Source organism: Coregonus lavaretus (genome assembly GCF_964263955.1).
Source record: "Coregonus lavaretus genome assembly, chromosome: 17".
NCBI lineage: Eukaryota > Metazoa > Chordata > Actinopteri > Salmoniformes > Salmonidae > Coregonus > Coregonus lavaretus.
In genome coordinates this window covers 772,737-916,000 of record NC_140004.1, presented here as the reverse complement: position 1 = coordinate 916,000, position 143,264 = coordinate 772,737, and the positions used below count along the sequence as shown (strand labels likewise).

Genomic DNA, 143,264 nt, shown 5'->3' with positions numbered 1-143,264 from the left:
TTTAAATGTATTTGGCAAAGGTGTATGTCAACTTCCGACTTCCACTGTATATAGGAATAGGGTGCCATTTGGGACGGGCCCTAAGATAAGGCTTGTTTATCCATTCAAGAGATGAAGTGTTTTTATGAAGACATTTTGCTGTTTTACATTTCTGAAAAATTGTGCTATATAAGAGAGAAGTTCTGTATTAAATGTTTGGTTGCCTACAATTTGCTGTAAACACTAATGAAAACATCTATATGTGTTCGATAAAGTATTGCTGGGGTAATGTTTTAATTTTGGCCGAATTTTGGATAGATGTACATTATGGAAGTATAGTCGGTTATTTATCTCAAAGCGTTGACAGATGGTCAAACACACAATAATGCTTTGAATCTCATTAGCAGTTCACTGTCAGATGAGATTGTGTATAAACCATATGTCAACACTGATAATGTACAGTGTTGACATATGGTTTATACACAATCTCATCTGCTTAACAATGTGTAAAATAAAGTGTGGATTGTCTGGAAAGTCTGGAAATAATTTTCTGAGGCTGTACGGAGTCAAAGCCGATTCAAAAGTCAAAAGGGCGCGAGATGAAACATCATTGTGCGAGTAAAACACGAGTTGAGAGAGAAGGAATGTGGTCGAGTGAGCAGATGACAGGTCCCACGAGGGCAGGTCAGCATGGTGAGCGCAAATTAAACTTGAGAGCTTGTCAGTGTGACTTTGAGCAAGCAGAACTGCATTTCCTCAAGCAGTAAATTAATTTGAGAGCAGAGATTTTTGTTCATCTGAAGATATACTTACTACATGTCAAAACAAACATTTCTGCACTCACAAATACGCTGTGTCCCCACACAGATATCTCCTCTCCCTCTTCAAGTAGGTTACCTTGGCTCTCCTCTATGCACAGCATTCTGGGGACTTCCTGCAGGTAACCATGACATCCACCAATCAACCACCATGCTTGAAATTATGAAGGGTGGTACTCAGTGATGTGTTGTGTTGGATTTGCCCCAAACATAACGCTTATTCAGGAAATGTGTCTACAACATTAATATGTTCTCCCTAGAATTGTTAGCTGGGTATCCATAGTTGCCTCTTTTGATAAAGCCACAGCAGTCTTAAAATTAAAGATGTTAAAACATTTAAACTCCAATTGAACTGCTGACATTGTCGTGACGTGACTTTAATGTATGACTGTTATTTATCGAATCACCCATCTATGTTTAATTGTCACTCGATTAAATTAATCATGTAACCATTAACTCATTAGGAATTTGGGGCACCACGGAAGAAGTTGTTTAACGAGTTACCATCTCCCGAATTAAACTCTTAGAAGATATATATGTTATATATCGATAAGTCACTTATTAAATAATTACCTCTTATCAGTCTCATTCTGAACATTGCATCATCCTTGAACCTGCAAGAACCCTAACCTTATTGATGAATCAGCAATACACAAATTTGCTTCATTATTTATTTACTAACTAACTAAATAATAACACAATACCAACAAACACACACAGGTTATTGATTACTAACATAATACAATGAAAACAGGTCCCTTGGAGTGGCCTCCTGTAGCTCAGTTGATAGAGCATGGCGCTTGCAACGCCAGGGTTGTGGGTTCGTTTCCCACAGGGGGCCAGTATGAAAAATTTATGCACTCACTAAGTCGCTCTGGATAAGAGCGTCTGCTGAATGACGTAAATGTAAATGTAGTGGACTGGACTAACAATAGAATGAACGCTTGGGTAGTGGAGGGGTCAGAATGGAAGGGAGAGAGAGATTGAAACTATTGTGGTTACTTTGGAGAATATGCTCACAGTAATCATAATACTTATGCACCCTAATAACGCTCATTCAGATTAGAAATGGAAATGTATTTACGTGTTGCTGTCCTCGATAGTTGAGTTGACGATGTAGGACTCTGGTTTGCCCACCAGAGATCTCAATGTCCTTGGTAGAGTTTCTGGTCGTAGTGGTGGTTAGAATGGATACTTCAGATGTACCAGCGGTTGTCGGAGAGGGATTGTCCTCTCCTCTCGTGTCTTTAGTGAAAGTTCTCTAGACGACTATACATGCCAGCTGCAGACTGATATGATAAGGTCTAGTGCATTGTCTTCTTCTTCACCTCGTGTAGAGGTTGAGAGTTTCAGAGTTTCTCCATTTCAAACGTGTGGACTAACGTCTCACGTTTTCTGGTCTTTCTAGTCTAACCATTTTGAAACGTGTAGCTTCAGCTTCACGCTTCTTGGTCTTGTACAGTGTCAACCATTTTAAGCCGTGGGGCTTACTGGTCTGGTAGAAATTCAACCATTTGCAACGTTTGGCTCACGCTTCACGTCTGCTGATCTGTAGAGTTTCAACCATTTTAAGCTGTTGGGCTTGCTGGTCTTCCTTTGGTAATGAAGATATAGTTTTAAACCATTTGCAACGTTTAGCTCACACTTCACGTCTGCTAGTCTAAAGGTTGATTTGTTTTTCAAGGCTTTTTATCCACTCGGGGTAAAAGGGGCGTTCCATCATGTTTACACGATCTCTGATGTCACTCAGGGCGTGGCTATTCACTGTGCATAGTTTATATGAAAAACTATTATCTCATTAGAAGACTAAAATCACATTCCTATCTTCACCAAAATACTCTCATACTTAATCATATATTTTATACAACATTTAGATGTAAACTTGATACAGTGAGGGAAAAAAGTATTTGATCCCCTGCTGATTTTGTACGTTTGCCCACTGATAAAGACATGATCAGTCTATAATTTTAATGGTATGTTTATTTGAACAGTGAGAGACAGAATAACAACAAAAAAATTCAGAAAAATGCATGTCAAAAATGTTATAAATTGATTTGCATTTTTTAATGAGGGAAACAAGTATTTGACCCCTCTGCAAAACATGACTTAGTACTTGGTGGCAAAATCCTTGTTGGCAATCACAGAGGTCAGACGTTTCTTGTAGTTGGCCACCAGGTTTGCACACATCTCATGAGGGATTTTGTCCCACTCCTCTTTGCAGATCTTCTCCAAGTCATTAAGGTTTCGAGGCTGATGTTTGGCAACTCAAACCTTCAGCTCCCTCCACAGATTTTCTATGGGATTAACGTCTGGAGACTGGCTAGGCCACTGCAGGATCTTAATGTGCTTCTTCTTGAGCCACTCCTTTGTTGCCTTGGCCGTGTGTTTTGTGTCATTGTCATGCTGGAATACCCATCCACGACCCATTTTCAATGCCCTGGCTGAGGGAAGGAGGTTCTCACCCAAGATTTGCGGTACATGGCCCCGTCCATCGTCCCTTTGATGCGGTGAAGTTGTCCTGTCCCCTTAGCAGAAAAACACCCCCAAAGCATAATGTTTCCACCTCCATGTTTGACGGTGGGGATGGTATTCTTGGGGTCATAGGCAGCATTTCTCCTCCTCCAAACACGGCGAGTTGAGTTGATGTCAAAAGAGCTCGATTTTGGTCTCATCTGACCACAACACTTTCACCCAGTTCTCCTCTGAATCATTCAGATGTTCATTGGCAAACTTCAGACGGGCCTGTATATGTGCTTTCTTGAGCAGGGGGACCTTGCGGGCGCTGCAGGATTTCAGTCCTTCACGGCGTAGTGTGTTACCAATTGTTTTCTTGGTGACTATGGTCCCAGCTGCCGTGTAGTTCTGGGCTGATTCCTCACCGTTCTCATGATCATTGCAACTCCACGAGGTGAGATCTTGCATGGAGCCCCAGGTCGAGGGAGATTGACAGGTCATTTTTGTTTCTTCCATTTGTGAATAATCGCACCAACTGTTGTCACCTTCTCACCAAGCTGTTTGGCGATGGTCTTGTAGCCCATTCCAGCCTTGTGTAGGTCTACAATCTTGTCCCTGACATCCTTGGAGAGCTCTTTGGTCTTGGCCATGGTGGAGAGTTTGGAATCTGATTGATTGATTGCTTCAGTGGACAGAAGAGTGTGCTCCTAATCTCAGCTTGTTACCTGTATAAAAGACACCTGGGAGCCAGAAATCTTTCTGATTGAGAGGGGATCAAATACTTATTTCCCTCATTAAAATGCAAATCAATTTATAACATTTTTGACATGCATTTTTCTGGATTTTTTTGTTGTTACTCTGTCACTCACTGTTCAAATAAACCTACCATTAAAATTATAGACTGATCATTTCTTTGTCAGTGGGCAAACGTTCAAAATCAGCAGGGGATCAAATACTTTTCCCCCCTCACTGTAGATAGAATATGTACACTTTCTGAGTTACAGTTATGACTTGATACCATCCTTAATGACATCACAAAATAATAAACAATATAACATGATTATTCTTTAGATCCCCACTGACCATTTCCCACATTCTTTTAAGTAGTATTGTTTCATTATCCACTTTTGGATGTTGGAGTCTTGGCGGGAAGACTTCCTTTGTCTCACAGGGAAATTCTTTCTTCCCATACTAGAGACCAAAAGGAGTACTTTTCTGCAAACTATTTATGACCGGCTGTTAAGTCATAAAACTGGTCCCCAGGAAAGGGGGTGTTCAAACCTTTGCCTAGCAGGAATGTTTGATCCTCAACCCATGAGGGCAAGTCATGACAACATCTTATTTTCCTCTCTCTCTCACTCCAGTTGTTTTCAGAAAACAGGTCTGTGTGTGTAGAGAGAACACATTTGACCAGGTGGAGTCAGGCTTTTACTTCATCGTCCTGGACCACTACACCACTGAGGCAGAGGATGCCAAGGTTAGAGCAGTGAGAAGCCTCCCGAGTGGCGCAGCGGTCTAAGGCACTGCATCGCGGTGCTTGAGGCGTCACGTCGCAGCCGGCCACGACTGAGAGACCAATGAGGCGGCCCACAATTGGCCCAGCGTCATCCGGGTTAGGAGAGGGTTTGGCCGGCCGGGATGTCTTTGTCCCATCGCGCTCTAGCGACTCCTGTGGCGGGCCGTGCGCATGCACGCTGACACGGTCGCCAGTTGTACAGTGTTTCCTCTGACACGTTGGCCTCCGGGTTAAGTGAGCGGTGTGGCTTGGCAGGGTTGTGTTCGGAGGATGCATGGCTCTCAACCTTTGCCTCTCCCGAGTCCGTACGGGAGTTGCAGTGATGGGACAAGACTGTAACTACTGCTATGATGAGTTTCTCTGGTATCAAGGAATTCAGGATGCAAGAATATACTCGAACAATTAGATGGAGAGTTGTACAATGTATTTAATAATATGGTACCAGATTCATTTTTACATTTACGTCATTTAGCAGACGCTCTTATCCAGAGCGACTTACAGTTAGTGAATACATATTTTTTTATACTGGCCCCCCGTGGGAATTGAACCCACAACCCTGGCGTTGCAAACGCCATGCTCTATCAACTGAGCTACATCCCTGCCGGCCATTCCCTCCCCTACCCTGGATGACGCTGGGCCAATTGTGCGCAGCCCATGAGTCTCCCGGTCGCGGCCGGCTGCGACAGAGCCTGGATTCGAACCAGGATCTCTAGTGGCACAGTTAGCACTGCGATGCAGTGCCTTAGACCACTGCGCCACTCAGGAGCTGCACGTGAGTTGCCTCTTGCTATTTGAATGACAGACACAGAGATCTCTCAGTTTATATACTACATTGTAAACCAATTCTAGCCAACAGTTGCCAACCATTATTGGGTGTCACTCCCAACCACAATAGTATCATCTTGGACCCCAGTTAGGACATTCCATCACATACTCATTCTAAGATTAACACCAGTGGCCCCCCAGTCTTCCTGGCACGCAGACTTTATGGCACTCACCAGTGACATAAATAAATGGAATGTCCTCATCCTCAAAATCCTATATAAACACGGGGTCCTCTGTAGCTCAGCTGGTAGAGCACGGCGCTTGTAAGGCCAAGGTAGTGGGTTCGATCCCCGGGACCACCCATACACAAAAAAAATTATGCACGCATGACTGTAAGTCACTTTGGATAAAAGCGTCTGCTAAATGGCATATTATTTATATCAGTTCCCCCATTTTCTTTATTTTTCTGTTGTATGTAAAATTCCACAGATTTAATATTACTTTAACCAAATAATTCACATAAAAGTTGATTTCCCAAATAAAAATATTCTCCCATATAACTTCCATATAACTTTGAATTCATCCCCCTCTACATTCTCTATACTTGAATCCAAACATATTCTCAATATATTTAATCAACAAAGGTACAAACTCTGTCATCTGGATCATGCACGATCAAACATCTCAAACCTATATTCACTCGGCCTGAGTAAAAGATCAATACATTACTTACTAATAGATATTCACGCTAAATATCTATGTAGTCAAAACCTTACTGATATATGAGGAAAAATCCCACATAGACCATAAATATATTGTAAATAACACACTTGCATACATAATTGTCACTTATACCCATCCTCTTAAACAGGCTAACTAAAAACTTACATACAAATGAATTCCTAACATCATGACATCATACAGAAAATACATTGATACATGACTATTCCTAAGTTACATGTAAACTACGATACAGGTAGATGAATATATCCCATTCTTCATTCATAGGAACCCCAAGTTTTTCCTCTGGTCACATTGGGGCGCTATCTGATCGACAGAGGTAATCACGTAACTACATTTCGAATCCTGTATGTAACCTTATAGCCAAAGTTATACATTTCCACTATCACCTTCACACATCCTCAATCAGCATTATCAATGGACTCTACACTTAAATAAGATGATATAGATGAAGAATTTGTCCCATACATTAATGTTGACTGATACATCTCTAGCTGTAATCATTGACATGTTAGTAATCGTTTGTACAGATCTCAAAATCAATCCCAAAGTATGTATAACATGCATCTCCCCCTATAATCGCACACACTCACCCTTGAGCTGCTGTAATAGCATCCAATGCTACGCGATTATCAAGTGCCATTTCAGACCCAATTGCTTGAAAACCCATGACTGTTGCATTAGCCACTCTAGCAATGTCATGACGCGTCAATGCTATGATAATGATTGGAATATTGTAATTCCGTATTCCCACAGATAATCTTAAATACTAACTGAGTATGTGTAAATATTCTAAAACCTTAAGGTATTGGGTTGTAACTAGTAGACAAATTATCGGATCCGAATTCCTTACATGTACATAACCCATAAATTCTGAAATCTCCCTTGTAGATCGATGCCCCTTAATGTTTTTATGGACAAATTCAACAGGCTGAACCACGTAAAGAAGATTGTTCAAAGTACACACTCCACAGATTCCCCTGAATAGTGGAGGAAGATTAGGAACGTCATTCCAGGAATATGGAGGAACGTCATTCCAGGAATATGCCTTAGGATAGGGACAAAGGATAACACTGGTGTCAGTCACTGATAAATCAGGATAGCCTTGGATTAGGTAGGAGCGAGGAATTCGACCCGAGGTCAGGTCAGATGAAGAGAGAAGAAACATTCTTATGTCACACACCTAACCCTGTAATAGGAACCAATTAAGTTATTGCATAGCAACAGATTAGTACCAATGTTTAACCCTAGCTCCATGTTGTAGATTAACGATATTTATCTTATAGTCCCATTGATTCTGAAGAAATTTAACTATAGTCTTCTGAAAAATCATCAACATATCCAAATTAATTATCCAAACCAAATTTAGAATGACAATTATTAGTGACTCACGTGTCCTATCACTCAAAGTAAAAAATCCTCAATTTAGCACACATTAACACTGGCAGAATGTACATTTCTATTAACATACATGAATAAATATCCAGAATTCCATTATTAACTTCCTCATCAGGAGAATAATCACAGATCATTATCTCAATGCATTCTTAGTACTATACATTTAGTAGTGTATAGACCTCCTACATCAACCTGATACCCCCATTAACAATTTTAGATAAGTCCCAATTAATTACAGGCACAGTTGACCACCCCTTCTTTCCCGGCACTCAATCTTCTGGCGTCTCTTTATTATGGTTTTCAGATAGCTTCATAGTTCAATGTGGATTGCCCATAATAATGTCCCAATTTCAATGTCTCACCTGAGAAGCTACCATCTCTACCCCACATTCTGTCTCATCCATTTTCCAACCAGTATACCAGCAACATGAGATGTTTTGTTGGAATGGATCTCTCTTCATGCTCACTCCACACGGACTCCTGTCACACTCCCGAGAGAAAAGACATGAGAGAAAAGGTAGTTGATTACTTCGATTGGATGCTGAATCTGATTCAGGTCTCTTGGTAGAAGTGGTGCTGGTCAGGACCGTATTCAACGCCGTTGTTGATCCTCTTCAGCCGGTTAGAGGGGGTTTTGAGGTTCACACCGTTCTTGACCGAATTATCCCTATTTTGCATCAAGACACCATCTGTAGTAACCTCGAGAGAGAGGACAGAACATAACAGTTTAGTTGAGTTAATTTCTAATCCAATAAATCCATATAAGCATTGACTATATGACAAATTATTATGTTTTATCAGTTATTCTTAAGACCACTTTCCAATATACTCCTCTTATCACCCTGTCGATTACTCCTCAGAGTCACAGGATTATGAAGTTAAACCTCAATTTCTGTTAGGGGGACTAGTCAAATACAGAGAAATCAATGGTGTGGAAGTCAGGTGAGTCTTGAAAGTCTGGAAGATCTTGAAGTTCTTGGAGCTCTTGTAGGATCTTGGATGTCTTGAATGTTCTTGGAGGTCTGTCCCTCCTGTCCCTCCGCTGAGGGAATCAGCCAGAGCACGTAGCTCATCAGTAGCATTCCCATTGCCATCCTCCCCCATCTCCTGATTTTGGCCAGCTCCAGCATCCTCAGCTCCCTCATCTCTAGGTCATCTGTTTCCTCGTGGTACTCTGTTGCAGTGGTTTAGATGATACCAGGTCGAGCTCCCCTCTGTCCGTACAGCCGTTGGTGTAGCCTGGGTGACGATGTATGGTCCCTTTGGCTCGGGACCTTCTTCTGTCACTAGGGTCTCAGGCTCAGGCAGAGTCTTTCTCAATTTATCAACATCGTTCTGTGGAGTGTGTCCTTCTGGCAGCGTACCAATAGGGAAGCCGAGAGACACTGCTGCAAAGACACACAGACACAGACAGACACAAAAGAAAACAACGCTATGCAGTGGCGGGGCCATCTTCCTCCTCTGGGTTGGAACTCTCCTACAGGGGGACACATGGATCCAGGTATCTCTCTCTGCTACTTTCACCGCCATTGAGGTAGTCAGCAACACCTGGTACAGGCCTCTCCACCTAGGGTCTTTCCATCTCTTTCTTCTGTAATCTTTTACCGACACAAAGTCTCAAGGGCGCAGACAATGCCCAGATTCCCTGCTAGGTTGGGCAGCGTTGCCTTCTCCCATGGGAAGAGAGTCTTAAGAACATTGTTAAGTGAGACACAGTATGCTACTGTACCATGTCTTCTTATCAGTCAGGAGAAGCCTCGAGATTAGGAAGTGCACATTCTTGCAACCTGTTGCTGTCCACTAGTTTGAGAGACAGGCCCCCTCTGCACCCTGCCTCCTGCCACAAATACACTTGCACTTAAAACATTCCATCTAACCCATAACACATTAATTACTGTTGCTCATATTCTTAATACAATTTGCATATTTACCAAAAGGCCCCAGGGGACCGGTTAATCCCCCTTTGGACATATGACTCACATCGTGATTCATGCACCAAAAAACAACAAAAAAACAACACTGCCTGTTAAATCAAAATAACAAATCAAATTAGAATGACAACCCTTGATAACATCTTAACGTATTTTATTTTTATTTTTATTTCACCTTTATTTAACCAGGTAAGCCAGTTGAGAACAAGTTCTCATTTACAACTGTGACCTGGCCAAGATAAAGCAAAGCAGTACGATAAAAACAACAACACAGAGTTACATATGGGGTAAACAAAACATAAAGTCAAAAATACAACAGAAAATATATATACAGTGTGTGCGAATGTATTAAGTTATGGAGGTAAGGCAATAAATAGGCCATAGTGCAAAATAGTTACAATTTCGTATAATACTGGAATGATAGATGTGCAAAAGATGATGTGCAAATAGAGATACTGGGGTGCAAATTAGCAAAATAAATAACAATATGGGGATGAGGTAGTTGGGTGGGCTAATTTCAGAAAGGCTGTGTACAGGTGCAGTGATCGGTAAGCTGCTTTGACAACTGACGCTTAAAGTTAGTGAGGGAGAAAAGAGTCTCCAGCTTCAGAGATTTTTGCAGTTCGTTCCAGTCATTGGCAGCAGAGAACTGGAAGGAATGGCGGCCAAAGAGGTGTTGGCTTTGGGGATGACCAGTGAGATATACCTGCTGGAGCGCAGACTACGGGTGGGTGTTGCTATGGTGACCAGTGAGCTAAGATAAGACAGGGATTTGCCTAGCAGTGATTTATAGATGACCTGGAGCCAGTGGGTTTGGCAACGAATATGTAGTGAGGGCCAGCCAACAAGAGCGTACAGGTCACAATGGTGGGTAGTATATGGGGCTTTGGTGACAAAACGGATGGCACTGTGATAGACTACATCCAATTTGCTGAGTAGGGTGTTGGAGGCTATTTTGTAAATGACATCGCCGAAGTCAAGGATCGGTAGGATAGTCAGTTTTACGAGGGCATGTTTGGCAGCATGAGTGAAGGAGGCTTTGTTGCAAAATAGGAAGCCGATTCTAGATCTAACGTTTGATTGGAGATGCTTAATGTGAGTCTGGAAGGAGAGTTTACAGTCTAACCAGACACCTAGGTATTTGTAGTTGTCCACATACTCTAGGTCAGACCCGCCGAGAGTAGTGATTCTAGTCGGGTGGGCAGGTGCAAGCAGCGTTCGGTTGAAGAGCATGCATTTAGTTTTACACAAACGTAATTGTATCCAATAAAGTAATTCAAGGAATAGTAAAATTTACTAGCGACAGGTGTCCCTCATTCAGGGCTAACGCTCTCTCTCTGTCCTTGTCATGGTCCAAAACACACATAAGACTATTGCTAAATTATAAACTTCTTCCAAATCATTAGTGTTTATATATTACATTTAAATCTCACCCAATGTCTCTAGGCTCTCTAGTGAGTGTGATCAGGTCTCACCAGAAAGTCAGAACAGAGGTCAGAGGTCAGTGTTGCATTCTATAGTAGACTAATCATTAACAACAGTCAAAACATTTCATATATTACGTATCCCAAGTGTACAGTAAGTCTTTAGTACAGTTATTTTCAAAATAAATCACGTGTTTACTTAAAACTCACTCAGAAAATAAAAACTTCAGAAATAATAACTTTAGAGAATTACATGTGTGTTCTCCGTTAAGATATATAATCTCTAACCTGTTTAAAACCCCACTAAAACAAAAAAAAATAACGTATCCAACTAACATTTCATAATAGGTGGGTTGTTTGTAGTTAATTGCAAACCACATGGGAAAAACCAACCAAACATTACCAGGCCTTATTTAATTTGGTAGCTCCCTCTTACGGCCTAATTATAAGAAAAAGAGAGATAATGAAAACCCCCATTCTCCTGGAAGAAAAAGTATACATGTTGTTAACATTCACTCTTAAATCAGCAACAAAACATGTAATTACAAACAAAACCTGATGAAGATAATTCCACTGTACTCTCTCAAATCATTAATCGTTTCAATCTAATTCCTCGTCACTACTCCAGAATAAGATTACATAAAATCTCTCACAAGATGAAAATCTTGCAAGGAGCATTTATAATTGATTACCCTTTAGACATCATTGTCCCTAATTGTAACGTATTGCATTAATTCAGTCAAAATATAAATCTGTTGTTTTAACAAATCTAGAACCTATAAAAAGTTGGTGCTGTCCCATCAGCGTAGTAGTCAAAACTAACTGCAATTCACTTTAACATATTGTATCAACAGAACCCTCAAATGTACACCATGTAGCGATCGTTGAAATGCGGCGCGATACAAAGTTTGACTATTTGTAAACATAATTCGTGGTCTCGCCCATACATACCGCCAATTTCAATGTTACCTAATATCCCCTCTCCATGATTCTCACAAATGCAATGAAGCTCCCAAGCTAACTGGCTAAAGGTAGCTAGCTTCCTAGCTACTTTCCAGACATACCACTCCACTCACCCTAGCGGAGCTGGTTAGGCTTTTGAAATTCATGTTATCAAGTAAGATCATGGCCACAGCTCTATCGCAATTGCCAATACGCTGTTATTAGAAGTAGAATTAGGTAACTGTCCCTTTTGATTAGGCTACAGGTAATAAAATAAACGTCTGCTGTTTTTTTGTTGTGTTTTTATGACGAGCATACATTCAATTTGTATCCAGAGTATTAATATTCAATTTAGTGTTTGAAATTACGACCCCATTCACAGTAGTTTAAGCTAGCAAACCATTAGGCAACGCAAAAAATGACTACCTCGAAATCGTCTCGCTATTCCGGTGGCATAAGTGAGTCTTTCAATTTGAACCAAGCAAGCTGCTAAATCATCCATTCTATATTACAAAACAAACGCTGGCTGCAGTATCTGTCTAAGCAACACATACTGTACCAACAGTTGATTTACAATCAGAAACACAGATTTTTGTCTATGCTATTGACCCAATGCTATTGAAATGACAAAGAAATCCCGCAAATAGCCCAATTACAATGGTTTGTAGTCTTAACATCTGGCTTTTTTTATTGTCTTTCTGTTTCTCAATTCTTTTTTAAATTTGCCTCCCGTAGCTTCTTGCTGTGACTCTTGGTCAGAGTCAGCACACTGTCTTCCCCTATTAATATCCACGTTGCGTTACTTTCCACTAGTCCTCCAGTTGTATTGACGTACTCTATGTTTCCCTTATCTACATTTTTACATCTGTTCTCTCTTTCCTTCCACATGTTTACCTCATATGTTATTATTTTTACGTTTGCTGCCACTGTATATTCCCCTATGTAACATCCCCTTATATTATATCTGCTTTCCTGTGGTTCTCTTTCTAATCGTCGTCTCTGAATTTATTCCCAATTTTTTCCTTTTTAGTTTTTTTCTTTGACTTTTTTATATATACAGTGGGGAGAACAAGTATTTGATACACTGCCGATTTGCAGGTTTTCCTACTTACAAAGCATGTAGAGGTCTGTAGTTTTTATCATAGGTACACTTCAACTGTGAGAGACGGAATCTAAAACAAAAATCCAGAAAATCACATTGTATGATTTTTAAGTAATTAATTTGCATTTTATTGCATGACATAAGTATTTGATCACCTACCAACCAGTAAGACTTCCGGCTCTCACAGACCTGTTGTTTTTCTTTAAGAAGCCCTCCTGTTCTCCACTCATTACCTGTATTAAGTGCACCTGTTTGAACTCGTTACCTGTATAAAAGACACCTGTCCACACACTCATTCAAACAGACTCCAACCTCTCCACAGTGGCCAAGACCAGAGAGCTGTGTAAGTACATCAGGGATAAAATTGTAGACCTGCACAAGACTGGGATGGGCTAAAGGACAATAGGCAAGCAGCTTGGTGAGAAGGCAACAACTGTTGGCGCAATTATTAGAAAATGGAAGAATTTCAAGATGACGGTCAATCACCCTCGGTCTGGGGCTCCATGCAAGATCTCACCTTGTGGGGCATCAATGATCATGAGGAAGGTGAGGGATCAGCCCAGAACTACACGGCAGGACCTGGTCAATGACCTGAAGAGAGCTGGGACCACAGTCTCAAAGAAAACCATTAGTAACACACTAAGCCGTCATGGATTCAAATCCTGCAGCGCACGCAAGGTCCCCCTGCTCAAGCCAGTGCATGTCCAGGCCCGTCTGAAGTTTGCCAATGACCATCTGGATGTTCCAGAGGAGGAATGGGAGAAGGTCATGTGGTCTGATGAGACAAAAATAGAGCTTTTTGGTCTAAACTCCACCCGCCGTGTTTGGAGGAAGAAGAAGGATGAGTACAACCCCAAGAACACCATCCCAACCGTGATGCATGGAGGTGGAAACATCATTCTTTGGGGATGCTTTTCTGCAAAGGGGACAGGACGACTGCACCATATTGAGGGGAGGATGGATGGGGCCATGTATCGCAAGATCTTGGCCAACAACCTCCTTCCCTCAGTAAGAGCATTGAAGATGGGTCGTGGCTGGGTCTTCCAGCATGACAACGACCCGAAACACACAGCCAGGGCAACTAAGGAGTGTCTCCGTAAGAAGCATCTCAAGGTCCTGGAGTGGCCTAGCCAGTCTCCAGACCTGAACCCAATAGAAAATCTTTGGAGGGAGCTGAAAGTCCGTATTGCCCAGCGACAGCCCCGAAACCTGAAGGATCTGGAGAAGGTCTGTATGGAGGAGTGGGCCAAAATCCCTGCTGCAGTGTGTGCAAACCTGGTCAAGACCTACAGGAAACGGATGATCTCTGTAATTGCAAACAAATGTTTCTGTACCAAATATTAAGTAGTGCTTTTCTGATGTATGAAATACTTATGTCATGCAATAAAATGCAAATTAATTACTTAAAAATCATACAATGTGATTTTCTGGATTTTTGTTTTAGATTCCGTCTCTCACAGTTGAAGTGTACCTATGATAAAAATTACAGACCTCTACATGCTTTGTAAGTAGGAAAACCTGCAAAATAGGCAGTGTATCAAATACTTGTTCTCCCCACTGTATGTTTATACCTGGATGGCTAGTCCATATCTCAAATTCTCCCTGCCAGTTTTCTATTATTACTATTTCCTGTATCCACCACTGTTTAAATAACTGTGGTTTGACTGTTATCTTTTCTCCCGGTCTACGCACTCTTCTCCTGATTCTCACAAAGGCAGTCAAAGAGTGAAATCCACATTTATTGATTTGGAAATAGATCTGACGAGTTTCATGAAATGGATTATGTTTTTCCTTGCGACATAATGAAATTCCTTTACTACATCACCTTAGCTCCGCAATGATAGACAGTCATATAATGCTTAACCTTATCTCTATAAAATTATCTATTTATTGTGTCCCACCCCTCACGTACGTCTACGTTTGGGTGCACAAGTTAGTATATGAATATTATTCCAATTATTACTTTATCAAATCTCTAGTAATCGATTACACACACATAAAATTCATATTTTCATATATTCACATAATCCATATAGAACGTTAGAAATTCTTAGGTACTCACATCAACCAATCCATTTGTGTTTTTTAACGATTCTCAATCGACACACATCAACTTCTTCAAACATACTCCCAGCAGAACCAAAAAACTGACTGTAGTTTCTCGGACACTGCCCGGCCTGTCATGGAATCCTCCCAGAAAATATTTACTTGCTGCTACTCTCTAAAGAAAACATCCCGCTCTCAAAACCACTCCTTGAGATTCTATGATGGGCAGTGATGTACGGAGCCCCAAGATAACGTTATATCAAAGCTTATTATCCAACTCTCAATCATCTCATCATATCCATTTCTATCTCTTATTATTCAAACTTCAGATTTAAAATCAATTTCTACTTTCCTGTCATAAGGTAGCCTATTTTGTTCCATTGCCCAATTACTTAATTTCTTAACTGACTTTTTCTCCCTACTAATTATATTTCCAGGCCATTGTGCACTCATTAAATCCCATGCATTATACGCCTCTTTTACATAATCCAAATCCCATTTTGGGTTGCTTACTGTGGTATTGTCAATTATATATTTTTGCGCTATCTGTAACTTATCCTCCTTAAAACTACCTTCATGAGGATACTCATTGTCTATCCATGCTGATAAATCACTGAGATATGGTTCCACAGAGAAAATGTTTTAAATGTGGATTTGTAAGTAATAATTTCGTCATTTCCTTTCTTTCTCTTCGAGGAAAATCAAGCTCTGATTTATTTTTTAATTGTGATTGTCTTGCCAGATTAAGGTTTACTGAGTTGGCTCCCCATGTTTTTTTTATATTAGTTTGTCTATTTAGTCATTGGTGCCATAATTCAATATATTTTATTGTAGCTGCTCGAGTTTTATGCTGTATTAGTTACTGTTTTCTCTCTCTCCTGACCATTTTGAGTAATTCACAAAGGACAAATTCTGTACTTCTTTTTATGATGATTTTAACACACCAAAGAACCGTAACCTTAATCTTTTATCAAACACTAAGGGAATCAAACCCACCTCTTTATAATGCCTTACACATTAAGGGATTCCTTCGCCCAATAATTAATCCTCTTTTGTTTTTACTCACTAATCTGAACGCACCCTGTTTTGAATCACAGCACCATGTCATCATCTAATTTGATATTTCTCCTTACATCTCATTACATAACTCAATACCACTCATCTGTCCCCCACAAAAAAATATTGAATTTTAAAGTTATTTTCAGTTCAGCTTACCACAGATAAGCAGACTTGAACACAATCCGAAAAACCTGTTGGTTCGGCTGTCAACTGTATCCTGTTTGTTAGACGCCAATTGTTATGATGAGTTTCTCTGGTATCAAGGAATTCAGGATGCAAGAATATACTTGAACACTTAGATGGAGAGTTGATACAATGTATTTAATAATATGGTACCGGATTCTACACAACAAGCTGCACGTGAGTTGCCTCTGTCACGATGCTGTGTATAGGTGTGGTGTAGAATCAGGCGCAGGCAGCAGAGGGTAAGTCCAACAAGACTTTACTTAAGCACAAAAATAATCCAAAACAGCCCGGAGGCAAAAAGACGCACACAGGCGTAAATGCAAGCGCACACACAGGTGCGTAAAACTCTCCTAACACAACAAGGAGGAAGCTAAGGAAAACAGCGTACCGACACGGGTAGCGCAACCACGACACGAACATTTTATTATATCAAGATGATCACACGATCAAAACAACAAAAAAGGAAACGTGACGTCCCTGGTTACATAAACCAACCAACACGGAATAAGAAACCACAAACACAAAGTGAAAGACAGACAGTTAAATATGGCTCCCAATCAGAGACAACCAGCTGACACTCGTTGCCTCTGATTGGGAGTCACTCAGGCCAACATAGAAATACAAACATAGAATTACACACCCTGGCTCCACATAACAGTGTCCCCAGAGCCAGGGCGTGACAGTACCCCCCCCTAAAGGCGCGGACACCGACCGCGCCAACTAAATACCACAGGGGAGGGACCGGGTGGGCACTCCGCCTTGGCGGCGGATCCGGCTCCGGGCCTGATCCCCACTCCCTCTCCAACCCCCCAAAGTACCCCTGGTCCGGTCTGGCCCCGCTGGCCGGAGCTGGACTGCACACTGATGGAGCGGATTGCTCCAGCTCCGGCGTAACGCATCTGACCGGTGCCGGACCAGGCACCAGTGGAACAGGCACGGGCCGTGCCGGACCGACGACGCACACCACTGGCTTGGTGTGGGGAACAGGCACGGGCCGTGCTGGACTGACGACGCACACCACTGGCTTGGTGTGGGGAGCAGGAGCGGGCCGGACAGGGCTGACGATACGCACCACAGACTTGGTGCGGGGAGCAGGAATGGGCCGGACTGGGCTGGCGACGCGCACCACAGACTTGGTGCGGAGAGCAGGAACGGGCCGGACAGGGCTGTCGAAACGCACCACAGACTTGGTGCGGGGAGCAGGAACGGGCCGGACAGGGCTGGCGACGCGCACCACAGACTTGGTGCGGGGAGCAGGAATGGGCTGGACTGAGCTGGCGATGCGCACCGTAGACTTGGTGCGAGTGGCAGGAACAGGCCGGACCGTACTGGGAACACACACCACTGGCCCTACGTGGGGATCAGGAAAAGGCCGGACCGGACTGGCAACACACGCCAGTACCTCTCGCCGTGCCTCTACATCTTCCACCCCCTCTTCGACCAGTGGCCCCCGTAACCTGGCGGCCTCCTCTGCCAATCCGCTGGGCCGCTATGCCGCGGTCTCCTGCTGGCCCGTCGTCCACGGCGTTAGCCCCCCCCTAAAAATTTTCTGGGCGTCTCCCCTACCCGTGGACCAGGTCTCCATGTCCCTCGCCAGCCTTTCGCCCTTCTGCCATAATGTCAAGCCCTTCTCTTCCTCACTCGGCTTGACCCAGTCGAGGAGGCGAAGGAGATCTGTTAGGGATCTCCCTGGCGATGGCTCCTGGACACGCTGCTTGTCACATCTTGGTGGTTTCTTCTGTCACGATGCTGTGTATAGGTGTGCTGTAGAATCAGGCGCAGGCAGCAGAGGGTAAGTCCAACAAGACTTTACTTAAGCACAAAAATAATCCAAAACAGCCCGGAGGCAAAAAGACGCACACAGGCGTAAATGCAAGCACACACACAGGTGCGTAAAACTCTCCTAACACAACAAGGAGGAAGCTAAGGAAAACAGCGTACCGACACGGGTAGCGCAACCACGACACGAACATTTTATTATATCAAGATGATCACACGATCAAAACAACAAAAAAGGAAACGTGACGTCCCTGGTTACATAAACCAACCAACACGGAACAAGAAACCACAAACACAAAGTGAAAGACAGACAGTTAAATATGGCTCCCAATCAGAGACAACCAGCTGACACTCGTTGCCTCTGATTGGGAGTCACTCAGGCCAACATAGAAATACAAACATAGAATTACATACCCTGGCTCAACATAACAGTGTCCCCAGAGCCAGGGCGTGACAGCCTCTTGCTATTTGAATGACAGACACAGAGATCCCTCAGTTTATATACTACATTGTAAACCAATTCTAGCCAACAGTTGCCAACCATTATTGGGTGTCACTCCCAACCACAATAGTATCATCTTGGACCCCAGTCAGGACATCCCATCACATACTCATTCTAAGATTAACACCAGTGGCCCCCCAGTCTTCCTGGCACGCAGACTTTATGGCACCCACCAGTGACATAAATAAATGGAATGTCCTCATCCTCAAAATCCTACAGTGGGGAAAAAAAGTATTTAGTCAGCCACCAATTGTGCAAGTTCTCCCACTTAAAAAGATGAGAGAGGCCTGTAATTTTCATCATAGGTACACGTCAACTATGACAGACAAAATGAGATTTTTTTTCTACAGAAAATCACATTGTAGGATTTTTAATGAATTTATTTGCAAATTATGGTGGAAAATAAGTATTTGGTCACCTACAAACAAGCAAGATTTCTGGCTCTCACAGAACTGTAACTTCTTCTTTAAGAGGCTCCTCTGTCCTCCACTCGTTACCTGTATTAATGGCACCTGTTTTAACTTGTTATCAGTATAAAAGACACCTGTCCACAACCTCAAACAGTCACACTCCAAACTCCACTATGGCCAAGACCAAAGAGCTGTCAAAGGACACCAGAAACAAAATTGTAGACCTGCACCAGGCTGGGAAGACTGAATCTGCAATAGGTAAGCAGCTTGGTTTGAAGAAATCAACTGTGGGAGATTATTATATAATCTCCCTCGATCTGGGGCTCCACGCAAGATCTCACCCCGTGGGGTCAAAATGATCACAAGAACGGTGAGCAAAAATCCCAGAACCACACGGTGGTTCACCTAGTGAATGACCTGCAGAGAGCTGGGACCAAAGTAACAAAGCCTACCATCAGTAACACACTACGCCGCCAGGGACTCAAATCCTGCAGTGCCAGACGTGTCCCCCTGCTTAAGCCAGTACATGTCCAGGCCCGTCTGAAGTTTGCTAGAGTGCATTTGGATGATCCAGAATCAGGATTGGGAGAATGTCATATGGTCAGATGAAACCAAAATATAACTTTTTGGTAAAAACTCAACTCGTCGTGTTTGGAGGACAAAGAATGCTGAGTTGCATCCAAAGAACACCATACCTACTGTGAAGCATGGGGGTGGAAACATCATGCTTTGGGGCTGTTTTTCTGCAAAGGGACCAGGACGACTGATCCGTGTAAAGGAAAGAATGAATGGGGCCATGTATCGTGAGATTTTGAGTGAAAACCTCCTTCCATCAGCAAGGGCATTGAAGATGAAACGTGGCTGGGTCTTTCAGCATGACAATGATCCCAAACACACCGCCCGGGCAACGAAGGAGTGGCTTCGTAAGAAGCATTTCAAGGTCCTGGAGTGGCCTAGCCAGTCTCCAGATCTCAACCCCATAGAAAATCTTTGGAGGAAGTTGAAAGTCCGTGTTGCCCAGCGACAGCCCCAAAACATCACTGCTCTAGAGGAGATCTGCATGGAGGAATGGGCCAAAATACCAGCAACAGTGTGTGAAAACCTTGTGAAGACTTACAGAAAACGTTTGACCTGTGTCATTGCCAACAAAGGGTATACAACAAAGTATTGAGAAACTTTTGTTATTGACCAAATACTTATTTTCCACCATAATTTGCAAATAAATTCATAAAAACTCCTACAATGTTATTTTCTGGATTTTCTTTTCTCATTTTGTCTGTCATAGTTGACATGTACCTATGATGAAAATTACAGGCCTCTCTCATCTTTTTAAGTGGGAGAACTTGCACAATTGGTGGCTGACTAAATACTTTTTTCCCCCACTGTATACCTTTCCTGCCTTAATTAAGGTTACACTGATAGTTGTGAATTCTTAACAAATTATTTTGGCATGAGAATAGCTGTGCAGATATGATTCAACCTTTTACTCCCATTGAACCCACACAATCATTAGGTTTATTTCTCCATAATTTTCAAATAACATACATTTGGAAAACTATAGGCTTTGAATTTGCACTTTAATCAAGTATGGGTCAGACTTTATTTGGATATTCCCTTATGATCTACAGATGCTCAAACTATCAACTGCAACTGTTAATTAATCTGACCATAATTCTATCATCCTGATTCCTGCTTACAAGCAAAAACTAAAGCCGGATGTACCAGTGACTCGCTCAATACGGAAGTGGTCAGACGACGCGGATGCTGTGCTACAGGACTGTTTTGCTAGCACAGACTGGAATATGTTGCAGGAATCATCCAATTGCATTGAGGAGTATACCACCTCAGTCACCGGCTTCATCAATAAGTACATCGGCAATGTCATCCCCACGGTGACCGTACGTACATATCCCAACCAGAAGCCATGGATTACAGGCAACATCCGCACCAAGCTAAAGGTTAGAGCTGTGCGGGACACTAATCCGGATGCTTAAAAGAAATCCTGCAATGCCCTCAGACAAACCATCAAACAGGCAAAGCGTCAATACAGGACTAAGATTGAATCCTACTACACCGGCTCTGACGCTTGTAGGATGTGGCAGGGCTTGCAAACTATTACGGACTACAAAGAGAAACCCAGCCGTGAGCTCCCCATTGACGCGAGCCTACCAGTTGGGCTAAATGCCTTTAATATTCGCTTCGAGGCAAGCAACACTGAAGCATGCATGAGAGCACCAGCTGTTCCGGACGACTGTGTGATCACGCTCTCCGTATCCGATGTGAGCAAGACCATTAAAACTGTCAACATTCACAAGGCCGCGGGGCCAGACGGACTACCAGGACATGTACTCAGAGCATGCGCGGACCAACTGGCAAATCAAATTAAATTGTATTTGCCACATGCGCCGAATACAACAGGTGTAGACCTTACAGTGAAATGCTTACTTACAAGACCTTAACCAACAATGCAGTTTTACTCAACAATTATGTATGAAGTTGAGTGGAAAAAGGACTGGGGGGGGGCAAATATACTTCTCCCATGGGCAAAGAAACTCAAAAGGGGTGATTATATTAATTTACAGTAATTTTGATCCGAATGTGCAAATTGTCCAAACAGATCCGCAAGGTAGATGGATGATTTTAAATATGTTATTGGACCATAAACAGATATGGCTCATTAACCTTTACGGACCAAATAATGATGATCCACAATTCGTTGACAATATATATAATAAATTATCAACCCTGCAAGCAATACAAGACTCTATTATTATGGTGGGAGATTATAACACTGTTTTAAACAGCTCAATGGACCGTGAAGGAAATCACACTACAAACTATCAACCTCATGCTCTTAAGGAAATCATGAATGTCATGGATACATAAGAACTAGTGGATATATGGAGGCTTAAATAACCTGACCTAGTGAGATATACATGGCGGAGACTCAATCAAGCTAGTCGTCTTGACTTCTTTCTTATGTCATTCTCGTTGGCACCAAAAGTTTAAAAAGTGTTGATAGGGGACAGAATGCGGTCGGACCATCATATAATTGGCATATACAGTGGGGAGAACAAGTATTTGATACACTGCCGATTTTGCAGGTTTTCCTACTTACAAAGCATATAGAGGTCTGTAATTTTTTAAACAAAAATCCAGAAAATCACATTGTATGATTTTTAAGTAATTAATTTGCATTTTCTTGCATGACATAAGTATTTGATACATCAGAAAAGCAGAACTTAATATTTGGTACAGAAACCTTTGTTTGCAATTACAGAGATCATACGTTTCCTGTAGGTCTTGACCAGGTTTGCACACACTGCAGCAGGGATTTTGGCCCACTCCTCCATACAGACCTTCTCCAGATCCTTCAGGTTTCAGGGCTGTCGCTGGGCAATACGGACTTTCAGCTCCCTCCAAAGATGTTATATTGGGTTCAGGTCTGGAGACTGGCTAGGCCACTCCAGGACCTTGAGATGCTTCTTACGGAGCCACTCCTTAGTTGCCCTGGCTGTGTGTTTCGGGTCGTTGTCATGCTGGAAGACCCAGCCACGACCCATCTTCAATGCTCTTACTGAGGGAAGGAGGTTGTTGGCCAAGATCTCGCAATACATGGCCCCATCCATCCTCCACTCAATACGGTGCAGTCGTCCTGTCCCCTTTGCAGAAAAGCATCCCCAAAGAATGATGTTTCCACCTCCATGCTTCACGGTTGGGATGGTGTTCTTGGGGTTGTACTCATCCTTCTTCTTCCTCCAAACACGGCGAGTGGAGTTTAGACCAAAAAGCTCTATTTTTGTCTCATCAGACCACATGACCTTCTCCCATTCCTCCTCTGGATCATCCAGATGGTCATTGGCAAACTTCAGACGGGCCTGGACATGCGCTGGCTTGAGCAGGTGGACCTTGCCTGCGCTGCAGGATTTTAATCCATGACGGCGTAGTGTGTTACTAATGGTTTTCTTTGAGACTGTGGTCCCAGCTCTCTTCAGGTCATTGACCAGGTCCTGCCGTGTAGTTCTGGGCTGATTCCTCACCTTCCTCATGATCATTGATGCCCCACGAGGTGAGATCTTGCATGGAGCCCCAGACCGAGGTTGATTGACCGTCATCTTGAACTTCTTCCATTTTCTAATAATTGTGCCAACAGTTGTTGCCTTCTCACCAAGCTGCTTGCCTATTGTCCTGTAGCCCATCCCAGCCTTGTGCAGGTCTACAATTTTATCCCTGATGTCCTTACACAGCTCTCTGGTCTTGGCCATTGTGGAGAGGATGGAGTCTGTTTGATTGAGTGTGTGGACAGGTGTCTTTTATACAGGTAACGAGTTCAAACAGGTGCAGTTAATGCAGGTAATGAGTGGAGAACAGGAGGGCTTCTTAAAGAAAAACTAACAGGTCTGTGAGAGCCGGAATTCTTACTGGTTGGTAGGTGATCAAATACTTATGTCATGCAATAAAATGCAAATTAATTACTTAAAAATCATACAATGTGATTTTCTGGATTTTTTTTTTTGATTCCGTCTCTCACAGTTGAAGTGTACCTATGATAAAAATGACAGACCTCTGCATGCTTTGTAAGTAGGAAAACCTGCAAAATCGGCAGTGTATCAAATACTTGTTCTCCCCACTGTACATTACTCTTATTGAATTTCCACGTGGGCGAGGATATTGGAAATTTTATCAAAGCCTATTGGATGATAACTTGTTTTTAGCTAGGACAGAGGAATCTATAACAGATTTTTTCCAACATAACATAGGTACAGCAGATCCCCATATTGTATGGGACACTTCTACATTTGCCTTTATAGGCCATGCAATTCAGTACTCATTTCGAAAACAAAAACAATTCAGATCAAAAGAGTCCATACTAACAAAGGAAATAGAAGGTCTAACAGAACAGATAGATAGCAATAAAAACTGTAACATAGAGGCTCAGAATAAATTAGAGGAAAAACTAAAAGAAATGGGGGAACTTATTCAAGAAAGATCAAGTGTAATATATTATAAAAAATTAAGCAAACTGGATGGAATATGGGGGAAAATGCACCAAATTATTTTTTAATCTTCAACATAGAAATTGTAACAAAAATAATTTACTGAAACTGGTTACAAATGACGGAGTCAACCATGATTCACCAAATTATATTTTGAAGGAGCAAGCAAAGTACTTTAAGCATATGTTTTCATTTCAGTCGCCTCCATCTCCTCTAACTGAAGCTAATTGTATGGATTTTTTTTCTATTGTTAATGTAAAATAACAGCCATACAGAAAGACTCATGGGAAGGTGAAATTACAGAGGAGGAACTTCTGGATGCAATTAAAGTCCGGGAAAACTCCAGGTTTGTATGGCATACCAGTTGAGGTATACCAAAACTTTTTTGATAAACTCAGAGGACCGTTATTAGCATGTTTTAACCACTCCTATGTAAATGGTAGATTATCAGACACTCAAGAAGGTCTGATTTTATTATTACTGAAACAGGATAAAAGTGGGGAAAATAAAGATCCAGTCCATTAAAAAAATTGGAGACCCCTTACACTTCAGTGTTGTGATGCAAATATTCTAGCAAAATGTATAGCGCATAGAATTAAATAGGTATTGTCAGACATTATTCATTCTAATCAGACAGGTTTTTAACATGGACGACACATTGGAGATAATATAAGGCAAGTACTGGAAATAATAGAACACTATGAAAAATCTGGGAAACCAGGCCTGCTATTCATAGCTGACTTTGATAAGGCTTTTGATAAAGTACGACTGGAGTTTATATATAAATGCCTGGAGCATTTCAATTTTGGAGAATCTCTTATGAAATGGGTTCAAATCATGTATAGTAACCCTAGGTGTAAAATAGTAAATAATGGCTTTTTCTCCGAAAGTTTTAAACTGTCAAGAGGAGTAAAACAAGGTTGTCCACTATCGGCATATCTATTTATTATGGCCATCGAAATGTTAGCTATTAAAATCAGATCCAACAATAATATCAAGGGATTAGAAATCCAGGGCTTAAAAAGAAAGGTGTCATTGTATACTGATGACTCATGTTTTCTTTTAAATCCACAACTTGAATCCCTCCACAGCCTCAGAGGATCTAGATAAATGTTCTTACCTATCTGGATTACAACCAAATTATGATAAATGTACTATATTAAGTATTGGATCACTAAAAAACACAATTTTTACATCACCGTGTAGTTTACCAATAATATGGTCTGATGGTGATGTGGATATACTCGGAATACATATCACAAAATAAATAAATGATCTCACTCCAATAAATTTTAATATAAAGTTAGCAAAAATAGATAAGATCTAGCTACCATGGAAAGTTAAATGTCTCCTGATTCTGCCTCCTCAACCCTCCTCTCCTCCCTTTCTGCATCTTTTGACTCTCTATGTCCCCTATCCTCCTGGCCGGCTCGGTCCTCCCCTCCTGCTCCGTAGCTTGACGACTCATTGCGAGCTCACAGAAGAGGGCTCCGGGCAGCCGAGCGGAAATGGAGGAAAACTAGACTCCCTGCGGACCAGTCATCTTTTCACTCCCTCCTCTCTACATTCTCTTCCTCTGTTTCCGCTGCTAAAGCCACTTTCTACCACTCTAAATTGCAAGCCTCTGCCTCTAACCCTAGGAAGCTCTTTGCCACCTTCTCTTCCCTGCTGAATCCTCCTCCTCCTCCCTCTCTGTGGATGACTTCGTCAACCATTTTGAAAAGAAGGTTGACGACATCCAATCCTCATTTATTAAGTCAAATGATACCGCTGGTCCTGCTCACACTGCCCTACCCTATGCTTTGACTTCTTTCTCCCCTCTCTCTCCAGATGAAATCTTGCGACTTGTGACGGCCGGCCGCGCAACAACCTGCCCGCTTGACCCTATCCTCTCCTCTCTTCTCCAGACCATTTCCGGAGACCTTCACCCTTACCTCACCTCGCTCATCAACTCATCCTTGACCGCTGGCCATGTCCCTTCCATCTTCAAGAGAGCGAGAGTTGCACCCCTCCTCAAAAGACCTACACTCGATCCCTCCGATGTCAAAAACTACAGACCAGTATCCCTTCTTTCTTTTCTCTCCAAAACTCTTGAGCGTGCTGTCTCTAGCCAACTCTCCTGCTATCTCTCTCAGAATGACCTTCTTGATCCAAACCAGTCAGGTTTCAAGACGGTGGCTCTCCGCACTGCTAAAGCTAACTTTCTCTCCTCTGCTCTTATCCTTCTAGACCTATCCGCTGCCTTTGATACTGTGAACCATCAGATCCTCCTTTCCACCCTCTCCGAGTTGGGCATCTCTGGTGCTGCTCACTCTTGGATTGTGTCCTACCTGACAGGTCGCTCCTACCAGGTGGCGTGGCGAGAATCTGTCTCCGCACCACGTGCTCTCACCACTGGTGTCCCCCAGGGCTCAGTTCTAGGCCCTCTCCTGTTCTCTCTATACACCAAGTCACTTGGCTCTGTCATATCCTCACATGGCCTCTCCTATCATTGCTACGCAGACGACACACAATTAATTTTCTCCTTTCCCCCGTGTGATAACCAGGTGGCGAATCGCATCTCTGCATGTCTGGCAGACATATCAGTGTGGATGTCGGCTCACCACCTCAAGCTGAAGCTCGACAAGACGGAGTTGCTCTTCCTCCCGTGGAAGGACTGCCCGCTCCATGATCTCGCCATCACGGTTGACAACTCCATTGTGTCCTCCTCCCAGAGTGCAAAGAACCTTGGCGTGACCCTGGACAACACCCTGTCGTTCTCCGCTAACATCAAAGCGGTGACCCGATCCTGCAGGTTCATGCTCTACAACATTCGCAGAGTACGACCCTACCTTACACAGAAAGCGGCACAGGTCCTAATCCAGGCACTTGTCATCTCCCGTCTGGATTACTGCAACTCGCTGTTGGCTGGGCTCCCTGCCTGTGCCATTAAACCCCTACAACTTATCCAGAACGCTGCAGCCCGTCTGGTGTTCGACCTTCCCAAGTTCTCTCATGTCACCCCGCTCCTCCGCACACTCCACTGGCTTCCAGTTGAGGCTTGCATCTACTACAAGACCATGGTGCTTGCCTACGGAGCTGTGAGGGGAACGGCACCTCCTTACCTTCAGGCTCTGATCCTACACCCAAACGTGGGCACTACGTTCATCCACCTCTGGCCTGCTAGCTCCCCTATCTCTACAGAAGCACAGTTCCCGCTCAGCCAAGTCAAAGCTATTTGCTGCTCTGGCACCCCAATGGTGGAACAAGCTCCCCCACGACGCCAGGACAGCGGAGTCACTGACCACCTTCCGGAGACACTTGAAACCCTACCTCTTTAAGGAATACCTGGAATAGTATAAAGTAATCCTTCTACGCCCCCTCCCCCACCCCCCCCATAAAAAAATAAGAAAAAAAGTGGTTGTCCCACTTGCTATCATAAGTTGAATGCACCAATTTGTAAGTCGCTCTGGATAAGAGCGTCTGCTAAATGATGTAAATGTAAATACCTGTCTATTTGTGGAAAAATAACCCTGATTAACTCTCTAGTATTATCCCAGTTTACCTATTTGCTTATGGTCTTGCCTATGCCTAGCAAACAGTTTTTTAAAGTATATGAGAAAAAAAATATTCCATTTTATTTGGAACAGTAAGCCAGACAAAATTAAACAGGCCTATTTATATAATGAATATGAATTCGGAGGACATCAATTATTAAATATTAAAGCATTAGACCTATCACTAAAAGCTTCAGTCATACAAAAGTTATACTTAAATCCAAACTGGTTCTCTAGCAAATTAGTAAGATTGTCTCACCCCATGTTCAAGAATGGCTTTTTTCCTTTTATTCAGATTACAACGTCTCACTTTCAGTTATTTGAAAAGGAAATCATCTTCCAAATATCAATTTAATCCTCCAGAAATGTCACGATCGTTCATGAACGAGAAGGACCAAGCGCAGCGTGATATGCATTCATATTTATATCACGAATAAACGCACAACCAAAACAACAAACGAAACGTGACGTCCAAGGTAGACAAATAACATACCTTACACGGAACAAGATCCCACAACTAACTCGTGCCAAAAGGCTGCCTAAGTATGGTCCCCAATCAGAAACAACGAGCTACAGCTACCTCTGATTGGGAACCACCCCGGCCAACATAGATCTACACATCATAGATTCTATAACAATGAACAAACACAACACGGAATATACACATCCTGCCTCAACAAATAAACGTCCCTTGAGTCAGGGCGTGACAGTACCCCCCCCCAAAGGTGCGGACTCCGACCTTGCCACATAAATATAACAGGGTAGGGGCCGGGTGGGCATTCCGCCTCGGCAGCGGATCCGGCTCCGGGTGTGACCACCACTTACTCTCCACCTCCCCGTTGCGCCCCTGGTCAGGTCTGGACCTTGGCGCGCTGCTTCCTCTCTCCTTCCTCCCACGAAGTACCATGCCCTGTCTGGACCCTGGTGTGGGAGACCCCGAACCTGGAGAGGGGCTGACGTCTGGGTCTGGACTGGAACCGCTGACTGGAGCTGGACCAGACGACTGTGGATCGAACTGCTCTGGCTCCGGGGTGGAGCCGCTGACCGGCACTGGATCAGGCACCGGTGGAGCGGACTGCTCTGGCTCCGGAGTGGAGCCGCTGACCGGAGCTGGACTAGACCCCGGTGGAGCGGATTGCTCTGGCTCCGGAGTGGAGCAGCTGACCGGTGCCGGACCAGGCACTGGTGGAACAGGCACGGGCCGTGCCGGACTGGACACACGCACCACTGGCTTGGTGCGGGGAGCAGGAACGGGCCGGACTGGGCTGACGATGCGCACCACTGGCTTGGTGCGGGGAGCAGGAACGGGCCGTACTGGGCTGATGATGCGCACCACTGGCTTGGTGCGGGGAGCAGGAACGGGCCGTACTGGGCTGACGACGCGCACAACTGGCTTGGTGCGGGGGGCAGGAGCAGGCCGGACTGGGCTGACGACGCGCACCACTGGTTTGGTGCGGGGGGCAGGAACGGGCCGTACTGGGCTGACGACGCGCACCACTGGCTTGGTGCGGGGAGCAGGAACGGGCCGTACTGGGCTGACGACGCGCACCACTGGCTTGGTGCGGGGGGCAGGAGCAGGCCGGACTGGGCTGACGACGCGCACCACTGGCTTGGTGCAGGGGGCAGGAACGGGCCGTACTGGGCTGACGACGCGCACCACTGGCTTGGTGCGGGGGGCAGGAGCAGGCCGGGCCGGGCTGGCGACGCGCACCACTAGTTTGGTGCGAGGGACAGGAACAGGCCGGACCGGGCTGGCGACGCGCACCACAGGCTTGATGCGAGGAACAGGAACGGGCCGAACCGTACTGGGAACACCTACCACTGGCTTAGTGCGGGGAGCAGGAACGGGCCGGACCGGACTGGCGACACGCACCACTTGATTGGTGCGAGGAGCAGGACTGGGTTCCTTCATTAACCCCCGCTCCTTCTGCTTTCTAACCAGCTCCTCTCGCCGTGCCTCTACACTTTCCTTCTGCTCCCTCTGAACCAATGGCCCCCCTAATCTGGTGGCCTCCTCTGCTAACCAGCGGAACCGCCCTATCGCGGCTTCCTGCTGCCTCGTCGTCCACGCCGTGTGCCACCCCCAAAAAATGTTTGGGCTTGTCTCTCCACCGTGATCATGGCCTCCATCCCTCTTGCCAGCCTCTCTCTCATCACCTCCCAAGTCCACCCTCTCTCCTCGTCACGCTGCTTGATCCAGGATTGGTGGGATCTTCTGTCACGATCGTTCATGAACGAGAAGGACCAAGGCGCAGCGTGATATGCATTCATATTTATTTCACGAATAAACGCACAACCAAAAGAACAAACGAAACGTGACGTCCAAGGTAGACAAATAACATACTGTACTCCCACAACTAACTCGTGCCAAAAGGCTGCCTAAGTATGGTCCCCAATCAGAGACAACGAGCTACAGCTGCCTCTGATTGGGAGCCACCCCGGCCAGCATAGATCTACACATCATAGATTCTATAACAATGAACAAACACAACACGGAATATACACATCCTGACTCAACAAATAAACGTCCCTTGAGTCAGGGCGTGACAAGAAATGACAGAACAAATAATGCAACAAATACTGTGGTTAAACTCAAATATACTAATTGATAAAAAACATTTTTTTTTGAAAAAATGTTTTAAAAAGGTATAATCTTCGTAAATGATATCATAGGTATAACTGGTGGAGTTATGTCACACATGCAGCTTAAAAAAACATATGGAAATGTCTGCTCTACCAAAAATTACAACCAAATAATTGCAGAAATACCGCAAAAATGAAAGAGGAAAGTGGAAGGGGAAAAAAGTAAGGACCTTGTCTGTCGGCCCTGCATTAAAGACCATAATTGGTTAAAGAAAATTGTGATAAATAAAAAGTATACCAGTTTCATTTAAGGACCAAAGGATTGAGAGCCATCCCATATAGATTGCAAAATAGTTGGGAAGAAATTTTTGACGTACCGATTCCATGGCAAATGGTTTATGAACTGATAAGCAAAACGACGCCGGATTCAAAACGTATTATAAATTATTATACAAAATTCTTGCAACGAATATAATGTTATTTATATGGGGGATACAATCTTCCCAGCTCTGCAGACTTTGCTGCGAAGAGACATAATCATTAGATCATTTGTTTTGGTAACTGCTCGGCATCCGAACGTAAGGCGCTACAGAGGGTAATGCCTACAGCCCAGTACATCACTGGGACCAAGCTTCCTGCCATCCAGGACCTATGTACTAGGCGGTGTCAGAGGAAGGCCCAAAAAATTGTCAAAGACTCCAGTCACCCAAGTCATAGACTGTTCTCTCTGCTGCCGCACGGCAAGCGGTACCGGAGCGCCAAATCTAGGTCCAAAAGGCTCTTTAACAGCTTCTACCCCCAAGCTATTAGACTGCTGAACAATTAATCAAATGGCCACCTGGACTATTTGCATTGTCAAATCCCTACCTACATGTACAAATTACCTCGACTAACCTGTAACCCGCACATTGACTCGGTACCGGTACCCCCTGTATTTGCCTCATAATTGTTATTTTATTGTGTTACTCTTTTTTATTTTTTACTTTAGTTTATTTAGTAAATATTTTCTTAACTCTATTTTCTGAAAACTGCATTGTTGGTTAAGGGCTCGTAAGTAAGCATTTCACGATAAGGTCTACACCTGTTGTATTCGGCGCATGTGACAAATAACATTTGATTTGATTTGAATAAGGGTTAAGGGTTAGAGCTAGGTTGTAGGTTTAGTGGATAGTCTACATTTCCCGTACCTCGATTATTTGTAGACAGGTAATATACAATTATTGTCCAGAAAAATCACCAGAAAAATGGCATAAGTCCTTAAAATCTTGAAATCTGTTCATCCAGTACTGAGTATGGTGTTTCCTTAAAAATCCCCACAGCTCTCATTCCGCTGGTTGTGGTTGTGGACCCATATGGCATTTTAAAAACCTGTATGGAATTTTCTATCGAATTCGTCACCATTGTCATGTCTCAAAAACAACAGCATCTGCTCCATTCAACTGTTTTCTGTTGCCAAGTCAGATCGAATTTGAGTTGCAGTTCCCATCCTGCATCTCACCTCATTCATGAACTAACCAGCAATATATTTTGGATTGCTATTGGTAGAACAGGCATGGAGCCAGATAACTGTTTGTGAGAACCTATCAATTGCGCCAATAATACAAATGCCATAAGGCTTCAGTTTATCGTAGGAGTCAACATGCCACAAAAAATGTGGACCTGGGTTCCTGTAAAGACATCGTCGGAAGCCATTCCTGCGTCTTTGTTGCACTCCATGGGGGTCTAGAATATGAAGCAAAAGCCTGACTGTGTTTTGGGTCACCACTAATCCTGCTTGGATGTAAGATGCATTCGTTTGTATCAATGAAGCTCCATGTCAGCCCAGTTGATCAAGAAGGAATAACGCTATGTCATGAAGGATCAATTTTGTTGTCCCCCGTATGTAGAGCCTTTGAGAACTTAGAATTCTCCACAATGTACGTAAACTAATGATAACACCATCGATATTGCTCAATGACACTAATATCTCCCAATGCCTCAAACCGAGGAGAAAATAAAAGTTGATAAACTCAAGCAAACAAGCAATAATGTCAACCTGTGAGGGAGCCAAGCTTGCAGAGTAGCCTATGCTAATGTTTCAGCATAATTAAGGCATAGGCTATTTTTCATAATAATAATAATAATAATAATAATAATATGCCATTTAGCAGATGCTTTTATCCAAAGCGACTTACAGTCATGTGCACATACATTTTTACGTATGGGTGGTCCCGGGGATTGAACCCATTACCCTGGCGTTACAAGCGCCATGCTCTACCAATTGAGCTACAGAGGACCACCCATAACGTGCAACCGGATTTTCGTAATAACCACATCTTTCTTCTTATAAAGTGATCTTTCTCGTAATAACAAGATCTTTATTGTTATAATGTTATCTTTCTCGTAATAATGAGATAATGGATTATTTCATTATAACGAGTTATTGAATTATTTCATAATAACGTGATCTTATCTCATAAAAATTATATTTAAAAAAAAATCTGCAATACGCCACCATAACTGGCTACCTGACAGGCTCACTTACCCATTGAATTCGTCATCTCTCTTCTCGAAACCACAGTACATAAAACAATAGAGGTAAGATGGATATTGATTTTGAGACGTGTTGAGGAAAACTCATTTGATGAATCAGGCAGAATTCAGTTATCAGCAATAAGAGGTTTATTCTAGCAAGGAAGATCACTCACAGGATGAAGCCGGAGAGTAACTTTCAGGACACACAGGGAAGGAATTCTCAGAATATACCGGAAAGGAACTCTCAGGATATACCTGAGAGGATCTCTGATTATTTACAAGTCACTCAGTCTTTCTATACTCCACCTACACAAAGAGCTGCTTACCCCTCAAAGAGGTAGGCAAGCTTACATGAGTGAAAAGGGGTACTTAGCTCTAATCCCTTAAAGCATTAAAATAAATAAAAGCAGCTTCTAAGCAGTTCTCACAGCCTACAGTATGTGTCTAAAATAGGTGTGTGATAAGATCTTTAGAGCCTAAACAGACAAGAGAAGAATTCAACCCAGCTGGCTTTTAGTGCCCAGAGATAAGAACGAATAACAAATCACTCCTTTGTGGGGTGTATGAAGACAGCAAAAGGAAAATTACCAGTGACTGTGGAAAATTACCAGTGACTGTAACAAAACCATTTTGCGCCAACACATGAGATGTCGTTTTTAATATTTTAGTATACGCTTTTCACATACATTACAAAATTCCTGTTATTTTTCGATTTCTCACAAAAACAAGCATATCTCTGTGAAATGTCAACAGAGCACTGAGCGTATACCAAGCTTTTTATTTAGCCTTTTACATTTAAATCAGCACGTCATGCTAATTTAGCTTTTTGCGACCCGCGGAAACAACTTTGAAGACGATGATCACAAAATGTTAAATCCTCAAAAGTTGTTACGAGAAACCTGCACCGCAATGTCAAAGCTCGGTGCTTATTATAGGATGTATTAAGTTACAAAATCCGACTTTTTGGATATAATGTTAATGACATGTTAGAGAAAGACCCCACTGAATGATTCATAACATGAATAATCATATTTGTCTTGGTAAAATGTATTTTAGAAGATAAGGAAGTGACATTTCATCACCAAAGTGTGTTTTCTACATTATGTATGCTGTTAATGTTTGGAAATGAAATTATATATTTATTTGATTGTAGATACGTTATATACAGTTGAAGTCAGAAGTTTACATACACCTTTGCCAAATACATTTAAACTCAGTTTTTCACAATTCCTTACATTTAATCCTAGTAAAAAATCCCTGTCTTAGGTCAGTTAGGATCACCACTTTATTTTAAGAATGTGAAATGTCAGAATAATTGTAGAGATAATTATTTATTTAAGCTTTTATTTCTTTCATCACATTCCCAGTGGGTCAGAAGTTTACATACACTCAATTAGTATTTGGTAGCATTGCCTTTAAATTGTTTAACTTGGGTCAAACGGTTCGGGTAGCCTTCCACAAGCTTCCCACAATAAGTTGGGTGAATTTTGGCCCATTCCTCCTGACAGAGCTAGTGTAACTGAGTCAGGTTTGTAGGCCTCCTTGCTCGCACACACTTTTTCAGTTCTGCCCACAAATGTTCTATAGGATTGAGGTCAGGGCTTTGTGATGGCCACTCCAATACCTTGACTTTGTTGTCCTTAAGCCATTTTGCCACAACTTTGGAAGTATGCTTGGGGTCATCGTCCATTTGGAAGACCCATTTGTGACCAAGCTTTAACTTCCTAACTGATGTCTTGAGATGTTGCTTCAATATAGCCACATACTTTTCCTTCCTCATGATGCCATCTATTTTGTGAAGTGCACCAGTCCCTCCTGCAGCAAAGCACCCCCACAGCATGATGCTGCCACCCCCGTGCTTCACGGTTGGGATGGTGTTGTTCGGCTTGCATGCCCAACCCCTTTTTTCTCCAAACATAACGATGGTCATTATGGCCAAACAGTTCTATTTTTGTTTCATCAGACCAGAGGACATTTCCCCAAAAAGTACGATCTTTGTCCTCATGTGCAGTTGCAAACCGTAGTCTGGCTTTTTTATGGCGGTTTTGGAGCAGTGGCTTCTTCCTTGCTGAGCAGCCTTTCAGGTTATGTCGATATAGGACTCGTTTTACTGTGGATATAGATAATTTTGTACCTGTTTCCTCCAGCATCTTCACAAGGTCCTTGGCTGTTGTTCTGGGATTGATTTGCACTTTTCGCACCAAAGTACGTTCATCTCTAGGAGACAGAACGCATCTCCTTCCTGAGCGGTATGACGGCTGCGTGGTCCCATGGTGTTTATACTTGTGTACTATTGTTTGTACAGATGAACGTGGTACCTTCAGGCGTTTGGAAATTGCTCCCAAGGATGAACCAGACTTGTGGAGGTCTACAAAAAAATTTCTGAGGTCTTGGCTGATTTCTTTTTATTTTCCCATGATTTCAAGCAAAGAGGCACTGAGTTTGAAGGTAGGCCTTGAAATACATCCACAGGTACACCTCCAATTGACTCAAATGATGTCAAATTAGCCTATCATAAGCTTCTAAAGCCATGACATCATTTTCTGGAATTTTCCAAGCTGTTTAAAGGCACAGTCAACTTAGTGTATGTAAACTTATGACCCACTGGAATTGTGATACAGTGAATTATAAGTGAAATAATCTGTCTGTAAACAATTGTTGGAAAAATGACTTGTGTCATGTACAAAGTAAATGTCCTAACCGACTTGCAACAATACATTTGTGGAGTGGTTGAAAAACAAGTTTTAATGACTCCAACCTAAGTGTATGTAGACTTCCCACTTCAACTGTACATAGTCTTAGCAAGCTAAGCTTTTTTAGCTATAATATTTAGCTACCTAGATAGCTTTGCAAACGTTAGCTTAGCTAGCTAGCGCCAAGTGTAGGCGATAGATAAATGCCGTAAAAACAGACATTTAGACTGACATTTATTTTTTACCTGAGAATTACTTTTGATGCACCAGCAACACCATTGAGGCTACAACCTATAGGAATCTCCACCCAGTTGACTACTTTAAAATGGTGGAACCATGGGGAAGGCCCTCAATGGCGCTGCTAAAACTGCCTTTTGGCCAATAGAGGCTTCTATCATTCTCTATGCTCAGAATTTGGGCGGAGTACACCCTCTCGCTTCGCCTCTTCCTCTCTGGTTTGATTCATCATGCAGTTTATGCTTCTGTCATTCTGCAATGAATAATAAAGAGCAGGCCTACGAAGTGTTAGTGTGGGAAGAATAAAAAGTGGGCTAAAAGAAAGCTGTATCTGGATCAGTAAGAACCAGAAGTTTGCATATTAATTCACAGAAAAAGGGGAACAGGGGACTACATTTATCTGGTTGCCGTAGTGTTCTTTCATTTAGCTGGAGCCATATATCTGGTGGTGGTGGTCCTCTGTAGCTCAGCTGGTAGAGCACGGCGCTTGTAACGCTAAGGTAGTGGGTTCGATCCCCGGGACCACCCATAAACAACAACAACAAAAAATGTATGCACGCATGACTGTAAGTCGCTTTGGATAAAAGCGTCTGCTAAATGGCATATTATTATATATTATATTTACATGTAGACAAAAAGGTATGACTCTGGCTTCATGGCTTCAAATAATTGAGTCTCACAAATCCTTACAGATAGCCATTTATTACATTTGCCTTCCAGGTTGTTAACCATTGTAATGAATATAATGTCAAACATGTATGCAAAAACACGTTAATTTAGAATAGATAAAGACTGAGTTATTGTTTGTGTGCCGGTGCGCTAAATGATCATATCTTGGAATGGTTAAGTAAATGTGGAAATGACATTGCTGTTTTGTGAAGTTATACTGTGCATTGATAAATCACAGTAAAATCGTATATATTTTCTTGTTTTTCGTTTACACACATAGGGCATCATCAGTGTTTTCATCTTCCATTTATTAAATTAAAAGGTGTTATTTAATCATACTGTGATGGACATTTCAAACTCACCAAATTCAGTTGGACATAAGCTTGCATCACAACCGCATTGACTAAGAAAATGTGCATTCGGAAAGTATTCAGACCCCTTCAATTTTTCCACATTTTGGTACGTTACAGCCTTATTCTATAATGGATTAAAACAAATTTTTCCCTCAATCTACACACAATACCCCATGATGACAAAGCAAAAACAGGTTTTTAGAAATGTGTGCACACTTATTAAAAATAAGAAACTGAAATATCACATTTACATAAGTATTCTGACCCTTTACTCAGTACTTTGTTTAAGCACCTTTGGCAGCGATTACAGCCTTGAGTATTCTTGGGTATGACGCTACAAAATTGGCAAACCTGTATTTGGGGAGTTTCTCCCATTCTTCTCTGTAAATCCTCTCAAGCTTTGTCAGGTTGGATGGGGAGCGTAACTGCACAGCTGTTTTCAGGTCTCTCCAGAGATGTTCGATCGGGTTCAAGTCCGGGCTTTGGCTGGGCCACTCAAGGACATTCAGAGACGTGTCCCGAAGCCACTCCTGCATTGTCTTGGCTGTATGCTTAGGGTCGTTGTCATGTTGGAAGGTGAACCTTCGCCACAGTCTGAGCGCTCTGGAGCAGGTTTTCAGCAAGGATCTCTCTGTACCTTGTTCCGTTCATCTTTCCCTCGATACTGACTAGTCTCCCAGTCTCTGCCACTGAAAAAAATCCCCACAGCATGATGCTGCCACCACCATGCTTCACCGTAGGGATGGTATTGGCCAGGTGATGAACGTTGCCTGGTTTCCTCCAGACGTGATGCTTGGCATTCAGGCTAAAGAGTTCAACCTTGGTTTCATCAGACCAGAGAATCTTGTTTCTCATGGTCAGAGTCCTTTAGGTGCCTTTTGGCAAACTCCAAGTGGGCTGTCGTGCCTTTTACTGAGAAGTGGCTTCCGTCTGGCCACTCTACTATATAGGCCTGATTGGTGGAGTGCTGCAGAAATGGTTGTCCTTCTGGAAGGTCCTTGGCCCTCCCGCAGAGTCCTCCCCTCTCCACAGAGGAACTCTGGAGCTCTGTCAGAGTGACCATTGGGTTCTTGTTCACCTCCCTGATCAAGGCCCTTCTCCCCCGATTGCTCAGTTTGGCCGAGCAGCCAGCTCTAGGAAGAGTCTTGGTGGTTCCAAACTTCTTCCATTTAAGAATGATGGAGGGCACTTTGTTCTGTGGGAACTTCAATGCTGTAGACATTTTTTGGTACTCTTCCCCAGATCTGTGCCTCGACACAATCCTCTCTCGGAGCTCTACAGACAATTCCTTCAACCTCATGGTTTATTTTTTGAAGAAGGCACAGTGATGCCGAAACGTTGGTGGTTTCTTACCCAATACATTACTGGGAGTTTATACATAGAGTGTGCGACTCTCTTTATTTGTTTTTATAGCTTACAGTTTATTCACCATTAGTCAGCACCTCTACACTAAATAATGTTCTCTGGGTGTGCACCAGCTCATGCTTTTTATAGTTTTTTGCTCTGACATGCACTGTCAACTATGGGACCTTATATAGACAGGTGTGTGCCTTTCCAAATCATGTCCAATCAATTGAATTTACCACAGGTGGATTCCAATCAAGTTGTAGAAACATCTCAAGGATGATCAATGGAAGCAGGATGCACCTGAGCTCAATCTCGAGTCTCATAGCAAAGGGTCAGAATACTTATGTAAATAAGGTTTTTATTTTATTTAATACACTTGCAGAAATGTCTAAAAACCTGTTTTCGCTTTGTCATTATGGGGTATTGTGTGTAGATTGATGAGGGAAATGTTTTATTTATTCCATTTTAGAACAAGCCTGTTACGTAACAAAATGTGGAAAAAGTGAAGGGGTCTGAATCCCTTCCAAATGACATACAATGAATGTGATTCTAATAAGGAAGCACTTAAGTACAATTTGATCACTTGGGCAAGAAAGGTAGTAACAAGGGAATGGATGAGGCAATAGTTTAAAGATATAAATCAAAATATGTTACCAAAGTTCATAGTCAGACAAAGGACATCAAATAATGACTTTCCTCATATTCAAAAGTATTCTTGACATCCCATCTGCTGAAGCCCATTTTCGGCTCAAGGAGAGCTCTTATATTACAATACGTATTTTTTTTATACCCACATTGTCATTGGGATACTTATTTTTTGTAGTTTATGTGTTGCAGGGAACAGTGGGAGACCGGAGAGGAGAGAAGCACCGGGACTCAGTTGTTCTCAAAGAGAGAGAGTAGGTCATCATTGCTGTTGTTCGGTAAATCAGGGGGGCCAAGATATAACAGCAGCTCATCAGGATTTGTCAATTCAGGAAGTAACTGCAGAGGAGAGAGAGAGAGAATTGTAAATCCCAAAAGATTAGGTACAGCTAGTACTGTGTCATGAATACATTTTGCCTCACTCAATCATTCACAACACAAATATAGTCATTATCATTCACATATGAGCCTGTAGCTATAGTTTTTTTGTAGCTATAGTTTGTTCTTTGGTCTGCATAAAACGTACATCTGTTTGTGACCACTCGTGTGCAGATTTCCTTGTTGAAGTAAGTCATTTGCATTTTACATTTTAGTCATTTAGCAGACGCTCTTATCCAGAGTAACTTACAGTTAGGGCATTCATCTTAAGATAGCTAGGTGGGACAACCACATATCACAGGCATAGAAAGTACATTTTTCCTCAATAACGTAGCTATCAGTAGAGTCAGAGCTAGAAGGTGGTGGGGTGGGTTCAAGTGCAAGTGCAGTTATTTATTTTTTTTGGGGGGGGGTCGAGGTGAGGAGGAGGATTATTTAAGATACTGTTTGAAGAGGTAGGGTTTCAGATGTTTTCGGAAGATGGGCAGGGACTCTGCGGGAGGGCCAAGAGACCTGAGGTGGCAGAACGGAGTGTTCAGGTTAGGGTTTAGGGTTTGAGCACAGCCTGAAGGTAGGGAGGGGCAGTTCCTCTTGCTGTTCCGTAGGAAAGTACCATGGTCTTGTAGTGGATGCGAGCTTCTCCTGGAAGCCAGTGGTGTGTGCGGAGGAGCAGGTTGACCTGAGAGAAATTGGGAAGGTTGAAAACCAGGCGGGCTGCTGCGTTCTGGATAATTGCAGGGGTTTGATGGCACAAGCGGGGAGCCCAGCCAACAGCGAGTTACAGTAGTCCAGATGGGAGAGAACAAGTGCCTGGATTAGGACCTGCACCGCTTCCTGTGTGAGGTAGGGTCATACTCTACGGATGTTGTAGAGCATGAACCTGCAGGAGCGGGTCACTGCTTTGATGTTTGCAGAGAACGACAGTATGTTGTCCAGGGTCACGCCAAGGTTCTTTGCACTCTGGGAGGGCGACACTGTGGAGTTGTCAACCGTGATGGAGAGGTCTTTGAGTGGGCAGGCCTTCCCCGGGTGGAAGAGCAGTTCCGTCTTGTCGAGGTTGAGCTTGAGGTGGTAGTGAGAGATGCGTGTCGCCACCTGGGTGTCAGAAGGAGGAAGGGGAAAAGTAGTTGAGTGTCATTCGCATATTAATGATAGGAGAGACCATGTCAGGATATGACAGAGCCGAGTGACTTGGTGTATAGGGAGAAGAGGAGAGGGCCTAGAACCGAGCCCTGGGGTACACCAGTAGTGAGAGTACGTGGTGCAAACACAGATCCTCTCTACGTCACCTGGTAGGCGCGGCCTGCCAGGTAGGATGCAATCCAAGAGTGTGCATAGCCTGAGACGCCCAGCCTTGAGAGAGTGGACAGGAGTATCTGATGGTTCACGGTGTCAAAGTCAGCAAAAAGGTCTAGTAGGATGAGAACAGAGGAGAGAGTCAGCTTTGACAGTGCGGAGAGCCTCCGTGACACAGAGAAGAGCAGTCTCGTTTGAGTGACCCGTCTTGAAGCCTGACTGGTTAGGGTCAAAAAGATAGTTCTGAGAGAGATAACAAGAAAGTTGATCAGACAGCACGCTCAAGTGTTTTGGAAAGAAAATAAAGAAGGGATACAGGTCTAAAGTTTCTGACGTCAGATGAGTCGATTGTTAGTTTCTTGAGGAGGGGCACAACTCGGGCCATTTTGAAGTCAGAGGGGATGCAGCCAGTGGTCAGGGATGAGTTGATGAGGGAAGTGAGGAATAGGAGAAGGTCTCCAGAGATGGTCTGGAGAAGGGAGGAGGGGATGGGGTCGAGTGGGCAGGTTGTCGGGCGGCCAGACCTCACTAGTCGCAGGATGTCATCTGGAGAGAGAGGGGAGAAAGAGGTCAAAGCATAGGGTAGTTCTGTGTGAGTGAGACCAGTGGACTCAATAGGCTGAGTGAATGAGAAGCGGATGTCGTCAACCTTTTTTCAAAGTGATTGACAATGTCGTCCGCAGAGAGGGAGGAGGGAGGGGGTGGAGGATTAAGGACGGAGAAGAAGGTGGAAAAGAGTTTCCTAGGGTTAGAGGCAGAAGCTTGAAATTTAGAGTGGTAGAAAGTGGCTTTAGCAGCGGATACAGAGGAAGAGAAGATAAAGAGGAGGGAGTGAAAGGATGATAGCTCCTCCGGGAGTTTAGTTCTCCTCCATTTTTGCTCAGCTGCCCGCAGCCCTGTTCTGTAAGCTCGCAAAGAGTCACTCAGCTACGTAGCAGGAGGGGAGGGCCGAGCCGGCTGGGAGGAAAGGGGACAGTGCAAGTCATAAGATGCGGAAAGGGAGGAGAGTAGGGTCGAAGAGGCAGAATCAGGAGACAGAAGGGAGAAGGATTTAGCAGAAGGGACAGATGATGGGATAGAAGATGAGAGAGTAGTGGGAGAGAGAGAGCAAAGATTGCGACAGCGCATGACAATCTAGGTAGGGGCTGATTGGTTATGGTTGGAGGAAAGGGAGACAGAAAAGGAAACAAAGTAGTGATCAGAGACCTGGAGGGGGGTTGCATTGCGATTAGTAAGCGAGCAGCCTCTAGTAAAGATGAGGGCAAGCGTATTGCCTGCCTTGTGAGTTGGAGGGCACGGAGGGGAAAGAGAGAGTTGGAAAGAAATTAATCGAAGGCAGACGTCGGGAGGTTGAAGTCGCCAAGTACGAAGAGCGGTGGAGCCATCATCAGGAAATTAGCTTATCAAGGTGTCAAGCTCATTGAGGAACTCTCCAAGGGCACCTGGTGGACGATAGATGACAATAATGTTAAGCTTGAGTGGACAAGTGACAGTGACAGCATGGAATTCAAATGAGGAGATGGACAGGTGAGAGCGGGAGAAAATAGAAAATCTCCACTTAGGAGAAATGAGTAGACCTGTGCCACCACTGTGATGACCAGATGCTCTCAGACTATGAGAGAAAACATAGTCAGATGAAGAAAGAGCAGCTGGAGTAGCAGTGTTCTCTGGGGTGATCCAAGTCTCCATCAGGGCCAAAAGGTAAAGAGACTGAATGGCAGCATAGGCTGAGATGAACTCAGCATTCTTCACCGCAGATCGGCAGTTCCAAACGTTGCCATAGTCCCGGAATTCCACATGGGTTGTGCGCGCAGGGTACACTAAATTGGCAGGGTTGCAGCCAAGGGGTGGGGAGCATCTGTAAAGCCTACAGGGTGAGGTGCGAACAGGTATAGAAAACACACACAGTTGCCAAAACTACAAAAGAGCCTTCCTCAAATAACTCTGCAGAACAACTCGGCAGAACCGTCTTTGCTTCGGCGACGGTCTTAGTTTTGCGACAAAACCACCACTGACACGACCGCCACTTACAGCTGCCGCTGAGAAACCAGGGAGACTGAATAACTAACAATTGCCTAGCAGAGGTGGAGTGCACACCTCCCTGTACTAATTGCTGATTGCCTAGGTGAGGTGAAACCACTCACCCTCAATACAGCCACTGATTACCAAAACAAGTCACAAATTGCCCTGCCCTTTGATCCTGGTTGATGTGTCAACAACTATCTGCAAATGATGAGCAGTCAGCAGTTCACACACCAAGTAGGCTACTGGGAAGACAGGCAGCACTTAAAGTAGATGGCCCTAGCTAGCAAAAAGACAGTACTAGACCACAACAGATAAAGACAAAAAAAAGTTCTAGTTATCACTCCTGGAGATATCAGGAGTCCTCTAGCCATAGATTGAAGCATTAACCTCTTAAGGATCGGACCCTTTTTTTCCAATTTTTGCCTAAAATGACATACCCAAATCTAACTGCCTATAGCTCAGGACCTTTTATTATAAGTTTTTTGTTGTTGTGCACTCTCCTAAAACCTAGAATTTGGCACACATGCACGGCCACGTGTAACCACGCCAGCCCACATCCGGCTTCTTCGCCTGCAGGATCGTCTGAGACAAGCCACCTGGACTGCTGATGAAACTGAGGAGTATTTCTGTCTGTAATAAAGCCCTTTTGTGGGGAAAAACGTATTCTGATTGGCTGGGCCTGGCTCCCCAGTGGGTGGGCCTGGCTCCCTAGTGGGTGGGCCTATACCCTACCAGGCCCACCCATGGCTGCGCCCCTGCCCAGTCATGTGAAATCCATATATTAGGGCATAATGAATTCATTTAAATGGACTGATTTCCTTATATGAACTGTAACTCAGTAAAATCATTGAAATTGTTACATGTTGCGTTTATATTTTTGTTCGGTATACAGTACTTCTAACTTCCTTCATACTGGACACAGATACATAAAAATGGTATCCACAAGTTAATCTGACTCTGGGGAAGTGGATAAAGGGCCTCATTGCCAAAATACCAAAGTATCCCTTTAATAAAGAGAGTGAATTAAGTGAATTAAGATGTTGCTACTCACATCTAAGGAAGGCTCTGGCACCTCAGAGCCAGCGGAACCCCCTAACCCAAAGGAGCGTTCTGTGTGTAGTCTGGTGTTTTGGGAGGGATTGCGAGGCTGCATCATTGGTGCTCCTGGTCCCCTGAGGTGAGAGTTGCTATCGAGGCCTGGATGCTTCTGTTGCTGTTGGAGAGAACTGTGGGAGGAGTCCATGCAGCCCGAATGGGGAATCTGATTTGAAAAGAGGGTAACAGGAATATTAGCTCCTGTAATACACGTCTGTGCCATATCGACGTCTATTATGCTTAAATTTAACAATCCAATTCAACTCAAATTCAACTACTATTCCAAAGTGTCACGCTCCTTTCAATTAGAACTCATCATCAATTCTTTACATACTTTATGACTTTGATGGCACCTGTGATTTGTAGAAGGGTCAAGACAACAAAGCAATAAATTATACCATCTTTACCCACACTTAACCTTGAGATATTGCTTATAGTTCAACTTTATCAAACAATTTGGTCAACTTTATATGGTTCTTTCATTCAGATGACATTATGAATTTTATGGATAACTTATGATGAGACACGTCATTATAATAACACTGATAAGTAAACCAGGTTGCACATACAAAAGAGAAAGACCAAGTCTAAAACATGAATAGAACAACACTCCATAGTTTGTTCTCTTAACGAACAAGGGGACATCAACTTTGTCACTTAGCTGGCTACATGACAATTGAACGATAATGCACAAACATGATTATTTTCAGGAATGGGGTGGATTCGTTCATCAAGGCTGCAGACCATTGAGAACAGTAAGGACAAATCACTCAGCAGCGTAGAGGTACAGTGCCTTTTCCACATTTTGTTGTGTTACAGACTATATTTAAAATTGAGATTTTTTTGTCACTGGCCTACACATAATACCCCATAATGTCAAAGTGGAATTATCTTTTTTGAATTATTTTACAAATTAATTACAAATGAAAAGCTGAAATGTATTTATTTGTATTTGTATTTATTAGGGATCCCCATTAGCTGCTGCCAAGGCAGCAGCCACTCTTCCTGGGGTCCAAACATATTAAAACACTTATATTACATATAAAACAAAATATAAAACAGTACATCATGTGACATTATTACACCACTACATATCTACAATACAAAATGTTTAATACCACCATACAACAATATCACAATGTGTGCGTATGCATGTGTCTATAGACTTGTGTGTGTCTCTTCACAGTCCCCGTTGTTCCATAAGGTGTATTTTTACCTGTTTTTTTTAAAATCTGATTCTACTGCTTGCATCAGTTACCTGATGTGGTATAGAGTTCCATGTAGTCATGGCTCTATGTAGTACTGTGCGCCTCCCATAGTCTGTTCTGGACTTGGGGACTGTGAAGAAACCTCTGGTGGCATGTCTTGTGGGGTATGCATGGGTGTACGAGCTGTGTGGCAGTATTCCAGACAGACAGTTCGGTAAATTCAGCTTGTCAACACCTCTTACAAAAACAAGCAGTAATGAAGTCAATCTCTCTTCCACGCTGAGCCAGGAGAGACTAACATGCATGTCATTAATGTTAGGTCTCCGTGTACTTTTAAGGGCCAGCCGTGCTGCCCTGTTTTGAGCCAACTGCATTTTTCCCAAGTCCCTCTTTGTGGCACCTGACCACATTACTGAACAATAGTCTAGGTGCGACAAAACTAGGGCCTGTAGGACCTGCCTTGTTGATAGTGTTGTTAAGAAGGCAGAGCAGCGCTTAATTATGGACATACTTTTCCCCATCTTAGCTACTGTTGTATCAATATGCTTTGACCATGACAGTCTACAATCCAGGGTTACACACAGCAGTTTAGTCACCTCAACTTGCACAATTTCCACATGATTCATTACGAGATGTAGTTGAGGTTTAGGGTTTAGTGAATGACTTGACCCAAATACAATGCTTTTAGTTTTGGAAATATTCAGGACTAACGTATTCCTTGCCACCCATTCCAAAACTAACTGCAACACTTTGTTAAGTGTTGCAGTTATTTCAGTTGCTGTAGTAGCTGACGTGTATAATGTTGAGTCATCCACATATATAGACACACTGGCTTTACTCAAAGATGGAAAGATGGAAAAAAGCAAGGGGGCCTAGACAGCTGCCATGGGGAATTGCTGATTCTACCTGGATTATGTTTGAGAGGCTTCCATTAAAGAACACCCTCCTCTGTGTTCTGTTAGACAAGTAACTCTTTATCCACATTATAGCAGGGGGTGTAAAGCCATAACACATACGTTTTTCCAGCAGCAGACTACGATCGATAATGTCAAAAGCCGCACTGAAATCTAACAAAACGGCCCCCACAATCTTTTTATCATCAATTTCTCTCAGCCAATCATCAGTCATTTGTGTAAGTGTTGTGCTTGTTGAATGTCCTTCTCTATAAGCATGATGAAAGTTTGCTGTCACTTTGTTTACAGTAAAATAGCATTGTATCTGGTCAAATACACTTTTTTTCCAATAGTTTACTAAGGGTTGGTAACAGGCTAATTGGTTGGCTATTTGAGCCAGTAAAGGGGGCTTTACTATTCTTAGGTAACGGAATGACTTTAGCTTCCCTCCAAGCCTGGGGAAGCTACATTCTAGTAGGCTTAAATTGAAAATATGGCAAATAGGAGTGGCAATATCTTCCGCTATTATCCTCAGCAATTTTCTATCGAAGTTGTCAGATCCCGGTGGCTTGTCATTGTTAATAGACAACAATAATTTTTTCACTTTACGGAATTCTAAATTACAATGCTTTTCTTTCAGAATTTGGTCAGATATACAGTGAGGGAAAAAAGTATTTGATCCCCTGCTGATTTTGTACGTTTGCCCACTGACAAAGAAATGATCAGTCTATAATTGTAATGGTAGGTTTATTTGAACAGTGAGAGACAGAATAATAACAAAAAAATCCAGAAAAACGCATGTCAAAAATGTTATAAATTGATTTGCATTTGAATGAGGGAAATAAGTATTCGACCCCCTCTCAATCAGAAATATTTCTGGCTTCCAGGTGTCTTTTATACAGGTAACGAGCTGAGATTAGGAGCACACTCTTAAAGGGAGTGCTTCTTATATCAGCTTGTTACCTGTATAAAAGACACCTGTCCACAGAAGCAATCAATCAATCAGATTCCAAACTCTCCACCATGGCCAAGACCAAAGAGCTCTCCAAGGATGTCAGGGACAAGATTGTAGACCTACACAAAGCTGGAATGGGCTACAAGACCATCGCCAAGCAGCTTGGTGAGAAGGTGACAACAGTTGGCGCGATTATTCGCAAATGGAAGAAACACAAAAGAACTGTCAATCTCCCTCGGCCTGGGGCTCAATGCAAGATCTCACCTCGTGGAGTTGCAATGATCATGAGAACGGTGAGGAATCAGCCCAGAACTACACGGGAGGATCTTGTCAATGATCTCAAGGCAGCTGGGACCATAGTCACCAAGAAAACAATTGGTAACACACTACACCGTGAAGGACTGAAATCCTGCAGCGCCCGCAAGGTCCCCCTGCTTAAGAAAGCACATATACAGGCCCGTCTGAAGTTTGCCAATGAACATCTGAATGATTCAGAGGAGAACGGGGTGAAAGTGTTGTGGTCAGATGAGAGCAAAATCGAGCTCTTTGGCATAAACTCAACTCGCCGTGTTTGGAGGAGGAGGAATGCTGCCTATGACCCCAAGAACACCATCCCCACTGTTAAACATGGAGGTGGAAACATTATGCTTTGGGGGTGTTTTTCTGCTAAGGGGACAGGACATCTTCACCGCATCAAAGGGACGATGGACGGGGCCATGTGCCGTCAAATCTTGGGTGAGAACCTCCTTCCCTCAGCCAGGGCATTGAAAATGGGTCGTGGATGGGTATTCCAGTATGACAATGACCCAAAACACACGGTCAAGGCAACAAAGGAGTGGCTCAAGAAGAAGAACATTAACGTCCTGGAGTGGCCTAGACAGTCTCCAGACCTTAATTCCATAGAACATCTGTGGAGGGAGCTGAAGGTTTGAGTTGCCAAACGTCAGCCTCGAAACCTTAATGACTTGGAGAAGATCTGCAAAGAGGAGTGGGACAAAATCCCTCCTGAGATGTGTGCAAACCTGGTGGCCAACTACAAGAAACGTCTGACCTCTGTGATTGCCAACAAGGGTTTTGCCACCAAGTACTAAGTCATGTTTTGCAGAGGGGTCAAACACTTATTTCCCTCATTAAAATGCAAATCAATTTATAACATTTTTGACATGCGTTTTTCTGGATTTTTGTTGTTGTTATTCTGTCTCTCACTGTTCAAATAAACCTACCATTAAAATGATAGACTGATCATGTAGCTCAACTGGTAGAGCACGGCGCTTGTAACGCCAAGGTAGTGGGTTCGATCCCCGGGACCACCCATACACAAAAATGTATGCACGCATGACTGTAAGTCGCTTTGGATAAAAGCGTCTGCTAAATGGCATATTTATTTATTATTATTTATTATGTCTTTGTCAGTGGGCAAACATACAAAATCAGCAGGGGATCAAATACTTTTTTCCCTCACTGTACTTGGATGTGTAGTGTCAGCAATTGTTGCTGGCATGTCATGCCTAAATTTGCTAATCTTGCCAATGAAAACATGATTAAAGTAGTTGGCAATATCAGTTGGTTCTGTGATGAATGAGCCATCTGATTCAATGAATGATGGAGCTGAGTTTGCCTTTTTTCCAAAAATTTCATTTAAGGTGCTCCAAACCTTTTTACTATCATTCTTTATGTCATTTATCCTTGTTTCATAGTGTTGTTTCTTCTTATTTGTATTCAGTTTAGTCACATGATTTCTCAATTTGCAATACGTTTGCCAATCGGTTGTGCAGCCAGACTTATTTGCCATTCCTTTTGCCTCATCCCTCTAAACCATACACATTTTCAATTCCTCATCAATCCACGGGGATTTAACAGTTTTTACAGTCATTTTCTTAATGGGTGCATGCTTATTAGTAACTGGAATAAGCAATTTCATAAATGTCTCAAGTGCAGTGTCTGTTTGCTCCTCATTACACACCATGAACCAACATATATTCTTTACATCAACAACATAGGAATCACTACAAAACGTATTGTATGACCTCTTATACACAATATTAGGCCCAGCCTTTGGAACTTTGGTTTTCCTAGATATGGCTCCTACATCCAATGAATTTGGATACTGCTTTCAAACAAATATCTGCAGCATTAGTAAAGATATAATCAATACATGTTGATGATTTAATTCCTGTACTGTTTGTAACCACACTGGTAGGATGATTGATAACCTGAACCAGGTTGCAGGCACTGGATACAGTTTGAAGCTTTCTCTTGAGTGGGCAGCCTGATGAAAGCCAGTCAATATTTAAAATCACCCTGAAAGTTTACCTCTCTATTGATATCACATACATTATCAAGCATTTCACAAGTTATCCAGATACTGACTGTTAGCACTTGGTGGTCCATAGCAGCTTCCCACCAGAATTGGCTTTAGGTGAGGCAGATTAACCTGTAGCCATATTACTTTAACAGTATTTAACATGAGATCCTCTAATCTTCACAGGAATGTGGTTCTGAATATAAACAGCAACACCTCCACCATTGGCATTTCTATATTTTCTGTAAATGTTATAACCTTGTATTGCTACCACTGTATCATCAAAGGTATTATCTAAGTGAGTTTCAGAGATATTCAGAATATGAATGTCATCTGTTACTAGCAAATTATTGATTTCATGAACCTTCTTAAGCTACATATGTTAATGTGGGCTATTTTCAGCACTTTTCTTCTGGGATGCTTACTTGTTTTTATTGCTTTACTGGGAAGCTTAGCAGCAGCAGATGTGCTCATGTTCTTTATGTTAGTGCAGGGTGAGCTGCACACAGTGGACTGCCTCCTCGGGCACACCGTTTCAGTGCTAATAGCATAAATCTGGTTCTTAGGCACATGATTACAGCACACAATAGCTGTATGATCAGCAGAGGCATTCAGGGCAGTTAGACCGACATAAATTAGGTTACTTATATCTACCGACGTCACTGATGTAATGTACATTTGCTGAAGCATTTTGACAATTCTGCGTCACAATGGTAGGGATTAGCTGAGCTGGGCTTGGGTCATTGCTAAGTCATTGTCTCAACGCAGCCTTATAATGCTGTGAAAGGATCCAGGATCCCAAATGATTTAGGTGGATCCCATCCTCCTTATAAAACGTGTTTTGTTTCCAAAAGGTATCGAAATTGTCAACAAAAGTTACACCCATTGAGCTGCAATAATCACGTAGCCAGTTATGAAGAGCAAGAATCCTGCTAAATCGTTCAATGCCACGATTCAGAGAGGGCGCAGGGCCAGATATGATGGGTTTTTTGTTAGTGTCTAGCAGAGAGTCAATCAGTTCTTTAAAATCCAGTTTCAACTGTTCAGAGCTGCCCTTCATAATGTCATTAAAACCCACATGGACTACGATAGAATCGATTTCCATGTCCTGACGTAGCACATTCGGGAGCAGCTTAGTAATGTCATTTACTCGAGGTCCGGGATAGGACATTGTTTTTCCACCAGGAATGGTCACATTTCTTACCATGGAGCTGCCCAAAAACATGGCTGGTGAGAAGGACGAGGAAATCCGCCCACTCCCACGCTTCACAGGATGCAGGCCTCCGACAGATGGAGAAGCCCTGCTCGATCCAGAGCAGGAACGGAAGGTTGCTGACGTCGACTTTGAAATCATAGTAGTAGGCACTGCGGCCGCAGACACAGGCACCCCCAGCGATGAAGGTGCAGGAAGATCAGGCTCCAGGACGGCGAAACTATTCATTGTTTGTATCCGCTCCGGGGCTCTCGTTGGGAGTGTAGACTGCTTTGCGGGAGGTCGCTGTCTTCGGCTTCCATGGCTTGTGACATGAGACTACCGTTGATTGCCTTTCTCCTCATGCTGTGCTCCTTCGATGAAGGAACTCCGGCCAAAACCGGCCAGTCAGATAACAACAAACGACAAGGCGGCGATGCATCCAACAAGCGCGAACGCCGTCCAGCCACCGGCGTAGAAAATGTCAACATTCCACTCCTCGTTTTCCCCAGTTTCTTACGTAGGCTGGCGACCTGCGTGATCAAGGAAGCCACCTCAAGCCTATAATCCTTGGCAAGTAAACAATTTCCGCATTGGAACTCAGAGTGACCCGGTTTGTCCCGAAACAAAGTGTAATAGATACAGCTCGTACAGCGCTGGAACCGTTCATTTAGTTCTCCAGACAAAGAGGGCTCCATTGCAGAACTCATCTGGTACCAACTTCGTTAGCCTGATGGCTAGCAGCTTAGTGTCTCTGTCAAGCAGGCTTCAACCTGTCTCTTAAGCGGGATTCCGGGACAAGAAATAGCGGTCCTAGCTGTTAAAAGCTAACCGCGTTGTGGAATCCACGCAAAAACAAGTTCTGTATGTCATGAGTCAATAAGTATTCAACCCCTTTGTTATGGCAAGCCTAAATACATTCAGGAGTAAAAATGTGCTTAACAAGTCACACCTACCTCATCTCTGTACCCCACACATATAATAATCTGTAAGGTCCCTCAGTCGAGCGGAGAATTTCAAAAACAGATTCAACCACAAAGACCAAGGAGGTTTTTCAATGCCTCGCAAAGAAGGGGACCTATTGGTAGATGGGTAAAAAAAAAGCAGACAATGAATATCCCTTTTAGCATGGTGAAGTTATTAATTACACTTTGGATGGTGTATCAATACACCCAGTCACTACAAAGATACAGGCGTCCTTCCTAACTCAGTTGCTGGAGAGGAAGGAAACCGCTTAGAAATGAGGCCAATGGTGACTTTAAAACAGTTACAAAGTTTAATGGCTGTGATAGGAGAAAACTGAGGATGGAACAAAAATATTGTAGTTACTCCACAATACTAACCTAATTGACAGAGTAAAAAGAAGGAAGCCTGTACAGAATAAAAAATATTCCAAAACATGCGTCCTGTTTGCAACAAGGCACTAAAGTAATACCACAAAACATGTGTGAAAGCAATTCACTTTTTGTCCTGAATACAAAGTGTTATGTTTGGGGCAAATCCAATACAACACATTACTGACCACTGTACCACTCTCCATATTTTCAAGCTTAATGGTGGGATGCATCACGGGTATGCTTGTAATCATTAAGGACTTTAGATTTTTTCAGGATAAAAAAAGAAACGGAATTGAGCTAAGCACAGGCAAAATCCTAGAGAAAAACCTGGTTCAGTTTGCTTCCCACCAGACACTGGGAGATGAATTCACCTTTCAGCAGGACAATAACCTAAAACACAAGGTCAAATCTATACTGCAGTTGCTAACCAAGAAGACAGTGAATGTTCCTGAGTGGCCGAGTTACAGTTTTGACTTAAATCTGCTTGAAAATCTATGGTGAGACTTGAAAATGGTTGTCTAGCAATGATTAACAACCAATGGGCAAATATTGTACAATCCAGGTGTGCAAATCTTTTAAGACTTAGCCAGAAAGACTCACAGCTTTAATCGCTGCCACAGGTGATTCTAACATGTATTGACTCAGGGGCGTGAATACTTATGTAAATGAGATATTTTTGTATTTCATTTTCAATAAATTTGCAAAAAAATCTAAAAACATGTTTTCACTTTGTCATTATTGGGTATTGTGTGTTGATGCGTGAGATTTTTTATTTATTTAATCCATTTTGAATTCAGGCTGTAACAAAATGTGGAATAATTCAAGAGGTATGAATACTTTCTGAACGCACTGTAAGTACCTGGGATGACATGGTATGTCCCAAGGGCTTGTCTGGAGTGAGGAGTCCACTTGGCAGGTCAGCCTGGTAGGAGAGGGGGAGTCGTCCCGAGGAGAACTCCCCAACATTAGGGGTGCCAGGGGCATTTGGGAAGACTGAGAACCCATGCTGGTTAGGGTATCCCGATCCTGGACAGAAAGAGACAGAGACACAGACACTCTTGTTACTCCAAAATGTTTACTATCAATTTACATGACAAGAAAGTTTGTTTTTTTGCAAAGAGAGCATTTGCTAATTCAGCTATTTCTAATTCTTGACTATCCAATACTTTAATTGCAACTTGTAAATAATAAGAGTAATGCTTTAGCAGGTAACTGCTATGAAATGTGATTTAGCTATTGGCCAACCAGTCAAAAACCTTTTTTATATTTTCTAGGGCTGTCAAAGTTAATGAGTTACTTATAGTTAACGTTTGACATTTTTTAAGCCATATATTTTTTGGACGGAGTTAATCGCATCTCCACTTCTCTACGTGTAGCTTATTTTATCAAATAGAAAATACAGAAATCTGGCCCGTATGATTCATTTTTAAAACGCAGAATCATATGATGCAAAAGCCATCTTACGAGACAGATTTCTGAATTTTGAATGTTACATAGATTGAAAACTTGATTGCTGACATGCAAACATTTTGGGACTATATCAACAATGGACTAATGAAACAAATACCAAAATATAGTTTTTGGTTGGAGTTTTCCTTTAAATTAAGGCCAAAAAGCACATTTTAGTTTTTATGATTTTTTATGATATAGCCAATTTTTACTTTGTGGCTGTGGCAACTAGTGGAAACTGTCGTGCCTGTTGTTCACATGCGTATTTGCCCTCTCAATGGTCCCACCTGATCTTGCCTCCAACCGACTGCCTTCCATTTTGAAGATATTCATTTTCATTAGCTAGGTTTCCATTCAGTTGGCGACAGATTTTCATGCGAATATTAAAAAATCTGCATAAAGAAAATATGTGCATTTTCCCGCCAGTGGTGTTTCCACCAAACTGACTTGTTGCAGATAAAAATGTGTGTGATGACATAGTGCACACAACATTTACTTTTTCACTTAACTTTTCATGTATGGAATACAAAATCTAAAGTTCAATGTGTATCAATCCAATTTTCAACTCTACCGATAGTCTTGTCACAACAACTGTTGCGTTAAATAGCAAATGTGCCTACTCTGGTCTTGGCACGTATGCTCTAGACAACAGCTCGCAGAGTGTGGGTATGTGCAGGTAGGCTAGTCTACATGATAACATTATTATGGATAAGAGTGAGAATATATATTTTTGTCAAACGGCAGTCAAGCATCGATCATCATGTCACAAGAATAAGACCCTCGATATTTATTGTAAAGGAGCATCAAAGCTCATCACCGTGCACTTTCACCACCCAGTGAAGTTCATCATAATTTATTTAATCTGTAGCCTAATAAACTGCATGATTTCCTGAGTCCTATTGGGAGGACAACACACCATATTATCGCATGATTCAACGTTTACTTCAATATGATGGTTATTATATCAATATTTGCGCATAGAGGCGTTTCCACTGCCATTTCTAGCATAATTAAATTTTACAGACAAAAAGATCCCACCATGTTGACCGAACAAATTGTACTGAAACTTCCTGTTTCCATAACAGCTTTCGTTAAAAAAAATGTATACGGTATGACTTTACTGGCATAAAAACTTTGGATGGAAACGTGGTTGGTGTTAGAGCGATCTGATCAATATAATGGATAATCTGTGGCTGTGTGCTCTCGGTCTGGGCAGTCTAGCAGCTAGTGCTTAAACATCCACTTGTGCGCAGCTTTGAGCAAAAACATTGAAGGAAAACGTACAGAAAGTTCAACCATAAAAACATTCCCAGGCATTTCTTTAAATAACCACAAAAAACGTTATTTGCACAGAAGTATCTAGATAGTTATGCTAACGTTAGCTAGCTAGCTAACCAAATGAGAATGTTTACAATGCCATGGCAGAATGCCTCTTGATAGGTAGGGCAAACCCGTTTAGGTGATTTCTGGTATATCATTGAAATAAATCAAATCGCAGAACGTTTTTGGACTCATTCAGCAGTTTTTACCTGATTAAGTACAATACCATTGGAAATTGATGTTGAAAGTTCAATTTATATTCATAAAACGGAAGACATTTTTAATGTGTCCAAATCAATAACCAGAAACAGTTTGTAATATATTAAAACCTAAAACGTACTATCTGAACATACATGTGCAACAATAGTAATGATATTACTTCTATTTAATTTAAACAAGCATCTTATAAACCGTACACACACCAAAAACCCTGTTTTGACAAGTGGCAATAAATAACCATTATCGTTTAGGGGTAAATCAGGTTGCACGTATTGTTAAAACTAATACAGCTCAAAAAACACACGGAATCTGGGAATAATGTGTACATCACTGGTTAGAGGACAATTTGTAGAAGACAGCTAGATATATTTTGAAGTGCAACACTTTTTTGGTTAATCACTTCCATCAATATCACGCTGAAATCAATAGAACAGAGGGCAAATGTTTGGGGTGTAGAGCGGTTTAAACTAACACTATTCAAAGAACGCACGGAATTAAATGAAAATGCCCTCGAAGCCGGTGTTTGGAGGATATATTAGTGTGACAGGTTAAAGGACATATTCATAGCCTGTTATACACTAAAAAGTATTAGTAAGTTCATGGTATGTAAGGATCTTAAAATATCTAAGGTTAAAAAGATCATGCATCCAGTACTAGTTCATAGAGATTGATAAAATTCATAAATGTGTTAAAATCCGTCAAGTGTAAAAGGGTAAATATTGTAAGAGGAATGTGTAAACGTTATATTGACTACTTTACTTTGTGGTGCCTAATTTAAGGGTAAAAGTGTTAATCTGTGATCTACTAAATGCTGTTAATCTATGAGCCTGAGATCGATTGCTCTGGTCTCCACCCAACTTTCTGGGGAAATCGCGGTCTTTTTTCCTCATTATACTAAAGTTTTCAGTGAGGAAACAACTGCATCACTCTCGTGATTATTTCTCCCCTTTTTCAGGTACGTTATTGATATAAAACGAGTTAATTTGAATGTAATAACTTGCTAACATGTCAAGAGAGTTTAAGGTATGTGTTAGTAACATCTCGAGTAAGTTAGAGTTAAGTTGAAGAGAGTTATTAGGTGCGTGTGTGAGTGAAATCTGCTTGGTTGCAGCGAAGATTAGCTTCGTACTGAGAGTAGCTGCCATTTTATGCTAATTGTGAATGAACATGTGCGCTGTTAATAATATATTTGGGGTTATTTGTATAATGTGTTTCGAATACTTTGTTGACATGGTTGATAAATGTAGTTATGGGTTACTGAGCTAAAGCTACTTTGTGTTCGACAGTTACATTGAAACATTTGTATATGTTTTAGTGAATTACAGTTTATGCTGTTGTGACTTGAATAAGCTTTGTACCCTACAAAACTCTGGTTCCTGTAGATCTGTTGTTCTGTAAAATGTGGTATTTTTGTAAAAGCATTATACTAAAGTTTTCAGTGAGGAAACAACTGCGTCACTCTCGTGATTATTTCTCCCCTTTTTCAGGGGCGTAACATTTTGGAGGCACCGCTGAGATTGCTGCTCAGATGTCCGGCTTCCACATCCTGGTCGCTGAATTCTGAGCCAGCTAAATCCCTACATAACAACCCAGGCAGGCTGCAGTGAGGAAAGTGTTGCTGTTCGAGGGGAGCTGGAAGTTGGGGGTTAAGTACGTGTCAACTGAGGCCGTTGAGAGACCATCAGAGACAGTAAGGACCATCTAATTCAGAGTCAACTCCTGCACAGTAAAGGTTCCTCCTGTCCTGTCAACATGACAACCGCCTTGGAAGAACTACAGGAAGAGGTAGTAGGAGAATTGCACAGCCTGACTAAAGACAAGTTACTAGACGTATGTGATTTCCTTGACATATCAGGCGAACAGAGAAGAGTTATTCAAGACAAATCCCGCATATCATTGATGACTCACATTATGATGTTCCTTGAAAGAGAGGAAGTTGCAGAGTTAGAAGATGGCGGCATGTCGGAATTATTGCTACTTAAAGACAAAATGACAGAGATGATCAGTGGCATAGATAGCAAGACAGGGCAAACTGACCATGATATTGAAACAGCCAGAACACATCACATAATAGAGGGACTGAGAACTGTAACCCCACAACAAGGGGTGGGAAATGAGCAGAGTACTGCAGACAAAGCCAGTGATTCCCCTGCCCATCTTCAGAGGAGCATGCAGCTCTCACCCAGTGCACAGCCCGGCTCATACTGGCGCAAAGAGTTAAAAATGTCTGGTCAGATAGGTGAACCGGGCCAGAAAGATAAACTGACTTTTTCCAGCCTTGCCCATCAGATTGAGAATGGACTTAACAGAGGCTATCCTGAGGTAGAAATAGTAGACGCAGTAATCAGGGCTATTTCTCCAGGCTCACAGCTACGCAGCTACTTGGAAGGTAAACCCCAGCTAACTCTTCCCACACTTAGATGCATCCTGCGTTCCCACTTCCAAGAGAAGAGTGCAACAGAGCTTTACAAACAGCTAGCTTCAGAAGCACAGCATAGCAAGGAGACCCCTCAAAGCTTCCTGATGCGCGTCTTAGATTTGAGGCAGAAAGTACTATTTGCGTCCCAGGAGTCAGAATCAGGGCTTAAGTATGACCCTGCTCTAGTCCAGCGCATGTGTTTACACACAGTCCTTACAGGTCTCCAGAGTGACAGTATCAGGATAGACATGCAGCCTCTCCTGCTTGATAGCGAAACATCAGATGAGGTTTTGCTAGAGAAGCTTAACATTGCTTGTGCTAATGAGAAAGACTAAACAAAAAGCGTTTTAATGCCCCACAGCCTGCTACAACCGTAAGTGTAGTCCAGTTAGAAGATACGCCATCTGCAAAGTGTCCTGTGAAGGAAGCCAAAGCTAAGATACCCGCAGAACTGTTAACAGAGTTAGCTGAACTTAAGACAGGTGTAGCTTCCCTAAAAGGTCTCAGTGCAGAGATTGCTCAGATTAAGGAGACATTACAGCAGCCTATGTTTCAGTCATCGCCTTATGCCCATGCCCCGCTTCCAGTTAGGAGGCCAGATAGGGACCCCCAGCCACCTGTTTCCCAGCAGCAGTATTACAGCAACTACAGTCAGCCCCAAGCACCTGACCCTGCGCAGTATCAATATGCACCTAACCTGTATACCAACCGCTCTGCTCAAGCTCCAAGGAGGTGTTTTGTCTGCCAGCAGGCCAGAACAGATGCACGCTGCACACACAGCTTCCGATGTGGGAGTGGAGAACATTTTCAAGCTGGATGTAAAATCCGGGGAGACAGACCATCAAAAGAGGCCCCTTTAAACGGGTAAGGGTTACCGCTGAGGGACAAGTGTTAACCGTAGCTACCAAAAAGTCCCAGAAATGTGCAAATTGTGCCAGAGAAGAGTCATTTGAGAACCTGAAACAATGTTCATCATGTGAAGAGACACTGTACTGTTCCAAAGGATGTCAAAACCAACATTGGACTAAACATAAGGAAAAATGCACTCACCTGAAAATTGACTCTACCTGTGAAAAGCTTTCCTGTACAGAAGAAAATGCCCACTCTTTACCATCCCTAGCTCAAGGTTGCCACCCCCATAAGGTCACCTCGCTAGTCGGTAGACAGTGCCTTGTTGAGTGTCACCTGAATCGCCACCACCTCCAAGCTCTATGGGACACAGGCTCTCAGGTATCGGTCATTGATGAACGATGGAAAGCGGAATCTCTCCCAAACGCAAGGCTGAGGGATGTTTCAGAAATTCTGGACTCACCTGATGATCTAAGATTGACGGCAGCAAATGGGACTGAAATGCCGTACCTGGGATGGATTGAAACAACTTTTCGGCTAGCCTCTGAAACTGACCAAACGAAGGAACTGATCATCCCAGTGCTGGTAATGAAAGGCTGTCACCTATCTCATCCCATCATAGGTTTCAATGTTATTGAGCACATCCTGACAAGGACCGAAAAGACTAAACGGTACAGTACAGTGAAAAAAGCTTTCCCAAGCCTCAAAATAAATAAGGTGAGGGCTTTTATACAGGCTGTTAGCGCAGAACAGACAGATGAATACGCAGTGAAAACCAAGAAAGAGAAGGTTGCTGTACCAAAACACAGTAGCATTCAGATTGAGTGCCGTGTAGCTTCCCAGCCTTTCAAAGATGACATGACAATGCTTTTCCAGCCAGACCTGAACCCGCAGTGGCCAGATGAACTTGAGTTCTTTGACAGACTAGTCAGAGTTAGGAAAGGTGTTTTTCCAGTTATCATGCTTGATGTCTCTAACCCCACTGACCACGACATTGCCCTGCTAGGACGCACCATAATCGGTACAGTACAAACCATTATGACTGTGTTACCTGCCCAAGTCTTTGAAAAAGCTGTCACCCCAGCCACAGTGAATCACACTAGTGTTCAAACTCCATGTACTGCTACTGAACAGTGGGATCCACCAGTAGGTTTAAGTCACCTAACCGAAGAACAGAGAGAGGTTGTTAGGAAAATGCTTAGAGAAGAGTGTCACTCCTTCTCCAGATCAGACAATGACATTGGCTGCATTGAACGATTGAAAATGACTATTTCTCTAAAGGACTCTGAACCAGTCAAGCGCACATACATGTCAGTGCCCAGGCCACTGTATCAGGAGATGAAGGGTTACCTTCATGACCTCATAGCCCAGGGTTGGGTTAGGAAGTCAAACTCTTCATATTCTTCACCTGTCGTTTGCGTTAGGAAGAAGGACGGGACCCTCCGGTTGTGTATAGATTACAGAGACCTGAACAGAAAGACACATCCCGACCGCCAGCCCATCCCTCAGGTCCAGGACATCATGGACAGTTTAGGTGGTAATTCCTGGTTCTCCCTTTTAGATCAGGGAAAAGCATATCACCAAGGGTTCATCTCTGAAGAAAGCAGATCACTGACAGCATTTGTGACCCCATGGGGACTCTATGAGTGGATACGTATGCCATTCGGCCTCATGAACGCTCCTGCAGCTTTTCAGCGTTGTATGGAGGAATGTTTGGAAGGGCTCCGGGACAACATCTGCATTCCTTATCTGGACGACACGCTAGTTTTCAGTAAAACTTTCGACAGCCATGTGAATGATGTGCAAAAGGTTTTGCAGCGTCTCAGAGAGTATGGCATCAAACTCAAGCCAAGTAAGTGTGATCTCTTTAAACCCCAGGTCCGTTATTTGGGCAGAATAGTGTCTGCAGACGGCAGCAAAGTTGACCCAGACAATTTTGAAGCAGTAAGAGCATTGAAAGAGATCAGACCACAGACTGTGTGCCAGCTCATAAAAATGCTTGGTTTACTCACTTACTACAGACAGTACATCAAAGACTTTTCTAGGAGGGCCAGCTGTCTGTATGACCTCCTGAAAGCAGATTCAGAGAAATTACCTGACCACCCACGGAAAGCAAAAACAAAGAAAGTAAGTCATGTGGTGCCCTCAAACAAGCCAATCCTGTGGACTGACCAGCATCAACAGGCACTTGAACAGCTGATTGAGTGTCTGCTTCACCCACCAGTCTTAGGTTTCCCTGACTTCACTCAGCCATTTGTTGTACACACTGATGCGTCACACCAAGGCTTGGGAGCAGTTCTTTATCAAGAGCAAGATGGGAAACTTAGGGTCATTGCTTATGGCTCTCGAACCTTAACAGCAGCTGAGAAGAACTATCACTACCACTCTGGCAAGCTAGAATTTCTAGCTCTAAAATGGGCAATCACTGATAAGTTCCATGATTATTTGTACTATGCTCCGACCTTCACTGTATACAGTGATAACAACCCGCTCAGCTACATTCTGTCTACTGCAAAACTGAACGCAACCACTTCCAGGTGGGTTGCAGAATTGGCTGATTTCCACTTTACAATAAAGTACAGGCCAGGCAGAGAGAACAGTGATGCAGATGCTTTGTCGAGGATGCCACTGGATGTAGAGTCACTGATGAGAGAATGTTCTGAGGAGCTTCCACCAGACACCATTGCCGCCACGATACAAGCAGTAGAGGTACAGAAAGAGCCTTTTGTGCCTTGGTCAATTTCAGCTGCATCTATGTCAGTATCAGCTGAAGGTGAGACAACTACAGCAACAATCAGCTCGATCCCAAAAGAGGGGATAAGAGAGGCACAAGAGTCTGATCCGGTCATCCGTCCTGTGCTCGATTTCAAGCTGTCTGGTTCCAAACCGCCAGTTAAAGAGCAAAAGGATTTCAGTCCAAAGACAAAATGCCTATTCAGAGAATGGGACAAATTGACAATCGACAGTGATGGTATTCTTTACAGAATCACTACAGCCCGCAAGCAGTTAGTTCTACCAGAGCAGTACAAAGGTAAAGTGATGGAAGAGTTGCACAATAACATGGGACACCAAGGTACTGACCGCACTGTATCACTAGTACGTGACCGCTTCTTCTGGCCTTATATGCAATCTGACATTGAGCACTATGTGACTAAAACTTGTAGCTGTGTCAAGCAGAAAAAGCCAGGCCATGAAACAAGAGCTCCTCTGACAAACATTGTGACAACACAGCCATTTGAACTGGTATGTATAGATTTCCTCCATCTCGACAGATGCAAAGGGGGATATGAGTACATCCTCGTGATTGTTGATCATTTTACACGTTTCACTCAAGCCTACGCCACCACATCAAAGTCAGGAAAAACTGCTGCAAATCTCATCTTCAATGACTTTGCCCTGAAGTTTGGGTTCCCCTCCCGCATCCACCATGACCAAGGGGGAGAATTCGAAAATCAGTTGTTCCATCAGTTAAAGAAACTCAGTGGCATGGCGGGGTCCAGAACAACACCCTACCACCCGATGGGGAACGGTCAAGTGGAACGAATGAACAGAACATTGTTGCAAATGCTAAAGACACTAACTGAGACACAAAAGTCAAACTGGAAGGAGTCTCTAAACAAACTGGTTTATGCCTATAACTGCACCCGTTGCGAAGTGACTGGCTATTCACCATTTTATCTTCTGTTTGGGAGATCACCCAGGCTTCCAGTTGATATGTTCTTTGGATTGTGCACAGAGGCAGGTTCCAGTAACCAGCGAGACTACGTGGAGAACTGGAAACGAGGAATGGAAGAAGCATACGCCATTGCAAATGAAAATGCTCAGAAAGCTGCTGAAAGAAGTAAGAAGTACTATGACACTAAAGTTAGGAGTTCAAAGCTACAGCCTGGCGAGCGAGTTCTGATTAAAAACCTGACACCAAGAGGAGGACCAGGCAAACTCCGTAACTATTGGGAAGATCAAATTCACACAGTAGTGAGACAAATGGGTTCAGACCTGCCGATTTATGAGTTGAGACCAGAAAAGGGTAGGGGACGCTACCGGGTCCTGCACAGAAACCTGCTCATGTCCTGTGACCACTTACCTTTTGAGAGACAACCAGAAATGACTAAAGATGACAAAAGTAAGAAAAAGAGACATCAGCCTGGATCACAGCCTCTAGATTCTGATGAAGACAGCGGGGATGAATATGACCTTCATCATGAGCCGCTACAGGTCCCCACATCTCCTACAGTACCTGAGAGGTATGCTGAACCAGCGAGAGAGTCGGAAAACAGGCCCCCACCAGTGAAACAGACAGTTGCGGTGCCAGTTCCTGATACGCTACCAGCACAGCCTCTTGTTGAAAATCAGCTGGAGGAGAAAACAACAGTTAAAGAACTGCCTGCTGAGGAGATGAACTTGCCTGCTGAAAATGTGCCTGATGATCGTCCACTAAGTGCCTTTCCTTCATTAACTGCTGCTGCTGAACCTGAGGAACCAGCTTACCAGCTGCCACAAAGAGAGAGACACCCTCCAAGACGTATCACCTATGATCAGCTTGGTATCCCTTCCTGCTACAGTATCCAGCCACAGCTGTTCCCTGTCTACCCTGCACCAGGACTGGTTCCATGGCTGCCATCACTACAGCGATATTACCTTCAGCCACCCTACATGTATGGACTTCAGCAAACTTGAGGCTACAGAGTTGACATGTTTGACCATGGACTACTGACTGATTTCACAGACTTTCACGAGACAATTAGCAGACTATGCATATAGATCATTAAAACTGATGGACTGTTGACAATAGTATGAGAAAAGACTGCTTATGGACTGTTTATACACCTGGTCAACAGATATGGACTGTGAATATAACTTCTTGGTTCTATTTGAACTGTGAACTTTGACCTCTGCTCAAGGACTAGCTTACAGAAGAGGATTTTCTACGTCCAGTGCTTATAGACTGTTTAAGAAGACAATGTTGGTAATGTTGGGACAACATTTATTTTGTCGGGGAGAGTGTGACAGGTTAAAGGACATATTCATAGCCTGTTATACACTAAAAAGTATTAGTAAGTTCATGGTATGTAAGGATCTTAAAATATCTAAGGTTAAAAAGATCATGCATCCAGTACTAGTTCATAGAGATTGATAAAATTCATAAATGTGTTAAAATCCGTCAAGTGTAAAAGGGTAAATATTGTAAGAGGAATGTGTAAACGTTATATTGACTACTTTACTTTGTGGTGCCTAATTTAAGGGTAAAAGTGTTAATCTGTGATCTACTAAATGCTGTTAATCTATGAGCCTGAGATCGATTGCTCTGGTCTCCACCCAACTTTCTGGGGAAATCGCGGTCTTTTTTCCTCATTATACTAAAGTTTTCAGTGAGGGAACAACTGCATCACTCTCGTGATTATTTCTCCCCTTTTTCAGGTACGTTATTGATATAAAACGAGTTAATTTGAATGTAATAACTTGCTAACATGTCAAGAGAGTTTAAGGTATGTGTTAGTAACATCTTGAGTAAGTTAGAGTTAAGTTGAAGAGAGTTATTAGGTGCGTCTGTGAGTGAAATCTGCTTGGTTGCAGCGAAGATTAGCTTCGTACTGAGAGTAGCTGCCATTTTATGCTAATTGTGAATGAACATGTGCGCTGTTAATAATATATTTGGGGTTATTTGTATAATGTGTTTCGAATACTTTGTTGACATGGTTGATAAATGTAGTTATGGGTTACTGAGCTAAAGCTACTTTGTGTTTGACAGTTATATTGAAACATTTGTATATGTTTTAGTGAATTACAGTTTATGCTGTTGTGACTTGAATAAGCTTTGTACCCTACAAAACTCTGGTTCCTGTAGATCTGTTGTTCTGTAAAATGTGGTATTTTTGTAAAAGCATTATACTAAAGTTTTCAGTGAGGAAACAACTGCGTCACTCTCGTGATTATTTCTCCCCTTTTTCAGGGGCGTAACATTAGCACGGGTGTTGTTTATGAATTTATTCATACAATTTCATCCTTCCACAAGATATAGTCCCCACACAAATCTAGGGTTGCTACCCAAGCCGGCTGGTCGTTCATTCTATCGGTTCCGTTGCCAGAGACGCAACCCAGTCATTCCGTCTTTCGTTCTAAATGTTCCATTGCCATTCTGGCTGGCAACGTTCTCATCCCTTGCTTGCTAGCTAGCCAACTACGGCTAACTTACAGTCACATCAAAAAGTGCAGCCAGAATAACAACAGTAGCATCATTTGTATTTGTTTAAGCTGTTTTCTAGTGACATTTATTTGGATACATCCATAACAATGAGCTAATGAGGCGCGATTTCGCCTGGCATAGAAAATGTGCTCACTCGTCAGAACACTGTTGGTCAGAGGAGCAAGCCAATAACACAGCTAACAACACAATCACTTAAAATTGAAGGTGGAAAGACTGCAAACTAGCTGCACTTCATTTCGTTTGACCTTTTTTCAATTGACATTTCTTTGTACAGTAAGGGAAAAAAGTATTTGATCCCCTGCTGATTTTGTACGTTTGCCCACTGACAAAGAAATGATCAGTCTATAATTTTAATGGTAGGTTTTTGTGAACAGTGAGAGACAGAATAACAACAAAAAAATCCAGAAAAACGCATGTCAAAAATGTTATAAATTGATTTGCATTTTAATGAAGGAAATAAGTATTTGACCCCCTCTCAATCAGAAAGATTTCTGGCTCCCAGGTGTCTTTTATACAGGTAACGAGCTGAGATTAGGAGCACACTCTTAAAAGGAGTGCTCCTAATCTCAGCTTGTTACCTGTATAAAAGACACCTGTCCACAGAAGCAATCAATCAATCAGATTCCAAACTCTCCACCATGGCCAAGACCAAAGAGCTCTCCAAGGATGTCAGGGACAAGATTGTAGACCTACACAAGGCTGGAATGGGCTACAAGACCATCGCCAAGCAGCTTGGTGAGAAGGTGACAACAGTTGGTGCGATTATTCGCAAATGGAAGAAACACAAAATAACTGTCAATCTCCCTCGGCCTGGGGCTCCATGCAAGATCTCACCTCGTGGAGTTGCAATGATCATGAGAACGGTGAGGAATCGGCCCAGAACTACACGGGAAGATCTTGTCAATGATCTCAAGGCAGCTGGGACCATAGTCACCAAGAAAACAATTTGTAACACACTACGCCGTAAAGGACTGAAATCCTGCAGCGCCCGCAAGGTCCCTCTGCTCAAGAAAGCACATATACAGGCCCGTCTGAAGTTTGCCAATGAACATCTGAATGATTCAGAGGAGAACTGGGTGAAAGTGTTGTGGTCAGATGAGACCAAAATCGAGCTCTTTGACATCAACTCAACTCGCCGTGTTTGGAGGAGGAGGAATGCTGCCTATGACCCCAAGAACACCATCCCCACCATCAAACAGACCTCCTGTAGCTCAGTTGGTAGAGCATGGCTCTGGCAACACCAGGGTTTTGGGTTCGATTCCCACGGGGGGCCAGTATGAAAAATGTATGCACTCACTAACTGTAAGTCGCTCTGGATAAGAGTGTCTGCTAAATGAGTAAAATGTAAAAAATGTCAAAATGTCAAACATGGAGGTAGAAACATTATGCTTTGGGGGTGTTCTGCTAAGGGGACAGGACAACTTCACCGCATCAAAGGGACGATGGACGGGGCCATGTACCGTCAAATCTTGGGTGAGAACCTCCTTCCCTCAGCCAGGGCATTGAAAATGGGTTGTGGATGGGTATTCCAGCATGACAATGACCCAAAACACATGGCCAAGGCAACAAATGAGTGGCTCAAGAAGAAGCACATTAAGGTCCTGGAGTGGCCTAGCCAGTCTCCAGACCTTAATCCCATAGAAAATCTGTGGAGGGAGCTGAAGGTTCGGGTTGCCAAACGTCAGCCTCGAAACCTTAATGATTTGGAGAAGATCTGCAAAGAGGAGTGGGACAAAATCCCTCCTGAGATGTGTGCAAACCTGGTGGCCAACTACAAGAAACGTCTGACCTCTGTGATTGCCAACAAGGGTTTTGCCACCAAGTACCAAGTCATGTTTTGCAGATGGGTCAAATACTTATTTCCCTCATTAAAATGCAAATCAATTCATAACATTTTTTACATGATTTTTTTGTTGTTATTCTGTCTCTCACTGTTCAAATAAACCTACCATTAAAATTATAGACTGATAATTTCTTTGTCAGTGGGAAAACGTACAAAATACTTTTTTCCCCTCACTGTAAATATCCATAAACATGATGCCAGCTGATTCATGATTTCGACTGGCTAAGAAACGCTGCCTGCCTGTCTGTCTCGTTCCGACACGTTCATTACTATGGGACACCTGGAGATCAGATTTGAATATTGAAACACTGTTGCAAATGTCGGAGACAGACAGCAAGGTTGATACAAATCTCTGCTGTTGAAAACTAAATGTTAGTCTAAAAGAAATGTGAGATCATGTCTAGATGCTTTTTATAGTGGAGATCAAGTTTATTAATTGCTTGCCTGGGCTGATGAAACAGTGGATTGCAGGATGGAACAGAGTAAAATAGGCATTTTAACGTCATAGATTTAGCCAGAGGTAACTTGTGGAATAGACACCGGCTGGAATGCAGTTTTAACCAATCAGCATGGTTAGATGACAACTTGAAGAAGGCTTTTATCTATATTTTGGAATGTCGGATGTTGATTTCGGGAGTGTGCCATCACGGAACACCACTTTTTCTGTTAACTTACACAAATCACGATGCGGCATAGGATATCAACAGCTATTTAAGTGATAGTTTGACTGTCAAAATCCATGTATTGGTGTGTGACCAGCGACTTTTATAGAGAGATCGCCCCGAGTTTTCCCTGCCATTTAATTAACTCTGCGTTCTAAGTGGTTCTAATTCCAGTGTGTGACAAAATCAACGGTACAAAAAAAGATATTTATCTGTTTTAAGCAATCATCATTGTGATGACTATAAACGTATCGAGGTAAAAACGATGTGTAATTCCACTCAATTTTATGGGATGAAAACGCAAGCTTGTGTAAGGTAGTAACAAACTGTCCACATTAGGGAAATTAGCACAATATACAATAATTTCATATGACAAAATAATTAAACATGTCAATTTAAGATGATAGTATATGTTGCCCACTCACAAACTATTGCATCAGTGGTCCTCTGTAGCTCAGCTGGTAGAGCACAGCACTTGTAACGCCAAGGTAGTGGGTTCGATCCCCGGGACCACCCATACACAAAAATGTATGCACGCATGACTGTAAGTCGCTTTGGATAAAAGCGTCTGCTAAATGGCATATTATTATTATTATTATTACATATATTTATCACTAATTTAACCATTTAGAGAGTTAAAAAATTAAATGCTCTCAAACATATTATACCTACAACCCAATGTGATGTTTTTTTTTATGGAAACATCTTTAATTAGTCCAACTATTTCAAAAAAGGTGATTAATCGAGTTATTCACACAAAAAAAACCATGCAATTAACTCAATAATATAATCTATACAGTCGTGGTCAAATGTTTTGAGAATGACACAAACACTAATTTTCACAAAGTCTGCTGCCTCAGTTTTGATGATGGCAATTTGCATATACTCCAGAATGTCATGAAGAGTGATCAGATGAATTGCAATTCATTGCAAAGTCCCTCTTTGCCATGAAAATGAACTTAATCCCAAAATAAACATTTCCACTGCATTTCAGCCCTGCCACAAAAGGACCAGGTGCCATCATGTCAGTGATTCTCTCGTTAACACAGGTGAGAGTGTTGACGAGGACAAGGCTGGAGATCACTCTGTCATGCTGATTGAGTTAGAATAACAGACTGGAAGCTTTAAATGGAGGGTGGTGCTTGAAATCATTGTTCTTTAATAATTTTAATTTAATTTAATTTAATTTTTAATTTAATTTTTAATTTAATATTTAATTTAATATGCCATTTAGCAGACGCTTTTTTCCAAAGCGACTTACAGTCATGCGTGCATACATTTTTGTGTATGGGTGGTCCCGGGGATCGAACCCACTACCTTGGCGTTACAAGCGCCGTGCTCTACCAGTTGAGCTACAGAGGACTGTTAACCATGGTTACCTGCAAGGAAACACGTGCCGTCATCATTGCTTTGCACAAAAAGGGCTTCACAGGCAAGGATATTGCTGCTAGTAAGATTGCACCTAAATCAACCATTTATCGGATCATCAAGAACTTCAAGGAGAGAGATTCAATTGTTGTGAAGAAGGCATCAGGGCGCCCAAGAAAGTCCAGCAAAGTGCCAGGACCGTCTCCTAAAGTTGATTCAGCTGCGGGATTGGGGCACCACCAGTGCAGAGCTTGCTCAGGAATGGCAGCAGGCAGGTGTGAGTGTATCTGCACCCACAGTGAGGCGAAGACTTTTGGAGGATGGCCAGGGGTCAAGAAATGGCAGCAAAGAAGCCACTTATCTCCAGGAAAAACATCAGGGACAGACTGATATTCTTCAAAAGGTACAGGGCTAAAGGGTAGAGCTGCCGCTTTCAAGGAGCGGGACTCTAACCCGGACGCTTATAAGAAATCCCGCTATGCCCTCCGACGAACCATCAAACAGGCAAAGAGTCAATACAGGACTAAGTTTGAATCGTACTACACCGGCTCTGACGCTCGTTGGATGTGGCAGGGCTTGAAAACTATTACAGACTACAAAGGGAAGCACAGCCGCGAGCTGCCCAGTGACACAAGACTTCCAGACGAGCTAAACCACTTCTATGCTCGCTTCGAGGCAAGCAACACTGAAGCATGCATGAGAGCACCAGCTGTTCCGGATGACTATGTGATCACGCTCTCCGTAGCCAATGTGAGTAAGACTTTTAAGCAGGTCAACATTCACAAGGCTGCAGGGCCAGACGGATTACCAGGACGTGTACTCCGAGCATGTGCTGACCAACTGGCAAGTGTCTTCACTGACATTTTCAACATGTCCCTGACTGAGTCTGTAATGCCAACATGTTTCAAGTAGACCACCATAGTCCCCGTGCCTAAGGACCCTAAGATAACCTGCCTAAATGACAACCGACCCGTAGCACTGACGTCTGTAGCCGTGCTTTGAAAGGCTGGTCATGGCTCACATCAACACCATTATCCCAGAAACCCTAGACCCACTCCAATTTGCATACCGCCCCAACAGATCCACAGATGATGCAATCTCTATTGCACTCCACACTGCCCTTTCCCACCTGGACAAGAGGAACACCTACGTGAGAATGCTATTCATTGACTACAGCTCAGCATTCAACACCATAGTGCCCTCAAAGCTCATCACTAAGCTAAGGATCCTGGGACTAAACACCTCCCTCTGCAACTGGATCCTGGACTTCCTGACGGGCCGCCCCCAGGTGGTAAGAGTAGGTAACAACACATCTGCCATACTGATCCTCAACACGGGGGCCCCTCAGGGGTGCGTGCTCAGTCCCCTCCTGTACTCCCTGTTCACTCATGACTGCATGGCCAGGCACGACTCCAACACCATCATTAAGTTTGCAGACGATACAACAGTGGTAGGCCTGATCACCGACAACGATGAGACAGCCTATAGGGAGGAGGTCAGAGACCTGGCCGTGTGGTGCCAGGATAACAACCTCTCCCTCAACGTGACCAAGACAAAGGAGATGATTGTGGACTACAGGAAAAAAAAGAGGACTGAGCACACCCCCATTCTCATCGACGGGGCTGTAGTGGAACAGGTTGAGAGCTTCAAGTTCCTTGGTGTCCACATCACCAACAAACTATCATGGTCCAAACACACCAAGACAGTCGTGAAGAGGGCACGACAAAGCCTATTCCTCCTCAGGAGACTGAAAAGATTTGGCATGGGTCCTCAGATCCTCAAAAAGATTCTAAGGTTGCACCATCGAGAGCATCCTGACTGGTTGCATCACCGCCTGGTATGGCAACTGCTCGGCCTCCGACCGCAAGGCACTACAGAGGGTAGTGCGTACGGCCCAGTACATCACTGGGGCCAAGCTTCCTGCCATCCAGGACCTCTATACCAGGCGGTGTCAGAGGAAGGCCCTCAAAATTGTCAAAGACTCCAGCCACCCTAGTCATAGACTGTTCTCTCTGCTACCGCACGGCAAGCGGTACCGGAGTGCCAAGTCTAGGTCCAAAAGACTTCTCAACAGCTTCTACCCCCAAGCCACAAGACTCCTGAACAGCTAATCATGGCTACCCGGACTATTTGCACTGCCCCCCCACCCCCACCCCATCTTTTTACGCTGCTGCTACTCTGCTAATTATTTATGCATAGTAACTTTAACTCTACCCACATGTACATATTATCTCAACTAGCTGGTGCCCCCGCACATTGACTCTGCACCGGTACCCCCCCTACTGTTATTTTATTTTACTTCTGCTCTTTTTTTCTCAACACTTTTTTGTTGTTCTTGTTTTATTTTACTTTTTTATTAAAAAAATTAATGCATTGTTGGTTAAGGGCTGTAAGTAAGCATTTCACTGTAATGTCTACACCTGTTGTATTCGGTGAATGTGGCCAATAAAACTTGATTTGATTTGATTTGAACAGTTTTGTGACGAACAATGCCTTTTTCAGCATGATGGAGCTCCTTGCCATAAGGCAAAAGTGATAACTAAGTGGCTCGGGGAACAAAACATCGACTTTTTGGGTCCATGTCCAGGAAACTCCCCAGACCTTAATCCCATTGAAAACCTGTGGTCGATCCTCATGAGGCGGGTGGACAAACAAAAACCCACAAATTCTGACAAACTCCAAGCATTGATTATGCAAGAATGGGCTGCCTTCAGTCAGGATGTGGCCCAGAAGTTAATTGACAGCATGCCAGGGCGGATTGCAGAGGTCTTGAAAAAGAAGGGTCAACACTGCAAATACTGACTCTTTGCATTAACTTAATGCAATTGTCAATAAAAGCCTTTGACACTTATGGAATGCTTGTAATTATACTTCAGTATACCATAGTAACATCTGACAAAAATATCTCATAACACTGAAGCAGCGAACTATGTGAACTTTTGACCACGACTGTACACTACGGGAAAGACGGCAGAACTGTTCTCTAGTGAATAAACTCTAGGTTGTGTTCATTTATTTTCTTCCATTTCATGCCTACTGGACACGACCCTGGTTTGTGGGTTGTTGTTGGCTGGGAAAGTGACGTCTATTTCTACCTCCACTTCCGTATCCAGTCCATACTGTCCATATATAATAAAATTCATGAAAATGCAGTCATTTAAGATACTGTCTATATAAAATTACTTTTATTGTGGATCAATTGACTTCTACCCAATGCCTTTGATGAAGGTTTTAGATTGTGATTTTGTGCTTGAAGTAGCCTCGGTATACCAGTCTCTTTGTGCCAACTTGTCACTCCTTGTCATGCAAAACAGGTTTGGCAATGACACAGAGTACAAGGAGTGGAATGTTGGCACCAAACATATTTAGAATGAGAGGAGCTAGTGAGTCTACCTTGGCTGGGGTAGTCCGGAGTGCTGCCATTTACCCCTGCTGGCATGGAGGGGTAGGGCGACGAGGCTCGGCCCAGGGTGGCGATCATCTCCATGACACTAGGCAGGATCATGTGACTGGGGCTCAGGGTGCGGCAGCGCTTCAGTGCTGGCCCATCCGGCTCCTCTTTGATGTGAAGGTCGGGTTTGATGGGAATGGGCTTCCAGCTGCACACCGGGTCAATAGAGATCTCCTCATATTCCGAGCTGCGTGTACAATTCAGAAGTGAACGTTTTAGATACATGGCTGCGTATGAAATAGCACCTTATTCCCTATATAGCGCACTACTTTTGACCAGGGCCCTATGGGCTTTGGTAAAAAGTGCAGTGCATCATATAGGGAATAGGATGCCATTTGGGATGCAACTGTGGTGTGGTGTTTTGTGAGAGATTTACAGTGGGGTCCGAAATTGAAACTCTTGATGAAAATGAGCAATAATGACTGAATAAAATAAATACACTGAACAAAAATAAATGCAACATGCAACAATTTCAAAGATTTTACTGAGTTACAGTTCATATAATGAAATCAGTCAATTGAAATAAACTCATTAGGCCCTAATCTATGTATTTCACGACTGGGAATACAGATATGCATCTATTGGTAACAGATACCTTTAAAAAACTTAGGGGCGTCGTGGATCAGAAAACCAGTCAGTATCTGGTGTGACCATAATTTGCCTCATGCAGCGCGACACATCTCCTTCGCATAGAGGTGATCAGAGTTGCACCCCTTCTCAAAAAACCAACACTCGATCCCACTGATGTCAACAACTACAGACCAGTATCCCTTCTTTCTTTTCTTTCCAAAACTATTGAGCGTGCCGTCTTTAGCCAACTCTCTTACTATCTCTCTCAGAATGACCTTCTTGATCCAAACCAGTCAGGTTTCAGGACTGGTCATTCAACTGAGACTGCTCTTCTCTGTGTCACGGAGGCTCTCCGCACTGCTAAAGCTAACTCTCTCTCCTCTGCTCTTGTCCTTCTAGACCTGTCTGCTGCCTTTGATACAGTGAACCATCAGATCCTCCTCTCCACCCTCTCCGAGCTGGGCATCTCCGGCGCGGCTCACTCCTGGATTGCGTCCTACCTGACCGGTTGCTCCTACCAAGTGGCGTGGCGAGAAGCTGTCTCCGCACCACGTGCTCTCACCACTGGTGTCCCCCAGGGCTCAGTTCTAGGCCCTCTCCTTTTCTCCCTATACACCAAGTCACTTGGCTCTGTCATATCCTCACATGGCCTCTCCTATCATTGCTACGCTGACGATACACAACTAATCTTCTCCTTTCCCCCTTCTGATAACCAGGTGGCGAATCGCATCTCTGCATGTCTGGCCGACATATCAGTATGGATGACGGATCACCACCTCAAGCTGAACCCTGGCAAGACGGAGCTGCTCTTCCTCCCGGGGAAGGACTGCCCGTTCCATGATCTCGCCATCACGGTTGACAACTCCGTTGTGTCCTCCTCCCAGAGTGCGAAGAGCCTTGGCGTGACCCTGGACAACACCCTGTCGTTCTCCGCTAACATCAAGGCGGTGACCCGATCCTGCAGGTTCATGCTCTACAACATTCGGAGAGTACGACCCTGCCTTACACAGGAAGCGGCACAGGTCCTAATCCAGGCACTTGTCATCTCCCGTCTGGATTACTGCAACTCGCTGTTGGCTGGGCTCCCTGCCTGTGCCATTAAACCCCTACAACTCATCCAGAATGCCGCAGCCCGTCTGGTGTTCAACCTTCCCAAGTTTTCTCACGTCACCCCCCTCCTCCGCACACTCCACTGGCTTCCAGTTGAAGCTCGCATCCGTTACAAGACCATGGTGCTTGCCTATGGAGCAGTGAGGGGAACGGCACCTCCGTACCTTCAGGCTCTGATCAGTCCCTACACCCAAACGAGGGCATTGCGTTCATCCACCTCTGGCCTGCTGGCTCCCCTTCCTCTGCGGAAGCATAGTTCCCGCTCAGCCCAGTCAAAACTGTTCGCTGCTCTGGCACCCCAATGGTGGAACAAGCTCCCTCACGACGCCAGGACAGCGGAGTCACTCACCACCTTCCGGAGACAATTGAAACCCCACCTCTTTAAGGAACACCTGGGATAGGATAAAGTAATCCTTCTACCCCCCCCCCCCCCCCCCCCAAAAAATAAAAAAAATAAAAGGATAATTGTAAAGTGGTTATCCCACTGGCTATAGGGTGAATGCACCAATTTGTAGTCGCTCTGGATAAGAGCGTCTGCTAAATGACGTAAATGTGCCCTTGAGCAAGGCACTTAACCCTAATTGCTCCTGTAAGTCGCTCTGGATAAGAGCGTCTGCTAAATGACTAAAATGTAAATGTAAATATAATCAGGCTGTTGATTGTGGCCAGTGGAATGTTGTCCCACTCCTCTTCAATGGCTGTGCGAAGTTGCTGGATATTGGTGGCAACTGGAACACACTGTCGTACACGTTGATCCAAAGCATCCCAAACATGCTCAATCTGTGACATGTCTGGTGAGTATGCAGCCCATGGAAGAACTGGGACATTTTCAGCTTTCAGGAATTGTGTACAGATCCTTGCGACATGGGGCCGTGCATTATCATTCTGAAACATGAGATGATGGCGGCGGATGAATGGCACGACAATGGGCCTCAGGATCTCGTCACGGTATCTCTGTGCATTCAAATTGCCATCGATAAAATGCAATTGTGTTCGTTGTCCGTAGCTTATGCCTGCCCATACCATAACCCCACCGCCACCATGGGGCACTCCCTTCACAATGTTGATATCAGCAAACCGCTCACCCACATGACGCCATACATGCGGTCTGCCATCGGCCTGGTACAATCGAAACCGGGATTCATCCGTGAAGAGCACACTTCTCCAGCGTGCCAGTGGCCATCGAAGGTGAGCATTTGCTCACTGAAGTCGGTTACGACGCCGAACTGCAGTCAGGTCAAGTCCCTGGTGAGGACGCCAACCATGTAGATGAGCTTCAATGAGACGGTTTCAGTTTGTGCAGAAATTCTTTGGTTGTGCAAATCCACAGTTTCATCAGCTGTCCAGGTGGCTGGTCTCAGACGATCCCGCAGGTGAAGAAGCCGGATGTAGAGGTCCTGGGCTGGCGTGGTTACACGTGGTCTGCGCTTGTGAGGCCGGTTGGACGTATTGCCAAATTCTCTAAAACAACGTCGGAGGCAGCTGATGGTAGAGAAATGTACATTCAATTCTCTGGCAACAGCTCTGGTGGACAATCCTGCAGTCAGCAGGCCAATTGCACGCTCCCTCAAAACCTGAGGCATCTGTGGCATTGTGTTGTGTGACAAAACTGCACATTTTAGAGTGGCCATTTATTGTCCCCAGCACAAGGTGCACCTGTGTAATGATCATGCTGTTTAATCAGCTTCTTGATATGCCACACCTGTCAGGTGTATGGATTATCTTGGCAAAGGAGAAATGCTCACTAACAGGGATGTAAACAAATTTGTGCATAACATTTTAGAGAAATACACTTTTTGTGCGTATTGAAAATTGCTGGGATCTTTTATTTCTGCTCATGTTGTGTTTATATTTTTGTTCAGTGTAATAAACATTTATATGCGATCAAAAAGATCATACCCCCAAGACATGCTAACCTCTCACCATGAACAATAAAAGAGGAGGTTAGCATGTCTTGGGGGTATGATCTTTGATCCTCTAACTTTTTACTACTTTATAAAAATCTTTAGCGGTGTCAATAGTTTTGACCCCTACCTTTTCGATAAAAAAATAATATTACTTGTTGAGCAATTGTGTTAGTATAAAATAATATAATTACTCACATTTTAGAGGGTCAAAGATCATAGACATGCTAACCTCCCCTGTTAATGTTAATGGTGAGAGGTTAGCATGTCTTGGGGATATGATGAATCATGGTAACATCCACATTAATGTAGAAGTGTTTAGAAACATATTATATTCTTATTTACAATAAAAGTGACTCCAAAATGACACGCTACATTATTTACCATTAATTTCGATTGGTAACAAAATCATCTTTAAAAAATAAAAACAAACTGATAAATCATTCAACAAGTTTGCAGCGTCACAACCTTGATGTAGTCATTACGTGCTAGGAATATGGGACCAAATACTAAACTTGACTACTTTATTTCTAAGAATAATTTTGACCCCTACCTTTTTGATAACATATTACTTGTTAAACAAAATATTTTTCTCTGAGCAATTGTATTAGTTTAAAAAATAATAATAAACAATAAATGTAAAATGATATAATTTCCCAAAAAGTATTTTGTATACAGCTCAGTATTTGAATTATTTATTTTATACAGCCATTATTGCTCATCTTTATCAAGGATGTCAATAGTTTCGGACCCCCCATAAGTGAGAGGATTGGGGGGGAAAGAATAATAAGAAAGGGAGAGTAATATGGGAAAAGGAATATAAAGCACAATTGATCAGCTACAAGTCAGCATGACATGGGGGAGTTGTTTCTTACTTCTGAATATAGATAAGAATCCCCAACATGTACTGGTCCACCTCTAGCCCCTCCAGTAGAGCTGTCTTACTGCAAGGGGGAAAGGACAGATTTGATTTGATTCAACATAGTAGTAGTGAGCTTACATTTTCCTGAACCCTGCAAGGTTTATTCCCCATCTCATTACAGATCTCAGGGCATAGTGGAGTAGTCTAGTATTCTAACTTACTTGCACACAGGACAGCGCCAGGTCCCCCTCTCACAGTTCAGCTGCAGGTAGGACTCAAGGTCGAAACACTACAACCAGGTCGAGAGAGAGAGAGAGATAGTAGCTTTAGCTGGAAAATCTTTAGCTTCCTCGTCATCACCATCCTGATACGGCAACATAATATTGATCCGTCTCTCACAACCCCTCACACCTCATGTGTAGAGCTCTGACATGTGACTTCCTCAGCACTCAAGCGCTGGATAGCCTACCTCCAGGGAACGGGGGGGGGGGGGGGGGAATCAACACTGGCTGCTTCTGAAATTACACCCTGGTCAAAAGTAGTGCACTATATAGGGAATAGGGTGCCATTTCAGATGCAACAACTATGTTGTTTTTCCATTCGGAGGGGGCAGTGTTAGTGGAGCCGAGCTGTGTCGTGCGAGTACTGACCTGTATGTGCCTGCAGTAGTGGCCCCGCGCTGGCAGCTGAATGCGGCGGAAGGTGATGGGGCACTTGAGGGACACCCTGATGGCCGTCTGCTCCACCCCATCTTCCCCGTTCATTCCCGGCGTCCCTGGGATGGTGCCACTGCTGAAGGTCCTCTTGACTGCAATGGGGAAGGGAGAGACAGTGAATTTAGAGACCCAGAGGCTATGCGGCAAGATTATTATAGTAAACTAAAACTAATCACGAAAAAACGATTTAGCAAACTGAAATAAAATAATTAACAAACCCGTTTGAAAAACAAAAGCTATACTCTGACTCCAAAACGAACTAAAATAAAAACCATCATGAACTATTTTCAGTTTTAGTTTTCTTTCTAAACTTAGGGGGGGTTTCAAGCTACTGAATCTGGCAGGTAAATGCTGCCAGGAGATGGCGATGTTTCAAACAGGCCTAGTTTGTGTATCACTATCACTAGCTAACAGGGGAAAAAATCGTCTAGGAAGCTAACTTGATTCTTCTTACATGTAATACTAAAGTTAACAAGTTTTGGATTGATGTAAACATGGGCGAGAGAGAGTTTCCTTCCACCATATATTTTGTACCAGACTCAGTGCTATTCCTTTTAAATCCAAGTCACATTGAGATTGACTTTATCATAAATTAAATAAAAAAGAGATCGTCTTACCTAAACCTAACCTATGACCTGACCTTACGTATTAATGCCCCCCAGTTGCAAAAAGTGACAGCTGGTAAACGGTGGTACCAGCTGTCAGAAACACACACACCACTCTCTCTTTCTCTCACACTCACTCACACACACTGCTCCCAAAAGTTAGGCACCAAACTGAATTTAAGGAACACCAGAAGAAAAAAATAGATATCTGATTCAGATATAGCTTAGAATTACATTGATTAGGAATATGCATCCTACCCTTGAAGCATCTCTTGAGTAGGCTATCTATTCCTTTTCCGTTTTTCCTATGCCATCCAAATTTGTGCATAGCTAAGTTACCTGGTTGTTAGCTAGCTAGGTAACAAACATGACTAAACAAGATTGTTTGTTATCAAACCAAACATTTGCGGCCCGCGAGTAGTTTAAAACAGCCTGCGAGATGAACGTACTAGAGATGAACGTACTTTGGTGCGAAAAGTCAATCCCAGAACAACTGCAAAGGACCTTGTAAAGATGCTGGAGGAATCCGGTACAAAAGTATCTATATCCACAGTAAAACGAGTCCTATATCAACATAACCTGAAAGGCCGCTCAGCAAGGAAGAAGCCACTGCTCCAAAACCGCCATACAAAAGCCAGACTACGGTTTGCAACTGCACATGGGGACAAATATCGTACTTTTTGGAGAAATGTCGTCTGGTCTGATGAAACAAAAATTTAACTATTTGGCCATAATGACCATCGTTATGTTTGGAGGAAAAAAGGGGAAGCTTGCATGCTCCCTCAAAACTTGAGACATCTGTGGCATTGTGTTGTGTGACAAACGGCACATTTTAGAGTGGCCTTTTATTGTCCCAGCACAAGGTGCACCTGTGTAATGACCATGCTGATTAGCTTCTTGATATGCCACACCTGTCAGGTGGATGGATTCTCTTGGCTGCTCACTAACAGGGATTTACACAAATTTGTGGCCAAAATGTGAGCGAAAAAAGCTTTTTGTGCGTATAGAACATTTCTTGGATCTTTTATTTCAGCTCATGAAGAATGGGACCAACACTTTACATGTTGCGTTTATATTTTTGTTCAGTGTAGTTATTATTATTAATGGGACTTGAAAAGCAAACGTCCCATTCTAAATCTTTGACTCTTCTTCTGCTTGTATACAACTTTTTTATATATTTTATACTTTTGATGTTATACATTTTTTTGTCCTAATTTTTTTCCTCCATCCACTTACATGGGATTTCCTCAAGATTCTAAAAGGCCCCATTGTGACATTACTTCCAATTTCCATTCACTGTAAATGCAATCATGCAACTTTTGACACAAATCAGCTACTTTGCCCACTTTGCAACAACTTAAACACAAAAAGCCAGAGCGTTTACATCTTCTACCTTTCTGCTACTCAAATCAGGCGTTTGAACAAAACATTGTATTCTGATCAAAAGTTACAGCTGTTTAGTAACCGCATCAACAACATTTTCTGTAACTTTTTTGCAAACAACTGCCGTTTTGTCCACTGCTCCAACAAGTTCGACAAAAAGTTAGAGCGTATGAAATCTTCTTCTATTTCTCTGCTATTGAAATCTGTTTGCTGATCCAAAATGTCCACTATGGATCTAACAATACAGCTGTTTTACTAACTGCAGTACCACATTTTCCTAACCTTTTCCCCTACTTCTCCGCTTTTCAAATCCGAAAACGGATTAGGAATAGCGTCTACCAACCAGTAGATAGAGCGGTTTTAGTAACCCATCAACTGCTCTCTTTCTAGCGCCATTAAGTCATGTCAGAAGCTGGCTGATTAATTATTTACCAACAACAGCTGCAAATTCCAATAAAACTACATAATGTTTTGTCTAACAACACTATCATGAATCTAGCAAATACGTTTTGTGGGTCAGAGTGCAGTATTTAGTTACTACTAAAGCACAAATGTACTGTATGTTACCATGTTTTTCACACTTGCTTTAGCCATAAGGGAGCTGTGACTCGCGGGAGAGAATGTCTTCATAGCTCCACAAATTCCCATCATTTGTGAATCTGTTTCAGACCGAACAGCTAGCGCTAAGATTTTGAATGCTTCCCCAGTCTGGCGACCTAGAATGATAAAGAGAAGATTTCTAATACTCACTAGCTTCATCCTCCTTCTCAGGATTATGCTCCGTGCTCTAAATAACTCAACTGGCTAGTTTGTCTGTCTCTAAAGAGGAGGGTGGGCTGTAACCCTCTGATTGGATAGAGCAGATTAGGAATAGCTTCTACCAATAAAAAGTTACAGCTGTTTGTCGGAGTTTAGAGTGACAAAAAGTGTCTGGCTAACGTCTACTAACAGCTCTCTGTGTCATTATTTAGCAGCCCAAACAGATATGGACACACACACAGACTCGGGAAGCAAAAATTATGACGAGGGTGAAGAGTGACCACAATTACTGACCACAACCACACAAATATTGATCACACAAGAACTGAACCACACAACTACAGACCACAACCACTGACCACAATTACTGAACACAACCACACAACTACTGATCACAACCACACATCATCTGACCACATTACTACTGACCACACATCTAATCAACATAAGTACTGACCACAACTACCTGGCCACAACTACTGACCACAACCACAGAACTAGTGACCACAACCAAACAACTACTGACCACACAACGACTGAACCACAGCTACCGACCACAAAACTACTGACCACAACTACTTAACATTACTACTGATCACAACCACACAGCTACTGACCACACACCTACTGACCTAACCTATTGACCTAACCTACTGACCACAACCACACAACTACTAAACCACACACCTACTTACCAAAACTACTGACCACAACTAAACAACTACTGAGCACAGCTACTGACCAGGCAACAACTGAACCACAAAACTACTGACCACAGCCACACAACTGCTGACCACACAATTACTGACCACAACAAAACTACTGACCATAACCACAAAACGACTGACCACAACCACACAACTACTGACCACAATTACTGACCACAACCACCCAATTACTGACCACACAACTACTGACCACAACCACACAAATATTGACCACACAACTACTGAACCACACAACTATAGACCACAACCACGCAACTACTGATCACAACTACTGACCACAATTACTGACCACAACCACACAACTACCGACCACAACTACTGTCCACAACCACTGACCACAACCACTGAACACAACTACTGACCATAACCACACAACTACTGACCACAAAATTACTTATTATTATGATTTCGCACGCTACTCCTCTTACACCATTTAAGATAGACACGCTATTCAAACGTTATAACGTGTAGACTGATCTGGGTTAGGTTGCTTGAGAATTTTTTTTTTTTATAATGTATTATTTTTGTACTACAACAATATTTAAATGAGCTCTCTATGAATATCAATGGCAATAAAAGTGCCATAGACTTACAAGCGGGAAATGTGTAAATGTATCTCCTCCTACATAATTTAGGCTATCAACGCCAAACTAACGTCGAGATGTTCACAATAACCCAATTAAAAAAGATTGCATTCAAAATTTTGACAACATTTATACTTTTTGAACTATAACCATTTTAGTTGTTAATAAAAAAGCTCCATAGGCTTGAATAAGAAGTGTTTACATTCACCATTGTTCTTACACTGTTTAAGCTATGAACGCCAAACAAACATTCAGACTGACCCAACTTAGATTGCTTGCATTCAGATTTGTTATACTTTTAGAATTATAACCATTTTACATTTGCATAAATTAACATGGGTTTGAATTAGAACCACAGTAATACAGTGGTGGTTATTTTAAATGGTCCTGCTCCTTTGCCAATTAAGCTATAAAACCAACTTTAAAACATTCAGGCTATCCTAACTTCAGATTATTTACAACTTGTATCAACTATAACTATATAAATGTGCTTAAATTAGTCCACCAACAGTAAAATAACCCACCAACAGTAACTCTTGAACCGTTCAATCTACATACACCAAACAATCTTTCACATGTTCAGGCAATCCTAACTTCAAGTTATTATTTTTAAATCAACTATAACTGTATAAATTAGCATAATATAGCTCATCAAACATACATTCTTGAACCATTCAAGCTAAAGACAACAAACCAACTTTCACATGTCCCGCTATCCTAACTTGAAATTCTATTTAAAAAAAGATCAACTAGAACTGTATAAACTAGCATAACTTTGCATAATATAACTCACCAACATTAACTCTTGAACAGTTCAAGCTAGATACACCAAACCAACTTTCATATGTTCAGGCTTTTCGAACTTTTCATCTCCCTATTTTTTCAACTATAACCAGTGTCCACCATTACTACTGCAGACACTACCACTACTATAACGTTTTTCAAAACCATACATACTTTAAAGCTGCTTTGATTTAAATAGTATAACTTCTACCACAAAAATTATTTTTAAAGAGTTAAAGCAAGTCCCATCAATTGTACTACATGTGCAAATACCATCTAGTTATTATTATTATTTGGAACGCTATTCCTCCTACACCGTTTCAGCTAGAAACGTTATTCAAACTTTAAAACGTGCAAATCGGTCCAGAATAGTATCACTTTTGACACAAATCAGCTACTTTGACCACTTGGCCAACAACTTAGACAAAAAGTTAGAGCGTATGAAATCTTCATCTACTTCTCTGCTATTCAAATACAGTGGGGAAAAAAAGTATTTAGTCAGCCACCAATTGTGCAAGTTCTCCCACTTAAAAAGATGAGAGAGGCCTGTAATTTTCATCATAGGTACACGTCAACTATGACAGACAAATTGAGAAAAACAATTCCAGAAAATCACATTGTAGGATTTTTAATGAATTTTTTTGCAAATTATGGTGGAAAATAAGTATTTGGTCACCTACAAACAAGCAAGATTTCTGGCTCTCACAGACCTGTAACTTCTTCTTTAAGAGGCTCCTCTGTCCTCCACTCGTTACCTGTATTAATGGCACCTGTTTGAACTTGTTATCAGTATAAAAGACACCTGTCCACAACCTCAAACAGTCACACTCCAAACTCCACTATGGCCAAGACCAAAGAGCTGTCAAAGGACACCAGAAACAAAATTGTAGACCTTCACCAGGCTGGGAAGACTGAATCTGCAATAGGTAAGCAGCTTGGTTTGAAGAAATCAACTGTGGGAGCAATTATTAAGAAATGGAAGACATACAAGACCACTGATAATCTCCCTCGATCTGGGGCTCCACGCAAGATCTCACCCTGTGGGGTCAAAATGATCACAAGAACGGTGAGCAAAAATCCCAGGACCACACGGGGGGACCTAGTGAATGACCTGCAGAGAGCTGGAACCAAAGTAACGAAGCCTACCATCAGTAACACACTACGCCGCCAGGGACTCAAATCCTGCAGTGCCAGACGTGTCCCCCTGCTTAAGCCAGTACATGTCCAGGCCCGTCTGAAGTTTGCTAGAGAGCATTTGGATGATCCAGAAGAGGATTGGGAGAATGTCATATGGTCAGATGAAACCAAAATATAACTTTTTGTTAAAAACTCAACTCGTCGTGTTTGGAGGACAAAGAATGCTGAGCTGCATCCAAAGAACACCATACCTACTGTGAAGCATAGGGGTGGAAACATCATGCTTTGGGGCTGTTTTTCTGCAAAGGGACCAGGACGACTGATCCGTGTAAAGGAAAGAATGAATGGGGCCATGTATCATGAGATTTTGAGTGAAAACCTCCTTCCATCAGCAAGGGCATTGAAGATGAAACGTGGCTGGGTCTTTCAGCATGACAATGATCCCAAACACACCTCCCGGGCAACGAAGGAGTGGCTTCGTAAGAAGCATTTCAAGGTCCTGGAGTGGCCTAGCCAGTCTCCAGATCTCAACCCCATAGAAAATCTTTGGAGGGAGTTGAAAGTCCGTGTTGCCCAGCGACAGCCCCAAAACATCACTGCTCTAGAGGAGATCTGCATGGAGGAATGGGCCAAAATACCAGCAACAGTGTGTGTAAACCTTGTGAAGACTTACAGAAAACGTTTGACCTGTGTCATTGCCAACAAAGGGTATATTACAAAGTATTGAGAAACTTTTGTTATTGACCAAATACTTATTTTCCACCATAATTTGCTAATAAATTCATTAAAAATCCTACAATGTGATTTTCTGGATTTTTTTTTCTCATTTTGTCTGTCATAGTTGACGTGTACCTATGATGAAAATTACAGGCCTCTCTCATCTTTTTAAGTGGGAGAACTTGCACAATTGGTGGCTGACTAAATACTTTTTTTCCCCACTGTATATTGTACAGATCTAATGATACAGCTGTTTTAGTAACTGCATACACAAGTTTCCGTCTCAACCTTTACAAACAACTGCTGTTTTGACCAATTTCCAAACAAGTTAGACAAAAGTTTTAAATCTAAACAGAAATATATACTACCAATAAAAAGTTACAGCTGTTTGTCTGAGTATAGAGTGTCAAAAAGTAGCTACAGTGAGGGAAAAAGTATTTGATCCCCTGCTGATTTTGTATGTTTGTCCACTGACAAAGACATGATCAGTCTATAATTTTAATGGTAGGTTTATCTGTACAGTGAGAGACAGAATAACAACAACAAAATCCAGAAAAACACATGTCAAAAATGTTATGAATTGATTTGCATTTTAATGAGGGAAATAAGTATTTGACCCCTCTGCAAAACATGACTTAGTACTTGGTGGCAAAACCCTTGGCAATCACAGAGGTCAGACGTTTCTTGTAGTTGGCCAGCAGGTTTGCACACATCTCAGGAGGGATTTTGTCCCACTCCTCTTTGCAGATCTTCTCCAAGTAATTAAGGTTTCGAGGCTGACGTTTGGCAACTCGAAACTTCAGCTCCCTCCACAGATTTTCTATGGGATTAAGGTCTGGAGACTGGCTAGGCCACTCCAGGACCTTAATGTGCTTCTTCTTGAGCCACTCCTTTGTTGCCTTGGCCGTGTGTTTTGGGTCATTGTCATGCTGGAATACCCATTCAGACCAATTTTCAATGCCCTGGCTGAGGGAAGGAGGTTCTCACCCAAGATTTGATGGTACATGGCCCCGTCCATCGTCCCTTTGATGCGGTGAAGTTGTCCTGTCCCCTTAGCAGAGAAAAACCCCAAAAGCATAATGTTTCCACCTCCATGTTTGACGGTGGGGATGGTGTTCTTGGGTTCATAGGCAGCATTCCTCCTCCTCCAAACACAGCGAGTTGAGTTGATGCCAAAGAGCTCGATTTTGGTCTCATCTGACCACAACACTTTCACCCAGTTCTCCTCTGAATCATTCAGATGTTCATTGGCAAACTTCAGACGGCCCTGTATATGTGCTTTCTTGAGCAGGGGGACCTTGCGGGCGCTGCAGGATTTCAGTCCTTCACGGCATAGTGTGTTACCAATTATTTTCTTGGTGACTATGGTCCCAGCTGCCATTGACAAGATCCTCCCGTGTAGTTCTGGGCTGATTCCTCACCGTTCTCATGATCATTGCAACTCCACGAGGTGAGATCTTGCTTGGAGCCCCAGGCCGAGGGAGATTGACAGTTCTTTTGTGTTTCTTCCATTTGCGAATAATCGCACCAACTGTTGTTACCTTCTCACCAAGCTGCTTGGTAATGGTCTTGTAGCCCATTCCAGCCTTGTGTAGGTCTACAATCTTGTCCCTGACATCCTTGGAGAGCTCTTTGGTCTTGGCCATGGTGGAGAGTTTGGAATCTGATTGATTGATTGCTTCTGTGGACAGGTGTCTTTTATACAGGTAACAAGCTGAGATTAGGAGCACTCCCTTTAAGAGTGTGCTCCTAATCTCAGCTCGTTACCTGTATAAAAGACACCTGGGAGCCAGAAATCTTTCTGATTGAGAGGGGGTCAAATACTTATTTCCCTCATTAAAATGCAAATCAATTTATAACATTTTTGACATGCGTTTTTCTGGATTTTTTTGTTGTTATTCTGTATCTCACTGTTCAAATAAACCTACCATTAAAATTATAGACTGATCATGTCTTTGTCAGTGGGCAAACGTACAAAATCAGCAGTAGCTCTCTCATGTCTCATCATTGAGCAGCCCAAACGGAACCGTTGCTATGTATACTCACAGACACAGAGGAGCACGTGGCAGCTTAGGCAAAAATGTTGATGAGGGTGAAGAGTAACCACAATTACTGACCATAACCACACATCTACTGACCACAACCACACAACTACTGAACCACACACCTACTTACCAAAACTACTGACCACAACTACTGACCACAACCACTGAGAGAAAAAAACTACTGACCACACAACTAACGACCACAACCCCACAACTGCTGATCACTACTGACCACAACTACCGACCGCAGCTACTGAATACAACCACACACCAACTAACCACAACTACTGACCACAACTAGGGGTGCGAAGGTGAACGGAAAGGCACTGGAGCGACAAATCGCCCTTGCTGTCTCTGCCTGGCCGGTTCCCATCTCTCCATTGGGATTCTCTGACTCTGACCCTATTACGGGGGCTGAGTGACTGGCTTACTGGTGCTTTCCATGCCATCCCTAGGAGGGGTGCGTCACTTGACTGGGTTGAGTCACTGACGTTGTCTTCCTGTCCGGTTTGTCGCCCCCTCAGGCTCGTGCAGTGGAGGAGATCTTCGTGGGCTATACTCAGCCTTATCTCAGGGTAGTAGGTTGGTGGTCTGTTGCTATCCCTCTGGTGGTTTAGGGGCTGTGCTTTGGCAAAGTGGGTGGGGTTATATCCTGCCTGGTTGGCCCTGTCCGGGGGTATAGTTGGACGGGGCCACAGTGTCTCCCGACCCCCCCTGTCTCAGCCTCCAGAATCTATGCTGCAATAGTCCATGTGCAGGGGGGCTAGGGTCAGTCTATTTTTTCTGGTGTTATTCTCCTGTCTTATCCGGTGTCCTGTGTGAATTTAAGTATGCTCCCTCTAATTCTCTCACTCTCGCTCTCTCCCTCCCCTCCCGGACGACCTGAGCCCTAGGACCATGCCTCAGGACTACCTGGCCTGATGACTCCTTGCTGTCCCCAGTCCACCTGGTTGTGCTGCTGCTCCAGTTTCAACTCTTCTGCCTGCGGCCTGGTTAACCGGACGTGCTACCTTGTTCCAGACCTGCTGTTTTCAACTCTCTCTCTCTACCGCACCTGCTATCTCAACCTCTAAATGCCCGGCTATGAAAAGCCAAGTGACATTTACTCCTGATGTACTGACCTGTTGCAACCTCTACAACCACTGTGATTATTATTTTAGCCTGCAGGTCATCTATGAATGTTTGCACATCTTGGAGAAAATTCTGGCCTTAATGGCTAAGTACTGTTATAACCTCCACCCGGCACAGCCAGAAGGGGACTGGTTCCTCTCTAGGTTTCTGCCTTTCTAAGGAGTTTTTCCTAGCCACCGTGCTTCTACATCTGCATTGCTTGCTGTTTGGGGTTTTATGCTGGGTTTCTGTATAGCACTTTGTTACATCTGCTGATGTTAAAATGGCTTTATAAATACATTTGATTGATTGATTAATTGTTGGTAGGAATTATGCTAATGTATGCATATTTAAGTAGTTATAATTTATAGCACAGACCAGAGCTAGACCATAGCTAGTGCGAGACAGAGATAGCTATTTACACCCAGGACCAGAGCTAGTGCAGCCCAGAGCAGTAGTTGTGGTCAGCAGTTGTGGTCAGTAGTTGTGTGGTTGCGGTCAGTAGTTTTGGTATGTAGTTGTTTGGTTCAGTAGTTGTGGTCAGTAGTTGTGTGGTTGTATTCAGTAGCTGTGGTTGGTAGTTGTGGTCAGTAGTGATCACCAGTTGTGTGGTTGTGGTCATTAGTTGAGTTTTATTGGAATTTGCAGCGGTTGTTGGTAAATAATTTATCTGCTAGCTGACATGACATGACTTACTGCATCTATGAAGAGAGCATTTGATGGGTTACTAAAACAGCTCTATCTATTGATTGGTAGAAGCTATTCATATTTGAAAACCAATGAAGTACAGGAAGATTTCATACGCTCTAAGTTTTTGTCTGACTTGTTGGGGTAGTGGTCAAAATGGCAGTGGTTTGGAAAAAGTAGGAAGAAATGTGTTAATGCAGTTACTAAAAGAGCTGTATCGTTAGATCCATTACATATACTATCGTTCGGTGAACAAATTTGAATAGCAGAGAAGTAGAGGAAGATTTCATATACTCTAACTTTTGTCAAGGTTTTTGTCAAAGTGGTAAAAGTAGCTGATTTGTGTCAAAAGTTGCATTGTTGCATTTACAGTGAATGGAATGCTGGAAGTGATTTCACAATGGGGAGATTTAGAATGTTGAAACAAAGTCCCATGAAAGTGAATGAAGACAGGCAAAAAGGACAAAAAGTTGATTTGTTTAAAAAGTATACAAGATATAAAAAGGTTGAATGCAAGCAACTTAGTCCAGATCAGTCTACACGTTTTAAAGTTTGAACAGCATTTCTAGCTTAAATGGTGTAAGAGGAGATGAGTGCTAAAGAATAAGACACGCAGTTTCCAACGATGTAAAAGCGCAAGCATGACAGTCACTATGCTCAATTATTCCTATGGCAGGCAGTGGCACTCACAGGCTGCGTGACAGCGAAGCCTAGTCAGACTGGCCTGTGGTATGTTCTTACAGGCTAAATTAAAATATACAATCTATCCACTACGCTCGCGCTGCGAGCTGCTCCAATAATTAAACAAATGTAACAGAAGCCCAATCACTCTCTGCACACCACAGCTCGCCATTACGTAGAGAAGCAGCTGAGTAGGCTATTGGCTGGTTAGGGCATGCAGCTGGCTGATCACTGCAGTCACACGTGACATTGGATAAAGCACTCCTTCTGATATGACATCACGCTCTGAAGTGACGAGTTTGCATCCCTGAGTGGTAGTCCTAGTTCCAACGGCAAAAAGAGATGATATATCTCAATGGGACTGGTAAAATAAAGGTTCAATACATAAATGCTCCACTACTCACTCTTAGTAACACAGTGTTCCGGTGGCAACAGCCTCTTCTTCATCAAACCCTGCAGCACTGAGTGCACTGACGGCTGGTGGACCAGCTGGAGCACAAACAGGTGAGACTGCAGGTAGAGAGGGGGAGGGAGGTAGAGAGAAGGAGAAAAAGAGATGGAAAGATGTTTAGGATTAGAAATTACCATTGCAATAGTGAACACTTGTCTGTATATAGAGGGCTACAGGTTTGATGTGACGTGACACTTGCAATGGTGGTTACAATGGTGAGACTCCATTCAACGGAGGTGTGTGTGTGCGCGAGCGTGGTTGCAGGACACTCACACAGCAGCAGGCGGTGACAGTGATCTGTATGGTGTTCCTCCCAGGCTGGCACACTTGCTTCAGGTACAGGGGCTTGTGGGAAGTCTTATTGTCGCCGCGCTGGATGGTGAGGGGCGTGGCGTTGACGCTCACTTGCACTGACACTGGCCAGTTGGTGTTCATCTGAAGGTCCTCGTGGTGGTAACACTTAAACTGGAGCTCCAGGTCAGGCCTGCGTATGGTTACACACACATCAGGGTTTCCGTTAGGAAAATGTGGCACCAGACAGAATGACAGAAATCACGGTAATTCATATAAACAGAACATGAAAGTCGAGGATGCAACAATGTGCGGTCCTTCTTACCAAATTCTGATCCGCACTTTGAAGATGTTAACTGTCCACATTTACTTTTCCTCAGCCAACTAGACGAGTAACAAACAGCAAAATCACTAGCCTATGTCAATCTATTATCCCCCATATTACAAAAGTTTACCTAATCTATTGGCCAACTTATCAAGAAAGAAATTGCCTATTCCAAACAGACTCTGGGACAGTTGTGGGACAATAGATCCCAAATTCATACAACCACTTGTTAAAAAGCAACAGATCAGGACGTTTAGCATAAAATGTTGATAAACTATTATTTATTCACGTTATAAGCGCAGCAATGTGCACAAGGCAGCAGGCTACGCGCAAATGTTTGTTCCATAATGCACTTAGTGGGAAAACACAGTTTTCATGTGCCAGAGATAAAATATCCATTAGAAATTTAGATAGAGGAAAGACCTAATATGCAACACCTAGCATTGGTTAGCTTATGACTAGGATTGTGCCTTTGGCTGCTGAACAACGAAAGAAAGTTGATATTAATTACACTGCATGGCCAAAAGTGTGTGGACTGAACATCTCATTCCAAAATCATGGGCAATAATATGGAGTTGGTCCCTTCTTTGCTGCTATAACAGCCTCCAATCTTCTGGGAAGGCTTTCCATTAGATATTGGAACATTGCTGCGGGGACTCGCTTCCATTCAGCCACAAGAGCATTAGTGAGGTTGGGTACTGATGTTGGGCGATTAGGCCTGGCTCGCAGTCGGCGTTCCAATTCATCCCAAAGGTGTTCGATGGGGTTGAGGTCAGGGCTCGGTGCAGGCCAGTCAAGTTCTTCCACACCAATCTCGACAAACCATTTCTGTATGGACCTCGCTTTGTGCACGGGGGCATTGTCATGCTGAAACAGGAAAGGGCTTTCCCCAAGCTGTTGCCACAAAGTTGGAAGCACAGAATCATCTCGAATGTCATTGTATGCTGTAGTGTTAAGATTTCCCTTCACTGGAACTAAGGGGCCTAGCCCGAACCATTATCCTCCTCCCCCTAACTCTACAGTTGGCACTATGCATTTGGGCAGGTAGCGTTCTCCTGGCATCCGCCAAAACCCATATTCGTCCGTCGGACTGCCAGATGGTGAAGCGTGATTCATCACTCCAGAAAACGCGTTTCCACTGCTCCAGAGTCCAATGGTGGCGAGCTTTACACCACTCCAGCCGATGTTTGGCATTGCGCATGGTGATCTTAGGCTTGAGTGCGGCTGCTCGGCCATGGAAACCCATTTCATGAAGCTCCCAACGAACAGTTCTTGTGCTGACGTTGCTTCCAGAGGCAGTTTGGAACTCGGTAGTGAGTGTTGCAACCAAGGACAGACAATTTGTACACGCTACGCGCTTCAGCACTCGGCGGTCCTGTTCTGTGTAGCCTACCACTTCGCTGCTGAGCCGTTGTTGCTCCTAGATGTTTCCACTTCACAGTAACAGCACTTACAGTTGACCGGGGCAGCTGTAGCATGGCAGAAATTTGACAAACTGACTTGTTGGAAAGGTGGCATCCTATGAAGGTGCCACATTAAAAAGTCACTGAGCTCTTCAGTATGGGCCATTCTACTGCCAATGTTTGTCTGTGGAGATTGCAGGCTGTGCGCTTGATTTTATACACCTGTCAGCAACGGATGTGGCTGAAATAGCTGAATCCACTAATTTGAAGGGGTGTCCACATCCATCAATCAATCAATCAATCAAATGTATTTATAAAGCCCTTTTTACATCAGCAGACGTCACATCCTTTTGGCCATTGCCTCCATGGATATGGTCTGATTTTGGCTAGGATACTTTGAAGCAAGGTAAGACATGCCTCATAATATGTAGTAAAACGTTTAGGTTTCAAACAATTAAGTATATGTTTTCAAAATGCATACTGCCTCCAGCTCATTACAAAGTGAGCTGAAGCCTGCCTTCCGTTGTCTATGCATTTGCTGTTTGAGATGCTGTAGCAGCAGCTCTCGTGCCGTCTGACAGATTTTCCACTTAAAGGTTCTGTATCTGTATGGTGTACTCGTGTGATAAATATGATGCATAACGAATATACTGAATATACATGCAGCAATTTAATTCCACTAAATTATGCAAATTAACCTATAGACTGATAAGAATGACCAGTCAAATATAGGCTATTTAAATCAACTGGTATTTCCATTAATGAATAGGCTCAAAAGCATTATTTCGCAATGGGATTTTTTCTTCTTCTCCTGGACAATTGGCCGGCGCTAATTAAATATTTTCCTCTGACAAAAGCTGGCTATTACCGGCTAATGGAAACCCTCACACACACACGAGCCAAATAATCTCTATAGTAGTTTAGTACAGCATAGCATAGTACATTACAGTATATTAAATGCAGGGCAGAGGAGCTTGGACCTCATCATGAGGGTCTTGTAAACAGAGTCGCGCAGCTGGAAGACGTGGTTGCTGACGGCCAGGTTGTGCTCCAGGCGGAAAGGCTCCAGCACCACGCCGTCTCGTACAGGGAAGGTCAGCCGCAGGTCATTGCTAGGGTTACCTGTGGAGTTCCAGGCGCAATCAATCAGTCATCATGTCTCATTGTTAGACCGTCCAAACACACAACACTGGTCTCTGTTTTCTGGAGATAAAACTGTGAAACCAAAGACTACACTGAGAGACAGGGAATTTCCAAAGCAAATTATGTGTGTGTGCATGAGTCATGTTGGGGTTTACCTGTGGGGGGTGGTGGCGGTAGGGAGTTCATGTTTGGTTTGATGTCAGGCAGGAAGGAGGGCTTGACGTCATGGCCAGGGGATATGTAGGGGGGCACTGCACTCCCCGGGGTTATGGGAGGGGTTGGGTTTCCAGGAAGGGGAGAGCTTGGATAACCAGGCATTGGCCTGCCAAGCTGGGACACAAAGACAAGGAGAGCAGGGTTAGGAATAGGTCAACATCTCTACACCCAAAGATGAGTCTGGTCAAATCAAATCAAATTTTATTTGCCACATGCGCCGAATACAACAGGTGTAGACCTTACAGTGAAATGCTTACTTACAAGCCCTTAACCAACAATGCAGTTTTAAGAAAATACAAAATAAAATGTTAAGTAAAAAATATGTTACAGACTCAGTCAGGGACATGTCAGTGAAGACACTTGCAAGTTGGTCAGCGCATGCTCGGAGTACACGTCCTGGTAATTCGTCTGGCCCTGCGGCCTTGTGAATGTTGACCTGCTTAAAAGTCTTACTCACATCGGCTACGGAGAGCGTGATCACATAGTCATCCGGAACAGCTGATGCTCTCATGCATGCTTCAGTGTTGCTTGCCTCGACGTGAGCATAGAAGTGATTTAGCTCGTCTGGTAGGCTTGCGTCACTGGGCAGCTCACGGCTGTGCTTCCCTTTGTAGTCTGTAATAGTTTTCAAGCCCTGCCACATCCGACCAGCATCGGAGCTGGGGTAGTACGATTCAATCTTAATCCTGTATTGACTCTTTGCCTGTTTGATGGTTCGTCAGAGGGCATAGCGGGATTTCTTATACGTGTTAGAGTCCTGCTCCTTGAAAGCGGCAGCTCTACCCTTTAGCTCAGTGTGGATGTTGCCTGTAATCCATGGCTTCTGGTTGGGGTATGTACGTACGGTCACTGTGGGGCCGACGTCATCGATGCACTTATTGATGAAGCCAGTGACTGATGTGGTGTACTCCTCAATGCTATCGGAAGAATGCCGGAACATATTCCAGTCTGTGCTAGCAAAACAGTCCTGTAGCTTAGCATCTGCGTCATCTGACCACTTCCTTATTAACCAAGTCACTGGTGCTTCCTACTTTAGTTTTTGCTTATAAGCAGGAATCAGGAGGATATAGTTTTTTATCCTCTGGTTGCACATTTAACATGCTGGTAGAAATTAGGTAGAACTGATTTAAGTTTCCCTGCATTAAAGTCCCCGGCCACTAGGAGCGCTGCCTCTGGATGAGCATTTTCCTGTTTGCTTATGGCCTTATACAGCTCATTGAGTGCAATCTTAGTGCCAGCATCGGTTTGTGGTGGTAAATAGACAGCTACGAAAAATATAGATGATAAATAGTGTGGTCTACAGCTTATCATGAGATACTCTACCTCAGGCGTGCAAAACCTCGAGACTTCCTTAGTATTATATTTTATGCAGCAGCTGTTGTTTACAAATATGCACAGACCGCCACCCCTTGTCTTACGGGAGTCAGCTGTTCTATCCAGCAAATGTAGCGTATATCCCGCCAGCTGTATGTTGTCCATGTCGTCGTTCAGCCACGACTTGGTGAAACATAAGATATTACAGTTTTTTATGTCCCGTTGGTAGGACAAGCTGGCAAATGATTGAACATTGGCTAATAGGATTGATGGAAGAGGCAGTTTACTCGCTCGCCGTCGGTTCCTTACAAGGCACCCAGACCTACAGTTGAAGTCGGAAGTTTACATACACTTAGGTTAGAGTCATTAAAACTAGTTTTTCAACCACTCCACAAATGTCTTGTTAACAAACTAGTAATTTTTCCAACAATTGTTTACAGACAGATTATTTCACTTATAATTCACTGTATCACAATTCCAGTGGGTCAGAATTTTACATACACTAAGTAGACTGTGCCTTTAAACAGCTGGGAAAATTCCAGAAAATTATGTCATGGCTTTAGAAGCTTCTGATAGGCTAATTGACATCATTTGAATCAATTGGAGGTGTACCTGTGGATGTATTTCAAGGCCTACCTTCAAACTCAGTGCCTCTTTGCTTGACATCATGGGAAAATCAAAAGAAATCAGCCAAGACCTCAAAAAGAAAATTGTAGACCTCGTTCATCCTTGTGAGCAATTTCCAAACGCCTGAAGGTACCACGTTCATCTGTACAAACAATAGTACGCAAGTATAAACACCATGTGACCACGCAGCCGTCATACCGCTCAGGAAGGACACGCGTTCTGTCTCCTAGAGATGAAAGTACTTTGGTGCGAAAAGTGCAAATCAATCCCAGAACAGCAGCAAAAGACCTTGTGAAGATGCTGGAGGAAACAGGTAAAAAAGTATCTATATCCACAGTAAAACGAGTCCTATATCGACATAACCTGAAAGGCCGCTCAGCAAGGAAGAAGCCACTGCTCCAAAACTGCCATAAAAAAGCCAGACTACGATTTGCAACTGCACATGGGGACAAAGATCATACTTTTTGGAAAAATTTCCTCTGGTCTGATGAAACAAAAATAGAACTGTTTGGCCATAATGACCATTGTTATGTTTAGAGGAAAAAAGGGGAAGCTTGCAAGCTGAAGAACACCATCCCAACCGTGAAGCACAGGGGTGGCAGCATCATGCTATGGGGGTGCTTTGCTGCAGGAGGGACTGGTGCTCTTCACAAAATAGATGGCATCATGAGGAAGGAAAATTATGTGGATATATTGAAGCAACATCTCAAGACATCAGTCAGGAAGTTAAAGCTTACTCGCAAATGGGTCTTCCAAATGGACAATGACCCCAAGCATACTTCCAAAGTTGTGGCAAAATGGCTTAAGGACAACAAAGTCAAGGTATTGGAGTGGCCATCACAAAGCCCTGACCTCAATCCTATGGAAAATTTGTGGGCAGAACTGAAAAAGTGTGTGCGAGCAAGGAGACCTATAAACCTGAGTCAGTTACACCAGCTCTGTCAGGAGGAATGGGCCAAAATTCACCCAACTTATTGTGGGAAGCTTGTGGAAGGCTACCCGAAACATTTGTCCCAAGTTAAACAATTTAAAAGCAATGCTACCAAATACTAATTGAGCGTATGTAAACTTCTGACCCACTGGGAATGTGATGAAATAAATAAAAGTTGAAATAAATCATTCTCTCTACTATTATTCTGACATTTCACATTTTTTAAAATAAAGTGGTGGTCCTAACTGACCTAAGACAGGGAATCTTTACTAGGATTAAATATCAGGAATTGTGAAAAACTGAGTTTAAATGTATTTGGCTAAGGTGTATATAAACGTCCGACTTCAACTGTATGTCCACGATATCTCCGCAGATCTGTTTGTGATGTCTTGCCAACTCCTATGGTCATTGGAGAGTCTGCACAACCAGATCTGACACCAGGTTACACAAATACATGATGAAGGTAGAATGAGCTGTGTGTGTGTGTGTGTGTGTGTGTGTGTGTGTCTCTTTCTCTCACCCTATTGACTGCAGCCTGGTTGAAGGTGTTGTAAGCTCCCCCGTTCGCATTCAGAGTGTTGCCCTGCCCGTTGAACTGTTCCGACTGAATGGCAAAGCACACAACAAGACTGATTTGTCCTCAGGACTCCAGTTAACATCAATACACACACATAGTGAGTGTGCATACAGCACAGGCCACCAGGCTGTGAAACAGACAGACAGGAATAGGGGGTCAACAGATGGTGAACACTGGACAGCGTAGGAAGCGTTACCTTGTTCTCCTGTCCTGGGTTGGCTGGTCCCGACGGGTACTGGCCCATGTTGCCCTGCTGGATTGGCATCTTGTGGCCTTGGTAGGATGGGGAGGTGTCTGGGCGCTGGGGCCCCGGACCGCCGTGGTACTGCATGGGCTGCCCAGGATAGGGGCTCTGACCAGGAGCAGGGCCAGGGCCCACCATGCCTGGACCATACTGCTGCCCGGGAAACCCCTGAGGGAGGGACACAGAGAGTGCAAAATTGGAAGCATATATGTTGACCTCAAAACAAATCTGGGCACACAATACATTTGTGGTATGATAAGGATACAAACAAATTAAAGCTATAACATTACTGAGCTAAACCTCACCAAATAAGAAAGTTGAGCTTACTTGAGTTTTAGGCTCATGAAATTAGGCTACACTTAATATCCAGCGTTTATTAGAGACTAGCGATTACTAAAAATGTGAAGGAATACCTTGCTATTATAAGAGAATGGCCCATGTTGGTCATGTTGGATAGTGTAACCACAAACTACATTACGGCAAAGTCAATATTAACACAAGCTCAAGCTCAATAAAATGAAATATTACTATGGATTTACTATGTTGGTGTTAACATAGTATTATAATTCACACGGTATATTTTCAACTTATGGCTGTCAGTCTACAAAAGGTTTGCATTAAAAGTAGGTGAGGTCCTTCGCCGTGAGACACTCACCTCAGCGCTGTATGGGCGTTTGAGTCCCTGCTGCGGCCTGGGGGGTCCCTGCTGAGCCCCGGTGTAGCCTGGATGCTGAGGCATCCTCTGGACCTGAGGGGCCCCGTACATGGGCCCCATGGACGGGGGACGAGCGGGACCCATACCTGCCGGAGACATGCCAAGGGGACCCCTGGTGCCCAGGTGTTGCATGAACTGGCTGTTGTAGTCCACACCACCACCCATCTGAAAAGTACTCTAGGTTAGTGTGGGCATGACATGGGGGATGTCAAGTTTGAGATGTCACAAACAGTTGTCACTTCGATGTTCTCTGTTCTATGTTTTCTCTTGGTTACATGGTTATAATAATGTATAAATACAGTCCATGTTGAGTGATGTCCCTAATAAAGGAGCAGTGTTGCAAAGTCAAATAACTTCCCTCAGTTTAACATGACAAAAGCCACTAACTCCTACCACCAGCAGGGGGTGCAGTATCCACACTGACCCACAGAGAGGCCACCATTTTCGTAGGATTATTTAGCACAATACATGGGTCTGGCAGGCAACTCCCTTAAGGCGTATGTGTCTCAAACCCTGGCTTGTGGTCATCCTGAGAAGATAATGTCCTACTACAAACAGTATGCACTACGGTGTAGGGTGAAGTTGCCCCTAGATGCTGATCTTGGGTCAGTGTTGCATTTCCCCCAATAATGGTTACGGTCAGGATTTGGGGGAAGCTGATCCTAAATCTGTACCTAGGGGAAACTTCACCCTAGAGCATGTACTAACATGGCTGCCCTCCCTCCTTACCTGGCCATAATTCATCTCCTGGTTCTGCTTCTCCTGGATGGCAGCAACTGTTGCCGTGGCAGTGGCCGTTGCTGTGGCAGCCGCTGTGGCCACTGCTGCCACCGCCGCCTGTGTGAAGTCGGTTTGAGGGTGGATGCTGTGAGGGGGCATGCCCATAGACCCCCCTCCGTTATTGGGGTAACTGAGGGGGCAGAGAAAAGGTTGCTTCAAAATAGGGCAAGCTGAAAATACAGTATTTCACAAACAGGTACATTTTCCCCCTGTAAAACAATAAGCTGTTGCATGCAAACAGAAACCATCATCGTCTTCACTATTTAAAAATCAAATTGAATTGCGACTCCACTTTGTCTCTGTCTTTAAAACCTATCCTATAGTCTCTGTACTGATGTTTTGCCTGTTTGATTGCCTTACGGAGGGCATAACTGGACTGGTTAAATGCGGTGATTCGCGCTTTCAGTTCTGCGCGAATGCTGCCATCTATCCACGGTTTTTGGTTTTGGATAGGTTTTAATCGTCACAGTGGGAACAACATTCCCTATACACTTCCTGATGAACTCAGTCACTGTGTCAGTGTATAGGTCAATGTTATTCTCAGAGGCAACCCGGAACATATCCCAGTCCGCGTGATCAAAACAAAGACTATTGGAGGACTACTATACAACATTTACAGTACCAGTCAAAAGTTTGGACACGCCTACTCATTCAAGGGTTTTTCATTATTTTGACTATTTTTTACATTGTAGAATAATAGTGAAGACATCGAAACTATGAAATAACACATGGAATCATGTAGTAACCAAAAAAGTGTTACACAAATCAAAAAATATTTTATATTTGAGATTCTTCAAATAGCCTCCCTTTGCCTTGATGATAGCTTTGCACACTCTTGGCATTCTCTCAACCAGCTTCATGAGGTAGTCCCATGGAATGCATTTCAATTAACAGGTGTGCCTTCTTAAAAGTTAATTTGTGAAATGTATTTCCTTCTTAATCCGTTTGAGCCAATCAGTTGTGTTGTGACAAGGTTGGGGGGGTATACAGAAGATAGACCAAGTCCATATTATGACAAGAACCGCTCAAATAAGCAAAGAGAAATGACAGTCCATCATTACTTTAAGACATGAAGGTCAGTCAATCCGGAAAATTTCAAGAACTTTGAAAGTTTCTTCAAGTGCAGTCGCAAAACAATCAAGCGCTATGTTGAAACTGGCTCTCATGAGGTCCGCCACAGGAAAGGAAGACCCAGAGTTACCTCTGCTGCAGAGGATAAGTTCATTAGAGTTACCAGCCTCAGAAATTGCAGCCCAAATAAATGCTTCAGAGTTCAACTAACAGACACATCTCAACATGAACTGTTCAGAGGGGACTGTGTGAATCAGGCCTTCATGTTCGAATTGTTGCAAAGAAACCACTACTAAAGGACACCAATAAGAAGAAGAGACCTGCTTGGGCCAAGAAACACGAGCAATGGACATTAGACCGGTGGAAATTTGTCCTTTGGTCTGGAGTCCAAATTTGAGATTTTTGGTTCAAACCTCTGTTTTTGTGAGACGTGGTGTGGGTGAACGGATGATCTCCGCATATGTATTTCCCACCATAAAGCATTAAGGGCTGGAGGTGTTATGGTGTGGGGGTGCTTTGCTGGTGACACTGTCAGTGATTTATTTAGAATTCAATTTAGAATTTTCAACAGGACAATGACCCAACACACCTCCAGGCTGTGTAAGGGCTATTTTACTAAGAAGGAAAGTGATGGAGTGCTGCATCAGATGACCTGGCCCCCACAATCCCCCGACCTCAACCAAATTGAGATGGTTTGGGATGAGTCGGACAGCAGAGTGAAGGAAAAGCAGCCAACAAGTGCTCAGCATATGTGGGAACTCCTTCAAGACTGTTGGAAAAGCATTCAGGTGAAGCTGGTTGAGAGAATTGCCAAGAGTGTGCAAAGCTGTCATCAAGGCAAAGGGTGGCTATTTGAAGAATCTCAAATATAACATAATTTTGATTTGTTTAACACTTTTTTGGTTACTACATGATTCCATGTGTTATTTCATAGTTTTGATGTCTTCACTATTATTCTACAATGTAAAACAGTAAAAATAAAGAAAAACCCATGAATGAGTAGGTGTGTCCAAACTTTTGACTGGTAGTGTATGACTGACAGCCAATTCATTCTGTTTTGGTTTGTACTCATGTCCCTGTGCTCAAAGGGAATGGTTCCAGCTATTCAAAAAAGTATGGTGCATAGTGATTACAGTGTCACCGGGGGCTGTGTCTGCCTGTCTGATGCTTACCTTCCCCCGTAGCCAGGTCCAGCTGGGTAGCCCCCGTTGCCCCTGCCGTACATGCCCTGATGCATGTAGGCCTTGTTGGGCTCTGGGTATCCCTGTTGACTCATAAACTGCTGGCCCATCCCAGGGATGTTGCCGCGAATCATGTGGCCCCTGCCAGAGTTCCCACCTGGACCCATCGGGTTCCCACCCAGGCCCTGAGAGGGGGAGGAGAAACAAACAGACGAGTGTTATGAGTTGAATCACTATTAACCTAGTTACAATACAGGATAATTATTGTATTGGAATATTGATCTATCGCCCTGTGGTGGAAGCGGAGGAAAGATAGGGTGACATTGTATTGCAGCTGTAGCACGCGTCCCAAATGGCACCCTATTCCCTATGTAGTGCACTACTTTTGATCAGGGCCTTTGGCAAAAGTAGTGCTCTACATAGGAAATAGGGTGCCCTTTGGGTAGTGCACCACATAGGGAATAGGGTGCTATGGGCCCTGGTCAAAAGAAGTGCACTACATTGGGATGCAACCATAATGTTTGCTTTCATGGAGTCACGGGTCCATTCATACCTGGCTGGGTGAAGGATTGGTCACCCCCCACACAGTAGTTACCACAGACAAGGAGCCTGCCGGCTGATTGCTGCCTTGCTGCCAGGACACAGGGTCATAAGGGTAGGAGCCTTCACTGAGGAATACGAGGAAAGATAGATATAGATTACTGACTGGAGAACTGGGTCGTGGCTAACCCTTCCTCTACGGCCCTTCGGGGACCTCATCTATGGATGGTGGATAAGATGGTGGAGCTTTGACGGGGTGCTGGACCTTTGCTGTGTCAGGAGAGAAACATTGACACGTTTTTATACACATCGTGCCTGGGGATTCTGGCTTTGCCATACCACTTGCATATTTAAAATCTGTGCTGGGCTTGTGTGCTTTACTCTGTGGATATGCCTTGTTGCCTGTCAGTCACATGATCACACGGCACTGCACTATTCTTCCATGGAGACAATGCAATCACTTAGATACGGGTAAAAGCAGCAGTGCCAAGACAGAATTTACGTGTGTGTGTGTGCGTCATCATACTGGAAGAAACAGGACTGCTCTAGTTATTCCTGTTTGCTTTACATAATTAGCCTTGCAGCGCACATCTTGTTGAGTCTGACACGGTGGTCCACCATGCTAGCAGTGGAGTCTGCGCTCAACCATGCACAGATTCAAAACCCAGGCATTGGAATTTTGCACAGATTCAAAACTCAGACATTTGAACTATATTGGGAGGAAGAATGTTTATCATGCTTTTTACATTTGTATCACAAACCATTATTATTATTTTTTTTATCATGATGACATTTTTAGACGTAGACATGCCTCCTGTAAGACCTTACGATCTGTGAACCGTACATGATACAGACAACATATTGGTGACATACTCCTTATAGTGTGTTCTAACATATGAAGTATGTCTAGATTCTGAAATACAAATGTTCACATCAATTTATTCAACATAAAAAATATGAATATGAATATTGCAAAACTACCCTTTTTGATTTTGTTAATTTAAAGAAATATTGTTTGGTTCAATTTCAAATAAAATAAAATAAAATTGTATTGGTCACACACATATTTAGCAGATATTATTGCGGGTGTAGCGAAATGCTTGTGTTCCTAGCTCCAACAGTGCAGTAGTATCTAACAATTCACAACAATATACACAAATCTAAAAGTAAAAGAATGGAATTAAGAAATATAGTAATATAAATATTAGGACAAGCAATGTCGGAGTGGCATTGACTAAATACAGTAGAATAGAATACAGTATATACATATGAGATGTGTAAAGCAGTATGTAAACATTATTAAAGTGACTAGTGTTACATTATTTAAAGTAGCCAGTGATTCCAAGTCTATGTATATAGGGCAGCAGCCTCTAAATTGGTACCCGGCTAGTGATGGCTATTTAACAGTCTGATGGCCTTGAGATAGAACTGTTTTTCAGTCTCTCGTCTCAGCTTTGATGCACCTGTATTGACCTCGCCTTCTGGATGATAGCAGGGTGAACAGGCCGTGGCTCGGGTAGTTGATGTCCTTGATGATCTTTTTGGCCTTCATGTGACATCAGGTGCTGTAGGTGTCCTGGAGGGCAGGCAGTGTGCCCCCGGTGATCCGTTGGGCAGACCGTACCACCCTCTGGAGAGCCCTGCGGTTGCGGGCGGTGCAGATGCCGTACCAGGCGGTGATACAGCCCGACAGGATGCTCTCAATTGTGCATCTGTAAAAGTTTCTGAGGGTCTTAGGGGCCAAGCCGAATTTCTTCAGCCTCCTGAGGTTGAAGAGGCGCTGTTGCGCCTTCTTCACCACACTGTCTGTGTGGGTGGACCATTTCAGATTGTCAGTGATGTGTACGCCGAGGAACTTGAACCTTTCCACCTTCTCCACTGCGGTTCCGTTGATGTGGATAAGGGCGTGCTCCGTCTGCTGTTTCCTGAAGTCCACAATCAGCTCCTTCATTTTGTTGACGTTGAGAGAGAGGTTATTTTCCTGGTCCCACTCTGCCAGGGCCCTCACCTCCTCCCTGTAGGCTGTCTCGTTATTGTTGGTAATCAGGCCTACAACTGTTGTGTCGTCTGCAAACTTGATGATTGAGTTGGAGGCGTGCTTGGCCACGCAGTCATGGGTGAACAGGGAGTACAGGAGGTGGCTAAGCACGCACTCGTGGGGGCCCTGTGTTGAGGATCCGCGTAGTGGAGGTGTTGTTTCCTACCTTCACCACTTGGGGGCGGCCAGTCAGGAAGTCCAGGACCCAGGTGCACAGGGCGGGGTTCAGACCCAGGGCCTCGAGCTTAATGATGAGCTTGGAGGGTACTATGGGGTTGAAGGCTGAGCTATAGTCAATGAACAGCATTCTGATGTAGGTATTCCTCTTGTCCAGATGGGATAGGGCAGTGTGATGTCGATTGAAGTGGGTCTAGGGTGTCAGGTAAGGTAAGGGTGATATGATCCTTAACTAGCCTCTCAAAGCACTTCATGATGACAGAACTGAGTGCTATGGGGCGATGGTCATTTAGTTCAGTCACCTTTGCTTTCTTGGGTACAGGAACAATGGTGGACATCTTGAAGGAAGTGGGGACAACAGACTGGGATAGGGAGAGATTTAATATGTCCGTAAACACTCCAGCCAGCTGGTCTGCGCATGCTCTGAGGACGCGGCTAGGGATGCCGTCTGGGCCGGCAGCCTTCGAGGGTTAACACGCTTAAATGTTTTACTCACGTCGGCCACGGAGAACGAGAGCCCACAGTCCTTGGGAGCGGGCCGCGTCGGTGGCATTGTGTTATCCTCAAAGCGGGCGAAGAAGGTGCTTAGCTTGTCTGGGAGCAATACGTCGGTATCCGCGACGTGACTGGTTTTGCCTTTGTAATACGTGATTGCCTGTAGACCCTGCCACATACGTCTCGTGTCTGAGCCGTTGAATTGCGACTCCACTTTGTCTCTGTACTGACATTTTGCCTGTTTGATTGCCTTACGGAGGGAATAACTGCACTGTTTGTATTCAACCAATTTCCCAGTCACCTTGCCATGGTTAAATGCGGTGGTTCGCTCATTCAGTTTTCGCGAATGCTGCCATCTATCCACGGTTTCTGGTTTGGGTAGGTTTTAATAGTCACCTTTGGAACAACATCCCCTATACACTTCCTGATGAACTCAGTCTCCGTGTCCGTGTAAGCGTCAATGTTATTCTCAGAGGCTACCCGGAACAAATCCCAGTCCGCGTGATCAAAACAATCTTGAAGCATGGATACGATTGGTCAGACCAGCGTTGAATAGACCTTAACACGGGTACTTCCTGTTTGAGTTTCTGCCTATAGGAAGGGAGGAGCAAAATGGAGTCTTGATCTGATTTGCCGAAGGGAGGGTGGGGGAGGGCCTTGTAGGCATCTCAAAAAGGTGAGTAGCAGTGATCTCCCTAAACAAGTACCACAGTCAATGTGTTGATAGACCTTTGGTAGCGTTTTCCTCAAATTTCCTTTGTTAAAATCCCCAGCTACAATAAATGTGGCCTCAGGATATGTGGTTTCTAGTTTGCATAAAGTCCAGTGTAGTTCCTTGAGGGCCATTGTGGTATCGGCTTGAGGGGGAAAATACACGGCTGTGACTATAACCAAAGAGAATTCTCTTGGGAGGTAATTTGGTCGGCATTTGATTGTGAGGTATTCTAGGTTGGGTGAACAAAAGGACTTGAGTTTCTGTATGTTATGACAATCACACCATGAGTAGTTAATCATGAAGCATACACCACCGCCTTTCTTCTTCCCGGAGAGTTCTTTATTCCTGTTTGCGCGATGAACTGAGAACCCAGCTGGCTGTATGGACAGGGACAGTATATCCCGAAAGAGCCATGATTCAGTGAAACAGAGTATGTTACAGTCCCTGATGTCTCTCTGGAAAGAGATCCTCGCCCTGAGCTCGTCTACTTTATTGTCTAGAGACTGAACATTAGCGAGTAATATACTCTGAAGCAGTGGATGGTGTGCACGCCCCAGGAGTCGGACTAGAAGTCCACTCCAAATACCTCTTCTCCGCCGGCGGCGATTTGGAGCAGCCTCTGGGATAATTTCAATTGCCCTGTGGGTTACGAACAAAGGATCCAATTCAGGAAAGTCGTATTCCTGATCGTAATGCTGGTGAGTTAACGCCGCTCTGATATCCAAAAGTTATTTCCGGCTGTATGTAATAACACAAAAAAACATTCTGGGCTAATAATGTAAGAAATAATACACAAAAAAACTAAATACTGCAAAGTTGCTTAGGAGCTAGAAGCAGAGCTGCCATGTCTGTCGGCGCCATCTTGCTCATAGGCCTACTCTACAAGTACAACAAATTTCCAGTGGGCTCTCTTCTATTTCTGAATTGATAATCAATTTTATGAGCACCACCAACACAGTGAATGGTAAATAGATTCAAAGGGAACTCCTTCTGCTGGTGATATGCTGAATGTGCTGTTTGAGAGTAGGTCTGAAGCCTAATCAACCCATCCAATGTAAGTACATCTGTTCTTGAAGTACAGTAGATCAATAAAGCTACAGTACTCTAGCAGTAATCAAGCTGCTTATGCTGAAAAGCCTTGTTAGTGCATAGGTCAAATTAGCTTTTGAATTTCCAGTTTTTTTCGGCTTCAGATAAAAACGTATATTTCACATAAAACATTGTTTTTGGTATTCATTTCCAGGGTTTTTCCCCGGAAGGTATGATAATAGCACAAGTCCTGCCACCAAACATTATTACTGTGCATGATAACATTTTGAAATTGCATAAAACAACATGGCTATCAATGGCAGCCTAAAGCGGTTGGTTTTATAAATGGTACAGCTCTTTAACAGTTTAAGCTACAGACCAACTGTAAAAGGGTCAAACTATAAATAGTGCATTTGGAAAGTATTCAGACCCCTTGACTTTTTCCAGATTTTGTTATGTTACAGCCTTATACTAAAATTGATTAAAATGTTTGTTTTTTCCTCATCAATCAAAAACTGAAATATTACATTTACATAAGTATTTAGATCATTTACTCAGTACTCTGTTGAAGCACCTTTGGCAGCGAATACAGCCTCGAGAGTGTCACTGAACAGCTATTTTCAGGTCTCTCCAGAGATGTTAGATCGGGATCAAGTCCGGGCTCTGGCTGGGCCACTCAAGGACATTCAGAGACTTGTCCCGAAGCCAGTCCTGCGTTGTCTTGGCTGTGTGCTTAGGGTTGTTGTCCTGTTGGAAGGTGAACCTTCGCCCCAGTTTGAGTTCCTGAGCGCTCTGGAGCAGGTATTAATCAAGTATCTCTCTGTACTTTGCTCAGTTCATCTTTCCCTCAATCCTGACTAGTCTCCCAGCCCCTGCCGCTGAAAAACATCCCCACAGCATGATGCTTCCACCACCATGCTTCACCTTAGGGTCGTTGTCCTGTTGGAAGGTGAACCTTTGCCCCTGTTTGAGGTCCTGAGCGCTCTGGAGCAGGTATTCATCAAGTATCTCTCTGTACTTTGCTCAGTTCATCTTTCCCTCAATCCTGACTAGTCTCCCAGCCCCTGCCACTGAAAAACATCCCCACAGCATGATGCTGCCACCACCATGCTTCACCGTAAGGACAGTGCCAGATTTCCTCCAGACGCAACACTTGGCATTCAGGCCAAAGAGTTCAATCTTGGTTTCATCAGACCAGAGAATCTTGTTTCTCATGGTCTGAGAGTCTTTAGGTGCCTTTTGGCAAACTCCAAGCGGGCTGTCGTGTGCCTTTTACTGAGGAGTGGCTTCCGTCTGGCCATTCTACCATGAAGGCCTGATTGATGGAGTGCTGTAGAGACGGTTGTCCTTCTGGAAGGTTCTCCCATCTCCACAGAGGAACTCTGGAGCTCTGTCAGAATGACCATCGGGTTCTTGGTCACCTCCCTGACCAAGGCCCTTCTCCCCCGATTGCTCAGTTTGGCCGGGTGGCCAGCTCTTGGAAGTGTCTTGGTGGTTCCAAATGTCTTCCATTTAAGAATGATGGAGGCCACTGTGTTCTTGGGGACCTTCAATGCTGCAGAAATATTTTGGTACCCTTCCCCAGAGCTGTGCCTCGACACAATCCTGTCTCGGAGCTCTACGGATATTTCCTTTGACTTCATGGCTTGGTTCTTGCTCTGACATGCACTGTCAACTGTGGGACCTTATTTAGATAGGTGTGTGCCTTTCCAAATCATGTTCAATCAATTGAATTTACCACAGGAGGAACTCCAATCAAGTTTTAGAAACATCTCAAGGATGTTCAAATGAAACAGGATGCAGCTGAGCTCAATTTTGAGTCTCATAGCAAAGGGTCTGAATACTTATGTATATATGGTATTTCTGTTTTTTATTTGTAATAAATTAGCAAAATATTCTAAAAATTTGTTTTCGCTTTGTCGATATGGGGTATGTGTGTAGATTGATGAGGAGGAAAATTATTTGAATCAATTTTAGAATAAGGCTGTAACATAACAAAATGTGGAAAAAGTCAAGGGGTCTGAATACTTTCCAAATGCACTGTATGCTATAATGATTTAAATGTGCATACATTTACATGAAATTAATTCATTTACCACAGTACCTAACTTCTCCCATGATGGAATTTCTGAATATCGCATTGGGCCAAACAACGCCATTTACCTGTTTATTTGTTTATTTGGATCCCCAATAGCTTTTACAGAAGCAGCAGCTACTCTTCCTGGGGTCCACAAAAAACATGACAAGTAACAAAACACTAATAGACAAGGACAGTCACACAAATAAAAAATACAACATACAAACAATACAAGAAAAAAATCAACCCCCCCCGTGGCCTTCTAGTTGGGTAACCCTGATACACAGTCAAGTTTGTTCAGACAGTTTGACCATGAGAGGTAGTTGAGGCAAAATGTAAGATTACAGCCATTATGACATACAGTACGAGTCAAAAGTTTGGACACACCTACTCATTCCAGGGTTTTTCATCATTTTTTAAAACTATTTTCTACATTGTAGAATAATAGTGAAGATATCAAAACTATGAAATAACACATATGGAATCATGTTGTAACCAAAAAAGTGTTAAACAAATCAAAATATATTTTGGATTTTAGATTCTTCAAAGTAGCCACCCTTTGCCTTGGAATTCTCTCAACCAGCTTCAGCTGGAATGCATTTCAATTAACAGGTGTGCCTTGTTAAAAGTTAATTTGCGTTTGAGCCAATCAGTTGTGTTGTGACAAGGTAGGGTTGGTATACAGAAGATAGCGCTATTTGGTAAAACACCAAGTCCATATTATGGCAAGAACAGCTCAGATAAGCAAAGAGACACGACAGTCCATTATTACTTTAATACATGAAGGTCAGTCAATCCGGAAAATTCCAAGAACTTTGAAAGTTTCTTCAATTGCAGTCGCAAAAACCATCAAGCGCTATGATGAAACTGGCTCTCATGAGAACCGCCACAAGAAAGGAAGACCCAGATTTATCTCTGCTGCTGAGGAAGCTATGAAGGAAAAATACTGTTTTGGTGCAGGTACAGCCAACTAGCGCAAACATAATATTGCGATATTGTCAAAATGATATGATATATCATCAAATAAAATCCCGATATGTAACTCTATTGTTATTTTATTTTACTACTGCTCTTTAATTATTATTTTATTTATTTGTTTAACTTTTTTCTTAAAACAGCATTGTTGTTTAAGGACTTGTAAGTAAGCACTTCACTGGAAGGTCTACACCTATTGTATTCGGCGCATGTGGCAAATAACATTTTATTTTATTTGTATTGATTTCGTCCCCCCCATCACATTGCGAAGAAGGGCTTTGTGACCTTCAAGGCCTGTATTCACGCGTCTCAGAGTAGGAGTTCTGATCTCTTATTAATTATGACTTAAAATGCGAAACAGGTCCTATATCAGCAGTCATACTCTGAGATGCTTTGTGAATACGGGCCCAGAAATACATCACATTTGTGGATTTCTATCAAGGAAGCAAGGGAGAGTCGAGGGGAACTGATGTCAGGCTAAACGTGGGAGTTGAGAGAATGATTTTCAAATTGGTAGGGTTTCTCTTGTCGGTAGAAATACTCAGATATCAGTTAAATTAGCCTACCTTTTAAAAATGAATATTATAGCCGTATCAAGTGTAGGCTATTGTTATTTCATCTTGGTCATCTGGTAATGCGCATTTGCGACATTCGTTCTTCCATTACGCTACTTTACGACAGGATTTCACTTAGTTACTATAGTATAGCCTACTTTAGCTAAATCAGAAAAAAACGATGGCTGACTTGGTGGGAAAGAAAAGCATGTCTTTGCCTGTTTGGCAGTTCTTCCGTTTCAGGCTGAATGATAAAGGTGAACAAACAGACTGAAGTCACTTGCAGAATATGCAAAAAGATTATCAGGGCAAAGGATGGACAGACTACAACCCTGAGTCTAGGGATGGGCACGGTTATTCGAGTATCCGAACATTAGTATTTGATTACTTGGGAGAGTTCATTTTTGAAAAAAATTATACACAATAGGCCTATTTTCATTTTTGGGCTTTGTCCAGAAATTGTAATTAATCTATGTGACATTGCTACATAGCCTACAAAGATAGACCATTTACGTTATAATTTTTTTATAAAATAGTTTTTTTTAGAGTGCACCCCATAAAAAAAGATGCACCGGTAGCCTTCACACGTGTAGCTTGTTGTTATTGTCGGTCAATCAAGCGGCGCTACAGTCAGAGGCTCCATGTGTAGCAGGTGAAGTGGGAGATTTCTAATCAATGGAAAATTTAATTTAAATTGAGGAATTAAGTCGGCTAAATGAGAAGGAGTAGGCTACAATGATCAACCAACAGGTAAGGCTTGCTAATTTAGCTAGCTACACAGCTGATGCCTGCTGGACTGTTCCTTTACACAGTACCCCAACCTGTTTATCTGTCCTGTTTATCTGTTTAGCCTCAGCCCAATCTTTCGTCGCCATTACCAGTTGTTGTCTTAGCTCTCTCGAATAACACCTGTGATTGCTTTATGCCTCTCTCCCATGTCAATATGCCTTGCCTATTGCTGTTTCGGTCAGTTCTTATTATACAATTTCACTGTAGAGCCCCCAGTCCCGCTCAACCTGCCTCAGATAGCTCCTTTGTCCCACCCCCCACACACGCGGAGACCGGCTCAATCGGTGCCTCCAGTGATGCTCTCTTTCATCGTTACCCAACGCTTAGGTTTACCTCCACTGTACTCATATCCTTCCATATCCTTGTCTGTACATAATGCCCTGAATCTATTCTACAACGCCCGAAAATCTGCCCCTTTTATTCTCTGTACCCAACACACTAGAAGACCAGTTCTTAAAGCCTTTAGCCATATCCTTATTCTACTCCTCCTCTGTTCCTCTGGTGATGTAGAGGTTAACCCAGGCCCCGTAGCCCCCAGTATCACTCCTACTCCCCAGGCGCTATCATTTGTTGACTTCTGTAACAGTAAAAGCCTTGGTTTCTTGCATGTTAACATCAGAAGCCTCCTCCCTAAATTTGAGTTATTCACTGCGTTAGCACACTCCGCCAACCCTGATGTTCTAGCAGTGTCTGAATCCTGGCTTAGGAAGGCCACCAACAACTCTGAAATGTCCATCCCCAACTACAAAGTTTTCCATCTAGATAGAACTGCCAAAGGGGGCAGAGTGTGCTACTGTAGAGATAGCCTGCAGAGCTCTATCATACTATCCAGGTCTGTGCCCAAACAGTTTGAGCTTCTACTTCTAAAAATCCACCTTTTCAGAAATAAGTCTCTCACTGTTGCCACTTGCTACAGACCCCCCTCAGCCCCCAGCTGTGCCCTGGACACCATATGTGAATTGATTGCCCCCCATCTATCCTCAGAGTTCGTACTGCTTGGTGACCTAAACTGGGATATGCTTAACACCCCAGCCGTCCTACAATCTAAACCAGATGCCCTCAATCTCACACAAATTATCAAGGAACCTACCAGGTACAACCCTAAATCCGTAAACATGGGCACCCTCATAGATATCATCCTGACTAATTTACCCTCTACATGATTCCATATGTGTCTTATTATGATGTCTTCACTACTATTCTACAATGTAGAAAATATTAAAAATAAAGAAAAACCCCTGAATGAGTAGTTGTGTCCAAACTTTTGACTGGTACTGTATGGTGAGCAATATTTTTACATCGAAACGCAATAAAATCATAGTATCATATACATTTTAGTCATTTAACGACTTACAGTAGTGAGTGCATACATTTTCATACTTTGCTCATACTAGTCCCCCGTGGGAATCGAACCCACAACCCTTGCGTTGCAAGCGCCATGCTCTACCAACTGAGCTACATGGGACTATCGAATAGCAATACATATCGTATCGGCACCTAAGTATCATGATAATATCGTACTGTGAGGTCCCTGGCAATGCTCAGCCCTTTATGGAACCATCCATATCAAATGGAGAGGGAGGAGAGATAGGCTGGATGTCTGGCTGGGTGGGTAGTGGGTACACACCTGTGTGGATTAGGAGAAAGGCCAATTTTCACTGAGTTCATTGGAGGGACGTTGGGGTCAGCAGGGAGCCCCAAAACTCCTCAACCAGCAGGGAGCCTGAAAACAAATAACACGTTATTAGACATGAGGCCAACTATTAAGACAGCAGTCTACTGTACCATGTTGGAGAATAGACGGGCGGCAGGTAGCTTAGTGGTTAAGAGCATTGTGCCAGTAACCGAAAGGTCGCTGGTTCTAATCCCCGAGCCAACTAGGTGAAAAATCTGTCGGTGTGCCCTTGAGCAAGGCACTTAACCCTAATTGCTCCTGTAAATCGCTCTGGATAAGAGTGTCTGCAAAAAAAAAAAAAAGAAAAAAACCAAACAGACATGACAAAAGTTCCTGCGAAGTTGCTCTCATTTGCATATTCTGAAATACTATTTATAAGAGGAGAAACAATGATCGGCAGATGAGCGCAGCATTCCGCAGCTACTAGAGGGGCACTACTGAGAAAATCAACATCTAGGATTACACCACAATGTTGTTGTTACGTATAGCAAGACAGTAGACAGACACATGATCTATTTCAGCATCAGGCAGATCAGATCAAGAGGAGATTTGTCCACGATCAAAGTCATGATGTACATCATCAGGCCAAACCAAAACTTCCTTGGAGGCGGGAGGGGGGGGGGTATGGTATAGAGCTTAGTTGTTGGAAAACTGGTCGTTTACTGAATTGATGGGCAGCCAGGAAGTGAGTGAGATGGTATCAAGAGGAGACAAGGCTGCCTGTTAATTGTCTGGGGTGTCTTCATTTGTGCACACTGTAGCAAACCAAACAACAAAAATAAGACAAATTCAGGTTGGTCCCTCCCAGTCTCTGCCCGTTTTCTTCCGTTTGGTTCCTAGTGAATACACCTTTGAGCATGACAAGCCTTGAAGGAATTTGAGGTGTGGACAGAACTGGGTTGAACTAATGCAGTGCAAAAACATGTCAGTAACCTAAGATGACTGAAACAGCACATTGGAAAGGCTGTCTTAGTAACCCATATTATTTTATGAGGTGGTGGTGGGGTTATGTCGCTCTGGTCAGCATTCCTGCAGGTAAGAAGAATCTCAAACTGAGATCAATCCTTTTAGACAGATAGCCTGACACAAAAGGATATGTGGATCTTGCCCAAATCCCAACATAAGCACATGTAATTTTCCTCATGCAGCCCAAACAAACTATCAAAGCAGTGGGCTATGTTAGAGTCCTGCACGGGTCAGTTTTTTGGTGCCGCACCCGCCCCACGCGGCCACATCAATTCCGAGCCCCACCTGATATCCGACATCAGGACAGATTTTTCTCTGCAACCCGACCCACCCGCATAGAATTGTTCCAAGAGCTGATCTGTGACCCGCCAAATAACATCAATTTGTTTATTGTTTTTATGCAGTCTTGTGTTCGAGACCACATAAAGCGAGACCGGAGCAAATCGAGTCCAGTCAGTTAAGACTGAGACCGGGAGGGGGGCGAGTGGCCGAGACCAACAGAACAATGCGAGTCCAATTCAAGACCATGATTGTAATTGTGTCAAATCGCCACCATAATATGAGTTCAAAATGTCCAGTATTTCTGTGTTCATATTTCAGAAAAACATATCGATTCTTTAGACATTCAGAATGGTGAAGAAAATGCATGCTGAGGGAAAATATAGAACCACTCTACAAATTATCACTAACCCAAACGGGTCTTTAAATAATACAGTGAGGGAAAAAAGTATTTGATCCCCTGCTGATTTTGTACGTTTGCCCACTGACAAAGAAATGATCAGTCTATAATTTTAATGGTAGGTTTATTTGAACAGTGAGAGACAGAATAACAAGAAAAAAATCCAGAAAAACGCATGTCAAAAATGTTATAAATTGATTTGCATTTTAATGAGGGAAATAAGTATTTGACCCCTCTGCAAAACATGACTTAGTACTTGGTGGCAAAACCCTTGTTGGCAATCAAAGAGGTCAGACGTTTCTTGTAGTTGGCCACCAGGTTTGCACACATCTCAGGAGGGATTTTGTCCCACTCCTCTTTGCAGATCTTCTCCAAGTCATTAAGGTCTCGAGGCTGACGTTTGGCAACTCGAAACTTCAGCTCCCTCCACAGATTTTCTATGGGATTAAGGTCTGGAGACTGGCTAGGCCACTCCAGGACCTTAATGTGCTTCTTCTTGAGCCACTCCTTTGTTGCCTTGGCCGTGTGTTTTAGGTCATTGTCATGCTGGAATACCCATCCACGACCCAGTTTCAATGCCCTGGCTGAGGGAAGTAGGTTCTCACCCAAGATTTGACGGTACATGGCCCCGTCCATCGTCCCTTTGATGCGGTGAAGTTGTCCTGTCCCCTTAGCAGAAAAACACCCCCAAAGCATAATGTTTCCACCTCCATGTTTGACGCTGGGGATGGTGTTCTTGGTGTTCTTGGGGTCATAGGCAGCATTCCTCCTCCTCCAAACACCGCGAGTTGAGTTGATGCCAAAGAGCTCGATTTTGGTCTCATCTGACCACAACACTTTCACCCAGTTCTCCTCTGAATCATTCAGATGTTCATTGGCAAACTTCAGACGGGCCTGTATATGTGCTTTCTTGAGCACACTGCAGGATTTCAGTCCTTTACGGCGTAGTGTGTTACCAATTGTTTTCTTGGTGACTATGGTCCCAGCTGCCTTGAGATCATTGACAAGATCCTCCCGTGTAGTTCTGGGCTGATTCCTCACCATTCTCATGATTATTGCAACTCCACGAGGTGAGATCTTGCATGGAGCCCCAGGCCGAGGGAGATTGACAGTTCTTTTGTGTTTCTTCCATTTGCGAATTATCACACCAACTGTTGTCACCTTCTCACCAAGCTGTAGGTCTACAATCTTGTCCCTGACATCCTTGGAGAGCTCTTTGGTCTTGGCCATGGTGGTGAGTTTGGAAACTGATTGATTGATTGCTTCTGTGGAAGTTGTCTTTTATACAGGTAACAAGCTGAGATTAGGAGCACTCCTTTTAAGAGTGTGCTCCTAATCTCAGCTCGTTACCTGTATAAAAGACCCCTGGGAGCCAGAAATCGTTCTGATTTAGAGGGGGTCAAATACTTATTTCCCTCATTAAAATGCAAATCAATTTATAACATTTTTGACATGCGTTTTTCTGGATTTTTTTGTTGTTATTCTGTCTCTCACTGTTCAAATAAACCTACCATTAAAATTATAGACTGATCATATCTTTGTCAGTGGGCAAACGTACAAAATCAGCAGGGGATCAAATACTTCACATACCCTCACTGTAGATATAGGCAAAATATGTTACAACTTCCTTGGTCTCCCCTTACTAATAGTGAGCGTGCAACTTTCAAACAATTTCCCCCACACTTCCCTGTTAGTGGAGCAAGGAAATTCTGACGAGCGAGACAAGGTTTGAGGATATTTTTCAACAAAAGTGAAGGACAGTAATGTTACGAGTAAAGTAGGAAGCCCAGGTTTCAATAGGCGATAAGATATTAATGTATCATGAAAGGAGTGTGAATATTTGGCCTGGCAAAGCAGTTTTACACGCTGACTGAATGGGAGCTGATAATTATGAGTTTTTTACTCCACTGGTCTCGAGAAGAATTTACGAGTCCTCATTGTCCGAGACCAAGTCAAGACTGACTTAAAATGTATCCGACACAGACAAGACCGAGACACTCAATATGGGTGTCGAGTAGGGATGCAGCGATATCAAATTTTTGGCTGATACCGATATCTGAGATTTTCCTTGCCAGAAAAACAGATACCGATCACCGATATTAAACATTTTAGCAGCCTTTTAAGCATTCTAGACAGTTAAATAGTTTAAACAAAATGTAATATGTTAATTTGTTCAGTTAGGAACAGATTGTTTAATAACTTGTAAATGAGAAAAATTACAAATCCATGAATGTATTTTATCACACAACAGATAGTCATGACACAAATATTTTAGCTTCCCCGCGTTACAAAGATGGTTCAGTTGTTGGTGGCTCTTCTTACTATCCAACCTTGACTGTATGGAGAAATGTAAAAATGCTTTGAAATAAATATTGGTTTAAACTAAAATGCAGTTAATCATTTTAGCTTTAACTGCCTGAAGAAACTACTGTCTCTAGGCTATGTCATAAACTGCTATAAATGGCACAACTTAAACTTTTCAAATGTGCTTAACTAACTTGAGTAGTAAAATGCGAGTAAATTTACAACACATCATCTCATCTTTCATTTAGGAAATTATTTTTTTATACAAAAAGAACAAAACTGCATTGTTTTAAATTATATGAAAATCTTGACCTATACCAGCCATGAATAAACAACAGAAAAGCCATTGGGCTTAATAATTATTTTCCATTGACTCTAGATGGCTGGGTTACAATATGACTGCCCATTTACAATTTTAACATTTGGGGGAGGTTTTTCTTCACAAAGAGGACCTGCTCGGCTTTGTCACAAGAGAGTCCGTTTCTTTTTTTGTCTACAATGTGTGAAGCTGCACTGAAAAGGCGCTCAATGTCCACACTAGTACAGGGAGCACCAACATACTTGCGCGCAGCTTTAGCTAGGATGGGGAAACGGTGCTTGTTACTTCTCCAGTATCCAAGTGCATCTTCATTCCTGGGAATAGTAGGTTCTGTCAGGTATGCAGTAACAGAAAATGAAAATGCAACGTGTGTCTCTCTCTCACAGAGATATACAGTCGTGGTCAAAAGAGAATGACACAAATACTAATTTTCACAAAGTCTGCTGCCTCAGTTTTGATGATGGCAATTTGCATATACTCCAGAATGTCATGAAGAGTGATCAGATGAATTGCAATTAATTGCAAAGTCCCTCTTTGCCATGAAAATGAACTTAATCCCAGAAAAACATTTTCACTACATTTCAGCCCTGCCAAAACGACCAGCTGCCATCATGTCAGTGATTCTCTCGTTAACACAGGTGAGAGTGTTGACGAGGACAAGGCTGGAGATCACTCTGTCATGGTGATTGAGTTAGAATAACAGACTGGAAGCTTTAAAAGGAGGGTGGTGCTTGAAATCATTCTTCTTCCTCTGTTAACCATGGTTACCTGCAAGGAAACATGTGCCGTCATCATTGCTTTGCACAATAAGGGCTTCACAGGCAAGGATATTGCTGCTAGTAATCAGGGCGCCCAAGAAAGTCAAGCAAGCACCAGGACCATCTCCTAAAGTTGATTCAGCTGCGGGATCGGGGCACCACCAGTGCAGAGCTTGCTCAGGAATGGCAGCAGGCAGGTGTGAGTGCATCTCCACGCACAGTGAGGCGAAGACTTTTGGAGGATGGCCAGGAAACTCCACAGACCTTAATCCCATTGAGAACTTGTGGTCGATCCTCAAAAGGCGGGTGGACAAACAAAAACCCACAAATTCTGACAAACTCCAAGCATTGATTATGCAAGAATGGGCTGTCATCAGTCAGGATTTGGCACAGAAGTTAATTGACAGCATGCCAGGGCGGATTGCAGAGGTCTTGAAAAAGAAGGGTCAACACTGCAAATATTGACTCTTTGCATAAACTTAATGTAATTGTCAATAAAAGCCTTTGACATTTATGAAATGCTTGTAATTATACTTCAGTATACCATAGTAACATCTGACAAAAATATCTCATAACACTGAAGCAGCAAACTTTGTGAAGACCAATACTTTTGACCACGACTGTACACACACACACACACACACACACACACACACACACACACACACACACACTGACCAAAAAGTTATTTTGTTGGCATTTACGTATGTCCCCATTACCAGTAAAACATAATCAAAACCTATTTTTTTCACTTACTTGCTGTGCTGTTTCGTTGTTCATTTCTTCAGTCGTTCCATTCTCAACCAGGATTTCATCATACATGTCAAGCAGTGAAGTTTCAGCTCTGTCTGTCCGTGGCCTCTTCTGTCGTAGGTCCTCTTCCTCTGTGTCCGTTTCCATCTTGTCCAGCTGTGTCTGTAACATTTCACGTAAACCCTGTTTCTTGTCTGCATTGAAGTAGCGGTCCTTGTACCTAGCATCGAGCATGGTGGCGACACAGTAAAGAGGCTCAGAAAGAATGCCACCGAATCGCTTGTTCACAGCCTCTAGTAGAGTACTTTTGCACGTTTTAACCCCACGGTCTGTGTCGGCAGTTTTGTTGAGCAGGCGTTTCAATGCCATGACAGAGGGTATCACGACTGCTGCAGACGCAGTTGATTAGCTTATTTCTCGAGTCAGTTGTTCGAATGGAGCTAGGAGTGTGTTCATGTTTTCAATGAGAGTCCACTGGTTTGTACTGATTGTTGCAGGTAACTCATAGTCGGCTGCGTACACACCAAGCACTCGTTTCTGTTCCAGCAGGCTCTCCATCATGTAAAAAGTACTGTTCCATCTGGTGGAAACGTTTTGCTTAAGCCTTTTCATTTACACTCCAAGCTGCTCCTGTATTGCTTGCAGGCGGCTGTATGCCAGTTGTGAGTGTTTAAAATGACCCACTATCTTCCTACCTGTCGCCACTGTGTCAGATATACTTTGTGACAAAACACATTCGTGCAATTTCTGAGGCTGGTGACTCTAATGAACTTATCCTCTGCAGCAGAGGTAACTCTGGGTCTTCCTTTCCTGTGGCGCTCCATAGAAAGTACATTGTAATTACACATATAGGTGCTGTAACAACAGTTATTCTACATTTAAGTGTATTTTCCCAATGATTGTAATAAGAAGGTTTACCCTTCTGTGTTTCACTTTACTTTATATACTGCTCAAAAAAATTAAGGGAACACTTAAACAACACAATGTAACTCCAAGTCATTCACACTTCTGTGAAATCAAACTGTCCACTTAGGAAGCAACACTGATTATTATATTATTATATTATTATTATTATTATTATTGATTGACAATAAATGTCACATGCTGTTGTGCAAATGGAATAGACAACAGGTGGAAATTATAGGCAATTAGCAAGACACCCCCAATAAAGGAATGGTTCTGCAGGTGGTGACCACAGACCACTTCTCAGTTCCTATGCTTCCTGGCTGATGTTTTGGTCACTTTTGAATGCTGGCGGTGCTTTCACTCTAGTGGTAGCATGAGACGGAGTCTACAACCCACACAAGTGGCTCAGGTAGTGCAGCTCATCCAGGATGGCACATCAATGCAAGCTGTGGCAAGAAGGTTTGCTGTGTCTGTCAGCGTAGTGTCCAGAGCATGGAGGCGCTACCAGGAGACAGGCCAGTACATCAGGAGACGTGGAGGAAAACAACCCAGCAGCAGGACCGCTACCTCCGCCTTTGTGCAAGGAGGAGCAGGAGGAGCACTGCCAGAGCCCTGCAAAATGACCTCCAGCAGGCCACAAATGTGCATGTGTCTGCTCAAACGGTCAGAAACAGACTCCATGAGGGTGGTATGAGGGCCCGACGTCCACAGGTGGGGGTTGTGCTTACAGCCCAACACCGTGCAGGACGTTTGGAATTTGCCAGAGATTGCCAAGATTGGCAAATTCGCCACTGGCGCCCTGTGCTCTTCACAGATGAAAGCAGGTTCACACTGAGCACATGTGACAGACGTGACAGTCTGGAGACGCCGTGGAGAACGTTCTGCTGCCTGCAACATCCTCCAGCATGACCGGTTTGGCGGTGGGTCAGTCATGGTGTGGGGTGGCATTTCTTTGGGGGGCCTCCATGTACTCGCCAGAGGTAGCCTGACTGCCAATAGGTACCGAGATGAGATCCTCAGACCCCTTGTGAGACCATATGCTGGTGCGGTTGGCCCTGGGTTCCTCCTAATGCAAGACAATGCTAGACCTCATGTGGCTGGAGTGTGTCAGCAGTTCCTGCAAGAGGAAGGCATTGATGCTATGGACTGGCCCGCCCGTTCCCCAGACCTGAATCCAATTGAGCACATCTGGGACATCATGTCTCGCTCCATCCACCAACGCCACGTTGCACCACAGACTGTCCAGGAGTTGGCGGATGCTTTAGTCCAGGTCTGGGAGGAGATCCCTCAGGAGACCATCCGCCACCTCATCAGGAGCATGCCCAGGCGTTGTAGGGAGGTCATACAGGCACGTGGAGGCCACACACACTACTGAGCCTCATTTTGACTTGTTTTAAGGACATTACATCAAAGTTGGATCAGCCTGTAGTGTGGTTTTCCACTTTAATTTTGAGGGTGACTCCAAATCCAGCCCTCCATGGGTTGATAAATTTGATTTCCATTAATAATTTGTGTGATTTTGTTGTCAGCACATTCAACTATGTAAAGAAAAAAGTATTGAATAAGATTATTTCATTCATTCAGATCTAGGATGTGTTATTTTAGTGTTCCCTTTATTTTTTTGAGCAGTGTATTATTTTGTACAACATTTCACTTACATTACACCTTTGAAGCCAGAGAAATAAACCCTTACATCCCTTTTCAAAGGCAGGTACATAGTATTCACAAAGGTTATACCATAATGTGGTTCACTTTACATTAGGTTGCTTGCTCCTGGGTAGGTACGTTATAGTTACATACATATCCATTGTAAATACATTGCTCTTACATATAATTCAGTACATCCTTTAAGCCAAATAATATGGAAATAAGATAACTGAAGCTGTAGTTAATTATAGGGCGTGCAGCTGACGGAGTGCTAGCCTACCTTATTTTTGTGGCAGTGATTTATGTAGTTACATGTAACAAGGTTACATAACAGGATGCATTGTTAACATGGTGCGACACAGGACACCGCAAAAGTGTAATTAGAGAACACGTTAGTTACATTTGGAACAAGACATCTTGTAATGACATATACACAAATCATGAGTAATTACACGTGGAATAACTTCCGACAAGCTGATTTGTAATTACATATCCTTGTTCCACTTGTGTAATTACCTATTGCTAAACCCTTATTACAGTGTAACTACTATGTTATAAATACATGCATTACTATTTATTTACATATTCATTTAATATACACTTGCGGTAAAGTGTTACCAGTTTTTTCTGTCAGCAAACACAAAGTTATGTTAGCTAACTAGACAGTTATTTAGCCAGCTAGCTAGCTATTTATAGCTATGACTATACATTGGCTTTCACCTAGCTAGTTAATGTTATCAACCAGAGAGACATTCAGGTCTTAGCTACGATTCCTAGCTAGTTGTCTAACTCCAGCTGTAAAAACAGTTGAGTTGAATTCCTATTTGAAAAGCCCTTGAGTAGAATAACTAGCTAGCTAGCTAACATTAGTATTTGAAACCATCCAGTCTTATAATTACATTTACATGTTAGTGTTTTAGCAGACGCCCTTATCCAGAGCAACTTACAGTTAGTGAGTGCTTAAATTTTTTCATACTGGCCCCCCGTGGGAAACGAACCCACAACCCTGGCGTTGCAAGCGCCATGCTCTACCAACTGAGCTTCAGGGGACTATTAATTAAATGTCATTTATCATTCAATATCATTTCTAAAAATCTAAACTTTATTTGTTTCTGGCAGTGTAGATCTGATGTTTTCTTTTAAAATAATTTTCTAGACCAATGATCTAGAATCTGCCAACACATTTGAAAATACAGTACAACCCCAATCAAAGTACAGAATATATATTTTTTGTACATTTACCCTTTTCTCGATATTGTAAAATTGTAATACCATGTTGTTCTACTGGAAACATGCCTTTATCTATGTACGTGGGTGTGTGTAATGATGTGTACATCTCCCGCCAATGCGACACCCCCAGGTGTAAGCCCGCTTTGAGAAGATTCTGGAGGAGGTGACCCACTAAGCCCCTCGCTACATGGAGTCTATCTTTGACCAATCACAGGAGGAAGAGGATCACCAATAACGAGAGGTAGGCTACACCTGCAATCAGACTATTACTAGAAGGGTGTGTGTAGTTTTTCTTTGGGAAAGGGAAAGAGGATACCTAGTCAGTTGCACAACTGAGTCAGTTGCACAATGTCCTTTCGGTTCCTGGCCCAACGCTCTTAACCACTAGGCTACCTGCCGCTCTACTCAGCTCTCACTGATAATATTTATGTCATGATCTCTCAATCCCCCTCTACCGCTTTCCCTCCATTTCTCTTTCCCCTTTTTCTTCCTCGCTCTCCTAGTGTGAAGGCTGTGTCTAATGAGCTCCACAACACTCATTGCCATCAATGACCAGGACAAACTGCGCTGGTGGAAGAACACCACAAACCGGGCATGCCCACTGACCGGCCTCAGCTCCAGGTGCAACACACACACACACACACACACACACACACACACACACACACACACACACACACACACACACACACACACACAGCGGGCTAATGGAAGTTAATGGGGCTTAATTGAGTGTACTCTAATATGGGATGATGTAAACTTTAGCCCCTTTGTTTTTGTCAGCGTTAGTCTAATGTAGTGAACAGTGTACAAGCTAATGTAGCAGACTGTTTAATTGATAATGCCAGAGAAGCTGGTGTTTGGAGGATATATTCACACGGCAAACCGTGCCAATATATCCTCCAAAACACTTGCTTCGAGGGCATTATCACTTTTATACAACGGGTTACCAACATATTAAAATAATGATTGACATATTTTCATTAAAAACTTTATTTTGATGAATTTATTCAAAACTATTTCATCCTTCCACAAGATATTGTCCCGTCACAAATCTAGGGTTGCTACCTAAGCCGGCTGGTCATTCATTCTATCGGTTCGGTTGCCAGAGACGCGACCCAGTCGTTTAGTCTTTTTGTTCTGTATCTATGGACCCAGTCGTTTGTTCTAAATGTTCCATTGCCATACTGGCTGCCAACGTTCTTATCCCTTGCTTGCTAGATAGCCAACTACGGAAAACTTACAGTCACGTCAAACAGTGCAGCCAGAATAACAACAGTAGCTGCAATTGTTTAAGCTGTTTTCAAGTGACATTTATTTGGACACATCCATAACAATGAGCTAATGAGGCGCGATTTCACCTGGCATAGAAAATGTGCTCACTTGTCAGGACACTGCTGTTCAGATGAACTAGCCAAAAACACAGCTAACACAAACACCTTTTTTCAATTGACATTTTGTTGTATATACCCATAAAAATGATGCCAGCTGAATCATGATTTCGACAGGCTGACAAACGCTGCCTTCCCATCTGCCTCTTCCCGACTCCCGACACGTTCATTACTATGGGACAGCTGGAGATCGAATTTGAATATTGAAATAATGTTGCCAATGTCGAAGACAAACAGCAAAGTTTATACAAATCTCCGCAGTTGAAAACGAAATGTTAGTCTAAAAGAAATGTGAGATGATGTCTAGATGCTTTTTATAGTAGAGATAAAGTTTATAAATTGCCTGGCTGGGCTGATGAGACAGTGGATTGCGCAGTCAGATGGAACAGAGTAAATAGGCATTTTAACGTCATAGATTTAGCCGGTGGTAACTTGTGGAATAGACACCGACTGGAATGCGGTTTTAACCAATCAGCATTCAGGATTAGACCCACCCGTTGTGTAAAACAGTGTATGGTCCAACAATGCAACCATTATTAGAAACTGCTGGAGGGCAATATACTGGACCGGTCTGCCTTGTTGTTCAAAGGAGTCTAATGAAACATCTCTTTCAGGAGTGGGCACCAGAAAATAAAATAAAAAAAGGGAAGAAAGAGGTAGAGGCACAGCAAGGCACAATAGAGGTAAGCATGTCTCCATCTGTCTTTATGACCTCCTGCACCAAAGACAGCACTTCTAAAAGCCTATTTCACACCATCAGGGCCTAAAACTAAATGTTTTGTATACCAGCCAGTGTGGCAAATAGATTTTAAAAAATCTACCAACCACTCCACATTTTTACCAGCAACATAATTTTTATTGTTTTACAACAAATGAGCATGCTTAATGTTTCTAATACAATAAATGTATTACTTATGGTATATTGCTCAATTTAATTTAATACTCTGTGACCGGAGTCAAAATATCAGAGACAAAAATGTTCAGCTGCCCCTTTAAGGTTACATTGGTAACAGGGCTACTCCCAGTTGTCATGTGTGCCTGTAAGAATCTCACTAATAGAGGCTGACAATGTCTATTTTTGCTAGCAGTGGAAGCAAACTCAAACATTGAAAAGTCTTACTTTAGTAGGCTTGAGTAAATTAGAACAACTTTTATACCTGTGCGCATTGCTTTTAAAAACAAATCTTTCATTATAGACTCAGACAGGGAGAGGTTGAAAATGTCAGTGAAGACACTTGCCAGTTGGTCAGCGCATGCTCGGAGTACACGTCCTGGTAATCCGTCTGGCCCTGCAGCCTTGTGAATGTTGACCTGTTTTAAAGGTCTTACTCACATCGGCTACGGAGAGCGTGATCACACAGTCTGATGCTCTCATGCATGTTTCAGTGTTACTTGCCTCGAAACGTGCATAGAAGTAATTTAGCTTGTCTGGTAGGCTCGTGTCACTGGGCAGCTCGCGGCTGTGCTTCCCTTTGTAGTCTGTAATAGTTTGCAATCCCTGCCACATCTGATGAGCATCGGAGCCGGTGTAGTACGATTCGAAGCCGGTGTAGTACGATTCGACACCATTACATCATTTAAAATAAAGTGAATAATCTCTGTTACATATTGTTGTTTGTTTGTGTTTAGGAGGTCCAGTAGGTTAATATGAATGGTACTGATGACTATTACAATCATGATGATAAGGTTGACTTGAGTGCAATATTATGTTTATGTTTTGATATTGTAATAATTTACTTTCTGTAACTGGTCTCATCACTTGCTGCTTGCATTTCAATAGCTAAGATGTTTATGATTTACATAATTGTCAAAAAGAGAGGATAAATCAGGCTAAGATGATGCAACATCAGTCAACAACCATCTTAGTGCAGAACAACATTGCCTGCACACATACAGTGCATTCGGAAAGTATTCAGACCCCTTGACTTTTTCACATTTTGTTACGTTTCAGCCTTATTCAAAAATGAATTAAACTGTTTTTTTCCCCTCATCAATCTACACACAATGCCCCATAATGACAAGGTGAACAGGTTTTTTGAAATTTTTGCAAATCCTTTACTCAGTACTTTGTTGAAGCACCTTTGGCAGCATTTACAGCCTTGAGTCTTCTGGGGTTTGACGCTACAAGCTTGGCAAACCTGTATTTGGAGAGTTTCTCCCATTCTTCTCTGCAGATCCTCTCAAGCTCTGTGAGGTTGGATGGGGAGCGTCGCTGCACAGCTATTTTCAGGTCTCTCCAGAGATGTTCGTTCGTGTTCAAGTCCGGGCTATGGCTGGGCCACTCAAGGACATGCAGAGACTTGTCCCGAAGCCACTCCTGCGTTGTCTTGGCTGTGTCCTTAGGGTCGATGTCCTGTTGGAAGGTGAACCAGTCGGAGGTCCTGAGCGCTCTGGAGCAGGTTTTCATCAAGGATCCCTCTGTACTTTGCTCCGTTCATCTTTCTCTTGATCCTGACTAGTCTCCCAGTCCCTGCCACTAAAAAACATCCTCACAGCATCATGCTGCCACCACCATGCTTCACCGTAGGGATTGTGCCTGGTTTCCTCCAGACGTGACACTTGGCATTCAGGCCAAAGAGTTCAATCTTGGTTTCATCAGACCAGAGAATCTTGTTTCTCATGGTCAGAGTCCTTTAGGTGCCTTTTGGCAAACTCCAAGTGGGCTGTCATGTGCCTTTTACTGAGGAGTGGCTTCCGTCTGGCCACTCTACCACATTGGGTTCTTTGTCACCTCCCTGACCAAGGCCCTTCTCCCCCGATTGCTCAGTTTAGCCAGAGGCCACTGTGTTTTTGGGGACCTTCAATGCTGCAGAATGTTTTTGGTACAATTCCCCAGATCTGTGCCTCGACACAATCCTGTCTCGGAGCTCTATGGACAATTCCTTCGACCTCATGGCTTGGTTTTTGCTCTGACATGCACTGTCAACTGTGGGACCTTTTATAGACAGGTGTGTGCCTTTTCAAATCATGTCCAATCAATTGAATTAACACAGGTGGACTCCAATCAAGTTGTAGAAACATCAAAGGATGATCAATGGAAACAGGATGCACCTGAGCTCAATATCAAGTCTCATAGCAAAGGGTCTGAATACTTATGTAAATAAGGTATCTGTTTTTAATTTTTAATACATTTGCAAACATTTCTAAAAACTTGTTTTTTGCTTTGTCATTATGGGGTATTGTGTGTAGATTGATGAGGAAATAAATTAATTGAGTCAATTTCAGAATAAGGCTGTAATGTGGAAAAAGGGAAGGGGTCTGCATACTTTCCGAGTGCACTGTATAACTGTAAAGTAATGTAACCATTTTTTGAAAATGGCTATAACTGATGCTTCGTGGTCTTATGCTGTCATCTATTGGATATATCTAGCTATTACATTTATTAATTCACAGCAGACCATAAAGACATTGTAGAGGCAGCTGAGAAATAAAGTGTATTTTTCTTCTTAATTCCAGAGATCAGTCTCAAACCTGCCCCCACGCCTTGCAATAATAAATACCATAAAATAACTAATTTTTTTTTTTTTTTAAACAGCAAATACTTATAGGTTTTCATTTTTTTTAAATAACAAATGCTATTTCTCACTATAAATGGCATTTACTATCGTAATAGTATTACTAAAATAACAGATTTCGACACATCAAATTACCCAGCAGCCATTTGGAAACAACAAAAGTCATCAACATTTTGTATTTCTTCATTAAAAAATTTATTCTGGCGGTTTAAATGTGCAACTTCTTTAAAAATAGGACAGGGACATGCATTTTGTTTAGGTGTTACACCTTTTCTGAAAAAAATATGGTAAACCATGACCAGAAAAACAATTCATTGGTAGGCGCCAGCCATCTCTGGCACGGTGGATCACCAAATCAAATCAAATCAAACTGTATTGGCCACATGCGCCGAATACAACAGGTGCAGACATTACAGTGAAATGCTTACTTATAGCCCTTAACCAACAGTGCATTTATTTTTAACAAAAAAGTAAAAATAAAACAACAACAAAAGTGTTGAGAAAAAAAGACATAACAGTAGGGAGGCTATATATACAGGGGGGTACCGGTGCAGAGTCAATGTGCGGGGGCACCGGCTAGTTGAGGTAGTTGAAGTAATATGTACATGTGGGCAGAGTTAAAGTGACTATGCATAAATAATTAACAGAGTAGCAGCAGCGTAAAAGGATGGGGTGGGGGGGGGCAGTGCAAATAGTCCGGATAGCCATGATTAGCTGTTCAGGAGTCTTATAGCTTGGGGGTAGAAGGTGTTGAGAAGTCTTTTGGACCTAGACTTGGCACTCCGGTACCGCTTGCCGTGCGGTAGGAGAGAGAACAGTCTATGACTAGGGTGGCTGGAGTCTTTGACAATTTTGAGGGCTTTCCTCTGACACCGCCTGGTATAGAGGTCATGGATGGCAGGAAGCTTGGCCCCAGTGATGTACTGGGCCGTACGCACTACCCTCTGTAGTGCCTTGCGGTCGGAGGCCAAGCAGTTGCCATACCAGGCGGTGATGCAACCAGTCAGGATGCTCTCGATGGTGCAGCTGTAGAATTTTTTGAGAATCTGAGGACCCATGCCAAATCTTTTCAGTCTCCTGAGGGGGAATAGGCTTTGTCGTGCCCTCTTCACGACTGTCTTGGTGTGTTTGGACCATGATAGTTTGTTGGTGATGTGGACACCAAGGAACTTGAAGCTCTCAACCTGTTCCACTACAGCCCCGTCGATGAGAATGGGGGCGTGCTCAGTCCTCTTTTTTTTCCTGTAGTCCACAATCATCTCCTTTGTCTTGGTCACGTTGAGGGAGAGGTTGTTGTCCTGGCACCACACGGCCAGGTCTCTGACCTCCTCCCTATAGGCTGTCTCATCGTTGTCGGTGATCAGGCCTACCACTGTTGTGTCGTCGGCAAACTTAATGATGGTGTTGGAGTCATGCCTGGCCATGCAGTCATGGGTGAACAGGGAGTACAGGAGGGGATGAGCACGCACCCCTGAGGGGCCCCCGTGTTGAGGATCAGTGTGGCAGATGTGTTGTTACCTACCCTTACCACTTGGGGGCGGCCTGTCAGGAAGTCCAGGATCCAGTTGCAGAGGGAGGTGTTTAGTCCCAGGATCCTTAGCTTAGTGATGAGCTTTGAGGGCACTATGGTGTTGAATGCTGAGCTGTAGTCAATGAATAGCGTTCTCACGTAGGTGTTCCTCTTGTCCAGGTGGGAAAGGGCAGTGTGGAGTGCAATAGAGATTGCATCATCTGTGGATCTGTTGGGGCGGTATGCAAATTGGAGTGGGTCTAGGGTTTCTGGGATAATGCTGTTGATGTGAGCCATGACCAGCCTTTCGAAGCACTTCATGGCTACAGACGTCAGTGCTACGGGTCGGTAGTCATTTAGGCAGGTTATCTTAGAGTCCTTGGGCACGGGGACTATGGTGGTCTGCTTGAAACATGTTGGTATTACAGACTCAGTCAGGGACATGTTGAAAATGTCAGTGAAGACACTTGCCAGTTGGTCAGCACATGCTCAGAGTACACGTCCTGGTAATCCGTCTGGCCCTGCGGCCTTGTGAATGTTGACCTGCTTAAAAGTCTTACTCACATCGGCTACGGAGAGCGTGATCACATAGTCATCCGGAACAGCTGGTGCTCTCATGCATGCTTCAGTGTTGCTTGCCTCGAAGCGAGCATAGAAGTGGTTTAGCTCGTCTGGAAGTCTTGTGTCACTGGGCAGCTCGCGGCTGTGCTCCCCTTTGTAGTCTGTAATACAACATGTATCCAGGCGTACAATGATATCGCTTCACCAAATAGCCGTAACCTTGTTAATATTAAGTAACCCAAGGTAAGCCTTCGCGGATAAATGTCATCGCTAACAATAGCGAAGCTGGCATTGTGACGCAAAACAATGGGCTGGGAATATAATGTTTGGAAGGCGAGTTGGTGCCACGGTGCTTAATAGAACTTATAGGAACTGGCAGGGTGAAAAATGCCCTAAAATAAGGCCTGTTTTTTTGCGATTACTTAAAAAATACGGCAAGCAGCTGGGACCTACTGTAATATGAAACTGGGCTCCATTGTGGATGCAATGAACTAAACCCGCCCCTACGTACAGTGCCTTCGGAAAGTTTCAAACCCCTTAACTTTTTCCACATTTTGTTACGTTACAGCCTTATTCTAAAATTGATTAAATAAATAAAAATCCTCAGCAATCTACACACAATAACCCATAATGACAAAGCAAAAACAGGTTTAGATATTGTTGCAAATGTATTCAAAATACAAAACTGAAATACCTTATTTACTACATAAGTATTCAGACCCTTTGCTATGAGACTCGAAATTGAGCTCATGTGCATCCTGTTTCCATTGATCATCCTTGAGATGTTTCTACAACTTCATTGGAGTCCACCTGTGGAAAATTCAATTGATTGGACAGGATTTGGAAAGGCACACACATGTCTTATAAAAGGTCCCACAGTTGACAGTGCATGTCAGGACTGAAACCAAGCCAAGTCGAAGGAATTGTCCCTAGAGCTCCGAGACAGGATTGTGTCGAGGCACAGACCTGGTGAAGGGTACCAAAACATTTCTGCAGCATTGAAGGTCCCCAAGAACACAGTGGCCTCCATCATTCTTAAATGGAAGAAGTTTGGAACGACCAAGACTCTTCCTTGCCTTAACCCTAGATATAACCTACTTTAGCCTTAACCCTTACCCCTAACCTTAATTCTAGGGTAGGGTGGCCTAGAACACTTTTAGAAACTATTTTAGTAATAATATTATGTCAGTAAATACCATTATAGTACTAAATAGCATTTTGCTGTTTTTTAATTTTTTATTAGTTACAGTATTTTATGATATTTATTATTGCAAGACAGAACACTTTATAAACAAGACACATTTTGTTTCATTTTTCAAATGTGGTTTGAACTGGGTGTGACCTGGTAACCTCTATGTGAAGGCCCAGCAATTGGCGTGGGATAGGTGGGGCAGGTTTGAGACTGACCTCAGGAATTAATAAGAAAAATACACTTTTTTTCACAGCTGCCTCACCAACGTCTTCGTGAATTAAAAACTTTAAATTGCAAAATATTTCCAATAGATGGCAGCATAAGACCACGAGGCATCAGTTATATGCTTCGTGGTCCCCTGTAGCTCAGTTGAGAGCATGGCGCTAGCAACGCCAGGGTTGTGGGTTCATTTCCCACGGGGGGCCAGTATGAAAAATGTATGCACTCACTAACTGTAAGTCGCTCTGGATAGAGCGTCTGCTAAATGACTAAAATGTAAAATGTTACAGGCTACTAGCAGCAATATGATCAACATAAAATAGCATGCAACCAAAGACTATATGTCCCCTGATTTTCTAAAATGGTCACTCATTACTTTACAGTTAGCTGGCCTGTGTTTCTTTTGGGAGAGCAAAAAATAGTAACTATAGCAGGTATTGATCCCCGACCAAATAATCACTAACCTCAACCCTAGTATACATGTATTATAAAATCATCTTACATTTTAGTCATTTAGCAGACGCTCTTATCCAGAGCGACTTACAGTTAGTGAGTGCATACATTTTCATACTGGCCCCCCGTGGGAAACGAACCCACAAATGCGTTGCAAGCGCCATGCTCTACCAACTGAGCTACAATAATATCTCATATGACAGTGAGAGTAAACAGCCTCGGAATAGAAAAGACAAAAGAGTGGATCTTCCACAGCCCGCCAATAAATTACATCATGCAACCCTCGTGGTTATTACATTTACTTCAGGGGCCTCCCGAGTGGCGCAGCGGTCTAAGGCGTCACTACAGACCCGGGTTCTATCCCAGGCTGTGTCACAACTGGCCATGATCAGGAGTTTCATAGGGCGGCGCACAATTGGCCCAACGTCGTCCGGGTTAGGGGAGGGTTTGGCCGGGGGGCTTTACTTGGCTCGTCGTGCTCTAGTGACTCCTTGTGGCAGGCCGGGCACCTGCAGGCTGACTTCGGTTGTCAGTTGAACGTTGTTTCAGCCGACACATTGGTGCAGCTGGCTTCCGGGTTAAGCGGGCGGGTGTTAAGGAGCACGGTTTGGCGGGTCATGTTTCGGAGGACACATGATTCAACCTTTGCATCTACTGAGCTTGTTGGGGAGTTGCAGCGATGAGACAAGATCGAAATTGGAAGAAAAAGGGGGTAAAATAAATATTAAATGTTTTACTTCAAGGCAGAGTTGCCACTACCGGCACAAGCTTTTGGCGGGGCTTGTTGAGTTGGCTACTTGTGCGAGAGAGCAGCTGGATGCTAGTTGATGAATTTGACAATGAATGTACTAGGAAAATACAGTTTTCTTGACCAGAGGTGACTGAATTCATTTTCAGGATTATTGATAATCGTTATTGAAATAGTAATCAAGTATAACTTCAAAACATGAGCATAAAAACAGGTAATAATAAATATGAATCATCATTATAGTAATTCACAATAATCTGTTAAAATTATGTATCAGTCCTTCCTCTTGCGTCAACAGTTTGGAAAGGGACAGAAAGGAAGGCTGGGGGGGGGGGGGGGGGGGGGGTGTACCCAGGGAAGACTCATCTTCAGAAATGTCATTCACGGTCTTATGCTGCCATCTATTGGAAATATTTAGCAGTACCATAAACAATGTGTTGATCATACCATCAACAACTTTCTATAGCCAAGGTCACCGATTTAAGTGTATAGTAATCCTTAAAAACTTTCTTAAGATGGGTAACTTTATCTGCCAAAGTAACTCCCCCTTAAAGCGGCAATCAGCAGTTTGAAACAATAACAAAGTGGGCTCCCGACACTGTTTTGGTAAAAAGCTGGGATGGGGCTGTAGAAATGTAACCACAAAAATGTATAGACAGGGTTATGGATGCAAGGACTGATCATCCATGGTATAAAAATGAGCTTTAACCATGTTTTGAGGCTTTAGAGTGTTGTTGTTTTTTTACAAACATTGGAGTAAAACAAGCTTGTATTTATGGTTCTGATAGAGAATGACAGTTCAACTCAGCTCATGATCTTAAGAGCCTTTGCTTTGCTGAGCAGTTCATTTTCAGAAGTTTGCTGCCTGCCATGCCATGCTATGCTATCAGTGAATTAGACCTGTGAATAATGAAAAGTGAAGTTTATAGGGGAAATAGGGGTATGACTGTCTATTTCGCCAAATATCTCACAATGTGTATATTTTGATTTTTTTCAAGTCGGACACCATTTTAATCAGGAGAATCTCCTTTTAGTAATGATGTAAATCTGGGCAGCAATCTCGGTTGTCATCAAATGCTAGCCCCAAAATACTTTTTGCCATTGGAACCCTGAGCTCCGCCCATTGTTTTCCTATGGATACACATGCCGGTTTATTTCGCCAAATATCTCACAATGTGTATATTTTGATTTTTTTAAGTCGGACACCATTTTAAATCAGGAGAATCTCCTCTTTGTAATTATATAAGTCTGGGCAGCGAGCTCTGTAGTCATCGATCACTAGACCAGAAATTGTCAGAAGTTTACATTTTTTCCCCTACTGCCTCATTACGCAGATGTAACGTTAAGCACAGTATACATCATCGAGGTGCGGATGTTTACTTTCTACACGAGTTGTTCTTTTTCAGTTTCGTCCTAAGAACAGATTGTAGTGATAAAATAAAAAATAATATTTTTTTTGGATACATTTTTTGGTGCCATTTAGCATTTAGGGGAAATTGAATTCTAGGCATCACTCCACTCCAGTCAGAAGAGGCTCAGCGAAGGTTCGTTTCAATTTATTTGCTATTGCCTCGTGCTAGTGTTCCAGCTCAACCAACATTCTTTGGCCGTTGTTCAGCTTGGGTGAAATTTGACTCGTTCTATTGTCCAGCCTAGCATTGATTGTGAAGCCTGCTCCCTGGTTAGCTACATGCTAGCTAGCAGGCTAGTTAACGTTAGCTAAGTGACAATGGAGTGACGTGAAGTGACTGCTGCCGGTGCTGGCTTACCTTCAACTTCAACTGCCTGGGGTTAGTCTGCGTGGCTGCAGTCTGAGCTCCACGGCAGTAATGCGCAAACACACCAGTTTTCTGGAAGCTTGGGACCCGGTTTCATTAAGATAAATTGTATTGATAAAATAAATTACCTTCCTAGATTGCAGGATAAATTGTCTAGGTAGCTAAATGTCGAAAGGTTGTCCTGGCTGGTCTATCCAGTAAACGTGTTTAGGCTAACCAGCTACCTTCTGCAGCGCTCTGCACCATTCGTGCTATTTCAATAAAGTACAGCTTTTATTCGATTAGTTTTAAAAGCGTGTAACATTGTCCATCTCCCAAGCTTGCTAGTTTGATGGAGAACCCTGCCCTACCCTCTCACTAACGTTGCTTACTGGCTTCATAATGTCGAGTTCAGAACAACTGGGAAGTCGAAAATCTCCGACTTCAGTGCGTGCGTTCAAGACAACTGGGAAGTCGGGAAAAAACGAGCTCCGACTGGGAAAAATATTTTGAACGGTCATCCAACTCGGAATTCCAAGCCGGAAATCGGGCCAATTTCTAGAGCTCCGTCTTTCCGACATGAATATCACTGACGTCATGATTTGACCTCGTTTTTTCCCGACTTCCCAGTTGTCGTGAAAGCACCATAACTGAGGGCAGCGTAGTCGGCTTGCCTGCTTCTACTTCTTCTTTGTGTGAATTTCCGGCAGACTAGACGCTGTATTGCATATTGCTGCCTTTCGCAGGTCGGAGTGCAGATTGCACATTTTGGTGACAAAAAATGGCAAAAGGGGAGGGGGAAATGTTTTAATTGCACCACCATCTAACCTTGCACCTATTTACGAATGGACAATCTGACAACGCTCTGAATTTACAACCCAGTCGCTCATGAATTATGTACTATATGTACATAGTTAATGAGAGACTGGTTGCAATTTACGAACGGCCCAGAGCACACTCTTCTTCTATGGTATATTGGCGATGGCACAATTTAATGTGAATTGCCAACCACCTACTGCGCGGGATGGAAACTGGATTCCCCAAAATGGAACAAAATACCCACAAAAAAGGACTATACTACCCAAATAAATCAAAATAAACTAAACTAAATCAAACAACTTTTATGTACAAAAAAATATACAAAAATATCTGATCCCTACACAGGCTCAAGGGGAACCTGGGAGGGCGGGTCTTCCGGCGCCAGTACTCCTTGCAAGTCTTCAGATGTAATATCCTTCAGTCTCAAAAACTTTTCTGCTGCAGCCACAATGATGTCCAGTTTCTTATACTTCTTTAAGACTTGTGCCATACAGTTTATAATAAAATATACCTTTTTAACACACTGTTGACTAGCAGCAAACATTTACTACAGGCTGTGGTGCGTCTACTACCATATCTTCACTAGCATCACTTGGGATGGTGTTCTCGGGGTGATGAGAGGTGCTGGGTTTGCGCCAGACATAGTGCTTTCCTTGATGGCCAAAAAGCTCAATTTTAGTCTCATTTGACCAGAGTACCTTCTTCCATATGTTTGGGGAGTCTCCCACATGCCTTTTGGCGAACACCAAACGTGTTTGCTTATTCTGTTCTTTAAGCAATGGCTTTTTTCTGGCCACTCTATCGTAAAGCCCAGCTCTGTGGACTGTACGGCTTAAAGTGGTCCTATGGACAGATACTCCAATCTCAGCTGTGGAGCTTTGCAGCTCCTTCAGGGTTATCTTTGGTCTCTTTGTTGCCTCTCTGATTAATGCCCTCCTTGCCTGGTCTGTCATTTTTGGTGAGCGGCCCTCTCTTGGCAGGTTTGTTGTGGTGCCATATTCTTTCAATTTTTTTATTTTTTATTTTATTTTTAATAATGGATTTAATGGTGCTCCGTGGGATGTTCAAAGTTTCTGATAGTTTTTTATAACCCAATCCTGATCTGAACTTCTCCACAACTTTTTCCCTGACCTGTTTGGAGAGCTCCTTGGTCTTCATGGTGCCGCTTGCTTGGTGGTCCCTCTTGCTTAGTGGTGTTGCAGACTCTGGGGCCTTTCAGAACAGGTGTATACAGTTGAAGTCGGAAGTTTACATACACTTAGATTGGAGTCATTAAAACTCGTTTTTCAACCACTCCACACATTTCTTTTTAACAAACTATAGTTTTGGCAAGTCAGTTAGGACATCTACTTTGTGCATGACACACGTAATTTTTCCAACAATTGTTTACAGACAGATTATTTCACTTATAATTCACTGTATCACAATTCCAGTGGGTCAGAAGTTTACATACACTAAGTAGACTGTGCCTTTAAACAGCTGGGAAAATTCCAGAAAATGATGTCATGGCTTTAGAAGCTTCTGGTAGGCTAATTGACATCATTTGAGTCAATTGGAGGTTTACTTGTGGATGTATTTCAAGGCCTATCGTCAAACTCAGTGCCTCTTTGCTTGACATCATGGGAAAATCAAAAGAAATCAGCCAAGACCTCAAAAAGAAAATTGTAGACCTCCACAAGTCTGGTTCATCCTTGGGAGCAATTTCCAAACACCTGAAGGTACCACGTTCATCTGTACAAACAATAGTACGCAAGTATAAACACCATGGGACCACGCAGCCGTCATACCGCTCAGTATGGAGACGCGTTCTGTCTCCTAGAAATTAACATACTTAGGTGCAAATAGTGCAAATCAATCCCAGAACAACAGCAAATGACCTTGTGAAGATTCTGGAGGAAACAGGTACAAAAGTATCCACAGTAAAACGAGTCCTATATCGACATAACCTGAAAGGCCGCTCAGCAAGGAAGAAGCCATTGCTCCAAAACCGCAATAAAAAAGCCAGACTATGGTTGCAGTTGCAAACATCGTACTTTTTGGAGAAATGTCCTCTGGTCTGATGAAACAAAAATAGAACTGTTTGGCCATAATGACCATCGTTATGTTTGGAGGAAAAAGGGGTCCGCTTGCAAGCCGAAGAACACCATCCCAACCGTGAAGCACGGGGGTGGCAGCATCATGCTGTGGGGGTGCTTTGCTGCAGGAGGGACTGGTGCACTTCACAAAATAGATGGCATTTGAGGAAGGAAAATTATTTGGATATATTGAAGCGACATCTCAAGACATCAGTCAGGAAGCTAAAGCTTGGTCGCAAATGGGTCTTCCAAATGGACAATGACCCCAAGCATACTTCCAAAGTCAAGGTATTGGAGTGGCCATCACGAAGCCCTGACCTCAATCCTATAGAAAATGTGTGGGCAGAACTGAAAAGGCGTGTGCGAGCAAGGAGGCCTACAAACCTGAGTCAGTTACACCAGCTCTGTCAGGAGGAATGGGCCAAAATTCACCCAACTTATTGTGGGAAACTTGTGGAAGGCTACCCGAAACGTTTGACCCAAGTTAAACAATGTAAAGGCAATGATACCAAATGCTATTTGAGTGTTTGTAAACTTCTGACCCACTGGGAATGTGATGAAAGAAATAAAAGCTGAAATAAATCATTCTCTCTACTATTATTCTGACATTTCACATTCTTAAAATAAAGTGGTGATCCTAACTGACCTAAGACAGGGAATTTGTACTCGGATTAAATGTCAGGAATTGTGAAAAACTGAGTTTAAATGTATTTGGCTAAGGTGTATGTAAACTTCCGACTTCAACTGTATATATACTGAGATCATGTGACAGATCGTGTGACACTTAGATTGCACACAGGTTAACTTTATTTAACTAATTATGTGACTTCTGAAGGTAATTGGTTGCACCAGATCTTATTTAGGGGCTTCATAGCAAAGGGGGTGAATACATATGCATGCACTGCTTTTCTGTTATTAATTTTTTCAAATTTTTTGAAACAAGTAATTTTTTTCATTTCACTTCACCAATTTGGACTATTTTGTGTATGTCCATTACATGAAATCCCAATATAAATAAATTTAAATTACAGGTTGTAATGCAGCAAAATAGGAAAAACGGCAAGGGGGATGAATACTTTTGCAAGGCACTGTATGTGAGCAGAGTTGAGCGGTTGGAAATCCCGCTCATCACGCACCGCTCCGGTGCTCCATGTCCTTTCCTACCACTCCCCTAAAAACTGCTCCACACTCACAGGAAAAAAAAAACTCCCGCTCCAAATTTGCTCCATTCATTAAAATCACAATTTTGTGACTACCTGGACCTACCAATTGGTTTTAAAGTTTTGAAACCAAACCATTTGGATTTTAATTAAAAGTATTTGAATAAACATGAAAAGGTGAATGTAAGAAGCGAACAGCATTTCAAATAGGATACATGTCATATTAAACAGCATATAAACACTCTAAATAGGTCAGGAGCCAGACAGGGAGCCTAAGGAACGAAAATTAATTATTTAGGCTATATTATTTCAATTATTTCAAGGCTATAGCCTACATAGAAATACATTGTGAAACATTTGCGAGTGCGACACAATAGCCGGTAGCGACATAAAGTGTGCAGCATTTAATCAACATTTCGTTGTATTAAATCATTATAGTCTATAAATTGCGCATATAGGCTGTGATTTACTTAAATACAAATTAAATGAAAATGACTTATTAGTGCCTTTTAATTCATTTTTAGAATTCATTTTTAGAAACACTAGTTTGGCCAGTCTGTGGCTTCAGGCTCATTCGATGGTGCCTGGAGAGCCGGCCAGCAGCGGAGAATATCCTCTCCACACTTGCAGAGCCACTGGGGATGCTAAACGCCCTTTTGGCCAGGCTGGGCAGAGATGCAGAGTTTTTTGTTTTTTTCTATAGGTAGGCCTAAAGGTTTTTAGGCAAAATAACCCAATCAAAACTGAAGGTTTCTTGAACGTGGGAATATGCCAGGCCTATTTGGCCAAAATCAATTATGGCCTATTGTATAGATAATAGAACAAAAATGAACGAAACACTTTGCTACGATGACACACTTAGTTATCTACCCACCTCATTCCTTTCTTTTAGCATGTGCACGTAGTAAGTACACCATCATACCATCTTATTTGGGATAAGTGTATTTTCCAATTCCACAAGGATTCTTTAGTTGTGGATGTTTCATGTAGCCAGCGTGTAACAACTGCCATGTCCCGCACGTAGAACAATGGCATCCGGTCTATACCAGCAGGTGGCATCCAAGCCTTACACATAACAGTGGACACTACATCACCACACTCCCTCTCTTGCTCTTGGTCCTCATCTTTGTAAGTCACCTTGATTTAGCACCTCTGTGTTTTATCATTTTCTTTATGAAAATATTTAATGAACTCCATGACAGTAGCTAAAGCAAGGGGCTATTAGCAGCACACAAGTAGACTACAAATGCATGCTGGGGTGGGCATGCCCTGAGCTCCCGAAGTGAGCGCTACTGTAATGAAACTGGAGTGGGCGAGAAGGCCGATGCTCCAGCCTTTGGGAATCTCGCTCCACACTCCAGTCAAATTGGGCACGCTCCGCTCCTAGCTCTGCTGCAGCTCCGCTCCGCTCCTAGTTCCGCTTCAGCTCCGCTCCGCTCACATACTCGGCACTGGAGGGAATTTATGAACGCCCTAACGTTACTGCGCAAGTGCTAGTGGGACAAAAGACTGAGCAAGCCATTCAGGCCATTTGCTCCTCTAGCGACCACACAGCACAGTGCCGACTTTCAAAAGGTTGAGGACAAGCGAGAGTGGGAACTGTAAGTACACATGTTTTGTAAGAATACTTTTCTAAACATTCTGTAATCTGTATAGGTTGCAAACTATTATTTTCTCTAGCAGGCTAACTACCTTGCTTTGGCTAGGTACAAGGCGGGAAAGCATAGCTAACTTAACTGATTTGCTAACTATCTAACTTGCTGTATGGGTTAACTAGCTATCTACAGTAACTAGCTATCAGAGTTTGTGAGAGAGGGGCATTAATAAGCCACTAAGAAGGGGAGATGAGGACAATGATTTGGCCAAATGTAGCTACATCATTAGCTAGCTACTGCTGGTGATTAGCTAGTCATTGGTGTGTGCACGTGTAACTAACTAACTAACGTTAGTTATGTAGCTAGCTAGCTAACATAACAAAAAATCTCTAGCAGCTAACGTTAACGTTAGTTACTCAGGGTAAAGTTAGCTACCTGCAGTCAGATGCTAAGTTACCTAGCTAGTAAACAAGACAGGAAAGCATAACTAGCTGGTTTGCTAACTAGCTTGCTGTAGTTATCCAATGATCATACAGTAGTTAGCAAGCTAACTTGTAAGAGGAGCTTAATATGGCGCTAGGGGAATGAGGTTGGCAAAATGTACCTACTGTTGATGTGCCAGCACGCACTTTTCTGCCGTGATACATTTGAATACTGCACCATTTGTATTAGTTTGTTAGTCAAACCTGTTTTAATCGTGCAAAATCATGAATCAGGTCCACATTTTGTTTAAACTTTCACGCCCTCTGTGTGTGCATGTGTCTGTGCGCACTCTCGCTGACAAATGCAGTTAAACAATGAGTGAGATGTGCATTTGTTAGGCTGTGATTTTTTTATTTTTTTATTTTATTTTATTTCACCTTTATTTAACCAGGTAAACCAGTTGAGAACAAGTTCTCATTTACAACTGCGACCTGGCCAAGATAAAGCAAAGCAGTGCGATAAAAACAACAACACAGAGTTACATATGGGGTAAAACAAAACAAAGTCAAAAATACAACAGAAATACATATATATACAGTGTGTGCAAATGTAGCAAGTTATGGAGGTAAGGCAATAAATAGGCTATAGTGCAAAATAATTACAATTAGTATTAACACTGGAATGATAGATGTGCAAGAGATGATGTGCAAATAGAGATACTGGGGTACAAATGAGCAAAAATAAATAACAATATAGGGATGAGGTAGTTGGGCGGGCTAATTTCAGATGGGCTGTGTACAGGTGCAGTGATCGGTAAGGTGCTCTGACAACTGATGCTTAAAGTTAGTGAGGGAGATAAGTGTCTCCAGCTTCAGAGATTTTTGCAATTTGTTCCAGTCATTGGCAGCAGAGAACTGGAAGGAATTGCGGCCAAAGGAGGTGTTGGCTTTGGGGATGACCAGTGAGATATACCTGCTGGAGCGCAGACTACGGGTGGGCGTTGCTATGGTGACCAATGAGCTAAGATAAGGCGGGGATTTGCCTAGCAGTGATTTATAGATGGCCTGGAGCCAGTGGGTTTGGCGACGAATATGTAGTGAGGACCAGCCAACAAGAGCGTACAGGTCACAGTGGTGGGTATTATATGGGGCTTTGGAGACAAAACGGATGGCACTGTGATAGACTACATCCAATTTGCTGAGTAGAGTGTTGGAGGCTATTTTGTAAATGACATCGCCGAAGTCAAGGATCGGTAGGATAGTCAGTTTTACGAGGGCATGTTTGGCAGCATGAGTGAAGGAGGCTTTGTTGCGAAATAGGAAACCGATTCTAGATTTAGCTTTGGATTGGAGATTCTTAATGTGAGTCTGGAAGGAGAGTTTACAGTCTAACCAGACACCTAGATATTTGTAGTTGTCCACATACTCTAGGTCAGACCCGTCGAGAGTAGTGATTCTAGTCGGGTGGGCGGGTGCAAGCAGCGTTCGGTTGAAGAGCATGCATTTAGTTTTACTAGTGTTTAAGAGCAGTTGGAGGCTACTGAAGGAGTGTTGTATGGCATTGAAGCTCGTTTGGAGGTTTGTTAACACAGTGTCCAATGAAGGGTCAGATGTATACAAAATGGTGTCGTCTGCGTAGAGGTGGATCTGAGAGTCACCAGCAGCAAGAGCGACGTCATTGATATACACAGAGAAAAGAGTCGGCCCAAGAATTGAACCCTGTGGCACCCCCATAGAGACTGCCATAGGTCCAGACAACAGGCCCTCCGATTTGACACATTGAACTCTATCTGAGAAGTAGTTGGTGAACCAGGCGAGGCAGTCATTTGAGAAACCAAGGCTATTTAGTCTGCCAATAAGAATGCGGTGGTTGACAGAGTCGAAAGCCTTGGCCAGGTCAATGAAAACGGCTGCACAGTACTGTCTATTATCGATCGCGGTTATAATATCGTTTAGGACCTTGAGCGTGGCTGAAGTGCACCCATGACCAGCTCGGAAACCGGATTGCATAGCGGAGAAGGTACGGTGGGATTCGAAATGGTCGTTGATCTGTTTGTTGACTTGGCTTTCAAAAACTTTTGAAAGGCAGGGCAGGATGGATATGGGTCTGTAACAGTTTGGATCTAGAGTGTCACCCTCTTTGAAGAGGGGGATGACCGCGGCAGCTTTCCAATCTCTGGGGATCTCAGACTTTACGAAAGAGAGGTTGAACAGGCTAGTAATAGCTGTGATGCACATAACAGGCTGTGATGCACTTCACTTTATTGCTGAGTGACAACTGTAATAGTTAGCTAGTGATATTATTGTCATACCAGTGGCATAACTGTTAACTGTCATGGTAGGATAATATCAACAGAACAGTTTTTACAATATGTTGCCATGCCAAGGCTCATTTTTGCTTTTTTTCACAGATCAGCGTGGTGTTTGTGGGCTGTTACACAAGGTATGTCATGTAATAGTTGGGTTTTTGCATAGCTGATGTTAAAACATAAAATAAATTACAATAATTTCCCTTCCAAAACGCTATATATCCACTAGGGGGTATTTTTCCCTTTCAGGACAATCCGATACATATGCAGATACGATACAAGAATGATACATGTTTATACTGGGGAAAACGATTCAATATGGTTATATTTCACTGACAAGCTCTTAACTTTGCCATTATACTTGTTTGATTATGGGGAGGGGGGACTAAGCATTTAATTGGCTTTTATAAACTTCCTTAGACTGCACTGGCGAGAACCTGTCAGGCTCAGAGGTTTGTATGTCCATGAGGAAGATAGTAATTATTTAATGCAGTATAGTACATTCTGATTAAGGGCCTATTTATGGCTGTTTTCACTTTCACTGTCTACATCGAACATGTATGTTATTATGTGTCACTCACTGTCAATACACTGTGTTGTTACCAGATGGAAAAGACTGCTTCCTGATTTTTGTGGCCCATGCACGGGGGAATGCTTGTGTTCAGGGACACAATGGTAAGCAAGGCTACATTCAACATGTGTTCCTCCTGCATTGATGATTGTCAACTGCAATACTTTTCCATTCATCAGAAGAGTTACATAATTGATTCACTCTTTCTGCAGGGTTAGTGTTTGAGGTGCTGGCTCCTCGCTTCTCCTCCTGCATGATCTCAGACATAGTGTGGCAGAGGGTGTGCTGGAAGCTGCTGGAGAACATCCCGGAGTGCTGGCTGGAGAGTGCTCACTGGGTTGGTGCAGGCTGTCAACAGGGAAGGGAAGGGGAGATGGCTAGAGGTTATAAAAAGGTGTCAAACTGTCTGCGTCTTTGTCCCATTTCTTTCTCTCGTAATGTAAGTGTTATTTTTCCTGTAGGCCTGTCAGAGGTCCAGGATCATGGGGAACCTGGTGTTCAAGAACAAAAAGGCCCAGTTTGACATCACCCATAAACTGCTTCTGCTCCAATACAAGTATGAGGTGAGACGGTGAACTGATGGTGAACTGATGGTGAACTGATGGTGAACTGATGGTGAACTGATGCTGAACTGATGCTGAACTGATGGTGAACTGATGGTGAACTGATAGTGAACTGATGGTGAACTGATGGTGAACTGATGGTGAACTGATGGTGAACTGGGCAGTCAGTCATTCATTCTGTACTATGCTTTTATTCAATCTATCATTGTTGGAATTGAAAAATCTTCCGTGATAGCTGTTTTGAGGACGTGTTTTGAGGTGTTAGTTTCTGAACAAACAGAGTAAAAACTCAAACGGATGACTAAAAAAAGCTCAAACCAAGTTTATTCACCCACTGGGTCATACAGCTGCAAAGACAAAGCATGATTATACAAGCACATATAACTTCCTACTAGGCGGGGTCAACTCCTTACACATCTAGACAGCCAATACATCTCTGTTGCTAGGCAGGAACTTAATTGGTTCCTCTCACTGGTGTGGTCATAGCCCTGCCTGATGCTAGAACCTTTGTGGGCGTGGAAGTGTATGTGTGTGAGATAGGACTGTAGTAGGAGGGTCGTTGTGTTGGGCCCCTCTGGCCCCCCTCCCAGAGGTTTCTTCTCACTTCATCTGTTGACTTGACCTCAAGCCGAATTCCTCGCTCTTCCCTTGTTCCGCAGCTGGCCTGCCTTATCAGAGACAAACTATTGCCTTCGCCTCCCTCCTTAGAAACATGGAACAGAATATGAACTTTCTGCACTGCCCCTTGTCTTTCTCAGTAACTTTCCATACACCAAGTTCCTATTCACCCTTCATTGACCCCAACATATACAGTGCATTCGGAAAGTATTCAGACCACTTCACTTTTTCCACATTTTGTTACGTTACAGCTTTATTCTAAAATGGATGAAATCGTTTTTTCCGCCCTCATCGATCTATACACAATACCCCATAATGACAAAGCAAAAACAGGTTTATAGCGATTTTAGCAAATTTATTAAAAATATAAAACGTAAATATCATATTTACATAAGTATTCAGACCCTTTACTCAGTTCTTTGTTGAAGCACCTTTGACAGCGATTACAGCCTTGAGTCTTCTTGGGTATGACGCTACAAGCTTGGCACACCTGTATTTGGGTAGTTTCTCCCATTCTTCTCTGCAGATCCTGTCAAGCTCTGTCAGGTTGGATGGGGAGCGTCGCTCCACAGCTTTTTTCAGGTCTCTCCAGAGATGTTAGATTGGGTTCAAGTCCGGGCTCTGGCTGGGCCACTCAAGGACATTTAGAGACTTGTCCCAAAGCCACTCATGCGTTGTCTTGGCTGTGTGCTTAGGGTCTTTGTCCTGTTGGAAGGTGAACCTTCGCCCCAGTCTGAGGTCCTGAGTGCTCTGCAGGAGGTTTTCATCAAGAATATTTCTGTACTTTGCTCCGTTCATCTTTCCCTCAATCCTGACTAGTCTCCCAGTCCCTGCCGCTGAAAAACATCCCCACATCATGATGCTGCCACCACCTTGCTTCACCGTAGGGAGGGTGTTGGCCAGGTGATGAGCTGTGCCTGGTTTTCTCCAGACGTGACGCATGGCATTCAGGCAAAATAGTTCAATCTTGGTTTCAAGTCCTTTAGGTGCCTTTTGGCAAACTCCAAGTGAGCTGTCATGTGCGTTTTACTGATGAGTGGCTTCTGTCTGGCAACTCTACCATACAGGCCTGATTGGTGGAGTGCTGCAGAGATGGTTGTCCTTCTGGAAGGTTCTCCCATCTCCACAGAGGAACTCTGGAGCTCTGTCAGAGTGACCATCAAGTTCTTGGCCACCTCCCTGACTAAGGCCCTTCTCCCCCGATTGCTCAGTTTGGCCGGACGGCCAGCTCTAGGAGGAGTCTTGGTGGTTCCTAACTTCTTCCATTTAAGAATGATGGAGGCCACCGTGTTCTTGGGGACCTTCAATGCTGCAGACATTTGTTGGTACCCTTCCCCAGATCTGTGCCTCGACACAATCCTGTCTCGGAGCTCTACGGACAATTCCTTCGACCTCATGGCTTGGTTTATGCTCTGACATGCACTGTCAACTGTGGGATGTTATATAGACAGGTATGTGCCTTTCCAAATCATGTCCAATCAATTGAATATACCACAGGTGGACTCCAATCAAATTGTAGAAACATCTCAAGGATGATCAATGGAAACAGAATGCATCTGAGCTCAATTTCGAGTCTCCTAGCAAATGTTCTGAATACTTATGTAAATAAGGTATTTCTGTTTTTTTGTGTTAAAACATTTGCAAAAACCTGTTTACGCTTTGTCATTATAGGGTATTGTGTGTAGATTGATGAGGATTTTTATTTAATCCATTTTAGAATAAGGCTGTAACTTAACAACATTTGGAAAAAGTGAAGGGGTCTGAATACTTTCCGAATGCACATTCCTTATACATGTCAAGTAATTAATACATTCTAGTATGGTACCATTAATAAGTATATTTGAGGCTAGAATCCAACAGTCCCTCCGTTTTGAATAGCAACTCCATACTGTTCAACATTATACAAACTTTGAAATTACTTATAAATGAACAGAAAATAAAACATAATTAATATTCTCAGTTGATTTGTATGTTTACACCTCCGAGACTTATGGCCTGTGACTATGTAATCTGCTTCCATGGCATAAAACCCTGGCCTCAAACCTATAATCACACTATGCATACTCTTCTGCCTGGTTGCTGATAATGGGCCTTTGTACGCTATGTAGATATTCCATAAAAAAATCAGCCATTTCCAGCTACAATAGCCATTTACAACATTAACAATGTCTACACTGTATTTCTGATCAATTTGATGTTATTTTAATGGACAAAAAATGTGCTTTTCTTTCGAAAACAAGGACATTTCTAAGTGACCCTAAACTTTTGAACGGTAGTGTATGTTGCTTTTTCACATTTGTTCATTGGTTTTGCAAAAGTTGGTTGTTTGTCGGTTCATTGGTTTTCCAAAAGAGTAACAATAGGATGCAATGTCCAACCCAAAATATAAAATTTTACTCAGTTGGTTGCATAAATAAT

At 43.1% G+C, this 143,264-nt stretch overlaps 1 protein-coding gene across 1 annotated transcript; it reads right to left on the bottom strand.

Annotated features, from left to right (window-relative positions):
* Positions 1-38,800: 38,800 nt before the first annotated feature.
* LOC311144616 (zinc finger MIZ domain-containing protein 2-like) lies at positions 38,801-131,127 on the bottom strand. The gene is made up of 19 exons (XM_084180654.1): positions 130,727-131,127; positions 109,759-109,854; positions 99,296-99,410; positions 98,734-98,927; positions 96,440-96,620; positions 95,651-95,875; positions 94,948-95,163; positions 94,695-94,778; positions 91,242-91,416; positions 90,924-91,065; positions 88,198-88,408; positions 87,878-87,983; positions 76,189-76,346; positions 75,760-75,827; positions 75,552-75,620; positions 71,035-71,279; positions 52,167-52,333; positions 43,377-43,586; positions 38,801-38,965 (listed from the first exon to the last, which is right to left on the bottom strand). The coding sequence occupies exons 2-19, from the start codon at positions 109,797-109,799 to the stop codon at positions 38,858-38,860; spliced, it is 2,715 nt and encodes a 904-aa protein (XP_084036780.1). The 5' UTR covers positions 109,800-109,854; positions 130,727-131,127; the 3' UTR covers positions 38,801-38,857.
* Positions 131,128-143,264: the final 12,137 nt, after the last annotated feature.

What these genes read in the sequence shown, in the direction of transcription:
- LOC311144616 (XM_084180654.1), bottom strand. Translation starts at nt 109,799, where the DNA reads ATGAACTCAGTGAAAATTGGCCTTTCTCCTAATCCACACAG. An exon ending in GGACCTGGCTACGGGGGAAG is followed by an intron (nt 96,621 to 98,733) that starts GTAAGCATCAGA and finishes CTGCCCCCTCAG; the next exon opens with TTACCCCAATAACGGAGGGG. An exon ending in ACTACTGCAGGCACATACAG is followed by an intron (nt 75,828 to 76,188) that starts GTCAGTACTCGC and finishes ACCTGGTTGTAG; the next exon opens with TGTTTCGACCTTGAGTCCTA.